Source organism: Glycine soja, chromosome 19 (genome assembly GCF_004193775.1).
Source record: "Glycine soja cultivar W05 chromosome 19, ASM419377v2, whole genome shotgun sequence".
In the NCBI taxonomy this organism is placed as follows: domain Eukaryota; kingdom Viridiplantae; phylum Streptophyta; class Magnoliopsida; order Fabales; family Fabaceae; genus Glycine; species Glycine soja.
Genome location: NC_041020.1, coordinates 16,739,442 through 16,883,620, shown reverse-complemented (window position 1 = coordinate 16,883,620; position 144,179 = coordinate 16,739,442). Strand labels below are relative to the sequence as shown.

The window sequence follows — 144,179 nt, the reverse complement described above, 5'->3', positions numbered from 1 at the left end:
AAAATGTCTTTTATTTTCAAAACAATTACCCATTTCTTGAACATATCCTATAATTCAAAGAAAAACATGCAAAGTCGTACATGCACACAAAAATGACCCAAAATATTAAACTAAAAATCCGACGAAACTAACAACATTAACAAATTAACACAACTAACAAATTAACAAAACCAACAAAACTAGCAAAACCAAAGAACATGCCCCCCCCCCCCCCCCCCCATACTTAAACAACACATTGTCCTCAATGTAGCACAATTAAAAGATTAAAAACAATTAAATCATCAAAGAGAATCAGGCAAGTGTAATAAAAGCAAAGAAGGAGATAGGAAAAGAAAAACTCCCTAAGTCATGGTGGAGGAAGAGTAGGGTGGAGTAAGGAAGTCTCTTCCACCACTACGTCCACTAAAGAAGGGTTCGTGAGGAATGGCTTAAGTCGATGTCCGTTGACCTTGAAGCTCTTGTTTGTGGAGTCGCTTTTGATCTCAACTGTACCATAAGGAAAAACATTAGTAACAACAAAAGGACCAATCCACTTAGACCTCAACTTACCACTCATGAGTCCAAGCCTAGAATTATACAATAACACTTTTTGCCCAACCACGAAGTCTTTTTTAACTATCATGCTATCATGGAACTTCTTGGTCTTTTCTTTGTAGAACTTGGCATTCTCGTAGGCTTCTAGGCGGATTTCATCTAACTCACTCAGTTGCAACTTTCTTTCCTCACCAGCTTGATCCATAGAGAAGTTGCAAGTCTTCACTGCCCAGTAAGCTTTGTGCTCAATTTCCACTAGAAGATGATCCAAAGACAACCCGATAAGGAGACATTCCTATGGGTGCTTTGTAGGCAGTCCAATGTGCCCAGAGAGCATCATCAAGCCTGGTACTCTAATCTTTCCTGCTTGGCTGCACAATCTTCTCTAAAATTCGCTTGATTTCTTGGTTAGAAATTTCTGCCTGTCCATTGGTCTGGGGGTGGTATGGTGTGGATACCCTGTGTACCACCCCGTACTTTTTAAGCAGGGCATGCATTGTCCTGTTGCAAAAATGGGTTCCTTGATCACTAACAATTGCTTTAGGTACTCCAAACCTGCAAAACAGATTAGACCTGACAAAGTCTGCGACAACTTTAGCATCATTAGTTCTAGTGGGCTTGGCTTCCACCCATTTTGAAACATAGTCAACTGCAAGGAGAATGTAAACATAACCAAAAGAGACAGGAAAAGGACCCATGAAATCTATACCCCAGACATCAAACACCTCACAAAATAGCATAGGTTGCTGAGGCATTTGTTGTCGCCATGTAAGTGTATTTCCTGCTCTCTGACACTGCTCACAAGTGCTGCAAATCTTCCACGCATCATTAAAGATGGTGGGCCAATAAAAACCACAATCAAGCACTTTGCGAGCTGTCCTTTGAACACCCAGATGACCGCCCGGTGCGGAAGAATGACAGAACTGCAGGACTGAGTCAGTCTCATGATCTGGAATGCACCGTCTAATGACCTGATCACTGCACAATTTCCACAAGTAGGGGTCATCCCAAATAAAATGCTTAGCATCACTTTTAATTTTATCTTTTTGGGCCTTAGATGCTAAGGGAGGAAAAACAGAAGCAACTAAATAATTGACAATATTAGCAAACCAGGGAGTAGAAAGAGAGTCAGAAATACTATACAGTATATACAAATGATCATCCGGGAAATCATCCCGAATAGGTGAATCTGCATCAGATACACGTTCGATCCGACTCAAATGATCAGCAACTAGATTTTGTGCTCCGCTCCTATCACGGATCTCCAAGTCAAACTCTTGGAGCCAGATCATCCATCGGATCAACCTAGGCTTAGAATCAGCCTTCTTCAACAAGTACTTTAAAGCTGCATGGTCAGTATAAACAATAATGCAGGTACCAAGCAAATAAGATCGAAATTTTTCAAGAGCAAAAACTATGGCTAGAAGCTCCTTCTCAGTAGTAGTATAATTCGCTTGGGTAGAATCTAAAGTCCTAGAAGCATAGTATATCACCCTGGGCAATTTATCAATTTTCTGAGCAAGGACAGCCCCCAATGCATAATTTGATGCATCACACATAAGCTCAAAAGGGGCTGTCCAGTCGGGTGCCTGGATGATGGGTGTGGTAGTCAGCACTCTTTTGAGGCAATCAAAAGCCTCTTTGCATCTGTCATTAAAGTCAAACTCCACCTCCTTTTGCAACAAGTTGGAAAATGGAAGGGCTACTTTGCTAAAATCCCTTATAAAGCGCCTGTAGAATCCTGCATGACCAAGAAAAGATCTCACCTCTCGCACACAAGAGGGGTAAGGCAATTGTGAAATAACAGAAATTTTTGCAGGATCTACTTCAATACCCTTATTGGAAATAATGTGGCCTAAAACTATACCTTGCTCAACCATAAAATGACATTTTTCAAAAATTAGAACAAGGTTAGTTTCAATGCATCTATTCAAAACTTTTTCCAAACTATTCAAACAACCATCAAAAAAGGATCCATATACAGTGAAATCATCCATAAACACCTTTATGCAATTTTCTAAAAAATCACTGAAAATACTAATCATGCACCGCTGGAAGGTACCAGGGGCATTGCACAGGCCGAAAGGCATCCTCCTATAGGCAAAAGTGCCGAAGGGGCAGGTGAATGTGGTCTTTTCTTGATCCCCAGGAGCAATAGTAATTTGCATATAACCAGAAAAACCATCAAGGAAACAGTAGTGGGATTTACCTGCCAGGCATTCAAGCATCTGGTCAATGAATGGCAGGGGAAAATGGTCTTTTTTGGTAACCTGGTTCAGCCTCCTATAGTCAATGCAGACTCTCCAACTGTTCTGCACCCGAGTAGGAATTAGCTCCTCCTTCTCATTTTTTATCACTGTGAGGCCGGTCTTCTTCGGGACTACCTGGACGGGACTCACCCATTGGCTGTTGGAGATAGGATAAATGATTCCAGCTTGCAAAAGCTTGGTTATCTCCTTCTTCACTACATCAAGAATCGCCGGGTTGAGTCTTCTTTGTGGCTGTCTTACTGGTTTAGCTCCATCCTCTAAATTTATTCGATGCATACATGTGGATGGGCTAATACCAGGAATGTCCGCCAGGGTCCAGCCTATAGCCTTCTTATGCTTCTTGAGAACTGACAACAACTTCTCCTCTTGCTCATCAGCAAGGGAGGCAGATATAATCACTAGAAAACTCTTGCTATCATCCAAGTAAGCGTATTTTAAATTTGATGGCAGAGGCTTCAATTCTGGTGTGGTTGGCTAGACAGTGGTAGAAGGAGATGGTTTCTCAGCCTTTACCTCATAAAGAAAGTCAGAGGTATGTGTACTTCCTGAAACATTGTTAGTGCTATCTGACTCTATAAAATCAATCTCAAGAGGTAAAACACCACCACCAGACATGCAATCAATATCACTCTCAAATTCACTCTCAGATTCACTCTCAGCATCAAATTCAGACATATGATCAAGTACAATTTCAGACTCAATGCATGAAGAGTGAGAGGCATGCAGATTAGAATAAAGATCAGTCATGTATTCATCAACAACATGGTCAATTATTTCAGCACGAAATACAGAAAGATCTTCAGATGGGTATTTCATAGCATCCAGAATATTAAAATGAACAATTATATCACCAAATTCCATGGATAGTGTGCCTGCATAAACATCTATCTTAGTTCTAGCAATTTTCATAAAGGGTCTGCCTAGAATGATGGGAACTGATCCTTGAGAAAATCCATCTTCCATATTCAAAATATAAAAATCAACAGGGAAAATCAGTTCACCAACTCTAACTAAGACATCTTCTATGAAACCAACAGGGTAGGCAACACTTCTATTAGCTAAATGAATTACCACATCAGTTGACTGCAAGGGACCTAGAGATAGAGAATTAAAAATAAACAGAGGCATAACACTAACAGAAGCTCCTAAATCTAGCATGGCATTGTCAAACTTACTATTCCCTATAATACAAGGTATGCTGAATGTACCTGGATCCTTGCATTTTTCAGGAATTTGAGGAACAGATTTACCAATCAATGCGGAGACATTTCTGCCCATGCTAATTCGTTCACTTCCTTTAAGCTTCCGCTTATTAGTGCACAGCTCCTTCAAGAATTTGGCATATCTTGGAATTTGCTTTATTGCATCCAACAGAGGTATGTTTACCTCTACTTTTCTAAACGTGTCCAAGATCTCTTTCTCTGCCTCTTCCATTTTTTTGTTGGAAACTGCTCTTGGAGGGAATGGAAGAGGGGGAATGTGCTGCTTCTGCAAATCAGAATTACCTGTGGAAGAAGATTCACCTGCACAAAAATTGTTAGGTAAATTTTTGTCATCACCTTTTTCTGGAGTAGAGTGAAGTTTGGCAAGTTCATTTGCAGATGAGGAAGGTGCTACGGGTTGAGGTCCTTGACACTACTTTCTCGACCTCAATGAAATGGCACTGACATTTTTGGGATTTTGGACAGCTTGAGAAGGCAACTTGTCAGAATTCTGGGACTGTTGTTGATTCAATTGGGTAGCCAATTGTCCCATCTGATTGGTTAAGCTCTGAATGGAGGCTCTGGTCTCTTGCTGAAACTGCATGTTCTGCATAGTCATTGGCCTCAGAAGTTCTTCGAGGGAAGGTTGTGGAGGGGCCTCAACTGTTGGCTGTTTCTGGGGTTGTTGCTGTTGTTGGATTGGTGGAGGAATGTATGGTCTGCTTGGGCCAGCAGCATTTTGGAAGGAAGGAACAGGCTGCTGTTGTTGGTTCTGAGGGCTGGACCATCTGAGGTTAGGGTGATTCCTCCATCCAGGGTTGTATCTGTTGCTGGAGAGGTCATAATTGTTCTGCTGTGGTTGATTTTGCTGCTGAGGTTGAGGATGTCTATTGTAAATATTTGCAGCATAAGCTTCAAGCAGCTCGATTGCTCCAGGTTGCTGCATGGAAGGGCAAAGGTCTGTATGGTGGTCAGCAGAGGAGCACAAACCACAAACCCTTGCAATAGGTACAGATTTCTGATTCAAGGCCAGCTGGGTTACCAAGTTAACCAATGCATCCAGTTTTCCTTCAAGCTTCTTAGTCTTAGATGATGCAGCTGAGTTTGTAGCTACCTCATGCACTCCTTTAATGACTATGACATCATTTCTGGCGCTAAACTGCTGAGAGTTGGAAGCCATCTTCTCAATTAAATTTCTGGCTTCAGCAGGAGTCATGTCTCCAAGGGCTCCACCACTGGCAGCATCTATCATACTTCTCTCCATATTACTGAGTCCTTCATAAAAATATTGGAGCAGAAGCTGCTCCGAAATCTGATGGTGAGGGCAACTGGCACATAGTTTTTTAAATCGCTCCCAGTACTCATACAGGCTCTCTCCACTGAGTTGTCTAATACCTGAGATATCTTTCCTGATGGTTGTGGTCCTGGAAGTAGGGAAAATTTTTTCTAAGAATACTCTCTTAAGGTCATCCCAGCTCGTGATAGACCTTGGAGCAAGGTAATACAGCCAGTCATTTGCCACTCCCTCCAGAGAATGAGGAAAAGCCTTCAGAAATATGTGATCCTCCTGGACATCTGGGGGTTTCATGGTGGAGCAGACAATATGAAATTCCTTCAAATGTTTGTGCGGGTCTTCACCTGCAAGGCCATGAAACTTTGGAAGCAAATGAATCAGTCCAGTTTTAAGAACATATGGGACATCCTCATCAGGGTATTGGATGCACAAGCTTTCGTAGGTGAAATCAGGTGCAGCCATTTCCCTTAGAGTCCTCTCACGGGGTGGAGGTTGTGCCATGTTCTCAGAATGTGCAAAATCAAAATGCTCAAAATCAGAATGCTCAAAATTATAATGCTCCAAATCAGGATGTTCAAAATCACCAATAACAGAATGCACAGATTCACCAGTAATGGAATGCTCAGGATGATCAAAAGGTATAAAATGATGCCTAACTAATCTATGAAATGTCCTATCTATCTCAGGGTCAAAGGGTTGTAAGTCATATGGATTGCCTCTAGTCATACACTACATTCAGCATGCACAACTAGTTGCCTTGTCATGTAAATAAAGGTGCAGGTTTGAACTACAGCTACCCTCAAATGATATCCAAATGACTTGAAATTTTGTGAGCAACCTTATAAAATGATGAGAAGATAGCACAAAAAATTTCAGACAAAAATTCAAAGTCTAACTATGAAAACTAAAATTGGTGGGTTAAGAAAAATAAGTGAATAAAACTTGAAAAATAAAAAACTTTTGACAGAATCGCTTTTTTTTGGACGATGGAGACCTATATGGCCGGCTGCCACGGCGTAGGAAATTTTTTTCTACCCCAAATGCATATATAATACTTGCGATTCTGATAACCGGAGCAAAAGTTATGGCCGTTTGAAGTTTTGACAAACACAAAATTTGCTAGTTTTTTGGAACTTTCAAATCTGACCAAACTAAAGGCTCTAGCTATTTTTCCCACAAAATATGGATTAAAAGAAGTTACCACAAAAATATTCAGCCAAAAATAACAACCCTAGCTACTAAAACAAAAAATCACAAATAATTCAGCATGGATGGTCGCTAAAATCCGTCTCTAATTGATTTCTACTACTACTTTGTTTTGCCGCAAGCAAAAGTGGTCGCTAAGTCCGCCGCAAAACACTATTCACAACAAAACACCCAAGACTGAAACAGGGGAAACGCTTAATGGGAAAACTGAAACAGAACACACACTAAACAAAGTACCAGGACACTAAACAATACTAACACACATACTAACACAATACTAACAATTAAACATAAAACACGAAAGGATTAAACACACAACACTAGCTAGCTATTATGAACCTTTGGACACTGCTCCCCGGCAACGGCGCCAAATTTGATCGAGGCCGTACCCGAATCAAATAAACATGAAAATGCAGTAACTAGGAAGTGATCCTAGGTCGTTTCCCAACGAGCAATGACACACCAATTGTTCATAATATACTTGCAGTAACAGTAACGATTGGGGGGGGGGGGGGGTTTGTTTGTTTTGTGATTAAAGAGCAGAACAAGTAAACTGGAATACGAAACTACTAATATTAAAAACGGGTTGTTTCCTTTGATTCAGAAGCCATTCTCTTATCCTGGGTTATGGAGAATTCGTCCCTAACAGTCAACCACTTAATCCAACCCTATTTCAATTTACTATGCGAAAATCAACTTAGGGTTGTCAATACGTGATTAGGCACCACATACACCAGTTAGCCCTTCGTCCATTAAGCATGAACGCAAGTTAGGCTCAGAGGCAACTAATCGAACACGAAGCGTGCACTGATTAATATTCACGAATTTGGGATAACTGGTGAAGGGAAAACTGCCAGGGAACCACATTACAAGCGAAACCTCAAAGAGAGTTGGGCTTCGTCCTCAAAAGGAAACAACACCAGAAAATCTAGCTTTCCATGGATTCAAACCGAAAATGCAAATGAAACATGAAGCAGAAACGTAAATGAACAGAAACGTAAATGAGATAGAAACGTAAATGAAAGTAGAAGAAGAAGTAAAAATGAACTCGTAATTAGAAGCAGAAAACGGAAATTTGCATTAAGAACGAAAACCGTAACAAGGGAACAGAAAAACATGAAAACCTAAAACCAAAGCTCTGAATAATGAAAATAGCATAACATAATGCCCTGCACGAATCCCAAGGCAGCTATTTAAAAAGAGTCACTCAAAGTCACTGGGCCCTATTACAATACTCTGGCCCAAAATGAAATAAACACTGAACAACATAAAATAAAATTGCGAAATTTCCTAATTAGAAATTAACTAAGGTAAGCCCTGCTTTATTTGCCCTCTTCAAGTCCACAACCAAAATCCGGATTAAGCCCAATGTTTCATTAATTCCTGAAATTAGATTAAAAATATCAAATTAGCTAAATGAGCCCAAATAATAAAACTGCCTAATTAATTGACAATTAAGACCAATCAATAATTAAAATGGTGCAAAAAGGGTTTAGAAAATAGAAGAAAATGATGGCACATCAGCCTTCTCAAAGTTCACTTTGAAAACCATGCAAGACCTCTTAGACCTCCTAGCCTCCTCAACCACTTCATTAGCCACCCAAACTCCATGCAACAATTGTCTCCCTTTAACAAAAGCTGACTGCCTTTCATCAATAAGCTGAGGCATGACCTTTCTCAGCCTGTTAGCCAACATTTTAGCAATAACTTTGTAGATGCAGCCTATGAGGGAGATAGGTCTGAAATCACTAATAACCTGGGGATCCTTTAGCTTAGGTATAAGAGCAATAAAGGAGGAGTTACTTCCTTTAGGGAAAGAAGCATTAACAAAGAATTCTGCAATAAACCTAAGACATTCAGGTTTTAGCTCCTTCCAAAAAGGCTTAATAAATTGAAATTGAACCCATCTGGCCTCGGGCTTTTATCATTCCCACAGCTCCACATAGCACATCTCACCTCCTCTTCTTAAAAGGTTCTACCAAAAAATCCCTCTGAATAGGAGTTAAAGCATTGAAGGAGACCCCATCCAGGGTAGGTCTATGAAGCTGGGATTCATGGAATCTACTCTGAAAATGCTGTAAGATTTCAGCCTTAATGAGGTTAGGATCTTCAACCCAAGAGTCATCAATCATCAACCCTCTCAAGGCATTTCTCCTCCTGCTGTGGTTGATTAACTTGTGAAAATACATGTTGTTGTTGTCCCCCTCCTTAATCCATTTGCTTCTAGACTTCTATCTCATGGTGGATTCATAGAGGTTAGCCTTTTCCCAAAGCTCAGCTTGAAGTTTCTTCAGCTGCTGGACTTGTTGGACAGAAGGCTGGGATGACATAGAATTTTCCAGGTCATTCAGATTCTGCTGAAGTTGCTTCATTTTGTTACACAAGTCTGTTGTATTCACTTTACTCCACAATTTCAATGTAGCTTTGAGGATCTTGAGCTTGTTTTTTAAAACAAATCGCCCCCATCCAATGGGCTGATTGGCAGACCAGCAATCCTCACCACCTTCTGGTACTCCTTGTTCTTTAGCCAAGCATCATAAACCTTAAAGGGCTTAGGGCCCTAGTCGATGCTCTTAGATTTCAAATATAGGGCAGTGGTCAGAGTAGTTTCTCTCCAGATTAAATTGAGAACTATCTGGCCATTTAGCTAACCACCCATCAGTGACCAACACTCTATCAAGCTTGCTTTTACAGGTTCCATTTGGCCTAACCTAAGTATAAGGCTTTCCCATGCAAGGTATATCATCAACCTCCAACTCAGCAATCCAATCATTAAATTCAGCTATAGTGCTGGTATCAGAACTGCTGCAATTACTCCCCATTCTTTCTAAAGGGTGCCTAATACAATTGAAATCCCCTACAAGACACCAACATGTGTCTTGGATTGGATCTTTTTACTCCTTAGATTCTACCAGAACTGTCTCTTTCCTAGAAGGTCACAAGGTGCATAAATATTAACCACAACCACCCTTTGCATTTCAGGCAGCCAGACCCCACCTAGCATAATGAAATCCTTGTCAGAAAAACGAAAGTCAACCTGAAAGGTATTATTATTCCAAGCACAAAGAAGCCCCTCAGCAGCATTCATAGCAGGCTGCCATTCCCAAGCCACATCAGGTTGACCCCACAGAGATTGGTAGCAAGCTTTATCCATAGCTTCCCTTTTAGTTTCTTGAAGACAGAGAAGATCAATTTTGAATTTCCCCACCAAATTCCTGATAGAGGCCCATTTAATGCCTCTACCCATCCCTCTAATGTTGTAGGAAAGGATATTCATCTATGAATATTCTTATTCCCCAACTCCATAGCTTCTTTCCTGTCCTGAGACTCCATATTAGCAAAGCTGTGAATATCTTCATCATGTTCTATATTAGCAAAGCTGTGAATAGCTTCTTACCAGGACTAGTAATAATAGGTTGGGGTGAATCCACTTGAGAAGCACTACTATTGATTTCTAATGAAAGTGAACCACTTTCAATGTGTTGATCTAAGGTTTGCTTGATTTCTGATTTGTAGCAGAGGTTAGAGCTTTCAACTCATGACAGAGTGGGAAACAATGATGCAACAATGTAGATGTAGATGTAGGGCATCCATCTAACACAAACGCAATAGCTTTCTCAAAGCCTGATTCCACTAAAATTTTACCAAAATCATGCTGCCTTGCAATCTTAGGACTTATTGGAATGTTGTGCTGCCTTAGAATATGACGATTTAAAATACCCCTACCCCAATTGCAATATAATAAATTAGAAATAAACTAACACAAGCATATGACTAATTAATAAGAAAAGCAGAAGAGTGAACCACTTTTGTGCAGTGCATGCAATCGCAGATATTAAGTCCATATTATCACAAGCATGGATGCTAAAAGTGAGTAACTGAATCAATATTTTCCAATGAAATATAACATGTAAATATGATAGTTGAAAATTAAGGAATGCTTCTCACTTCATTCTAACTTTAACATGATTCTCAAGTGATAGTGAGTCTCCTCACCATGGATGATTTCTCACTTCATTCTAACTTTAACATTGTCACTCAACAACAAGTTCACCTTTCAAGAGCCTTTGATACTCAACCAAACAATTGTATTGTGTTTATTTTTTCAGCATTGGTTCAACTGCATAGGGACCAATCCTGACTTGTCTATTGTATTTTCTAGTACTCTAGTACTTAATTAATATATTAGTATTTTGGCTGATAAAAAAACAGTGCATGTGAACCACAATGAAGAGTTAGTCTTTCATTTAGTTTTAAAGAAGCTGCATGGAGAATCTAAATTTTAAATTTGCTAAACCCTAAATTATGCTACCATACTATTTCAGATTCCATTAGGAGCGATTTTAGCCATTGTTGATCCTGTGGTGATAGGCATTGTTGACAAGCCAAAGGTCATTGCTATTTCAAAATTAATTAAAAGTGGTCTTGCGGTCATTGCTTGAAAGTGAATTGTGTTGAAGCCTCGAACTCAGGTATTATATGTTTTATTCAAAAACTATTCTCAAATTGTTTGTGAATGCATTACTAGTATACTTGTAGAACTGTTTGATTTATAATGCACCAGTTGTTGCTAAGTACAACATAAATTGCAATGCCATGAAAGTAGTATTTATTGAATAATTTGGAAAGTAAATAACAAATAATGAATTTGCAAGCCCAATACCATTGTTTGGTAGATAAATTGTTGTATTTGTTTGACTAACTTATGTAACATGTAATGACCATCTGTCAATAGTCCTCCCCTAAAGCTAACACACACACAACCACACACACACACACACACCCACAGACACACACACCACACACACACCCTCCCACCCACACACACACCACATACACACAAACAACCCACAACACGCACAACACACACACACACACACACACACCCACATACCCACCCCCACACACACACACACACAGACCACCACACACAGCCAAGGTTGTGGAGGGGCCTCAACTGTTGGCTGTTTCTGGGGTTGGTTGCTGTTGTTGGATTGGTGGAGGAATGTATGGTTGCTTGGGCCTCAGCAGCATTTTTGGAAGGAAGGACAGGCTGCTGTTGTTGGTTCTGAGGCTGGACCATCTGAGGTTAGGGTGATTCCTTCATCCGGGTTGTATCTGTTGCTGGAGAGGTCATAATTGTCTGCTTGTGGTTGATTTTGCTGCTGAGGTTGAGGATGTCTTATTGTAAATATTGCAGCATAAGCTTCAAGCAGCTCGATTGCTCCAGGTTGCTGCATGAAGGGCAAAGGTCTGTATGGTGGTCAGCAGAGGAGCACAAACACAAACCCTGCAATAAGGTACAGATTTCTGATTCAAGGCCAGCTGGGTTACCAAGTTAACAATGCATCCAGTTTTTCCTTCAAGTTCTTAGTCTTAGATGATGCAGCTGTTTTTAGTACCTCATGCACTCCTTTTAATGACTATGACATCATTTCTGGCGCTAAACTGCTGAGAGTTGGAAGCCATCTTCTCAATTAAATTTCTGCGGTTCAGCAGGAGTCATGGTCTCCAAGGGCTCCACCACTGGCAGCATCTATCATACTTCTCTCCATATTACTGAGTCCTTCATAAAAATTGGCAGCAGAAGCTGCTCCGAAATCTGATGGTGAGGGCAACTGGCACTAGTTTTTTAAATCGCTCCCAGTACTCTACGGCTCTCTCCACTGAGTTGTCTAATACCTGAGATATCTTTCCCTGATGGTTTGTGGTCCTGGAAGTAGGGAAAATTTTTCTAAGAATACTCTCTTAAGGTCATCCCAGCTCGTGATAGACCTTGGAGCAAGGTAATACAGCCAGTCATTTGCCACTCCTCCAGAGAATGAGGAAAAGCCTTCAGAAATATGTGATCCTCCTGGACATCTGGGGGTTTCATGGTGGAGCAGGACAATTGAATTCCTTCAAATGTTGTGTGCGGGTCTTTCACCTGCAGCCATGAAACTTTGGAAGCAAATGAATCAGTCCAGTTTTAAGAACATATGGGACATCTCTCAAGGGTATTGGATGCACAAGCTTTCGTAGGTTGAAATCAGGTGCAGCCATTTCCCTTAGAGTCCTCTCACGGGGTGGAGGTTGTGCCATGATTCTCAGAATGTGCAAAATCAAAATGCTCAAAATCAGGAATGCTCAAAATTATAATGCCTCCAAATCAGGATGTTCAAAATCCCAATAACAGAATGCACAGATTCACCAGTAATGGAATGCTCGGTGATACAAGGTATAAAATGTGATGCCTAACTAATCTATGAAATGTCCTATCTATCTCAGGGTCAAAGGGTTGTAAGTCCATATGGATTGCCTCTAGTCATACACTACATTCAGCATGCACAACTAGTTGCCTTGTCATTGTAAATAAAGTGCAGGTTTGAACTAACAGCTACCCTCAAATGATTATCCAAATGACTTGAAAATTTGTGGAGCAACCTTATAAAATGATGAGAAGATAGCACAAACAAAAATTTCAGACAAAAATTCAAAGTCTAACTATGAAAACTAAAATTGTGTGGTTAAGAAAAATAAGTGGAATAAACTTGAAAAATAAAAAACTTTTGACAGAATCGCTTTTTTTGGACGATGGAGACCTATATGGCCGGCTGCCACGGCGTAGGAAAATTTTTTTCTACCAAATGCATAATAAATACTTGCGATTCTGATAACCGGAGCAAAAGTTATTGGCCGTTTGAAGTTTTGACAAACACAAAATTTGCTAGTTTTTTGAACTTCAAATCTGACCAAACTAAAGGCTCTAGCTATTTTTCCCACAAAAATATGGATTAAAAGAAGTTACCCAAAAATATTCAGCCAAAAATAACAACCCTAGCTTCTAAAACAAAAAAATCACAAATAATTCAGCATGGATGGTCGCTAAATCCGTCTCTAATTGATTTCTACTACTACTTTGTTTTGCCGCAAGCAAAAAGTGGTCGCTAAGTCCGCCGCAAAAACACTATTCACAACAAAACACCCAAGACTGAAAACGGGGAAACGCTATGGGAAAACTGAAACAGAACACACACATAACAAAGTACCAGGACACTAAACAATTACTAACAACATTACTAACACAATTAACTAACAATTAAACATAAACACGAAAGATTAACACCAACAACACTAGCTAGCTATATGAACCTTTGGACACTGCTCCCCGGCAACGGCGCCAAATTTGATCGAGGGCGTACCCGAATCAATAAAACATGAAAATGCACAGTAACTAGGAAGTGATCTCTAGGTCGTTTCCCAACGAGCAATGACACACCAATTGTTCATAATATACTTGCAATACAGTAACGATTGGTGGGGGGGGGGGGGGTTTGTTTGTTTTGTGATTAAAGAGCAGAACAAGTAAACTGGAATACGAAACTTACATATTAAAACGGGTTGTTTTCCTTGATTCAGTAAAGCCATTCTCTCTTATCTGGGTTATGGAGAATTCGTCCCTAACAGTCAACCACTTAATCCAACCCTATTTCAATTTACTATGCGAAAATCAACTTAGGGTTGTCAATACGTGGATTAGGCACCACATACACCAGTTAGCCCTTCGTCCATTAAGCATGAACGCAAGTTTAGGCTCAGAGGCAAACTAATCGAACACGAAGCGTGCACTGATTAAATATCACGAATTTGGGATAACTGGTGAAGGGAAAACTGCCAGGGAACCCACATACAAGCGAAACCTCAAAGAGAGTTGGGCTTCGTCCTCAAAGGATAACAACACCAGAAAATCTTAGCCTTCCTGGATTTCAAACCGAAAATGCAAATGAAACATGAAGCAGAAACGTAAATTGAAAGAAACGTAAATGAGATGTAGAACGTAAATGAAAGTAGAAGAAGAAGTAAAAATGACTCGTAATTAGAAGCAGAAACGGAATTTGCATTAAGAACGAAAAAACGTAACAAGGGACAGAAAACATGAAAACCTAAAACCAAGTCTCTGAATATGAAAATAGCATTAAATAGCCCTGCACGAATCCCCAGGCAGCTATTAAAAAGAGTCATCAAGTCACTGTGCCCTATTACAATACTCTGGGCAAAATGAAATAAACACTGAACAACATAAATAAAAATTGCGAAATTCCTAATTAGAAATTAACTAAGGTAAGCCCTGCTTTATTTGCCCTCTTCAAGTCCACAACCAAAATCCGGATTAAGCCAATGTTTCATTATTCCTGAAATTTGATTAAAATATCAATTAGCTAAATGAGCCAAATAATAAACTGTGCCTAATTAATTGACAATTAAGACCAATCAATAATTAAAATGGTGCAAAAGGGTTTAGAAAATAGAAGGAAATGATGGCACATCAGCCTTCTCAAAGTTCCACTTTAAAAACCATGCAGACCTCTTAGACCTCCTAGCCTCCTCAACCACTTCATTAGCCACCCAAACTCCATGCAACATTGTCTCCCTTTAACAAAAGCTGACTGCCTTTCATCAATAAGCTGAGGCATGACCTTTCTCAGCCTGTTAGCCAACATTTTAGCAATAACTTTGTAGATGCAGCCTAATGAGGGAGATAGGTCTGAAATCACTAATAACCTGGGGATCCTTTAGCTTAGGTATAAGAGCAATAAAGGAGGAGTTACTTCCTTTAGGGGAACATTAACAAAGAATTCTGCAATAAACCTAAGACATTCAGGTTTTAGCTCCTTCCAAAAAGGCTTAATAAATTTGAAATTTAAACCCATCTGGCCTCGGGCTTTTATCATTCCCACAGCATCCATAGCACATCTCACCTCCTCTTCTTTAAAGGTTCTACCAAAAAATCCCTCTGAATAGGAGTTAAGCATTGAAGGAGACCCCAATCCAGGGTCGGTCTATGAAGCTGGATTCATGGAATCTACTCTGAAAATGCTGTAAGATTTTCAGCCTTAATGAGGTTAGGATCTCAACCCAAGGTCATCAATCATCAACCCTCTCAAGGCATTCTCCTCCCTCGCTGCTTTTGATTAACTTGTGGAAAAATACATGTTGTTGTTGTCCCCCTCCTTAATCCATTTGCTTCTTAGTATTTCTATCTCATGGTGGATTCATAGAGGTTAGCCTTTTCCCAAAGCTCAGCTTAGTTCCAGCTGCTTGACCTGTGCTTGGAAGAGAGAGCTGGGATGACATAGAATTTCCAGGTCATTCAGATTCTGCTGAAGTTGCTTCATTTTGTTACACAAGTCTGTTTGTATTCACTTTACTCCACAATTTCAATGTAGCTTTGGAGGTCTTCTTTTGAGGCAATCAAAAGCCTCTTTGCATCTGTCATTAAAGTCAAACTCCACCTCCTTTGCAACAAGTTGGAAAATGGAAGGGCTACTTTGCTAAAATCCCTTATAAAGCGCCTGTAGAATCCTGCATGACCAAGAAAAGATCTCACCTCTCGCACACAAGAGGGGTAAGGCAATTGTGAAATAACAGAAATTTTTGCAGGATCTACTTCAATACCCTTATTGGAAATAATGTGGCCTAAAACTATACCTTGCTCAACCATAAAATGACATTTTTCAAAAATTAGAACAAGGTTAGTTTCAATGCATCTATTCAAAACTTTTTCCAAACTATTCAAACAACCATCAAAAAAGGATCCATATACAGTGAAATCATCCATAAACACCTTTATGCAATTTTCTAAAAAATCACTGAAAATACTAATCATGCACCGCTGGAAGGTACCAGGGGCATTGCACAGGCCGAAAGGCATCCTCCTATAGGCAAAAGTGCCGAAGGGGCAGGTGAATGTGGTCTTTTCTTGATCCCCAGGAGCAATAGTAATTTGCATATAACCAGAAAAACCATCAAGGAAACAGTAGTGGGATTTACCTGCCAGGCATTCAAGCATCTGGTCAATGAATGGCAGGGGAAAATGGTCTTTTTTGGTAACCTGGTTCAGCCTCCTATAGTCAATGCAGACTCTCCAACTGTTCTGCACCCGAGTAGGAATTAGCTCCTCCTTCTCATTTTTTATCACTGTGAGGCCGGTCTTCTTCGGGACTACCTGGACGGGACTCACCCATTGGCTGTTGGAGATAGGATAAATGATTCCAGCTTGCAAAAGCTTGGTTATCTCCTTCTTCACTACATCAAGAATCGCCGGGTTGAGTCTTCTTTGTGGCTGTCTTACTGGTTTAGCTCCATCCTCTAAATTTATTCGATGCATACATGTGGATGGGCTAATACCAGGAATGTCCGCCAGGGTCCAGCCTATAGCCTTCTTATGCTTCTTGAGAACTGACAACAACTTCTCCTCTTGCTCATCAGCAAGGGAGGCAGATATAATCACTAGAAAACTCTTGCTATCATCCAAGTAAGCGTATTTTAAATTTGATGGCAGAGGCTTCAATTCTGGTGTGGTTGGCTAGACAGTGGTAGAAGGAGATGGTTTCTCAGCCTTTACCTCATAAAGAAAGTCAGAGGTATGTGTACTTCCTGAAACATTGTTAGTGCTATCTGACTCTATAAAATCAATCTCAAGAGGTAAAACACCACCACCAGACATGCAATCAATATCACTCTCAAATTCACTCTCAGATTCACTCTCAGCATCAAATTCAGACATATGATCAAGTACAATTTCAGACTCAATGCATGAAGAGTGAGAGGCATGCAGATTAGAATAAAGATCAGTCATGTATTCATCAACAACATGGTCAATTATTTCAGCACGAAATACAGAAAGATCTTCAGATGGGTATTTCATAGCATCCAGAATATTAAAATGAACAATTATATCACCAAATTCCATGGATAGTGTGCCTGCATAAACATCTATCTTAGTTCTAGCAATTTTCATAAAGGGTCTGCCTAGAATGATGGGAACTGATCCTTGAGAAAATCCATCTTCCATATTCAAAATATAAAAATCAACAGGGAAAATCAGTTCACCAACTCTAACTAAGACATCTTCTATGAAACCAACAGGGTAGGCAACACTTCTATTAGCTAAATGAATTACCACATCAGTTGACTGCAAGGGACCTAGAGATAGAGAATTAAAAATAAACAGAGGCATAACACTAACAGAAGCTCCTAAATCTAGCATGGCATTGTCAAACTTACTATTCCCTATAATACAAGGTATGCTGAATGTACCTGGATCCTTGCATTTTTCAGGAATTTGAGGAACAGATTTACCAATCAATGCGGAGACATTTCTGCCCATGCTAATTCGTTCACTTCCTTTAAGCTTCCGCTTATTAGTGCACAGCTCCTTCAAGAATTTGGCATATCTTGGAATTTGCTTTATTGCATCCAACAGAGGTATGTTTACCTCTACTTTTCTAAACGTGTCCAAGATCTCTTTCTCTGCCTCTTCCATTTTTTTGTTGGAAACTGCTCTTGGAGGGAATGGAAGAGGGGGAATGTGCTGCTTCTGCAAATCAGAATTACCTGTGGAAGAAGATTCACCTGCACAAAAATTGTTAGGTAAATTTTTGTCATCACCTTTTTCTGGAGTAGAGTGAAGTTTGGCAAGTTCATTTGCAGATGAGGAAGGTGCTACGGGTTGAGGTCCTTGACACTACTTTCTCGACCTCAATGAAATGGCACTGACATTTTTGGGATTTTGGACAGCTTGAGAAGGCAACTTGTCAGAATTCTGGGACTGTTGTTGATTCAATTGGGTAGCCAATTGTCCCATCTGATTGGTTAAGCTCTGAATGGAGGCTCTGGTCTCTTGCTGAAACTGCATGTTCTGCATAGTCATTGGCCTCAGAAGTTCTTCGAGGGAAGGTTGTGGAGGGGCCTCAACTGTTGGCTGTTTCTGGGGTTGTTGCTGTTGTTGGATTGGTGGAGGAATGTATGGTCTGCTTGGGCCAGCAGCATTTTGGAAGGAAGGAACAGGCTGCTGTTGTTGGTTCTGAGGGCTGGACCATCTGAGGTTAGGGTGATTCCTCCATCCAGGGTTGTATCTGTTGCTGGAGAGGTCATAATTGTTCTGCTGTGGTTGATTTTGCTGCTGAGGTTGAGGATGTCTATTGTAAATATTTGCAGCATAAGCTTCAAGCAGCTCGATTGCTCCAGGTTGCTGCATGGAAGGGCAAAGGTCTGTATGGTGGTCAGCAGAGGAGCACAAACCACAAACCCTTGCAATAGGTACAGATTTCTGATTCAAGGCCAGCTGGGTTACCAAGTTAACCAATGCATCCAGTTTTCCTTCAAGCTTCTTAGTCTTAGATGATGCAGCTGAGTTTGTAGCTACCTCATGCACTCCTTTAATGACTATGACATCATTTCTGGCGCTAAACTGCTGAGAGTTGGAAGCCATCTTCTCAATTAAATTTCTGGCTTCAGCAGGAGTCATGTCTCCAAGGGCTCCACCACTGGCAGCATCTATCATACTTCTCTCCATATTACTGAGTCCTTCATAAAAATATTGGAGCAGAAGCTGCTCCGAAATCTGATGGTGAGGGCAACTGGCACATAGTTTTTTAAATCGCTCCCAGTACTCATACAGGCTCTCTCCACTGAGTTGTCTAATACCTGAGATATCTTTCCTGATGGTTGTGGTCCTGGAAGTAGGGAAAATTTTTTCTAAGAATACTCTCTTAAGGTCATCCCAGCTCGTGATAGACCTTGGAGCAAGGTAATACAGCCAGTCATTTGCCACTCCCTCCAGAGAATGAGGAAAAGCCTTCAGAAATATGTGATCCTCCTGGACATCTGGGGGTTTCATGGTGGAGCAGACAATATGAAATTCCTTCAAATGTTTGTGCGGGTCTTCACCTGCAAGGCCATGAAACTTTGGAAGCAAATGAATCAGTCCAGTTTTAAGAACATATGGGACATCCTCATCAGGGTATTGGATGCACAAGCTTTCGTAGGTGAAATCAGGTGCAGCCATTTCCCTTAGAGTCCTCTCACGGGGTGGAGGTTGTGCCATGTTCTCAGAATGTGCAAAATCAAAATGCTCAAAATCAGAATGCTCAAAATTATAATGCTCCAAATCAGGATGTTCAAAATCACCAATAACAGAATGCACAGATTCACCAGTAATGGAATGCTCAGGATGATCAAAAGGTATAAAATGATGCCTAACTAATCTATGAAATGTCCTATCTATCTCAGGGTCAAAGGGTTGTAAGTCATATGGATTGCCTCTAGTCATACACTACATTCAGCATGCACAACTAGTTGCCTTGTCATGTAAATAAAGGTGCAGGTTTGAACTACAGCTACCCTCAAATGATATCCAAATGACTTGAAATTTTGTGAGCAACCTTATAAAATGATGAGAAGATAGCACAAAAAATTTCAGACAAAAATTCAAAGTCTAACTATGAAAACTAAAATTGGTGGGTTAAGAAAAATAAGTGAATAAAACTTGAAAAATAAAAAACTTTTGACAGAATCGCTTTTTTTTGGACGATGGAGACCTATATGGCCGGCTGCCACGGCGTAGGAAATTTTTTTCTACCCCAAATGCATATATAATACTTGCGATTCTGATAACCGGAGCAAAAGTTATGGCCGTTTGAAGTTTTGACAAACACAAAATTTGCTAGTTTTTTGGAACTTTCAAATCTGACCAAACTAAAGGCTCTAGCTATTTTTCCCACAAAATATGGATTAAAAGAAGTTACCACAAAAATATTCAGCCAAAAATAACAACCCTAGCTACTAAAACAAAAAATCACAAATAATTCAGCATGGATGGTCGCTAAAATCCGTCTCTAATTGATTTCTACTACTACTTTGTTTTGCCGCAAGCAAAAGTGGTCGCTAAGTCCGCCGCAAAACACTATTCACAACAAAACACCCAAGACTGAAACAGGGGAAACGCTTAATGGGAAAACTGAAACAGAACACACACTAAACAAAGTACCAGGACACTAAACAATACTAACACACATACTAACACAATACTAACAATTAAACATAAAACACGAAAGGATTAAACACACAACACTAGCTAGCTATTATGAACCTTTGGACACTGCTCCCCGGCAACGGCGCCAAATTTGATCGAGGCCGTACCCGAATCAAATAAACATGAAAATGCAGTAACTAGGAAGTGATCCTAGGTCGTTTCCCAACGAGCAATGACACACCAATTGTTCATAATATACTTGCAGTAACAGTAACGATTGGGGGGGGGGGGGGGGTTTGTTTGTTTTGTGATTAAAGAGCAGAACAAGTAAACTGGAATACGAAACTACTAATATTAAAAACGGGTTGTTTCCTTTGATTCAGAAGCCATTCTCTTATCCTGGGTTATGGAGAATTCGTCCCTAACAGTCAACCACTTAATCCAACCCTATTTCAATTTACTATGCGAAAATCAACTTAGGGTTGTCAATACGTGATTAGGCACCACATACACCAGTTAGCCCTTCGTCCATTAAGCATGAACGCAAGTTAGGCTCAGAGGCAACTAATCGAACACGAAGCGTGCACTGATTAATATTCACGAATTTGGGATAACTGGTGAAGGGAAAACTGCCAGGGAACCACATTACAAGCGAAACCTCAAAGAGAGTTGGGCTTCGTCCTCAAAAGGAAACAACACCAGAAAATCTAGCTTTCCATGGATTCAAACCGAAAATGCAAATGAAACATGAAGCAGAAACGTAAATGAACAGAAACGTAAATGAGATAGAAACGTAAATGAAAGTAGAAGAAGAAGTAAAAATGAACTCGTAATTAGAAGCAGAAAACGGAAATTTGCATTAAGAACGAAAACCGTAACAAGGGAACAGAAAAACATGAAAACCTAAAACCAAAGCTCTGAATAATGAAAATAGCATAACATAATGCCCTGCACGAATCCCAAGGCAGCTATTTAAAAAGAGTCACTCAAAGTCACTGGGCCCTATTACAATACTCTGGCCCAAAATGAAATAAACACTGAACAACATAAAATAAAATTGCGAAATTTCCTAATTAGAAATTAACTAAGGTAAGCCCTGCTTTATTTGCCCTCTTCAAGTCCACAACCAAAATCCGGATTAAGCCCAATGTTTCATTAATTCCTGAAATTAGATTAAAAATATCAAATTAGCTAAATGAGCCCAAATAATAAAACTGCCTAATTAATTGACAATTAAGACCAATCAATAATTAAAATGGTGCAAAAAGGGTTTAGAAAATAGAAGAAAATGATGGCACATCAGCCTTCTCAAAGTTCACTTTGAAAACCATGCAAGACCTCTTAGACCTCCTAGCCTCCTCAACCACTTCATTAGCCACCCAAACTCCATGCAACAATTGTCTCCCTTTAACAAAAGCTGACTGCCTTTCATCAATAAGCTGAGGCATGACCTTTCTCAGCCTGTTAGCCAACATTTTAGCAATAACTTTGTAGATGCAGCCTATGAGGGAGATAGGTCTGAAATCACTAATAACCTGGGGATCCTTTAGCTTAGGTATAAGAGCAATAAAGGAGGAGTTACTTCCTTTAGGGAAAGAAGCATTAACAAAGAATTCTGCAATAAACCTAAGACATTCAGGTTTTAGCTCCTTCCAAAAAGGCTTAATAAATTTGAAATTGAACCCATCTGGCCTCGGGCTTTTATCATTCCCACAGCTCCACATAGCACATCTCACCTCCTCTTCTTTAAAAGGTTCTACCAAAAAATCCCTCTGAATAGGAGTTAAAGCATTGAAGGAGACCCCATCCAGGGTAGGTCTATGAAGCTGGGATTCATGGAATCTACTCTGAAAATGCTGTAAGATTTCAGCCTTAATGAGGTTAGGATCTTCAACCCAAGAGTCATCAATCATCAACCCTCTCAAGGCATTTCTCCTCCTGCTGTGGTTGATTAACTTGTGAAAATACATGTTGTTGTTGTCCCCCTCCTTAATCCATTTGCTTCTAGACTTCTATCTCATGGTGGATTCATAGAGGTTAGCCTTTTCCCAAAGCTCAGCTTGAAGTTTCTTCAGCTGCTGGACTTGTTGGACAGAAGGCTGGGATGACATAGAATTTTCCAGGTCATTCAGATTCTGCTGAAGTTGCTTCATTTTGTTACACAAGTCTGTTGTATTCACTTTACTCCACAATTTCAATGTAGCTTTGAGGATCTTGAGCTTGTTTTTTAAAACAAATCGCCCCCATCCAATGGGCTGATTGGCAGACCAGCAATCCCTCACCACCTTCTGGTACTCCTTGTTCTTTAGCCAAGCATCATAAACCTTAAAGGGCTTAGGGCCCTAGTCGATGCTCTTAGATTTCAAAATAATAGGGCAGTGGTCAGAGTAGTTTCTCTCCAGATTAAATTGAGAACTATCTGGCCATTTAGCTAACCACCCATCAGTGACCAACACTCTATCAAGCTTGCTTTTACAGGTTCCATTTGGCCTAACCTAAGTATAAGGCTTTCCCATGCAAGGTATATCATCAACCTCCAACTCAGCAATCCAATCATTAAATTCAGCTATAGTGCTGGTATCAGAACTGCTGCAATTACTCCCCATTCTTTCTAAAGGGTGCCTAATACAATTGAAATCCCCTACAAGACACCAACATGTGTCTTGGGATTGGATCTTTTTACTCCTTAGATTCTACCAGAACTGTCTCTTTCCTAGAAGGTCACAAGGTGCATAAATATTAACCACAACCACCCTTTGCATTTCAGGCAGCCAGACCCCACCTAGCATAATGAAATCCTTGTCAGAAAAACGAAAGTCAACCTGAAAGGTATTATTATTCCAAGCACAAAGAAGCCCCTCAGCAGCATTCATAGCAGGCTGCCATTCCCAAGCCACATCAGGTTGACCCCACAGAGATTGGTAGCAAGCTTTATCCATAGCTTCCCTTTTAGTTTCTTGAAGACAGAGAAGATCAATTTTGAATTTCCCCACCAAATTCCTGATAGAGGCCCATTTAATGCCTCTACCCATCCCTCTAATGTTGTAGGAAAGGATATTCATCTATGAATATTCTTATTCCCCAACTCCATAGCTTCTTTCCTGTCCTGAGACTCCATATTAGCAAAGCTGTGAATATCTTCATCATGTTCTATATTAGCAAAGCTGTGAATAGCTTCTTACCAGGACTAGTAATAATAGGTTGGGGTGAATCCACTTGAGAAGCACTACTATTGATTTCTAATGAAAGTGAACCACTTTCAATGTGTTGATCTAAGGTTTGCTTGATTTCTGATTTGTAGCAGAGGTTAGAGCTTTCAACTCATGACAGAGTGGGAAACAATGATGCAACAATGTAGATGTAGATGTAGGGCATCCATCTAACACAAACGCAATAGCTTTCTCAAAGCCTGATTCCACTAAAATTTTACCAAAATCATGCTGCCTTGCAATCTTAGGACTTATTGGAATGTTGTGCTGCCTTAGAATATGACGATTTAAAATACCCCCTACCCCAATTGCAATATAATAAAATTAGAAATAAACTAACACAAGCATATGACTAATTAATAAGAAAAGCAGAAGAGTGAACCACTTTTGTGCAGTGCATGCAATCGCAGATATTAAGTCCATATTATCACAAGCATGGATGCTAAAAGTGAGTAACTGAATCAATATTTTCCAATGAAATATAACATGTAAATATGATAGTTGAAAATTAAGGAATGCTTCTCACTTCATTCTAACTTTAACATGATTCTCAAGTGATAGTGAGTCTCCTCAACCATGGATGATTTCTCACTTCATTCTAACTTTAACATTGTCACTCAAACAACAAGTTCACCTTTCAAGAGCCTTTGATACTCAACCAAACAATTGTATTGTGTTTATTTTTTCAGCATTGGTTCAACTGCATAGGGACCAATCCTGACTTGTCTATTGTATTTTCTAGTACCTCTAGTACTTAATTAATATATTAGTATTTTGGCTGATAAAAAAACAGTGCATGTGAACCACAATGAAGAGTTAGTCTTTCATTTAGTTTTAAAGAAGCTGCATGGAGAATCTAAATTTTAAATTTGCTAAACCCTAAATTATGCTACCATACTATTTTCAGATTCCATTAGGAGCGATTTTAGCCATTGTTGATCCTGTGGTGATAGGCATTGTTGACAAGCCAAAGGTCATTGCTATTTCAAAATTAATTAAAAGTGGTCTTGCGGTCATTGCTTGAAAGTGAATTGTGTTGAAGCCTCGAACTCAGGTATTTATATGTTTTATTCAAAAACTATTCTCAAATTGTTTGTGAATGCATTACTAGTATACTTGTAGAACTGTTTGATTTATATGCACCAGTTGTTGCTAAGTACAACATAAATTGCAATGCCATGAAAGTAGTATTTATTGAATAATTTGGAAAGTAAATAACAAATAATGAATTTGCAAGCCCAATACCATTGTTTGGTAGATAAATTGTTGTATTTGTTTGACTAACTTATGTAACATGTAATGACCATCTGTCAATAGTCCTCCCCTAAAGCTAACACACACACAACCACACACACACACACACACCCACAGACACACACACACACACACACCCTCCCACCCACACACACACCCACATACACACAAACAACCACACACGCACACACAGCGACACACACACACACACACCCACATACCCACCCCCACACACACACACACACAGACACACACACACAGCCACAGACACACAAGCACACACACACACACACACACACACACACAGACAACCACACACACACACACACAGCGACACACACACACACACACACACAGCGACACACACACACACACACACAACTATATACCCCCCCCCCCACACACACACCCACACCCACATACACACACGCACACACACACACAGCCACACACACACACACAAAGCACAACCACACACAGAAAATACTAACAGACCAAAAATACTACTAATCCTACAAAGGAACACCCCCCAAAACCTACCAGAGTTAGGCTACTGCATAATTAGTGAACTAGCTGCATGTCTCTGTTACGGCCTGGGGAACGATCATTTACAGTTTTATCAAACCTCACAGAGCTGAGCAAAGTATCACGACTAGTCATAACGGCTTCAAAAAACCCATCTACTCCCTTTGCAAGAAGATCATTTCCTTGTGAAAGCTTCTCGGCACCCGCACATAATTCCTCAACAGTCTTCAGAAGCCATTCTATCTCAACGGTATCTACACCAGCCTGGATAGTAGGATATAATATCTTCACAGAGGCATCAACCGCTTCCAACTCATTCCATACATTGCTTGCATCAAAACCTTTCCTTTGGCAGAATTATTAACCTTAGGAAGATCTAATGAGCCCACAAGATTATCTAACATAGAACTACCTTTCTCAATTCTAGGGTTCCTAGAACTAACATGCTTTCCATTAGCTTCCCTCACTCCAAATTTAATGGTGCTATCTATGTTGTGCAAGGACTCAACTTCCTGCTTCTTCTTTTTCTTCTTCTTATGCATTTCACCCCCATCCACATTTTCACTTTCATACCCAATAAAACCATCAAGTTGTTGACTAAAATTTTCACCATCAGCATTCCCACTGCCACTTTGTTGCCTTTTGAACTGATCAAATTTCACATGCCCAAGGCTGAGCTCCTTGTTAATATCAACACTTTGAACAGAATTTCCCACTACCTTCCCACTGTCATTACCATTCTCTGTTGTGTGCCTTTTGTGCTTCTTATGAGAGTGAGATGATTAAAGCTCCTTGTGGAGCTGCTTCAGCTCGTTGAAAGATGCAGAAGCTCGGTGGAGATATGCATTGATGACATGAGAAGTATCATTGTCAGCAGAGACAAACTTTGTGAGAATTTTAGCTACTTTCAAAACTGATATGTCTTTTACCGGAACACAATGTCCAGAGATTGTCTTCATCTTCCTGCCCTTTGGCTCTCGCACATATATTATCTATTTTCGTTGAGCAAAACAAAAAAAACAGTCTAAATTGTGCAGTGCACACTTAAGAGGAAGGTTTCACTGGTTCAAATATGAAAGCTCAGAGCTAAATGCATTGCAAATGTCTAGCAACTTTGAACTTATGTTGAAGTACACATCAATCCATTTGTCCTCCCAATCACTCCCAGGAAGCTAAAGGGCAGTCATAAGGTGAGGATTTCATCCTTGCTTTTAGGCACAAGATAGTTGGTTTGTAGAATCAGCTAAGCCCAAACCCTGCAGAAAACGTTCCCTCCTCTCCTTCACACTAACAGGGTCCTTCAAACTTAAACCAATAGTAGATAGATTTCCATAATCTGTAATCACACAAAACAACATTGATCACTAGTTTGCCCTCAAATTTTACTAGCATGACAACTACACACATCCTCATGATACACACACACACACACACATATACCCAACTACAATAATAAAGCATAAGCACCCTTGAAACCCAACATTCGAAATTAGTTACATAAACAACTGCTGATGTCTATATTTGTCTTTAATTGAATTTTACCTTTTGTATGTTCTTGTATGTGATCAGTGTAATTTGCTATTTAAACAACTGTTGTTCATGCTGAGTGAACCTTAGATTCCTATTTGAGACTGAATGCAATGACTCCTGCGGACAGTTTGCATTAGTCATTGTATTTAGTCTTGAATTGTCCATTTGGACAGTTTGGGGAGACTGGTATTTTTATGTTAGATTCATTCGTGAAGGTTATTATTATTTTCATTAATTTGATTAAATTTCGGTTCAATGCATTTCAAGTTTTTCTTTGAGTGCATACTTGATTATTGGGAAATTCATTTCACCGATGTCATGTCGTGTACTTGGAGACCAATGCGAAATGCTGCCAAAATTTAGTCAAATTTTTGTAAATAATGGTAACCCTGACGTTTGAAACTAACATAAAAGACAGTTTTCCTAAATGGGATAGGGCCACACCTATAAATAAAAAAGTGAGATTTTCATGCATGGAATTGCTTATATGGATCGAAGTTGGATGAATGAAAGTCGCATGAGCCCAGAATATGAGGATGGCGTCGAACAGTTCTTGCAATTTGCTTCAAAAAGAGGTCGACCGAATGAAGAAGGAAAATATTATTGTCCTTGCATCAACTGTTTGAATGGAAGACGACAACTACTCGATGACATATGGGACCATCTATTGTGTGATGGGATTAAGAAGAATTACACGACGTGGATATGGCATGGTGAAGTCACAGACATGCAGAGTGGGTCCCAATCTGAACCGTTTGATGTAGAAATGGGAGATCGGTTGGAGGACATGATTCGTGACCTTGGACAAGAGTCTTTCCAGCAAGCACACGCCCTTGTGTATGAAGGATTGCAGAGTGATTCAAAGAAGCCTTTGTATGCAGAGTGCAAGAATTCCTTAACCCTGCTGTCTGCTATGTTAATTCTGGTTAATGTGAAGGCCAAGTATGGGTGGAGTGACAAAAGTTTCACCTCATTGCTTAAGGTAGTGTACAATTTGCTTCCAGAGGACAACACGTTGCCTAAAAGTTATTATAAGGCGAAAAAGATATTGTGTCCGATGGGTATGGAGTATCAGAAGATTCATGCTTGCCCCAATGATTGCATACTGTACAGGCATGAATTCCAAGAAATGTCGAAATGCCCTATCTGTGGGACTTCACGGTACAAAGTGAAGGATGAAGAGGAAAGCAGTTTTGATGAAAACTCCAACAAGGGCCCCCCAGCAAAGGTTTTGTGGTATCTTCCAATCATTCCAAGGTTTAAGCGTCTTTTTTCTAATAAGGATGACGCAAAAGACCTTACATGGCATGCAAATGGAAGGATTTCTGATGGAATGGTCCGTCATCTGGCTGATTGCTCGCAGTGGAAGAAGATTGATGGTTTGAATTCGGATTTCGGGAAAGAGCCAAGAAATCTTAGACTTGGACTAGCCAGTGATGGAATGAATCCATATGGCACCTTAAGCACTCAACACAGTTCATGGCCAGTTCTGCTAGTAATTTACAATTTGCCTCCATGGTTGTGCATGAAGTGAAAATATATGATGTTGTCTATGATGATATTGGGCCCAAGACAGCCAGGAAATGACATTGATGTTTATCTAAGTCCATTGGTTGAAGATCTGAGAAAGTTGTGGGACGAGGGGGTTGTAGTGTTTGATGCGTTCTGCAAGGAGACGTTCGAAATGCGTGCAATGCTTTTTTGTACCATTAATGACTTTCCAGCATATGGGAATTTCAGCGGTTACAGTGTTAAGGGTCATCATGCATGCCCCATCTGTGAAGAAAACACAAGTTACATACAACTTAAACATGGGAGAAAAATAGTCTATAGTAGGCATCGCCGCTTTCTAACACCCAATCATTCTTACAGACGATTGAAAAAAGGTTTTAATGGAATTCAAGAGCATGATATTGCGTCGATACCATTGACTGGTGAGCAGGTATATCAGTAGGTTCAACACCTGAATACTGTATTTGGGAAGACCCAAAAGAAGGATAAAAGTCAGAGTTGCATATGGAAGAAGAGGTCCATTTTCTTTGATCTTCCGTACTGGTCTGATGTTGACGTTAGACATTGTATTGATGTTATGCATGTGGAGAAAAATGTTTGTGACAGTGTGATTGGGACGCTCCTTAACATTCAAGGCAAGACGAAGGATGGCTTGAATACCCGTCAAGATCTAGCTGATATGGGTATACGATCACAGTTGCATCCAAGGTCTGATGGGAAGAAAATTTACTTGCCCCCAGCCTGCCATACTTTGTCCAAGAAGGAGAAGATAAGTTTTTGTCAGTGTCTTCGTCGGGTGAAGGTTCCATAAGGATACTCTTAAAATATTAAGAGCCTTGTGCAGTTGAAGGAGCTTAAGCTTGTAGGGTTAAAGTCTCACGATTGTCATGTGCTCATGCAATAATTGTTAGCCGTGGCTATACGAGACATCTTGCTAAACAAAGTCAGGTTAGCGATAACTCGCCTGTGCTTTTTCTTCCATGCTATATGTAGCAAAGTCATTGATCCTGTCAAGTTTGATGAGTTGGAAAATGAAGCCGCAAGTATACTGTGCCAGTTGGAGATGTATTTTCCCCCTGCTTTCTTTGACATCATGATTCACTTGATTGTGCATCTGGTCAGAGAAATCAAATGTTGTGGTCCTGTTTATCTACAGTGGATGTACCCGATTGAGCGATACATGAAGATCTTAAAAGGGTATACAAAGAATCTATATCGTCCAAAAGCGTTTATTGTTGAGAGGTACATTGCAGAAGAAGCCATTGAATTTTGTTCATAATACTTAGAGAAGGCTAAACCTGTTGGCCTTCCTGAGTCTCGGCATGATGACAGAGTGGGTGGTAAGGGTTCAAGAGGACTGCATGTGATCACTCCAAGTGTAGAACATTTGTTACAAGCTCACTTGTATGTCTTGAACAAAAGTAATGAAGTTTTGCCATACATACTTAAGCATGAAGCTTTAGTTGAACAGAATAATCCAAAAATGTCAAAGAATTGGGTGTTAAAAAAGCATAACAAGACTTTCTGTGATTGGTTTAAAGATACAATCTTTGCAGATGAGAATGCTTCAGAAACAATAAGAAAGCTAACAGATGGGCCTAAAAGAAATGTTATAACTTGGCAAGGATATGACATAAACAAGTATTCATTTTACACAAAAGCACAAGATGACAAAAGTACAATGCAAAACAGCGGGGTCACCCTAAGGGCTGAATCTCAACACTTTGCAAGTGTCAATGATGCCAATCCCTGTGTAGCTTCCATCCCTTACTTTGGGTTCATTGATGAAATTTGTGAGCTTAACTATGTGAAATTTACGGTATGTGTTTTCAAATGTAAATGGGTTGACAGCAACACCGGTGTGCACACTGATGATATAGGATTTACGCTGGTAGACCTAAAGAAACTTGGTTACCACAATGACCCTTTCATCATGGCAGAACAAGCTAGACAAGTATTTTACGTGCAAGACCCTTGTGATGAAAGGTGGTGCGTGGTTCTGCAGGGCAAAACAATTGGTGTTAATGTAGAAGATGATGATTCATACATAGACACCTATGTAGTCCTTTGACCGCTCAAATCACTCCTAACGTTGTCGGAGAAGAAGAAGCTGATGACGGTCATGCTAATCGTAATGATCATGATGAAGGAGAATTGATTAACATCGTCTAATGTAATTTTTTGCAGAGACAGAGGTCACCAAAGCAAGTAAGTGACAGCTACATTTTTTTTCTGATTGAGGCATCGGTATTTTGTTTTAGATGACATCCTTAGGACTTCATACAACTCATGTTTGTCGCCAAAGCAAGTAAGTGACAGCTACATTCCTTTTGGTGATCACTGGAAAGTTCAGATTGCTCTATGCATTTTGAAGCTGAAGCACTAGAACATATGAAGAAAAGAGATACAGGTCATCAAAGTGTGTCATTGGAGAATAAGACAGGAGATTCAACTGTGCCGAAGATAGGAAATTTGGCTAAAGTTGTGATAAAACAAGACATGAAGGGAAGAAGGCATAAATATGGGTTTAACAACAATAAACGTGAGAAGGCAAAGAAGGTAAGGGTGGTGGATGATGAAACTGGCGACAAACATCAGCTGGATGAAGTCCTAAGGATGTCATGTACATGTGTATTTCTGAAGATATAGTATTTATATTTCATCACGCATCCATTGACTACTTATTACATGTAATAGACTTTTTTTAACATGCTTGCCCCAAATCACAATTAAAAAGCAAAACTAAATCACTTATGACTTATCCTCTTTTGATTAATCCTGTTTTGTATGCTATTGTATAAAAGATCATGGGTTCTCCACCTGCCTCCCCTCCTCCTCCTCCTCCTCCTTTGGACGCATCGGCTTCGCCGTCTGCCGTGAAGCGGGCATGCAAAGCCTCACGTCTACAATCGTTGTCCACTAGACCACCTGGTGCTGAGAGACCAGTGGTCCATGTTGATCCTGCTACCGGGAAGGTCGACGATCCCCACAGGAAGAAATTAAGAACATATTTGGGGATTGTGGCGCGTGATAAGGTGGACGTCACCTACGAGAACTGGAAAGAGGTCCCTACTGCTTAGAAGGACCTGATTTGGGAGGATATTCTAGTATTTTTCTTTTCTTATTTGATTTTGTTTAATTAATAGCCAAAAAATACATTATTGTAACAAATAAACTTTATTTGATGTTGTCAGGCGGAATTTGATATCCCAGAGGCTTCTGACAGTAGGACGAAAAGGAAGTTACTTCAGACCATGGGGGAGAGATGGAGGCAGTTTAAATCAGACCTCACGAGGAAATGGGCCCTTGCAGCCGATCAGGACGGTGTCGAGGACACTGTCTGTGAGAAATACGGCATCAGCAAGGAAAAGTGGGCCCAGTTTTGCCAGACTCGCAGAGACCCTTCTTGGGAGGTATGTTCCTTGCCATTTAAGTTGTTTTTCAAAAAACATGATGTTGTTATACTTCATTCTACCAATTTCAAACATTATTGTTTAATTTTTTTAGGATGTGCGTAAGAAGGCACAAGCCATCCAGAAGCAGAATATTGCCCCCCACGTTTTGTCTCGTGGGGGTTATGACTATCTAGAGCAGAAGCTCCTGGCTGAGAAGACGAAGAAGAAGCTAGAGGAAGCTGCACAGTTAGGAAGCGTTGATGGCGTCATCAACCCTCCATCCCCGGTCAGACGCCACGTGAAGTGGAAGATGGCCCGCACGAAGAAAACAGGGGAGATGACGACTGAGGCCGCAAAGGAAATCGCTGAGAAGATTGTAAGTCATTTTCAACTAACCATTACAATTATATTTCAATATTTTGTGAATGCCATGTACCACTGTGTGTTTTCTGTGCAGGATTCCTTTGAGGAGCAGGCCACACAGGGATCCTTCATCCCCCATGGACGTCAGGATGTTCTCGCCGCTGCTATTGGAGGTCCAGAGCACCCTGGATGTGTCCGTGCTGCTGGACCCGGTGTCACCATCAAGCAATACTTTGGATCGGCTCCACGGATGTCCCGCAGCTCTTCCTCCCTGCCTCCTGAAGAATTGCAGCAGCTGACCCAGCAAATCAGGGACCAGCTAGAGGAGTCCATCATAGAGAGAGTGACGCGGCAGGTCATGGCATCCTTCAGCCAGATGCAATCCCAGCTTCAGTCGCAGATGCAATCTCAGGGACTTGCACTGCCTCCTGACCCTCTGGTTGGTCCCTCCGGTCCTCGAGCGAGCACAAAGGGGAGTTGTGTTGATCCCTCAGGAAACGATCCTGAGACGGGTGACTCTGATAGGTGTGGCTTGTACATAGAAGCAAATCCTGCCCGCCTAGTTGCCATGGGGAGAGTTTATCAGGGATCCGCTGTTGTTCATAACACTCCTTTGTTGCCTGGCCAAGTAAAGGTGAGTGTGGAGGAGGTTACAGATGCAGATGCTCCAATTCCTGTACCCACTGATGAGGTTTTCTTAGTGGGGCAGACACTTCACACCTTCCTTGCTTGGCCGACACATCTGGTCAAGTCTTTATCACAGCAGGTACTTATTGTCCTTAATATATGTTTCATCTTTTTAAATTAATTCATTAAGCGTGCCTCAAATTAGGCTATTTAACTTTGTTTCATGAACAGGTAGCTGTGTCTCTGGCAAAACCACCTCCAAAGCCCGATCCGGAGGCCGATGATCTGCTTTATCTGATGACATTGACCATTCCAGAGCTTTTTCTTGAGGCCTTATCAGGTTAGATGGGATGCCACCGTGTTCGGGGTCTTTAATCCAGATTTCCCCCTCTACATAAAGCACGAAGACCTCTCTGAAATCGCACATGGTGGTCAATGTCTCAGCATATCAGTGTTACAGTTGTGGATTCTGTAAGTCATTTTATATTACTTTTAATTACCTAAGTTATTGCTTTCAATTCATAAATATTTAACTTTGACTTAACATAAACATACATCTCACTGAAACATGTATGCGAGCGGGGAATTCTGATATCTATGGATTCCTCGAGCCATAGTCTATTCAGAGGTCTGGGCAATCGCAGTTTGAGTCTGAAAGTTACATAAAGACTTGGATGCAGAGTTCAAAACGCGATGTCTATCTTGGAGCCTACCTAAATGGGTAAGTCACACAAAATAATTGAATTTAATTAATATTTACTAATGTACTAACCCATATTAATCTCCACCGCAGCGGACACTGGCAGATGGTGGTCATCCTGCCCAAGGAACACCTAGTTGTCTGGTTTTGTTCATTGCATAACAGGCCAAACAACTACCTTAAGGGGATTATTAATAGGTTAGTGTTCTTTTCAATACATTTGCATTGAAATACCTCAATGTACAACACCAGTTTTTAATTGTTACTCATCTGGAACAGTGCTTTAAAAGGTCTTGATGATGCTCCACAGCCTAAATCAAAGGCTCCTGCTAGGTGGATTATCGTCAAGGTACGTCATTTACATAAAACTTCCACTTATATATATTTATTTATGTGTCTGTACACTAGTTGTTTAATTAATATCCAAATTTCATTATGTATTTAGTGTAATAGACAAAAAGGAAGTACTAAATGCGACTACTATGTGATGAATTGGATGTCCACCATCATTTTAGGAACTTTTAGGAATAATTTGGAAGCGGTAAGTTTATTTCAAACAAAATCGATTTATTTATAATTTGTATTATATTATTAACTTATTATGATTTATTTCATCATGCAGTATTTTAACGATCCTAGACCATTGGAGCCAGAGAGATTAAAGGCATTGCGGATCCAGTGGACACAGTTTTATCTCCGTGTTAGAGATCAAACCTAGGATTTAGGGACATTATCTTTAGCTTAGTTTACTTTGATCTAACATTTTTGACATTTTCTATGTAATATGAACATTGAATTCATTTGATGATTGTTCTTTATGATAAATCAATTATTTGATGTTTATTATCATTAAAACTGCTTGAAAGCATAATAAAATGTTTATTTGCTATGAATTGGGCTTGAAATTGCATTTTACAGGTACAATTTTGGGTTTACTGTAAAAACAGAAAGTATATATAAAAAAATACTTGAAAACAACATCAGTTATTAACAAAAACCAATGTTAATATGGTAAATAACATCGGTTATTTACAAAAACAGATGTCGACATGAACCTTAACATCGGTCATACAGAAAACCGATGTTAACTTTTGTACATTAACATAGGTTATTCATACATAACCGATGTTACTGTTTCTATATTAACATCGGTTATTTATACATAACCGATGTTAATGTACATAAGTTAACATCGGCTATCTATACATAACCGATGTCAATATACAAAAGTTAATATCGATTATCTATAAATAACCGATGTTAAAGTTGTACATTAACATTGGTTTTCTATGAATAGCCGATGTTATATACAAAGACGTACAACAAATAAGTATATGCATCATCAACATTGACATCGGTTTTCTACTGAAACCGATGTTAATATATAACATTAACATCGGTTTTACTACAAAACCGATGTCAACTTTCGTCATGCATACATTTTTTTTGTTGTAGTTCTTTGTTTTTAACATTGGTTATTTAGAAAACAGATGTTATCGTATTTATGTTAACATCGGTTTTTGAAAACCGATGTTAATGATGATACATTCAACATCGTCACTTTCAACATCGGTTTTAGAGCCGATGTAGAATGCCCTAAATAACCGATGTTGAAAGTGTAATTTCTAATAGTGATTAGAAATCCGTGTGATCCATACCGATTTCCATTTGTATAATCCGTATGGGTTTAACATAGTAAAAATAAAACAAACACACAATTGAGGAGATAAGGATACTCACAGTGACACCATCATGAAGATGATCCATAGAATGATGAAGATGAATGGAGAGGACATACTAGCAACGGCGCAACATGGAGGACCAAGTGAATGCTGTGTCATGAGGGAGGGGATGAGTGCATTTGAATTTTAAGTGAAAATCAATTTAGTCATTTCACTTTAATCGCAGGAAGAACAACCAGATTGATAATCCTTCTGTGAAGGGCCCATTGATAACCCTCAAGTCCCACAAGCCCTTGTCCAAAGAGCAACTAGGGTTGAACGAAACTTTCACATACTCCCTGCGTGTGTTCATCGGCACCTCCTTGATCATGTCTGTTTTGTTACGACCAATGGGAGCATGGAACTGAACCGGTACAAGAATGTTTTCCCATACGTGCGAGACCACCGATCATAGAATGGAACCACGTGTCCCATGATGTCATGGTGGTCGAACGCACTTGCCTCTAACTTGGCTTCCACATAGAGTCGCGCGTCGGATCTCTGATGAGTTCCCAAAGATCAGACAGTAGCCAGGGCACCCTATCCCTTGCCTCTTGAAGTGGTGCTCCGTTCTCCATGGAACCCACAAATTTGAGTAAAATAATTTCACCGTGTAAAAGACGAGGAGAGTTACTGCAGCGAGTAAAAGATTCATGTTGGTTTGACGGTGAAAGTGTGACTGGGATTGAAGAGAAAAAATGTTAGTTAGTTGAGACTTGAGAGTGAAAAAAGAAGTGAATAAGAGGATGACCGAGCATTGACTTTTTGGTTGAGAGGGAAGAAAATCTATTGAAGTGAAACTTATCTTCTTGTTGTGTTTAGGGATAGAGGAGGAAGAAGGAGAATTCAGAGTGCAAATAAGGCTTAGAAGAAGTGAAGTGGGAACTCTCTCTCTGTGCTATGGCGATGTGGGATTTCATTGAATCAAGATGTATGTGTCTGTCATCTTTGCCCGCCGCAAGATTTATCCGTGTCATTTAATAATTTCACACCACGAGTAGTAAGTAAGCAGTAACATACTCTTGCAGGAAAAATTATTCGGTAGTCCATAATTAGCAGCATCCATGGTTTTGATTAATTTTTTATGCGTCAAGTATTCAAGTTTTTTAATTTATAAAAAATAATTCACGACACTAAATTATGTATTACTTGAAGACGATGATAGTTTACATTATCTAATAATTTCTTTTTTTTTTTAACTAGGAAATATTTGAGATTTTTATTTAATTTGTAATTAATGCCCTTCTCCACCTGATGTAATCGTTATGGAGTAAAATTATTCTTTCAACTGCAAGTCTGCAACTTCATTTTCAAGTGGAGAATGGAACCTATATCTTGTCAAATCATTTGTGTTAACAAATTTTGGTTAATAATTTTTTTAACACATTTTTTTTATTAGTTAGTATTTATTGAAAGTTATAAAATCATCAGTAAGATTTATTAAAAGTGTTGCCTACATAATTTCATGATATTTAATAAATTTTGATAAACAATATTAGAAATTACGATACTCTGGCTTTTGTTCGCCAAAAATACATGATAGATATTTTTAGTCTATATTTTTACCTTTTAGTTATTTTATTTTAAAATTTAATAGATATGCATTTTCAATTAACTAATTGAAATATTGTTTGGAATAACCTATAAGTTAATTATTATTAAGTTAGGATGATATAAAATTCTCTATACTTAAATATGTTTTTAGTTTCGGTATGTTAGTGATTTTTTCATTTTTGGTGTCTGAAGTTTATTTTTTCTAATTTTATTTCTGATAAGTTGACACTTTTTTAATTTCAGTCCCTTGTAAGTATTTTTGTTCATTTTTAGTCTTTATAAATTTGTATTTTTTTAATTTTAATCCCTTTAAGATTTTAATTCTTTTATTTATAGTTCCCATAAATTTCCATTCCATTTACATGAACCAAAATTAAAAGAAAATACAAACTTACATGACTAAAATTAGAAAATAAACTTATAAGGATAAAAAATAAAAAACGCTAACTTACAAAAATAAAAAACATATTTAAATCATATTTTATATTATTTGTGCATATTTTATTTTATTTTCTTTATTTTAATGTTATTCTATAAATTAGTTTTCTTCATTAGTTGCGCCTAATATTTAATTTAATATTATTTATTTCTAGTATTTTAATTTTTAAAAGTTCAATAAATCAATTCTTTTAAAAAGAATTTCAATCTTCAGCAATAAGTTAAAAACAACAGCGTTGTGTTAAGGATAAAACAATAACATTTATTAAAATTGAACTAAAACATGTTTTTTTACCTGCAAAATACTGAAAGTTTATTTTTAGTCCTTATAAAAAAATTATTTATTTTTGGTCCTCAACAAATAAAAATATATGACTATTTGACTCAAAATTAAATTTGAAGAAATTCAAACTTACATGATGTTTTTTTTAATTTAAATTTTAAATTGTAATTTTTGGGATTAAAAATTAAGATAAATTAAAAAAAAAATCAAAACACAATGGGTGGTGTTTAAAAACCACCTCAAATTGTAGGAAAAAAAAATTACACAAACCCTTTCCCTCAAACTCAGATATAATTATGTGAATCTCTCTCAAATCGAAACACACCCGATATCAATTTTTTGATCAAAGCCAACCACCTCCATCATCAAACACCATAACAAGCCACCATGAATACCACCAAACAGCACCTGGAATACAATTTAGTGCCAAACTGCATACGAAGTAAACTAAAGACCCTATGCACAGTATCACAAACAAAGACATATATAAAACCATTGACCGATATTTCTATACATAACAGCAGAAATTTCCTTAAAACAATAAGTTAGCTTTTATCCTTTTCAAACTAATTAATTAAATTCATGGCCCTTTGTATGCTCTGTATGTCGGCTTTACTATGGCAAGAACCAAATAATCCGAGAATAAAACCACTCAACTGATCAGTATTCACTAACAAATAACCACGGCACACGCAATAGCCCACCTTCAACCACCATCAACACCACACCAGCCAAACATCAGTACTGTGCCACCACCAGGCCAGATTACAATGAATCACACCACCTCCGAGCCAAACGCTAGTGACCTTTACTATCCTCAACCTCTACTCTCCAACAAACCGAGCACACCTAAACCACCGCACTTACCATATTCATCGCACACAGAGCGCGCCATCACTGCAGACCACCACCATCAACCTCCGTCAAACACCCAACCTCTGATGACAAAAAAACCACAACCTGAATCATTGTTTTCCGTCTATGAGACTAATCCCATCTTTGTCACGCTCTCCTTGTGCGGTGGTTGGGGAGTCAGAATTGCACCATTACGGCTTCGTCTGCGTCGTTCTCTTCTGCGACTCTCTCCTCTTGAACAACCATGGTGAAGGTGAGTTGCGGAGTCCGAACCCAATTAGTTAGAAGAGGCTAGGAAGAGAGAAGAAGACGCATGTTGGATGAGGCAACAGAGGGAGGGAGTAGCGAACCAGGGAATGACATAAGAAAAAGTATTGACACGTATTGTGCAATCCAACACCTACTAGCTTCCGTTAAAATTGAGCTTAGTTAAAAAATTAAAATAAAATCACAGTACGAAAAAAAAAATTATAAAAACGAAAAATATATTTTAATGTTAAAATTAGTCATTATTTTCAGAAAAAAAGAAAATAACATCTATCGAAATATTTTGATTCTATTCCTCTGCCTATTTTTGTCTTTTTATATCGTGCTCACATATTAGTAGAAACTAGAGCAGTGACATTTTTTTTTACAAAGCTAAATTTAATTTAACATAAGACGTATTATTTACATCAGCTAGGTTAATTGGGAGAATAGACAGAGTGTGGTGTATGTGTATCTTCTATACACACTGCCAGGGAAAGTAAAAGCTAAGTTGGCCATCGAAATGTGGTATTTCCCAAGAAAGCCTTTTCCAGTCAGCCAAAATCCCATTGAAATAAGTAGTTGGCTCTTTAACATTTTCTCTCCAAGCTTGTGCAATCTAAAGCCAGTCAGTTTCCAAGATGAAATTTTGGAAAACTGGATCCCTTGTTACTTGAAGGGTCCATCTCAGGGACAAGAACTTCAGCAATTTTGGGGAAAGGAACATAAGGAAGTTGGCTCGTGGCCGAGGCCAAGACGTTTCCTTCTAAATCACGACAAACTACGCCCATGCCAATTCCAATACCGTTCTTGCAAGCGGCATCAAAGTTTAATTTTATTAATTGCTGAGGGTGGACACCATCTATTCTGATGAGTCACTGTTGTGGCGGCTCTAAAGCACTGTGTTTCGGCAAATAACCCAAAAGGAACGATCAATAACTAAGCTTATGGGGGTTTTCTTTTGCTGAAAGATCCAATTATTCCTTCTTCGCCAGATTGACCATAACATCCCAAACATCTGCTGTGCAAAGCCCCCTATCCTTGGTTTCTAAGCATCATACCAGCCAAGTATTAAACGATGTGCGCTGATTTCCCAGAGATTCCCCCAGCTGATTTGCAAACCATATTTGTTGGACCTTTTCACAATACATGAAGCAGGGTTCAATTGTCTCTTCATCCTCTCCGCAGCAGGGGAAATGGGATCTAAGACTTGGATTTTCCTTCGGAGAGTTTTCCTTACTGACACAATTCCTTTACGGGTTCTCCATACCAAGTACCTACGTTTTGGAGCAACAATAACACTCCAGATGTCTTTCCAAAAAAAATCCAGAAATAGCACTGGTGAATGTTTGGAGCTCTTTCCATATTCTTCATTGTCACATGGTATCCTGATTTTACCGTGTACTCCCCATCCATCCTCTGAATATTTCAACACCACTCTATCTTGGTCAGGGAACATCCTCAAAGGGATTCCAAGGAATTGTTGGGCATCATGTTCAGAAAAGATGCTTCTGATAAGCGTTTCCTTCCAGTACCTATTGTCATGGTCATGGTGAATCAGCTCATTTATACAGTCATCTGGTCTTCAACTTCATTTTGAGGCTGACAAGACACTTTGTTGTGGATGGTGTTGGGAATCCACTCGTCACGCCATACATCAATCTTTATACCATTTCCTACCTTCCATTTAGATTCTTCCTCTATGAGATTGTTGACCTGGTACATACCCACCGAAGTATAGTTCGGGTAGTGACCTGCACGGGCTTGAAGAGGCTAGGTCAGGGGAAAATATTTTGCTTTTAGGAGTCTTGCCATGAGGGAATCTGGATGAGCTAATATTCTCCACCATTGCTTTGCTAATAAAGCACTGCTAAATTGAAGTGTGTGTGTATATATATATATATATATATATATATATATATATAGATTTCTGTTCCCCTAAGTAAAATTGCTGCTGTTACAACCAGTGAAGCATAAAATATCTAAAAGAATTAGCTTATCAATGAAATTAAATTAAATGGTAATGGAGGAAACTTAAACCTGCTAGTAAACTAATGCCAACAGACAAATTCCATATTTCTTTTCCTTTGAAAATTTGCAAAATTCAGTAGTAGGACTTAACATTCTTGTAATCCCAATAGGCAAAAACAGCTTAAAAGTTAATTTCCTGTCTCTCAGCAAAAAACTTTCCCAGGAATGTTTGGTCAGAAAAAAGGGCAAGCCAGACTCCAGCATCTGTCCCTTCCTCAACAGTATTATTCCCTACATAATCTGTAAGAGCTGTCTTCACCCAACCTGGGCAATAGCAGTTAATATAAATTTTTTGACCTTCTGGTCTCTCAAAAAGCTTCCTTGCCATAAGCCTTGTATAGGCATTAACTGCAAGTTTGGACACTGAGTAGTCAGTGTATACTTGAGGCCACCCACCTGAAGTCCAAGTTCCATCCTCTACTTGTTGTAGAAAAGTAAGCAGAGTCCTGTCAATAAGTTCCTCTGAAAGGGATTCCACATCACTCAGTTGCTCTCTCAAGGCTACATTATTGATTCTCTGTCACTCAAAACAAAATATTGTCAAATTTATGTCTAGCAGAAGCCATATAACATGCAATGCGTTCAATTCCAATAAAATCTCAAAGATAAAAGGAAAAATAGTTTACCTACCACAAACTGTATGTTCAATTTAAATAAATTGTTTACAAATATATCACTAGACAACAATTCAATGTATTTTTCATTTTATTCAAGGAAGGATATAAGTGTGATTACAGGAATTTTGATCCAAAATATGCAATTCACACCACAGCTACCGTAACCAACAAAACAACAATTAGGCAATTTATAGCCGCAAGCAATCTTGAATGATAATACCAGAAGGAAAATATTTTGCATTTTATATTTCAGAACATGAACATTTATGTGCGAAAAAACATGTTTATTTTTTACCTAACAAGAAAACAGTGCGATTTTACTTTGTGGAAGCATTGAGAAGCCAAGGCAAGAAAATAAAAGAACCATGAGAGCACTAACAACTAACAAGGGAAAGAATCCAAGATCTAAACATTTTAAACATAGCTTAGCAAACAGTATGAAGAGCTTTTACTTACATTACGTCTTCCATTAAGTCGACCGAGACGTGAGCTTACATTACAATACGAGCACCAATAAGGGATGGCTTCATCAATGGAATAACAGCTTCAGTCATACGCTTGGTGCCATAATAATTTGTTTCAATAACCTTACGAGCATTTTCGACTGAGTTATCAGACCCAAGATTAAAATTAACACCAGCGTTGTTTACCTGCAAGGTAAATGATATTACTCAGAAGCATAAAATAAGGATATGCATTAAATCAAATTCTGCATACTTCCTTGTAAAATTTAACTTCCTTATTCTGTTTAATTCCATGTTTAGCATATTTAGATCCACTATGAAATCTAAAACAAATTTATTTTGAGAATATAACATAAAAGGTATGCCAGAAGTAATTAAAATGGATACATCAACTAGATAGATCCAAATAGCACATGCTAAATTAGTAGTTAAAAACAGACCAACAATATGGAAGAAACGACATTGTAGAAACTGACCAGAATATCTAAATCACCATAATTTTCCCATGACCATTCAACAAATTGGTTGATGGATGAATAGTCCACTACATCAAGTTGATGATAAACCACACTGAGACCGCCTTCTTGCAAAGCCTTAATTGAGTCAACACCAGCACCAACATCTCTTGATGTCAGTATGACAGCCAATCCATGAGTGGCAAGTTGTCTACAAATCTCATACCCAATTCTTCTATTTCCACCAGTAACCACAGCCACAGTTTCCTTGGACCACCATCTACGAATATACAAATCAACAACAATTAGATCATGCTATTGAGATCAGAAGAACATTTTGTAATTTCAAAAACTACGAATGGTTAAAGGTTGAAACAAAAAATTGTTAGTCAAATCACATGCTGAGAGTTGCATGCTTCCCAAGTGGCAACTGGCAACTAGCAACACTCCCAGATTGAGTTTGATTATCCAACATGATGCAATCTGATGTAGCTCCATTGGAGCTTGTAGGCCTTGGATCTTCTTCATCAATGGAGTCCTTTGCTTCTTGAATTTTAATGGCAGTGGAATGGAGAAGAAGAAGAGTTGAGAGGAGAGGTCACTTCAAGAAGAAGATGAGTCAAGAAGAAGCTCACCACCATAGGAAGCCATGGATAAGAGCTTGAAGGTAGGAGAAGATGAGTAGAGGCAGAAGGAGAGAAGGAGCACGAAATTTTGTGCCTGAAAAGTGGTCTGAACTTTGAAGTTTAATTCTCAAATGATCAAAATTGAAAAAATGCAGACACATGGCCTCTATTTATAGCCTTAAGTGTCACACAAAATTGGAGGAAAATTTGAATTTCTATTCAAATTTTACTTGAATTTGAAATTGAATTTGTGGAGCCAAATTTTGGAGCCAAAATTTCACTAATTATGATTAGTGAATTTTAGCTATGTTTCAGCCCACTAATCCAAGATCAAGTCCAAGTTTTTCCACTAAGTGTGCTGAGGTGTCATGAGGCATGTAAAGCATGAAGGATATGCACAAAGTGTGACTGTATGATGTGGCAATAGGGTGCAGTAAGCAAATGCTCACCTCCCCCTCTAAAATTTAATTGGATTGGCCTTCTCCCAATTCAATTAAATTTATTTCCAACCGCACACATCAAATATTCACTTAATGCATGTGAAATTACAAAACTACCCCTAATACAAAAACTAGTCTGGGTGTCCTAAAATACAAGGGCTGAAAAATCCTATATTTCTAGGGTACCTTACCTATATTATGGAGCCCTAAATATCAGGCCAAAAAATAATGAAACCTTAATCTAATATGTATAAAGATAAGCGGGCTCATACTTAGCCCATGTGCCCAAAATCTATCCTATGACTCATGAGAACCCTAGGGTCTTCTCTTGCATCTCTGACCCAATCTTCTTGGAGTCTTCTATCTAATGCCCTTGCAAAGTAGGATTGCATCATTCCCTCCCCCTTGAAAAGGATTTGATCTCAAATCCCGAGGTTCTTGAAACTCTGGGCTTTTTTCCTCAACACCTGTAAAAAGAATAAAAACATATGTATTAGTGGTGTTTGGTATGTTGAAGTAAGTTAAGGTCTGAAAACCTATTTCCGGGGCATCTTCCCATGAAGGAACCTGGTTCCTCACCAACTCAATGAGTGGTGCTACAAGTATAGAAAAATATGGGACAAACCTTTTGTAAAAGTTTGTTAAGTCATGAAATCCCCAAATTTTCCTTATACTTGGTGGAGTAGGCCACTTAAGAATGACCTTTATTCACTTAGGGTTCATGGGAACCCCTTAATCACTATTTAAAAAATTAAGAAAAGTAATGCAATAAAACATACATTTTTCTATATTTTCATGTTGATTATTCCTACCAAAAAGTATGACAAACCTAAGGTGTCCCATATGAGTACCTTAGTTTGTATTGAAACTAAAAATAAGAACAAACCTACCTAATGAGTCCCTATGTACACAAATCATGAAGATGTTGGGTGCACGAGTGATTTTACAAAAGAGGGTTGCACCACTCAAAACATTCATCATACCACCTATCATACGGATTTGATGCCTCATAATACCTATTTTGGGCACTAACAAAGCACAAGGATTTAAGCTTTTGTGAACCAAAACCTCATCCAATTACTCATTTACTCAAGGAATAATCTCAAGCCCAAGAGGTGTGGTACTGTTAACAAGTGTCTTTTTACAAAGGAGAAGATGTGGAGGTTGTCTAAGAGGGAAGGTTTCTGTAATGTTTTTCTTTATTGCAGAATGACTTTCCTTCTTAGCTAACCTCTTCGAGGAGACACTTACCTCCTTACACTTCTCCTTAACCATTAAAGGTTGTTCTTTTTCTTGGGGGTAGATTTCTTCACTAGATTCTTGCCCTTTTGCTTCTTCACTTTCACTAGAGGAAGGTGAAGTAGTAGCCTCATCTTGGCTACTATAAATGTCTTGGCACATCATAATCATGGTTTTCTTGGTGGGGCATTGAGAAGTAATGTGTCCTCTTCCAAGACATTTTAAGCACTTTATAGAGCTAGGTTTTTCTTGCATACTAGCCTTAGGGGGTTGCTTTTCTATTGTCTTCCCCTTATCATCTTTGGGCTTATAAGATGCCGCCCCTAAGATGCCTTGACCTTGGTCTTCTTTGGATAAGAGTGAGGGCCATAAGATTTTGAAATAGACTTCCTTTTAAGTTTTTGCTCTACCCTTATTTCCCAATCTAAGTAAGCCTCTACATTGTCCTTCCCTTTAAAGTATAAGAGGTTAATGTTAGCCTCTTGAGGCTTTCTTTCCTTTTCTCTCCTATTGGAGTGAGGTCTAAGATGTGACCTATGCCTTCCTTCATAATAGTCACGAAGTTCTTCACTTAGGCTCTTGCAAGGGTCATGACTACTATAGGAGGCATGTTTTTCTTTTCTTAATTCTTTTATTTTCCTTCTTTCTTCTTCCATTATTTGTTACCTCTCATCTTGATTTATTTCTACCCTCTCTTTCCATAGCTTGAGGGAACTCAACTCATCTAAGATTCTAGATAGAGGGTCCTTATGACTAGTACCCTCACCATTACCACTAGATGAATGATGACTCATGTTGGTTCCTAAGTTGTGTTTCTTTCTTGTTGGGGGGTTTGCAAAAGGTAAAAGCTAGGGTTCAAAAGAACTCAAGATAAGCGTGATAAGCAAGAAGAAAGTATTATGTAATAACAAGATAAACTAGGCGTGACTAGTTAAGAAAATAAGGTATGAAAGTAAGCAAAAAATTAAAGTGGAAGAAATGTAAACTAGGCGGATCCTAAGAGTGTTTGGATGACCACATTTAAGGTTCCCAACAAAACACTCACTATCCTAAGGGAAAAGTTGCCTAAAAGTATTACACACAAATGGAAGTTTGGTAACCTATTGGAGGCTCCCAACACACTTCCAATGAAAGGCCTTTTTGGTATAAAATTTGAAAGCAATGAAGGTAAGTAAATTTCCAATTACAAAGTTACAAAATAGTCCTCAATTTTTGTGGTTGTGCTCTCTTTGGTGATTCACTCAATTTGGAGCGTTTCTTAGTCCAATAGCTCTTAAGGTGGTTGGCCCTTGCTTCTTGACTCAAATTCTTCAAGCCTATATGGCAACTCACAAACAACGAAACAAAGAGACAAGCAATAACCAAAGACCAAAAAATAAAATTAAAGTTAAACCAATATATTTTTAAGAAGACAAATTTTCAAGGATTATTAAAAAATTAAAGCAATAAAAACCACACAAAAGCAAGTTAGGACTCAAAGAGAAACCTAGAATGGTTCTAGAGTAGAGTAAAAAAAAAACAAAAAAATAAGACTCGAGAAACCTCTAGTTTTGGAACTTGTTTTCTCACTAATTTTCAATTGAAATTTCATAACTAAGATTGGTATAAAATAGGCACCAATTATAGAACAAATTTCAAGCCAAAACAACAAGCACACTTCCCTTTCACTTTTTTTCCTGGACACTGATTTTCCTACCAACTTGTGTGATTTTTCATATTTTTTCCTTTTATCCAAATCACTTGGTTATTTTTTTCTAATTTTGGCCTAGATGTCTATAAAATTCAATAAATATTTCAGTTCAAAATTCACAGTGACCAATTCCCAGTAATGTTTGCAAGTTTGTATGTTCAAGCTGCCAGCACCAGCGATTTCAACCTAGAAATCAAGAGTAGTGCTTATGTTGCTTAAGGCTGGGATAATTACAATTTGTGTTTGCTTATGCTCAAATGTCTTGAATAACACAATTAAAGAGAGCTTAAGACTTATTTTGATTCACCAAACCAGCCACAACTCAATTTCTTCATAGGAATCATATAGGAAACTTAGAAAACAAAACAAAGTTCAACAACAAGACTACTTCTAGGAATTGATTTAGAACATTGTTAGTCATCTCATACGACTAACTTTTGTATAGAAAACATTTTCCAAAACTTGTATAGTTCCCTAATTTATGGTTATTTTGTAAATAAATCTTGTTTTATTGTTAAAGATGCTCTAGAATATGTCCATTGGATTTAATGATGAAATATGTGCAATTTCAGGTGAAAAAGAGGCTAAGTCATGAAGTGCTAAAAGTGACAATTGAACTTAGCTCATCAGTGGGCTAAGCGCACATCCACCGCTAAGCGCAGATTCAGCGCGCTTAGCGCGACAGAAGAATCTGACAGAGCATCAATATCAAGGCCGCACGCTAAGCGCGATATCTGTGCGCTATGCACAACAGTTGTCTTCAGCCAGGTTCAGCGCACGACTGGCGCTAAGCTCAAATTCACTTACTCGTGCTAAGCGCGAGGGTGGTGCTAAGCGCAACGTTGTGAATTCAGAGCCTATTTAAAGCTTGTCTTGTGCAGAATTAGGGTACACAATAGCCTGAAATTTTTTTTTACAACATTCTAGAGCACACCACAATGCCTATTTCGGGAAAAGAGCTCTGGAGTCAGCAAGAGGAGCAGCTTTTGCAGAGATACCTAGGTTTTGTAATCTCATTATCCTTAGGGGTTTTTCCGTAATGGCTTGCTAAACACTCTTGTTGGGGATTTCGAAAGAACAACTGATGTAATTACTTTAATATGTAATTGATTGTGTTTCTTGTGTTCAATGCTTCTTTCAGTGCTTAAATTCTGTATGCTCTTGGTCTGATCACCCATTTGTGTGCATATTTAGGTGTCTTTAGCATTATTGTTGCCTTTGAACTTGAATGAAGCAGAATTGAAACTTAGTATGACAATAGGGATCTGCGGAATAAGTTTTGGTTTTAAATATGCTGTCACAATAATGCTGTTTGGTCTAAGTCTAGTCCAACAAGAGGGATATGAGGACAAAGCTTAGGCTAAATTAGTCTAAACTTTCGTGAGCTATTTAAGCTAAGTCTAGTCCAACAAGAAGGATCTGAGGATGAAGCTTAGTTTAAGTTAGTCTAAACCTAGGATGGATGTCTAAATTAAGCCTAGTCCAACAAGAGGGATCTGAGGACGAAGCTTGGATTGATTCAATCTAACTAGGGATGACTAGAAGCAAAATGGAAATTCAAGCAGAGGAAAGTAGAGCTAATCAGAAGGTGGAGGGATTTAAACAACAGCTGGTTGATGAACTGGCGTTGGAACTGGTTGATGATTTAGTTGAACTTGAAGAAATTGTTGAGAAAGCAGAAGGTGATGAAGAAGGAGAGACACCAATAAGAGACTGGCAAGAGAAAATAAAGAAGAAGGAAGAAAAAGAAAAAGAAAAAGAAGAAGACACAAAAGAAAAAGAAAAAAAGTTGAAAAATGAAAAGCAAAAAGAGAAGGTTGTTGAGATTGAGAAGAAAAAGGGCAAGAGTGAGGCTAACATAGAAAAGAAGAAAGAGGATACTCCTATTGAATGCAAGGAGGTACCTTATCCATTGGTACCCTCCCGGAAAGATAAAGAGTGACATTTGGCCAGATTTCTTGATATCTTCAAGAAGCTGGAAATTACCTTGCCATTTGGAGAAGCACTTCAGCAAATTCCCCTCTATGCCAAATTTTTGAAGGATATGTTAACCAAGAAGAACCGGTACATCCATAGTGACAAAATTGTTGTGGAAGGTAATTGTAGTGCTGTTATTCAACGCATTCTTCCACCCAAGCACAAAGATCCTAGAGTTGTCACGATACCGTGTTCTATTGGTGAGGTTGCTATAGGCAAAGCTCTCATAGACTTGGGAGCTAGCATCAATTTAATGCCTCTTTCCATGAGCCGGCGACTTGGAGAGATAGAGATAATGCCCACACGCATGACCCTCCAGTTAGCTGACCGCTCCATCACAAGGCCATATGGAGTGATTGAGGATGTGTTAATTCAGGTCAAGCACCTTGTTTTTCCTACAGATTTTCTGGTTATGGATATAGAGGAGGATCCTGACATTCCCATAATATTGGGCCACCCTTTTATGTCCACGACCAACTGCATAGTAGATATGGGGAAAGGCAAACTAGAATTGAGCATGGAGAATCAGAAAGTCTCGTTCAACTTATTTGAAGCAATAAATCATCCAAATGATATGAAAGCTTGCTTTGATCTGGACAAGGTAGAACAAGAAATAGAAACAATAGCTACAACCATGGCACTGCATTCTCCTTTGGAAAAAGCATTGATTAATCATGTAGAATGTCTTACTAAAGAGGAGGAACATGAAGTGCAGACTTGTATTAAAGAATTGGAGGGTGCAGGAGAAATTTCTGAGGGACATTCGAAATTTGAGGAATTGAAGAACAGTGGGCAAATAGAAAAACCAAAAGTAGAATTGAAGACCTTACCTGCACATTTGAAGTATGTGTTTTTGGAGGACAATGACTCAAAACCAGTGATTATTAGTAGCTTGTTGAAGATAATAGAAGAAGATCAGCTGGTGCAAATTTTGAAGAGACACAAAGCTGCCATTGGATGGCACATATCTAACTTGAAAGGAATTAGTCCATCTCATTGCATGCACAAAATCAATATGGAATCTTATTACAAACCAGTGAGATAACCTCAAAGAAGACTTAATCCAATCATGAAAGAAGAGGTGCGTAAGGAGGTGCTTAAGTTGTTGGAAGTGGGCCTTATTTTTACCCCATTTCGGATAGTGCATGGGTTAGCCCTGTGCAGGTTGTCCCCAAGAAAGGAGGTCTGACAGTCATTAAGAATGAAAAAGATGAGTTAATATCCACAAGGACTGTCACAGGTTGGAGAATGTGCATTGACTATCGGAAGCAGAATGATGCCACCCGGAGGGACCATTATCCACTTCCTTTCATGGACCAGATGCTTAAAAGACTTGCAGGGCAATCCTATTATTGTTTTCTGGATGGATATTCTGGTTATAATAAGATTGTTGTAGATCCCAAAGATTAAGAGAAGACTGCTTTCACCTGCCCTTTTGGTGTATTTGCATATCGGCGTATGCCTTTTGGTCTGTGCAATGCCCTAGTTACATTTCAGAGGTGTATGATGGCTATTTTTTCTGATATGGTGGAAAAATGCATTGAAGTTTTCATGGACGATTTCTCTGTTTTTGGGCCATCTTTTGAAGGGTGCTTATCAAATCTTGAAAGAGTATTACAGAGGTGTGAAAAGTCTAATCTAGTTCTCAATTGGGAGAAATGCCATTTCATTGACTATGTTTCTAAATGGGTTGAAGCAGTGGCTGCCTCGCATAATGATGCTAAGACTGTAGTGAAGTTTCTGAAGAAGAATATTTTCTCAAGATTTGGGGTGCCCAGAATTCTGATTAGTGATGGAGGTACACACTTCTGCAATAATCAGTTATAGAAGGTCTTGAAACAATATAATGTGACACAAAAAGTAACATCACCTTATCACCTTCAGACCAATGAGCAAGCAGAAGTATCAAATAGGGAGTTGAAATTTTTTTTGTAGAAGACTGTAGCTTCTACTAGAAAGGACTGGTCCATCTAATTAGATGATGCTTTATGAGCATACAAAACTGCATTAAGACTCCGATAGGATTATCCCCATTTCAGATGGTGTACGACAAGTCTTGTCATTTACCAATGGAGATGGAATATAAAGCATACCGGGCCTTGAAATTTTTGAACTTTGATGAAGCCGCATCCAGAGAACAAAGGAGGCTGCAACTTTTGGAGTTGGAAGAGATGAGATCGACTGCTTATGAGTCTTCAAAGCTATATAAAGAAAAGGTTAAAAAGTATCATGACAAAAAGTTTCTCAAGAAGGACTTTCAGCCAGGACAACAGGTGTTTCTTTTCAACTCAATACTTAAATTGTTCCCTGGAAAGCTTAAATCATAGTGGTCTGGATCATTTACCATCAAGAAAGTTCGACCATATGGAGCAGTGGAGCTTTGTGATCCTCAATCTAAAGATCCTGACATGACATGGGTAGTGAATGGACAAAGGTTGAAGCAATATCATGGTGGAGCTATGGAAAGATTGAACAGTGTTCTTCACTTGAATCCTGGATAACAGGACGATGCGTCAAGCTAGTGACTTTAAAAGAGCGCTTACTAGGAGGCAACCCAGCTTTTCTTTCCCTTTTCTATTTTTCATTCTTATCTCTTGCATGTAGTTAGGACACCTTGCTTGTGATTGTGATTAATTTTAGCTTGTTTGGTAATGAACAAGGGGTTTTAAGCTTGTGTGAAGAGATAGACAGAAAAAGACTTAGAATGTCTTTTTGCAATTGTCTATCTGCTAAGCGCAGACCTTGCGCTAAGCACTCAGTCTTCACGCGCTAAGCCGAGCTTGCTCGCACTAAGCATAGAGACCCCTGTTTGGTTGACTGGATAGTTCAGCTAAGCGCACATCACTGCGCTAAGCCCCACATCTTTATAGTAATTGAACCTTAACCAGTGGGCTTAGTGATGCAATCCTACCCCCCATGGGTATTGGATAGAAGACTCCAAGAGGATTGGACCAGAGCTGCTAAAGAAGGCCTTGGGGTTCTCATGAACCCCAGGGTAGATTTCTGAGCCCATGGACCAAGGTTGGGTCCTTTCTTCTTTGTAAATATTAGAATAGGTTTTTCCTTCTTTTGGGCCTTGTATTTTGGCCATTCTAGTAGTATAGGGTTTTAGCCTTGTATTTCAGGGCATTTTGAGTAGTCTTTGTAGTAGGGTTTTTTTCTTTTATATATTCATGTATTTTGGCATGGGGGTGAGCTTAGCTATTATAGGGGGTGTGTAGCTAAGCTCTAGCTTCTCATCTCAAGGAGGTGAGCTTAGCTATTATAGGGAGTGTGTAGCTAAGCTCTAGCTTCTCATCTCAAGGAGGTGAGCTTAGCTATTAGAGAGGTGTGTGTAGCTAAGCTTTAGCTTCTTTAGGAATCTTCTCAAGGAAGCTTCTCAATGAGGTGAGCTTAGTTATTTGAGGGGTGTGCGTAGCTAAGCTCTAGCTTCTCAAGGAAGTTTTGTCAAACAAGCTTCTCAAGGAAGTTTTCTCAAGAAAGCTTCTCAAGGAAACTACCTAGTCTATAAATAGAAGCATGTGTAACACTTGTTGTAACTTTGATGAATGAAAGTCTTATGAGACACACTTCAAAGTTCCACTTCTCTCCCTCTTTTATTCCTTCAATTTCGTGCTCCCCCCTTCTCTCTTTCTTTTCCTCCATTAAAGCATCCTCTCCAAGTTTCTTATCCAAGGTTCTTGGCGGTGAAGCTCCTTCTTCCAAGGCTTATTCCCTAGTGGTTGGCGCCTCCTCTCACCTCTTCTCCTTTATCTTCCGCTGCTTCTCCATTGTGAAAAATCACCATTGAAGAACCTCATTGAAGCTTAAAGATCCAGCTTCCATAGAAGCTTCACTAGCAAGCTTCCATCACTTAGCGTGGATGATGTGCTAAGCGACACTTCTTCTCTGGAAGAATTTTATTGTAGCAGCGCTCAGCGCGCTATCCTGCGCAAAGCCCCGAATCCATTTTGTAACTTGAGTTTTTAAGCTGGGCTTAGCGGGCCAGGAAGTTCTAAGCGCCAATCTCTTATGGGTTTTGAATTCTTGGAAGTGTGCTTAGTGCGCCTGTTGCGCTAAGCCTGAATTATTCTCTGTAAGTTGAAGCTTGATGGTACGCTAAGCCTCACATCTCAGGCTAAGCGCATATTGTAGAAAATTTTTGTGTTGCAGAAAGCACTAGGCGCAGCTTGCCGCACTAAGCCCCAGATGCTTACGGGACTTTACAACTTCAAGTTGGGTTTAGCACGAGGCTATGCTAAGCGCTTGGGTTTTAAACTCAAACGTCACGTTGGCACGCTAAGCGCAGCTGTGCGCTAAGTGCGCCATACGAATTTCAGTTTTTTAAAAATCAAAGGCAGAGGCACTTTAGGTGTTACCCTTGCACCCAAACCTCTGCACCTTCCTAACCTTGAGCATTTGTGTACTTTCTACTGCGTGTGTACTGCTTGCCTGCATCTTCATTGCTTCATTTCAAGAACAATCCAAGTAAGTTAGCACATTTCTATTTTTTATTTTTCATTCTTCAAACCTTAGGATAGATGACTTCTTGTTTTCTTAGTTGGTTGTGGTTAGGTTAAGGTTATTAGTTTTAGGGTTAGTCAATGTAGGATTTTAGGTAACTTAGAAGCCCATTAGGGGCAATGTAGCTGAAAGGGGTGAAGACCCCTGTGGTTTTGTCTGGAAATCGTGATGAATGCGCTAAGCACGCCTATGCGCTTAGCCTATTCATCACAACTGTCAAAATTTTGGATTTCCAGATGAACACGCTAAGCATGTTCATCCCTGCTGATGAACGTAAGTGATGAGCCCACTAAGCACGTCTGTGCGCTAAGCGGGACCAGTGTTCAGACATTAATTTTTGAGACTTTTTGTTTAGCGCTAAGCTTGACCAGTCAAGCTAAGCACCACTTTGCTTCTATAAGTTTTCCTTTGAATAAGACTAAGTGCATCTGTGCGCTAAGCCCTTGTTGTGTGTTGAGCTAAGCGCCCTACTGCGCTAAGCTCAACTCCCTCACTGTCTTTTAAGTTTTTGTAGTTAGGCTAAGTGCACCCTATGCGCTAAGTCGGAGTGTCATTTTGTTGAGGCTGAGCTAAGCGCGCCATGCTATGCTAAGCTCCAACCCTCTTTGGTTTTGAAAATTGTAGACTTAGGCTAAGCTCAGTTGTGCGCTAAGCCTATTTTGCACAAAAAAATATTTTTTGTGTCTTTAAGCTAAGCGCCAGCCTGCTATGCTTAGCGTCTGAGTAAAAATTTCATAAGGCGCGCTAAGCTCAGCCAGCTGCTCTAAAGGCCCAGTCAAACTTTCAGTTTTATTTTTCTATTTTTGTGAAAATAACCTGTGCTAATCTCTTGTGTTTGTCTTATATTTTGCAGATGGCATCTAAGAAGAGGAAAGCTCCTTCTACACCTACCCAAGCCAGATTTGATAGATCCAGGTTCATATCCCAAGAGGCTTTGGAGAGGTATATCGACATTGTGGTACCTAGGAAGATTTTGCCTGAAAGGAATGTCATTCTCCATCACATTGAGTTCGATGAATTTACTGAAGAACTTGAGTGTAGAAACTGGCACAAGGAGTTGCAAACTTTGTGGATGGTAGTATTGATGTGGCCATCATAAAGGAGTTTTATGCAAACCTCTATGACCCCGAGGATAAACCACCTAAGCAGGTGAGGGTGAGAGGTCGTTTGGTGAAATTCGATGCAGACACCTTGAACTCATTCCTGAAGACCCCAGTGATACTTGAGGAGGGGGAGGATGAGCTCACCCCTCCTGAGCCTTTTTATTTTGGTGCAGATGCACACATGGCTCAGGAGGAGGGGACTTCAACATATCCGATACCTGAGCCATCTCCTGCACCTATTCCTGAGGAGACCCAACCATCTACACTAGTCACAGAGCCAGAGTAGCCTATCCAGGATTCATCAGCAGCTCCAGCACTAGATCTTAATGAAGATCAGCAACAAGATGAGCATGATGTTTAAATTGTGTTTAGTTTAATTTCTGAAAAGCATGAACATTTTAGTTTATCAGTATTTAGTTTTCTTTTTAGTTTGCTTTATATTTCAGTTATTTAAATTTCAGCACTTTGAGTTGTTTCCTTGTACCAAAAGCATGTTTGAACAGTGAATTGATTGAAAATGATATGCAGTGGATTGTTTGGTATGAAATTAGTGTTTGAGAATGATTTGAATGAACAGTTGTATGATTTTAATGGATTGGAATGATTAGATAATTGCTTTGATCAAGCTTGTAGCCATTAGAAGAGAATGAGCATGTGATTGGAAGCATGACTGAAAATGTTAGTCAGTTTGTCGGATTGATTGTGAAGGAATGCATTAACCATATCCCGGTGAGAGTGTGATCCTTAAATTTTGAGAGAAATGACTATCATTTAGTATTGATTTTTGCATGAATCTCTGAAGTATGGACTGAATGCATGAAATTGAGGATGATGAAGGCCATGTTTGATTGTGATAGCCATTTAGCCAAAAAGCTGACCATGTGCTTGAATGAATTATCCCTTGTACCCAGTTTGAGCTGAATGAATTATTGATTGATTGAACCCTGAGCCTATACAATGTTATTCTCCTGCTACCTTGACTTAGATTGTAGGAGAGCATCATCCACAAGAAGCGCAGTTCAAAGCAAATTTGTCCCAAATTTGGGGAGTAATTATTAAGGTAAATTTGTTCCAAATTTGGGGGAGGCACTCGGTAAGAATTGAAATGGTAAAAGTAAATAGCATACACACACAATATCTCTATATAGATTGTGTAAAAAAAAACCATGAAATTAATAAATGTGTATGCTGCAAAATAATGAAATGAAGTTGAGTGCCTAAATAAAAGGCAAGTAAGGGGTGTGAATGAAAGAAAAAGTGAAGGTTTATCTATGGATGAATGCTCTCCTAGAACCTAAGCTTTTGAATCCTAGAAAAACCATGATTTGTTGGCAGCCTAACCCCATTACAAGCCTAGAAAGTCCTTGGGATTCATTTTGTATGTTCATTGTTGTGTGATATGAGATGAAATGCAAAGGTTGGGACTTGTGTTAGTTGTTTATGATGGAATGAGCCTAAAAACTTGAGCTTGAGTGAAACAATGACTATGAGGTTGTGGTTGATCATCCTTCCTTGATTTCTGAAATCCTTACTAGCTTATTTCAGTTGTGACTCTAATGTGCTTGTTCCTATCTTTGAAAAGCTGCATGTTTGTGAAAATCAATTGATTGAAGGAGTACATGATATTAAGTTCATATGGTTGAATTTCTCTGTGAAGCAAACACCATTTTTGAGTGATCACTGTAGCTTGTCACTTAAGGACAAGTGAACTGTTCTTTCTTTGCTTGAGGACAAGCATAACTGTAAATTTGGGGGAGTTTGTTAGGCGTCTTATATGACTAACTTTTGTATAGAAAACATTTTCCAAAACTTGTATAGTTCCCTAATTTATGGTTATTTTGTAGTGATTTTGTAAATAAATCTTGTTTTATTATTAAAGTTGTCTCTAGCATATGTCCATTGGATTTAATGATGAAATATGTGCAATTTTAGGTGAAAAAGAGGCTAAGTCATGAAGTGCTAAAAGTGACAGTTGAGCTTAGCTCATAAGTGGGCTAAGCGCGCATCCACCACTAAGAGTAGCTTCAGCGTGACAGAAGAATCTGGCAGAGCATCAATATCAAGGTCGCTCGCTAAGCGTGTGATCTGTGCACTAAGCACAACAGTTGTCTTCAGCCAGGCTCAGCGCACGACTGACGCGAAGCTCAAATTCACTTACTTGCGCTAAGAACGAGGGTGGCGCTAAGCGTAACGTCGCGAATTTAGAGCCTATTTAAAGCCTGTCTTGTGCACAATTAGGGTACACAATAGCCTGAAACAGATTTTTACAACATTCTAGAGCACACCACAATGCCTATTTTGGGAAAAGAGCTCTGGAGGTAGCAAGAGGAGAAACTTTTGCAGAGATACCTAGGTTTTTTAATCTCATTATCATTAGGGGTTTTTCTGTAATGGCTTGCTAAACACCCTTGTTGGGGATTTCTAAAGAACAACTGATGTAATTACTTTAATATGTAATTGATTGTGTTTCTTGTGTTCAATGCTTCTTTTAGTGCTTAAATTTTGTATGCTCTTGGTCTGGTCACTTATTTGTGTGCATAGTTAGGTGACTTTAGCATTGGGAAATGTATTGTTGCCTTTGAACTTGAATGAAGTAGAATTGAAACTTAGTCTTACAAGAGGGATCTGTGGAATAAGTTTTGGTTTTAAATATGCTATGACAATAATGATGTTTGGTCTAAGTCTAGTCCAACAAGAGGGATCTGAGGACAAAGCTTAGGCTAAATTAGTGTAAACTTTCGTGAGCTATTTAAGCTAAGTCTAGTCCTACAAGAGGGATCTGGGGATGAAGCTTAGTTTAAGTTAGTCTAAACCTAGGAGGGTTGTCTAAATTAAGCCTAGTCCAACAAGAGGGATTTGAGGATGAAGCTTGGATTGATTCAGTCTAACTAGGGATTGAGGTTTAGTAATTTAGGCTACAACATAGAACACAAAAACATGATTGATTAGAGAAATATCTTTATATACATCAGCTGGTTTGTTAGAAAGACCCAACATCTTTACCTACTGTTGTCAATTTTACTTGCATTTTTACTGTTTTTAGCCTAGACTTAGTTTAATCCTACTCTAAATCATCAATTATCAATGTTTCTTTAAACAATGCCTTATTTCTGAATTTAACCATGTCTAAGACTAGTTCCTTGAGTTCGATACTCGGATTCATCCGTTTTAATTTTAAATACTTGACGATCCGGTGCGCTTTCCGGCAAACCGGATTTCCCTTGAACATATTTCAATAAAGAAAAAGTAGACCCAAAAGTAATTGTAGGGGAAATCCAACAAACATGTTATGAACTGAATAACATGCATGAATTAGACTTAAAATTCAAAAGATAGGCTAAGAATGACAAGAATACATGAACAAATGTATCTAGAATTCAATCAACAAAATCAAAATTCAACACAACCTTAGAACATAATGTGACAATTATTATGACTTAACATGATTCTAAGATAACATGGATTAAGTGATTTACAGTTAGATTTTTTTGTTTTATTTTTCTAATCAATATTTTGGAAGAAAATTTAGATCTAGAGGTTCAGCACAAGAAGATTATGACTGAAAAATGATAGAACCTAAAATCAACACAAAAACATGATTCCAGAGTAAATCAATAAAATTTGAACCATAGAAATGCAAGAACAAGTGTAGATCTAAGATTTAATCGGTTTACTTTTTTGAATCTACTCTAAACAGCACCAAACCACAAGAAAATGGAAGATATACATGGAGAATAAGATGAATAACAAGGACTTAAAGTGAATTGACCGAACAAAAAGATAGAGGAAGCAAAAGAACATCACCTAGATGAAGATGCTCTTGATACCACATGATGTAGCTCCATGTGGAGCTTGTAGGCCTTGGATCTTCTTCATCAATGGAGTCCTTTGCTTCTTGAAGATGAATGGCAACGGAATGGAGAAGGAAGAAAGATGATTGGAGACTCCACTTCAAGAAGAAGATGAGTCAAGAACAAGCTCACTACCATAGGAGGCCATGGATAAGAGCTTGAAGGTAGGAGAAAATGAGAGGAGGGAGAGGGAGAGAAGGAGCATGAAATTTTGTGCCTCAAAAGATGTCTGAACTTTGAAGTGTAATTCTCAAATGATCAAAGTTGAAAAAAAAGCACACACATGGCATCTATTTATAGCCTAAGTATCTCACAAAATTGGAGGGAAATTTGAATTTCTATTCAAATTTCACTTGAATTTGTGGAGCCAAAATTTGGAGCCAAAGTTTCACTAATTATGATTAGTGAATTTTAGCTATGGTTCAGCCCACTAATCCAAGATGAAGTCCAAGATTCTCCACTTAGTGTGCTTAGGTGTCGTTAGGCATGTAAAGCACAAATAACATGCACAAAGTGTGACTATATGATGTGGCAATGGGGTGTAGCAAGCAAATGTTCACCTCCCCCTCTAAAATTTAATTGGATTGGGGTTTTCCCAATTCTATTAAATTTATTTTCCAACACACACATAAAATATTCGCTTAATGCATGTGAAATTACAAAACTACCCCTAATACAAAAACTAGTCTAGGTGCCCTACCTACATTATAGAGCCCTAAATACATGGCGCAAAAATAATGAAACCTTAATCTAATATTTACAAAGATAAGTGGGCTCATACTTAGCCCATGGGCCCAAAATCTACCATAAGGCTCATGAGAACTGTTCGACAGCCGGCAAGTGCACTGGATCATGCAAGTAGTATAAAACGGTAAGTGAATATCGAGTATCAAACTCTCGGGGAACTTTTTTTACTTGGTAAAGCCATGGTTTAGTAAATAAGTGCCTTTGGATGAAAGTTTGGTGTGTGGTGTGGACAAGTATGCAACTAAACTAATCAAAATTAAATCACGTGAGTAGTGGTGTGTGAAGACAGATAAAGAACGTGTTAGTCTTCCTACTGGATGACTGATGTTATTAAGGATGTTCTCTATCTAACAATGTTCATTTGTTCTATGTTGTCTCCTGGACTACTAAACCCTGATGTCTCATGCACGTTAAGCATAATCCTAGTCAAGCATCATCCTCAGATCCCTCTTGTTGGACTAAACTTAACCAGAACAGCATTAAGACATAACATAACAAAAACTAAGTTATCGTACCTCGATGTCTCGTGAAAATACGATAGCTAGCCCCGTCCTATCAAGTTCTAAGGATCAAACCCTTTCCCAATGTTGAGTGAACCTAACTAAGCATGCAAGTGCGTGATCAAGGCAAAAGCACACTAGAATTAAGCACTGATAGCACAGTGAACACATGAAACATCATTACATAAATATACAAATATTTACATCAAGTACCCTATAGGAAGAACCAACTGAGGATTTAGCTCTCCATAGCAGGGAAGCTTCCTTTACAACAATGAGAAGAGAAGATGAAAGATAGAAGAAATACAAGTAGTGGGGATACCACCTCTGGAAACCTCACAATCTCTCAAAATCTCCCAAAGTTCCACAAGACGGCTTCTTCTTCAAGCTCAATTCTCTCTCAATTGCTCCACAACCAAAAACTCTAAAAAAAAACTCAACTCCCCTTTCAGAAATCGTGATTTCAGCTTAAATAGGCACTGTTGTCGGTGGACATGCGCTTAGCGGAAGATGAGCTCACTTAGCGCATGTAAGTGACTTTTGGCTTAGCGCCAATCACACTCGCTCAGCCTGAAGGTGAAGGCGGTGCGCTTAGTGAGTTGGCCTTCGCTTAGTGCCTCTATACAGCTCATCCTTCTTCCAGAATTGTCCATGCGCTTAGCCATCAGATTGGGCACTTAGCGAATGATGCGCTTAGCCAGAAGATGAGTGGCTTAGCGAGTTCATGAAATCTGCACTTCAACAATCTTGTCTGTTTTACCTGAAATTGAAGTGGATGATCATTAATACACAGAACTGGGATACAAGGTACCTATTACCTAAATTATGAAAAACTAATTACCATATTACAAAAAGAACCATAAATGGGAGGAGTCATATACAATTTACAACAGTTTTTTACAGAAAAGTTAGTCGTATTGACCGACTAACAAACTCCCTCAAATTTATAGCTTTGCTTGTCCTCAAGCAAATAAAGAACAACTCACTGGTCCCCAAGTGACAAAACATGCAGTGATTATGTACAAAGGTGTGTAATTCCCAAAATATTAGTTGCATGATAACAAATGAAACAAAAATGCCTTTATCAATTGCTTTTCACAAGACTTGCAATTTTTCAGAGAAAAGAACATGTTAGTTAGCAACACAACTAAATGAAGCTAGTGATCGAGGCCGTACCCGAATCAAATAAACATGAAAATGCAGTAACTAGGAAGTGATCCTAGGTCATTTCCCAACGAGCAGTGACAAGCCAAATGTTCATAATATACTTGCAGTAACAGTAACGATGGGGGGGATTTGGTTGTTTGGTAATTAAAGAGCAGAACAAATAAAATGGAATACGAAACTACTAATATTAAAAACGGGTTGTTTCCTCTTATTCAGAAGCCACTCTCTTATCCTGGGTTATGGAGAATTCGTCCCTAACAGTCAACCACTTAATCCAACCCTATTTCAATTTACTAAGCGAAAATCAACTTAGGGTTTTCAATACGTGATTAGGCACCACATACACCAGTTAGCCCTTCGTCCATTAAGCATGAACGCAAGTTAGGCTTAGAGGCAATTAATCGAACACGAAGCGTGCACTGATTAATATTCACGAAATTGGGATAACTGGTGAAGGGAAAACTGCCAGGAAACCACATTACAAACGAAACCTCAAAGAGAGTTGGGCTTCGTCCTCAAAAGGAAACAACACAAGAAAATCTAGCCTTCCATGGATTCAAACAGAAAACGCAAATGAAACATGAAGCAGAAACGTAAATGAACAAGAACGTAAATGAACAGAAACGTAAATGAAAGTAGAAGAAGAAGCAAGAATGAACTCGTAATTAGAAGCAAAAAACGGAAATTTGCATTAAGAATGAAAACTGTAACAAGGGAACAGAAAAATGTGAAAACCTAAAACCAAAGCTCTGAATAATGAAAATAGCATAACAGAATGCCTTCACGAATCCCAAGGCAGCTATTTAAAAAGAGTCACTCAAAGTCACTGGGCCCTATTACAATACTCTGGCCCAAAACGAAATAAACACTGAACAACATAAAATAAAATTGCGAAATTTCCTAATTAGAAATTAACTAAGGTAAGCGCTGCTTTATTTGCCCTCTTCAAGTCCACAACCAAAATCCGGATTAAGCCCAATGTTTCATTAATTCCTGAAATTAGATTAAAAACATCAAATTAGCTAAATGAGCCCAAATAATAAAACTGCCTAATTAATTGACAATTAAGATCAATCAATGATTAAAATGGTGCAAAAAGGGTTTAGAAAATAGAAGAAAATGATGGCACATCAGCTAGGTAGGAGACAAATTTCATGGAAAGATACTTAACCAAATTCTTACGGCCATTGTATCACTCACACACAAGTGTTTAAGCTATTTAGCAAGAAAAACTAACAAAAGGTCCAATCTTTGTACTTCATCTCATACCATAAAGTCAGAAATACACAAATTGAATCAAAAGGGCTTTTATTGGCTTGTAATGAAGTTGGGCAACAAAAATATTGGTTTTTCTAGGATGCAAAAGCTTGAGTTCTAAGAAAGCACAAATCCTAGACTAACCCAGTTTGTCTTTTCAATCCACTTAGCCCATTCACTAGCCTTTCACTTGACTTTGTTTGAATAGCACACACTTATTTGAATTTCTCTTTTTCTTCTTCTTATTTTCTTTAACACATAACATTTTATTTATTTGCTATGTGTACTGTAGTTTCTTACCTTTAAATTTATTCATCCAACAAACTCCCCCAAATTTGGGGCAAAATTATCTTAAACCAATGTGCTCTCCTAAAACCTAAGCAAGGTAAATGGAGATAATATTTTTAAAGCTTACGGTTCAATTTGACAATTACAATTCAGCTCAAAGATGGTGCAAATGATATCATCATTAATAAACAGGTAAGCTTTTGGTCAAGTGGCTTGTATATACAACAATAATGGCCTTCATCATATCCAGATTTATGCATTTCATTCTAAAATTCGGAGATTGATACAAAAATCATTGCTCTATGCTAGTCGTTCTATCAACAATTAAGTTCACACTCTCACCGAGTTATGGTTCAAGCTTTTCTTTCTCAATCAATCTGTCCACTGACTAACATTTCTAATCGTGATCCTACTTTCTTGTTCTTTCTCATCTATATACATGCTCATTCAAAACTCATGATTTCAACACATGCTTCACCCTTTCATGCAATCAATTCACAACACCAATTTCACAAAAAAATAATTATGTTTGCACTGCATACTCAGATATTCAAGTCAAACTGTTCAGTATGCTTCAAGACATACATACTACTATCCACAATCAAAAGTAAACCAATACACCACAAAAAAAGTGTACTAAAGACATAAGTATAATAATTATGATTGTCATCAAAACAAAAGCAGGAATTTAAAATTCCTGTGATAGGTCTTGTGACTGAGTATCCTCATCCTGAGTGTCCTCCTTATCTGTAAGACGTAGCACAGGAGTGGCCGGAGGAGTGGTAGTCAATCCCAAGACTGGTGTAGAAGGATCCTCTAAAAGATCAAGTAATGGTGTAGACGGGACTGCTGGCTGCTGAAGAGAAGATTGATCCACCACTAGAGAAGGTGGATCTGGTGAAGTCTGTGGTGATCTCTCTAGAGCCGCAGCCTCCTGCCTTACCTGTGTCTCACCTACTTCAAGAATGAATGGCTCAGGGATGGTGGCCTCAGATGATGCATCCTGTACCTACTGAGGTACCTAAGCACTGGGAACCCCACCTTCTCTCTCAAAAGAAGGCAGGGTTCCTGGCCAGGATACCTTCTCTAAAAACTGCTCCACTATCAGAATGGATCTTGGAGGAGCTATAACCTGCAAGCTCTGCATTAACAAAATCTGTCCTTTATGAAGACTCTGAAGCATGGATTCAAAGCGTTGAGAGTCCTGAGCATATGGGCCTCGAGGAGCTGGTGTAGGAGTAATAGAAGTGGAAGGAGTTGGTTGAGTAGAAGAAGAAGGAAACACCAGCTGATCGAACCCTTGCCTTACTTGCCCCTCTGAAGTTAACTGTTAGATCATCCACATTCCAAAATTTTTTCTTAATGTAGGCCAAGTTAATGGCTGGGCTCAGGCTCTCATAGGTAAGACTGTCAGAGGTAACTTCTCTAGCTCTGCATAGGGCAATGATCAAGGCTATAAATCCGAGCCTAAAGGAGTTACTCTGAGCAATAGAAGAAATTTGACCTGAGATAAGGGCTCCAATGTTCATGTCCATGTTGGTTACCAAGCCATAGACCAACCTAGCTCTGTCTATATTCAAATCTGAGGTGTGGGAATTGGGAGCTAGGTTGGAGTAAGAGAAGACACTCCATGTCTGGGCCAGTGTCGTTAGATCTTTTCTGAGAAGCTTCCATGGTTGGCCCTCAGCATTCAAAACAAACCCCTTACGGGGAATACAAAGCCTGGCTTTAATCTCCTGGTGGTTAGTCCTTAACTTGTAAAATCAAGAGTAGGTGGGTAAAGATTCCCCCTCCTCTAACACCACTGGAGTCTGAAGGAATTCATTCAGCATGCCTGCATCTATTTTGATCAGGTGTCCTCTTACTCTGGCTTGCTTTGGAGCTTGTTCCTCCATGGTGTATAAATTAGCATAAAATTCCTTAACTAGAGCCATGTCTATGCTTCCATCCCGGAGATTGGCGAGGCATTTGTGCAGATTACGCCTCTCCAACTCCACCTTAAACTCGTCAAACTCAGTATGATAAAGCTTCACATTTCTCTCTGAAAGGATATTCCAGCCGAGAATGTTGTCAGTGTATCTATTCCAGGCTTCCAAAGATTAGAATCCCCTGGTATCATACTGAGCTATAGGCCTAGAAGTAGTGCTCTTCCTCTTCCTGGATGCCATCTACAATAAAAAAAAACCCATCAGTTTATTAAACCAGAAGTTATCAAAATTGAAACAAAAAATAAAAACTAAAATTGGGAACGTGTGCTTAGCGAGATGCAGCAAGCTTAGGGCGCCTTAGGAAAAACAACACACTGGCTTAGCACAACAGGGTTGCGCTTAGCCAGTCATGACAGAAAAATTTTCTTTGCATAATTGGCTTAGCGAGATAGGCACTCGCTTAGCCCAGAGCACTTTTATTTCAAACAATGGCTTAGCGAGCAGCGCTGGCTTAGCCTTATGCATGCTATAACAAATAGCGCTTAGCCCACAGAGGCGGTGCTTAGCGCGAGCAACACTTCAAAAATTTGATTAAGTTATGTGCGCTTAGCGACTATGCTCGCTTAGCCCAACCACTACCACAATGAATAGCGCTTAGCTGGACAGGTGCGGCTTAGCACGAGACAGTCAACAAAAAATCTGTCTAAGGTACCTGGGCTTAGCGAGACAACACTCGCTTAGCCACAGGTTTGTCATTAATGATGTGTACAGTGGCTTAGCCCACACAGATGCCGCTTAGCCGCGATGTTCATGATGAAGATGAACATTCAACAACCTGGTTGAACTCGCTTAGCACATGCATGTTGGCTAAGCGAGTTCGTCTGGAAATGTATACATTTAAGGCTTAATTGATGAACTCACTTAGCGCATCAACCGTGCTCAGCGAGTTCGTCGCGTTTTCCAAAAAAAATGTAGATGAAGAAGTCTTTCGACTTCCTCTTTTAGGCCTCAAATAGGCCCCTATCAGACATGCAACATTGTCTACATTATCTACACATTGAACTCCTAACAAAGTCCTAATTTTTATTTATTCTACTTACAATCTAAACCTAAAAATAAAATTGCTAACCTAATGTCTTCTATCCTAAGGTATTAACAAAAGAAGAAGCAAAAATGAAGTTGCGAACTTACTTGGATTGAATATGCTTTGTGAAGATAGGATGCACAATGCAAGATGAACTCGGAGATGCAATGCATGTATTTCAGAAGACAAAGAGGTTGTAGGAAAGCTTTTGAAAAAAAAGGGGTAAGTGTGAGTGTAACTGTTGTTACACTTTACTTATCCATTTTTCGAGCAACTCGCTTAGTGAGTCAATCCGCTAAGCGAGAGAGATGTTTGGCTTTCCACTCCTCTCTTGGTGGGCTGACATGAGGCCCATTTAAAATTCAAATTATTATTAATTAAAAAATATTTTTTTTGAACTGCGCTTAGCGCAAATCAGCGCGCTAAGTGATTGTGCAGATAAGTAAACCTGCAACTCTCGCTAAGCTGGCTCAATGCCGGCTTAGCGAATACATTGCATCCTATATACAGAGGGGCATGCGCTTAGCGAGTGGTTGCTAGCTTAGTGCTATAAGGCCGCAAGGAATAGCGCTTAGCGTGGGTACATCGCGCTTATCCAACAAACACAATGAGCTTAGCGAGTGTACTCTCGCTTAGCCCATTTCAGGTCGAATTGAATTGGGCTAAGCTCGCCCATGGCCAGCATAGCGAGCCAATCAGCTTGAGATGTAGAGGTTTTAGCGCTTAGCGCAAGCTAGCCTCGCTTTACGAAAGAAGGAGATGCGCTCAGCGCATGATATGCCCCTTTTCAGTCCACTTTCTCAAAACATTTAAAACAACCCCCCAATATCTATGACTCATTATAAGCTGATATCCCCCTTTTTCAATGATTATAAAGCAAATTCCAACTTATGCAATGCATGAAAAACAAAATGAAAGGAATCAGAATTGGGTTGCCTCCCAGGAAGCACTCTTTTAACGTCATTAGCTTGATGCATATACCTCAATAGGTGATATCAAATTTGGCCCTCACCTTCAGGACCTCCTATTCAACCTCCCTTACCTGTAAGCAAACATTTTGTTCTGGCACAGGCATGTCTTCTACAAATAAATAAAAATCATTTCTCTGATCTTCAAAGCCCAGTTCTAGTTTCTTTCTTCCCATGTCAACTACACAGCTTGCAGTTAACATTAATGGCCTTCCCAAGATTAAGGGAATGTCATTATCTTCACAGATATCCATTACAACAAAGTCCGCTGGGAAGATAAAATGCTTTAATCTGACCAAAACATCTTCAATTACTCCGTATGGTCTGGTAATGGAGCGGTCAGCCAACTATAGAGTAATTCTAGCGGGCATGATTTCCAACTCTCCCTGTCTTCTGCACATGGAAAGTGACATTAGATTGATACTGGCTCCCAAGTCAATGAGAGCTTTTCCCATTGTGACTTCACCTATTGAGCAAGGAATGGTCACACTCCCAGGGTCTTTGTGCTTTGGTGGAAGAATTTTCTGAATCACAGCACTACAATTACCCTCCACAACTATATTTTCCTGGTGAATGTACTTGTGCTTCCTTGTCAACATGTCTTTTAAAAACTTTGAGTAGAGTGGCATTTGTTGCAAAGCTTCTCCAAATGGCATAGTTATTTCCAATTTCCTAAAAATATCTAGGAATCTCGCCAGGTGGCATTCCTTATCATTCTTGGAAGGTACCAAAGGGTATGGCACTTCCTTTCCCTCATCTAAAGTGGTTTCTTTACTTTTTTTCTCTTGCTTTTTCACTCTTACTCTTTTCTTCTTCTTTATTTTTTTCAACTTTTTGTTTTTCTTCTTTTTCTTTTTGTTTTCCTCCCTCATTTCTTTTTCATTGTCTTTTATTTCTTCCCTTCCAACAATTATTGGTTTTTTTCTCCACTGGCTCCTCTCATCTCTTACCTTTTTCTTCTTTTTATCAGTAGTGTCCTTCAAAGAAACTTGTTCCTTCAAAGCAACATCCCTATCCTCAGCCGCCACAAGCTTCCTACTTCTTGTTATAACAGCTTTGCACTCTTCCTTGGGATTCTTCTCGATATTTGCTCCAAAGCTGCTGGATGACTTCTCAGCTAACTGCTTGGCCAGTTGACCCACCTGGATCTCAAGATTTTTCAGGGCTGACTCAGTACTCTTATGGTTGGACATGGTCACTTGCATAAACTGAGCTAGTGTCTCCTCTAGTTTGGTGGTCATCTGAAAAATATTTGGCCCTTGTTGAGGTGGCCTGTTGGAAAGTCCACCCTGGTCCTTATTGAATTGATTGCCAGGGTGTGATCTCCATTGCCCTTGCTGATTATAGGGACCTTGCTGGAACCCCGAAAATCCTCCTTGGTTGTATCCTTGTCTCTGTTGATTTCCCATGTAATGAACTTCTTGAGTGTGCTCTTTAATGGGAATGCAATGACCTAATTCATGAGCCTTACCACAAATGGTACAACCTGTAACTTGCAAAACAGAAGAATGTGAAAGGTGACCGGTAGACAGTTTCATTGGCAACTTACCAAGTGTTTCTGTTAAGATCTCAAGTTGCTTAGAAATCAACTTATTTTGTGCCAAGAAAGCATCTTATGATGATAACTCCAACAAGCTTTTCTTGGTGGGTTGATGCACTCTATCTCACAGAATGGCATGATTACTAGTGTCATACCCTAATTTCGTTCGGGGACCATTGTTTGATGGCCTGCAACCTTCGCTTGACCGCCTCGAGGTACTTAACATCCATCGTTAGGTAATTCGCAAAGTCCCGCGACATTCCGGAAGTCAAAAAGAAGCATTGTTGCGCAATCCGTAAAGTTCCACAACATTTCGGAAGTCAAGAAGAGCCTTGTTGCGTAATTCGTAAAGTTTCACAACATTTCGGAAAGGAAATGGGTGTTGTTACATAATCCGTAAAGTTCCGTAACATTTCAGGAAGATACCAGTAAAAAAAACACAAAAATGGGGTGTGTGTAAATAAACAGGAGTGCATTTAGCAAAGGGGGGTGAACTTATCAAGATCCTCCACGTTTTGGTTGAAAATGGTTTCCGGAGCTTCTGGGGCTTTCGTAATGCTTTCGTAAAATTCCTAAAACTTTGAGTAAGCCTATTTCACTTAATATTGGTGAAAGAAAAGAGGAAAGAGAGGGAAATCAAGTCCTATATGCTTGCTAAAGGCTTTCATAATGCTTTCGTAAAATTCCTAAAACCCTAAATAAACATATTTCACTTAATATGGGTGAGCAGGAAGAGAAAAAAAAGAAGAAAGTCAAGTCCTATATGCTTCTGTAACTTTTCCGTAAATTACGAAAGAAGGGGGGGTGAACTTATCAATATGGGGGTGCAAATAGAAATTTTCAAATTTTCGAATCTGGGCCCTTCCAGAATATTTTCGAAGCAGGGTTGCTTCTGGAGGAAGCAACCCAGCTCGCCTGGGTGAGCTGGGCGGCAACCTCCTCCCCCCTTTTCCTATAAATAGGCGAAGGGAGGCTGCTCTAAATATCCCTAACCCCCCTTGGCTATGCATTTCAGCTGTTTTGGGTGAACAAAATTATTTCCGTGAAGAAAATCCAAGCCGAGGTGCTTCCGTAACGCTTCCGAGACGTTTCCGTGAGCAAATCCGTGAAGGTTTTCTTTCGTTCTTCACCGTTCTTCATCCGTTCTTCGTTCTTCAATGGGTAAGTTTTCGAATCTGAGACATTCAATTCATTTCTTGTTTTTTTGGCTTTCATCTTTATTTCGTTCACTTTCGGTTTCTTTTCTTCCATTTTTAACGAGGTTTAACCGATTGTTTAAGCCGTTATCTCGCCTAATAAATGATAAAATGAATTTCAATCATCATTTGTGTTGTAATCTCGTTTAATCACTGTTAAAACAAAATCTAATCGATCGTTCAAGCTGTAACCTAGGTTAAACAAAAAAAAAGCAAAATAGTAATAAAATAATCAAAATATCTTGAAAAATAATAATAAAATAATCAAAATATCTTTGAATAAAATAAATCAAAAAAATCAATCGGACGTTTTTCTTTAGAAGTATCCTTGGATCAATTGACTAATAACCAAAGTGAAACTAAGGCTAAAATCAACTCACAAATCAAGCTTTGTCCGCAAAAATCACTAAAAACCGTTTTAAGGTCCAACGCCTTAAACGGTCCTCTTTGCTTTTATCGGTTAACATGGACCGTTCAAAAGCATAAAATCAACATGTAACTTTACCGCTTTTGCAAGAACTACGTAGGTCTGAGTTCCTCATCGCAATTGAGGATACGTAGGAGCAAAAGCCCTGCTTTTGTCGACCACCCCAAGAGATCGTTAATGGTCCAACGCCTTAACGTTTCTCTCCTTTCAAAAAGCAAGAGATCGTTAAATGGTCCAACGCCTTAAACGACTTTTGCTCGGTCAAAATATATCTTGCAAAAGATAAAAACAACTTAACCAACGTTCAGTTCTCAAAGAATTACGTAGGTCTGATTTCCTTATCACAATTGAGGAATATGTAGGAGCAAGAGAAACACCCTTGTCGACCACAAAAAGATAAAAAAACATAAAAAAGCATAAAAACACAAAGAGACATAAAAAAGGGAAAATAAAACATTTTGAAGTCATATTTGCACACTTGATTAAAGGCTGTTGTCCCTTGTGACGGACGTGTGGGGTGCTAATACCTTCCCCGTGCGTAAATACAACTCCCAAACCTTTCACACTTAAAGTTCATAGACCACACCCTTTCCGGTTTTTCCGACATTTTCCTGCAATAAACGTTGGTGGCGACTCCGCGCAATTTCCTTCCATGGAAGACGCTCCCGTGAGCCCTCGCGTCGCCCTCCCGCCGAAGGGCAGGTTGCGACAGTTGGCAACTCCACTGGGGACTGTTTTTAGAGAGTTAGGCCAATCAATCAGTGTGCATTCCTTAGCATGACTTCTCCTTTGTTCCTTTTTCATTATTTTTTTCCTTATGTTCTTGTATATATAAACTCTTTGATGCTTTTAGTGTGTTTTTGAAATGTATGCATGAGATAGATATTTATTCATTTGATGCACACAAACACCAACACTATTTGCACACACGGGGAGTTGAAAAGGGACCCTATACCCGGGTCCATGGGAACATAAGGAGTGGAGGTGAATCTGTGGTCATGCTGGGTCTTCGACTTGCTTGATAACAGCGAACCCTCTTCTAGAGTTTTTCTCTCTGATAACATATTGTTGCTGGTAGTCCCTACTGCCGTAATATGTTTTTTCGAAGGGAATGATACCTCTAGAAACCATCAAGAGAGATATGACCACCTTGGGAATTATCACTAAAAGCCTTTTAGTTCCTCCCCTTTAGGTCCCTAAAATGGGGGCACGAAGCAAACACGCTGCGTGCCTTTTAAACACTGCCATGCATATAACCTAAATGTCATGTATGCCTTTGCTGTATGATTATTTGTGGATATTGCCATACTGTGTACATCCCCGTGTTATGCTTTTGCGCATCTACATCATGTCGTCATGCACGCATTGTATGTTGTTCTTGTATTTTGTCATAGGAAGCCGGAAGATCCATATCACCTTCTTAACTACACACATGGGGCACTGCACCCCCAAATGTGCAAGTAAGAAGAGATGATTTTCCGGCCTCTCGTGTCCGTAAATGCATTCATATCATGCATCGCATAAGCATCTCTTCATGACATCATAATGAACATATCGTTCCTGCATTTGTCCATTATCATATTCCCGCATCACATTTTGCATGAGTCATTGCATCATCATGCATATGCGTTCAACATACATTTTGTTCTACAAACTGCATGCCTTTTGTTTTCATGTTTACTCATGCATGATCCTTGCATTTTCGTCTGCAAAACAAAAACAAAAAAGAAAGCATGAAAATGCACGCTGCATTCTTAGTTGCATATGTTCGGTACCATGAGCCAACCATGTTGGGATCATAAACCCGTTTCACTTAAAAACAAAATGATTGAACATGGTACCTCATGCATGGTTAACTAAGAAAAGATGTTTCTTCGGGCATCTCAATTTCATAATTACATTTGCCATGCATAGCTTAAGTATGCTCGAGCCATTCATCTTTGTGAAATGTTGTCAAATTATTGGCAATTGAAATTGCCATTCCTTGGGTTATAGGGTTGAACCAAATGCGTGGTTAACTAGGAAATGATGTCTCTTCGGGCATCTCAAATCTCATAATTACATTTTCCATGCATAGCATGTGTATTCCCGAGTCTTTCATCCCTATGAAATGTTGTTGAAGTATTGGCGATCAGAATTGCCATTCCTTGGATTTTAGGGTTGAACCAAACTCATGCTTTTACGAAAAAGGTTCATGAAGTCAAGTTGAAGTATGGAAGTAACCATCTTGCAAAAATTGGGGCAAAAGATGGATCGAGTTACATCACTGCTTCGTCTACTGCCAAACATATTTAGGACTGTTGATGCCCTTGTTACTTCTAGTTTCACCTTGACGAAGGTGTCATGGACCATGTTGAAAATCAAAATTGATTCAACCCCATGTCCTGCGTAAAATTTCACAATACTTCAACTGTGTGTCATTCGCATACATCCATGCTTTTCATTAGTTGCCTTGCTCATTGCATTCTTTCCTTGAAAAAAAATGAACTTAATCATTGTTATAAAAAAGAAAAGAACACGCTTTACGGTGCCCTTACCGAACCCGTGCTAGAGCTAGAGTAATGGGTGAGGTGCAAGAGCAATGAAGGCCGACATTAAGGCATTGAAAGAGCAAATGACCATAATGATGGAGGCCATGATGAGCATAAAGGAGATAATGGAGGTCAATGTGGTTGCAGTTGCCGCTGCCAGCGCTGTTGCTAAGGTGAACCCGACGCCCCCATCTGGCCTCAAACAAATGAATCCTCCAACCTCAGGTATGGTAGGCAAAGATTTGGGAAGTACAGGCGGCCCCCATTATGTGCAAATTCAAAACAAGCATGCCTTCTCACCATATGGCTTGCCTCCTAACTATACACCACCCAATGTGGCATACACTCCCAATGAGAATGTCAATAACTCCACTACTATACTCATTAAGAGCCAACAACCTCAATCTGATCATGCACATGTCTCTTGACCCGTGGGGGAGACACATGAAATTCCCCACCACAATCTAGCCGACTTTGAGCCTTGCCTCGGATATGCCATTGAAGGGCAAGCAGTTGGTGGTGTACCCCTACAAAAGACTTTGGAGGGCCCTCAATTTCGCCCCCAACCAAAACCCTTGCATTCCACAGTAGGTAAAATCCCTCCTATTATGGAAGGAATGGGAAAATTTGGATCATCTAGAGAAAAGGCTCAGGGTTGTTGAAGGAGGCAGAGATTATGCCTTTACTGAAGTAGAAGAGTTGTTCCTAGTACCCAAACATGGTCATTCCCAAGTTCAAGGTGTCGGACTTTGACAAGTACAAGGGGACTACTTGCCCCAAGAACCATCTAAAGATGTATTGTCGAAAGATGGGGGCATACGCAAAAGATGAGAAACTATTGATACATTTCTTCCAAGAAAGTCTCACTGGGGTAGCTGTTACCTGGTACACTAACTTGGAACCTTCTCGAGTCCATTCTTGGAAAGACCTAATGGTTGCCTTCATTAGGCAATATCGGTACAATTCTAATATGGCTCCGGATAGGATGCAACTACAGAGCATATGCAAGAGGGGGCACGGATCTTTCAAAGAATATGCCTAAAGGTGGAGAGACTTGGCAGCTCAAGTGGCACCTCTAATGGCGGAGAAAGAGATGATCACAATAATAGTAGACACATTACCAGTGTTTTACTGTGAAAAAAAATGGTGGGGTACGAACCTTCAAGCTTTGCGGATTTGGTCTTCACCGATGAAAGGATCGAAGTGGGTCTGAAAAGAGGTAAATTTAATCATCTTGCTTGGACGAATGAGAAAACTGGGGCAAATGAAGAGGGTGAGAATGAGGGAGAAACCCATGCTGTGACTGCCATTCCTATACGACCAAGTTTCTCCACCAACCCAACAATGTCATTACTCAGCCAATAACAACTTTTCTCCTTACCCACCACCCAGTTATCCACAAAGGCCATCCCTAAATCAACCACAAAACCCACCTACCACACAACCAATGCTAAACACCACCCTTAGCACGAACCAAAACACCAACCAAGGAAGGAATTTTGCAGCAAAAAGCCTATAAAATTCACCCCAATTCTGGTGTCCTATGCTAACTTGCTCCCTTATCTACTTGATATTGCAATGGTAGCCATAACCTATGCCAGGTTTCCTCAACCTCCATATTTCTGAGGATACGACTCGAACGCAACATGTGCATATCATGGAGGACTTCAGGGACATTCCATTGAGCACTGCATGACCCTGAAGCATAAGGTGCAAGGTTTAATTGATGTGGGCTGGCTAAAATTTGAGGAGAATCACTTATTGAATCCTAACATTGACAAGCGACACCATACATGGGGCAATTTTGAAGGTTGTTATTAGATGTCTCTAATGACTCATCAGGATTTTTCAAGTTTATTCCATTATTGTAAACCACAGTTACAATGTTAAATAAAATGGATAAATTTGACATCTTTGTCCCTCATCCTCTCGTAATTACATCTTTTCTTCCACTGGAATGTGGGTGCAAGCCATTGGTTTGTTTGCTCAAGCGACATGCGCTCCTGAGTTTAGACTTCCAAGACCGTTCAATTAGAAATTACTCATCCTACACATTTGGTGAGGATGCCGTAAACGACGAGTAAAGCAAAAATAGTTCAAAAAGAAAAAGGAAAAAAAACATTTGATTGACTGTGTTTTCAAGTAAAATATAGACGTTCATGTGACGCCATTTTATCATTCCGAAAAGTTTGTCCTTTTTAGAGAGAAGTGAGTTATCAAGAATATGAGTCATTTGACTTAATCCGACAACTGGAAAAATCCTTCAACTATTTCTCGTCCTTGGAAAATTCTTTTTGCGAGAATCAAACCGCCTCTTTCATTCTTCCTTGCTACAAGGTTGTGAAAACAAAACAACGATGGATACCTCAGAGCCCTACATTGGGGCAATGAAAGACACCGTGCATAAACCTCAAGCGAACCTAGGGGCAGATTAGAAGTCCTCACCTAATAGGTTCCCTACTACAAGGTCATGATGAAAGACAACAATTGGTACCTCAAAGCCTTACACTGGGGAAATGAAAGGCACCATGCATAAACCTCAAGTGAACATAGACGCAGATTAGAAGTTCTCACCCAATAGGTTTCTTGCTACAAGGTCATGATGAAAGACAACGATTGGTACCTCAAAGCCTTACACTGGGGCAATGAGGGGCACCGTGCATGAGCCTCAGGAAAACCTAGGGGCAGATCAAAAGTTCTCACCCGTCGATGTTTTTAAACAAAAAAATGGGGGATAAACCCTGGGATCTCAATGGATTGATTAAACGGCTCCATCACAGTCACTCCCAAAATTATCAAGTGAGTAAATCAAATAAGAAATACAATCTAAGGGAGTTCCAGGAGAGATTTGCAAAAGATAGGATAAGGTTGCATGAATTATCACCTCTTTCAAAAGGACAGTCAATCTGTGTTTCCCAAAAAATTCAAATCAAACTCAAAATCATAAAATAGGGAAAGAATGTCATGAACATTGTACAAACTTTCCATTACATTGCATTGTTGCATACGAAGTCCGCATTTATCGCATTTCAAGACAAAGGTTGCATACATCTGCATCCCTAAAAATGATGTTAACTGTATAGAATTTGGGATGACTGACCCTCTCAATGAGTCAATCTCTTGCTTTCTCATAAGGGTGGAACCTTGGGTACTAGTACCCTCACCTTCAAAGGACTACACGTCCTCGCCATCAAAGGGCTGCACGCCCTCGCCAACGGAGGACTACACGTCCTCGCCATCAGAGGGCTGCATGCCCTCGTCATCAGAGGGTTGCACGCCCTCGCCTTCAGTGGGCTACATGTCCTCACCTTCAGATGACTACATGTCCTCGCCTTCTGAGGACTGGACGTCCTCACCTTCAAAGGGCTACACGCTCTCATCTTCAGAGGACTACACGACCTCGCCTTCAGAGGACTACACGTCATCGCCATCAGAGGACTTCACGTCCTCGACATCTGAGGGTTCCACGCCTTCGCCTTCAGAGGACTACACATCCTCACCTTAAGAGGACTACACGTCCTCACCTTAAGAGGACTACACGTCCTCGCCATCAGGGGACCACACGTCCTCGCCATCAAAGGCTTGCACGCCCTCGCCTTCAGAGGACTACATGTCCTTGCCTTCAGAGGAATGGACGTTCTCATCTTCAGAGGGCTACACGCCCTCACCTTTAGAGGACCACACGTCCTCCCCTTCAGAGGACTACACGTCCTCGCCTTCAGAGGACTAGACGTCCTGACCTTAAGAGCGCTACACGCCCTCATTTTCAGAGGACTACACCTCCTCCCGTATAGAGGACTACACGTCCTAGCCTTCAGAGGAATGGACATTCTCATCTTCAGAGGACTACAAGTCCTCACCTTCAGAGGACTACATGTCCTCGACTTCAGAGGACTATAGGTCTTTGCCATTAGAGGACTACACGTCCTCACCTTCAGAAACCTACACGCCCTCGCCTTCAGAGGACTACACGTCCTCCCCTGCAGAGGACTACACGTCCTCCCCTTCAGAGGACTACACGTCCTCGCCTTCACAGGAATGGACGTCCTGACCTTAAGAGGGCTACACGCCCTCAACTTCAGAGGACTATACGTCCTCCCTTTTAGAAGGCTACACGCCATCTCCTTTAGAGGGCTACACGCCCTCATTTTTAGAGGACTACACGTCCTCACCTTCAGGGGGCTACACGCCCTCACCTTCAAAGGGCTACACGTCCTCGCCATTAGAGGGCTGCATGTCCTCACCATCAGGGGACTACACGTCCTTGACATCAGAGGACTACACGTCCTTCCCTTTAGAGGACTACACCTCCTCGCCTTCAGAGGACTACAAGTCCTCACATTCAGTGGACTACATGTCCTCGCCTTCAGAGGACTATAGGTCTTTTCCTTTAGCGAACTACACGTCCTCACCTTCAGAAAGCTACACGCCCTGGCCTTCAGAGGACTATAGTCCACACCTTCAGAGGACTACACGTCCACACCTTCAGAGGACTACACGTCCTCCCCTTCAGAGGACTACACGTCCTCGCCTTCAGAGGACTGGACGTCCAGACCTTAAGAGGGCTACACGCACTCACCTTAAGAGGACTGGACGTCCTAACCTTCTGAGGGCTACACGCCCTCACTTTCAGAGGACTATACGTCCTCCCTTTCAGAGGGCTACACGCCCTCGCCTTTAGAGGGCTACACGCCCTCATTTTTAGAGGACTACACGTCCTCGCCATCAGAGGGCTGCACGCCCTCCCCTTCAGAGGGCTACACGTCCTCACCATCAGAGGGCTGCATGCCCTCACCATTAGAGGACTACACGTCCTCGCCATCAGAGGACTACACGTCCTTGGCTTTAGAGGACTACACGTCCTCGCCTTCAGAGGACTACAAGTCCTCACCTTCAGAGGACTACATGTCCTCGCCTTCAGAGGACTATAGGTCTTCACCTTTAGAGGACTACACGTCCTCACCTTAAGAGGACTACACGTCCTCGCCATCCGGGGACCACACGTCCTCGCCATCAGAGGCTTGCACACCCTCGCCTTCAGAGGACTACACGTCCTCCGCTTCAGAGGACTACACGTCCTCGCCTTCAAAGGACTGGACGTTCTCACCTTAAGAGAGCTACACGCCCTCACCTTTAGAGGACCACACGTCCTCCCCTTCTAAAGACTAAACGTCCTCGTCTTTAGAGGACTGACGTTCTGACCTTCAGAAGGCTACACGCCCTCACCTTCAGAGGACTATACGTCCTCCCTTTCAGAGGACCACACGTCGTCGCCATCAGAGGGCTACACGCCCTCACTTTTAGAGGACTATACGTCCTCCCTTTCAGAGGGCTACACGCCCTCGCCTTTAGAAGGCTACTCGCTCTCAATTTTAGAGGACAACACGTCGTCACCTTCAGAGGGCTACACGCCCTCACCTTCAGAGGGCTACACATCCTCGCCATCAGAGGGCTGCATGCCCTCACCATTAGAGGATTACACATCCTCGCCATCAGAGGCCTACATGTCCTTGCCTTCAGAGGACTACACGTCCTCGCCTTCAGAGGACTACAAGTCCTCACCTTCAGAGGACTACATGTCCTCGCCTTCAGAGGACTATAGGTCTTCGCCTTTAGAGGACTACACGTCCTCACCATTAGAATGCTACACGCCCTCGCCTTCAGAGGACTATACGTCCTCGCCTTCAGATGGTTGTACGCCCTCACCTTTAGAGGACTAGACATCCTCGCCCTCAGAGGGCTATGTGTCCTCATATTCAGAGGACCACATGTCCTCGCCATCAGGGGGCTGCTGATGTGCCATCATTTTCTTCTATTTTCTAAACCCTTTTTGCACCATTTTAATTATTGATTGGTCTTAATTGTCAATTAATTAGGCAATTTTATTATTTGGGCTCATTTAGCTAATTTGATGTTTTTAATCTAATTTCAGGAATTAATGAAACATTGGGCTTAATCCGGATTTTGGTTGTGGACTTGAAGAGGGCAAATAAAGCAGCGGTTACCTTAGTTAATTTCTAATTAGGAAATTTCGCAATTTTATTTTATGTTGTTCAGTGTTTATTTCGTTTTGGGCCAGAGTATTGTAATAGGGCCCAGTGACTTTGAGTGACTCTTTTTAAATAGCTGCCTTGGGATTCGTGAGGGCATTCTGTGGCGTCCCTAAATTAATGACTGGTTTGATAGTAATGATTTAAATAACAAAAACCATGGTAAATTTTTTTTTCTTCTTTTTCTTTTTCATTTCTTTCTCTTTTCACCATAACTAGGTTTAGAAGGAAAATCCCCACTATAGAGTCCTGAATGGTCAGTTCACAACTCTATTCAGAGTCATTTCTTTCTTACCGCTCATAATCTCTAAACTATTTTGCTGTTTCAAAAGGTAGAATGTACCAGCCATTACTTTAGGTCGTCACGTGAAAAAAAAAGAATAAAATACGGTCGATAAACTCTTTTACAAATAAAGTTGCTAATGCTTTCTTGTCAAATAACAAGATTGATCATAAATGCATTCATCATTTAAAGCTGTCCAAAATATGGGAGTTTTACAAAATACATAGTGTCATCCAGAGCAAAGGTGTCCACAGTGGTGGCTTCAGCCACATGTATACAATCATCAAATTCCTATACAACAGGTCTACCCATACAAAAACAAAAGAGTAAACCTAACAGTCAGTCCTAGATACACCCACCCTCAAAAAGTATATAAAACTAGTCCATGGAACTAGTCTACACACATTTTCATACTTCCATCCTTCTTTTTAACCAACAAGACCGGCGCTCCCCACGATGATGCGCTTGGACGAACAAATTGTTTGCTCAAATCAGTCACACAGCCTTGGTAATCGATTACCAGAGGCCAAACTTGAATCACACAGCTTCAAAACATGAAAACCTGAAATAGGCACTGTGTAATCGATTACACATACCTGGTAATCGATTACCAGTGACCCATTCCTCTGTGTAATTGATTACACAGACTGGTAATCGATTACCAGAGGCCTCTACAACCTGCTGCCTTCAATTCTAAGCCTGGTACTCGATTACACCTCCTTGGTAATCGATTACCAGAAGCCCTTATGGCTTGCTGACCTCGTTTTTAAGCCTGGCAATCGATTACACCCCCTTGGTAATCGATTACCAGAGACCATCTTAGCCTCCTGCCTTCATTTTTAAGCCTTGTAATCGATTACCCACCCTTGGTAATCGATTACCAGAGGCCATAACCCATATATCACACAAGATTCACAGCTGGCCAGCCACCACAAGCCTCCTTGCTTTGTGGTCTTTGTTCCTTTTATCTGTTGACTGCCAGGAGCTCGCCTGCTTAGGTACATCACAGGTTCTCACTAACTGACTATGCCCGGGTTGGGTCGGGATTGGTCAAGCTTGGTTTTGGGCAATAGCACCCCACCTGACGTCCCCAAGGTCTCCTGACCCTCGCGACATATCTCCAGGTACCACTCTGTGGTCAACGAATAAAAGCAGGAAGTTCCACCCTTCTACACTTCCTCATCTCAAGCTTGTAGGATTATGGGGTACCCATCCCATGTGGTACTAGGTGGCGGTCGGGCGATGGTGCACAACAAGTTTTCCACATCCACAAAGCGCGCATAAACCCACCATCCCCTGTTGCCCACCTCCAACTGAGCTCACGTACTCCCACGTAGCCCATATCCTCGTTTCTCTCAACACCGGGTCCCCATCAATCCTCCCAAGATTCTCCAACATCCAAGTAATTCAACAATCAAACAACACAAACTATCACAGCCAAGAAAACAGGGCAAAGGCAGAAAACTCTGCCCAAAACACCAACCAAAATCACAGCTTTTCTCACTTAAAGACCCCAGTAACAATTCCTTCGTTCCAGTTCGTTAACCGTTGGATCGACTCCAAACTTTTACTGGAAGTCTCTAGTACATAAACCTATATTTTGACCGTTGGGATCTGCTAGCAAACATCCAGAACTCATTCTGCACCACTCATTCCACAACCAGCAAAACATAGCATTTTTCTGCACTTATGCAAAATTCTGCTGCACAATTTCACAGCAAAATTCTGCATAAAGTGCAGATTTCGAAAACCACACTTCCCCTCATCCAATCTTGCCCAAATCAAATCCTACAAGTCCCAAATCATGTATCAATCATGTCTAACCCAAAGTCAAGCTTCAAAACACAGCAACACAGAATCTAGGTGTCCAATACCCCTCCATTCAATGGGTTTTCTAGGTTTGAGAAGTGAAATTGAGAATGAGGTAAATTTGAAGCAAACTCTCACCTCACACAAGTCTATAACATCAATTTAAACTTGTTCAAACTGGATTTACACCTAAAATTTCACCGAATCAAAATTTTACTCTTCAACACCCAAATTTACCCTAGAAATGGCTCTTTGTTCACTTTGGTCATTTGTTTTTCTCTCTAGCACAGCCTAACCTTTCTCATAAGTCCTAAATGGCATTTCAAGATAAGATTAACTCACTCTAACCTCTAAATACTACCAATTCCAGATTTGGCCTTCCAACCCTCAAAAATTCACTCTTTTTCCACTCATAACACCACATTTTCACTTTCTAACCCTAGGTTAATTCTACCCTTCATCTCTAACAGTTTTCCATAAGCAATTTCAGCACATGAACATCACAAGCATCATCATAAAAACCCTAAAAAGGAATGGGTATGTTTAACTCTTCCAAACATGGCAATTTCAACATACTTTCAACAAAACTATCATGAAGCAGAAAACTAGCAAAACTACCCATCATATCTCCCAAAACCCCATACCCACGAAATTCAAGAGGGAAAGAAGTCCACCCAAACCTGAAATTTCGAAGTCCCACACGTAGAGACGCACTTCACGATCCGAAAATGCCCTCCTTTCGTGATTTGGAGCAGAAATGATGGCCAAAGGTTGGAGCTTTGTTTGGAGCTTCAATGGAGAAAAAGAAGAAGAGAATGGCAACGTGAGGGAGAGAGGAAAAGGCTTCTGAAATTGTGGGGTTGAGTGAGGAGAGAGAATACAGCTTTTTGGTTTTAAAAAGGCTTTTTCCTCTTTTCTTATTATTTTATTATAAACTATGCCACATGTCTCCATTTGAGTGGAGCAAAAAGGGCCCACTTTCTCTTTTGCTTGTGACCCATACTCAGCCACAAAAAGTGAGAAAAATCTGACCTTTGAAACGCTAAAATCTTGCCTCGGTTTGCATGCCGTTTCTCTGGTTCCAGTTCCTCGCGTTTCTCTGCGTCCGTCGGGGCCAGTTTTTGAAAGTAAGCAATATATATACCAAAACGTTCAGAATAAAACCCCGAGCATGGTTCAGAGGTTGGTTTCGTTAAATTTTAAGTCGCACGCAAAACAATGATTTTTAAACTAATTAATTTAGAATTAACCCATAACCTCCCAGTTATGGATTTCTCTTCCTTAATTAGCCTAACCCGCATATCTTGCCCCCACTATTCCTACTTCTATCAAGAACATATATGCATATACACTGAATAATACTTATATATATATATATATATATATATATATATATATATATATATATAATCATTCAAAATACATCGTTTCCAAAAATTCCGGTTAGAAATTTCCAGGATGTCACACATTCTGTTATGCTATTTTCATTATTCAGAGCTTTGGTTTTAGGTTTTCACGTTTTTCTTTTCCATTGTTACGGTTTTCGTTCTTAATGCAAATTTCCGTTTTCTGCTTCTAATTACGAGTTCATTCTTGCTTCTTCTTCTACTTTCATTTACGTTTTTGTCTCATTTTTATTTCTGTCTCATTTACGTTTCTGTTCATCAACATTTCTGTTCATTTACGTTTGTGCTTCATGTTTCATTTGCGTTTTCTGCTTGAATCCATGGAAGGCTAGATTTTATGGTGTTGTTTCCTTTTGAGGACGAAGCCCAACTCTCTTTGAGGTTTCGTTTGTAATGTGGTTTCCTGGCAGTTTTCCCTTCACCAGTTATCCCAATTTCGTGAATATTAATCAGTGCACGCTTCGTGTTCGATTAATTGCCTCTAAGCCTAACTTGCGTTCATGCCTAATGGACGAAGGGCTAACTGGTGTATGTGGTGCCTAATCACGTATTGACAACCCTAAGTTGATTTTCGCTTAGTAAATTGAAATAGGGTTGGATTAAGTGGTTGACTGTTAGGGACGAATTCTCCATAACCCAGGATAAGAGATTGGCTTCTGAATCAAAGGAAACAACCTGTTTTTAATATTAGTAGTTTCGTATTCTAGTTTACTTGTTCTGCTCTTTAATCACAAAACAAACAAACCCCCCCAATCGTTACAGTTACTGCAAGTATATTATGAAAAATTGGTGTGTCACTGCTCGTTGGGAAACGACCTAGAATCACTTCCTAGTTACTGCATTTTCATGTTTATTTGATTCGGGTACGGCCTCGATCAGCTGCACACCCTCACCTTCAGAGGACTAAACGTCCTCACCTTCAGAGGACTACACGTCCTCACCTTCAGAGGACTACACGTCCTCACCTTAAGAGGACGACACGTCCTCCCCTTCAGAGGACCACACGTCCTCACCATCAGAGGGTTGCATGCCCTTGCCTTCAGAGGACAATACGTCTTCACCTTCAGAGCACTACACCTCCTCCCCTATAGAGGACTACACGTCCTCGCCTTCAGAGGAATGAAAGTTCTCACCTTCAGAGGGCTACACGCCCTCACCTTCAGAGGACTATATGTCCTCGCCTTCAGAGGACTACACGTCCTCACCATCAGAGGACGACACGTGCTCACCATCAGAGGGTTGCACACCCTCGCCTTCAGAGGACTACCTGTCCTCACCTTCAGAGGACTACACGTCCTCTTATTCAGAGGACTACACGTCCTCTTATTCAGAGGACTACACGCCCTCGCCTTTAGAGGAATGGACATTTTCACCTTCAGAGGGCTACACGCCCTCACCTTCAGAGGACTACATGCCCTCGCCTTCATAGGACTTCATGTCCTCACCATTAGAGGACAACACGTCCTCGTCATCAGAGGGTTGCACGCCCACGCCTTCAAAGGGCTACATGTCCTCACCTTCAGAGGATTACACGTCCTCGCCTTCAGAGGACTTCATTTCCTCACCATCAGAGGACAACACGTCCTCGCCTTCAAAGGGATACATGTCCTCACCTTTAGAGGACTACACGTCCTCGCCTTCAGAGGGTTGCACGCACTCCTCAGCAGGGGAGGACTACACGTCCTCCCCTGCAGAGGACTACACGTCCTCGACTTCAGAGGACTACACGTCCTCGCCTTCAGAGGAATGGACGTCCTGACCTTAAGAGGGCTACACGCCCTCACTTTCAGAGGACTATACGTCCTCCCTTTCAGAGGGCAACAAGCCCTCACCTTAAGAGGGCTACACGTCCTCGCCATCAGAGGGCTGCATGCCCTCACCATTAGATGACTACATGTCCTCGCCATCAGAGGACTACACGTCCTTGCCTTCAGAGGACTACACGTCCTCGCCTTCAGAGGACTACAAGTCCTCACCTTTAGAGGATTACATGTCCTCTCCTTCAGAGGACTATAGGTCTTCGCCTTTAGAGGACTACACGTCCTTACCTTTAGAATGCTACACGCCCACGCCTTCAGAGGACTATACGTCCTCGCCTTCATATGGATGTACGCAAACGTTTAGAGGACTAGACATCCTCGCCCGCAGAGGGCTTCGTGTCCTCATATTCAGAGGACCACATGTCCTCGCCATCAGAGGGCTGCACACCCTCACCTTCAGAGGACTAAACGTCATCACCTTCAGAGGACTACACGTCCTCACCTTCAGAGGATGACACGTCCTCCCCTTAAGAGAACCACACGTCCTCACCATCAGAGGGTTGCACGCCCTTGCCTTCAGAGGACTACACGTCCTCAGCTTCAGAGCACTACACCTCCTCCCTTCTAGAGGACTACACGTCCTCGCCTTCAGAGGAATGGAAGTTCTCACCTTCAGAGGGCTACAGGCCCTCACCTTCAGAGGACTATATGTCCTCGTCTTCAGAGGACTGCACGTCCTCACCATCAGAGGACGACACGTGCTCACCATCAGAGGGTTGCACGCCCTCGCCTATAGAGGACTACCCGTCCTCACCTTCAAAGGACTACACGTCCTCCTATTCAGAGGACTACACGTCCTTGCCTTTAGAGGAATGGACATTTTCACCTTCAGAGGGCTACACGCCCTCACCTTCAGAGGACTACATGTCCTCGCGTTCAGAGGACTTCATGTCCTCACCATCAGAGGACAACACGTCCTCGTCATCAGAGGGTTGCACGCCCACGCCTTCAAAGGGCTACATGTCCTCACCTTCAGAGGACTACACGTCCTCACCATCAGAGGGGTGCACGCCCTCCCCGGCAGGGGAGGACTACACGTCCTCCCCTACAGAGGACTACACGTCCTCGCCTGCAGAGGACTACACGCCCTCGCCATTAGAAGGCTACACGCCCTCATTTTTAGAGGACTACATGTCCTCACCTTCAGAGGGCTACAAGCCCTAACCTTCCGAGGTCTACACGTCCTCGCAATCAGAGGGCTGCATGCCCTCACCATTAGAGGACTACACGTGCTCGCCATGAGAGGACTACACGTCCTTTCCTTTAGAAAACTACACGTCCTCGCCTTTAGAGGACTACAAGTCCTCACCTTTAGAGGACTACATGTCCTCGCCTTTAGAGGACTATAGGTCTTCACCGTTAGAGGACTACACGTCCTCACCTTCAGAAAGCTACACGCCCTCGCCTTCAGAGTACTACACGTCCTCCGATGCAGAGGAGTACACGTCCTCCCCTTCAGCAGACTACACGTCCTCACCTTCAGAGGGCTACACGCCCTCACCTTTAGAGGACCACACGTCCTCCCTTTCAGAGGACCACACGTCCTCGCCATCAGAGGGTTGCACGCTCTAACCTTCAGAGGACTACATGTCCTCACCTTCAGAGGACTACACGTCCTCGTCTTCTAAGGACTACACATCCTTGCCTTTAGAGGACTGGACGTCTTCACCTTCAGAGGGCTACACACCCTCACCTTTAGAATACTACACGTCCTTGCCATCAGAGGACTACACGTCCTCGTCATCAGAGGGTTGCACATCCTCGCAATGAGAGGGTTACACGCCCTCACCTTCAGAGGACTACACGTCCTCACCTTTAGAGGACTACACGTCCCTGCGTTCAGAGAACCACATATCCTCACCATCAGAGGGTTGCATGCCCTTGCCTTCAGAGGACTTCACGTCCTCACCATTAGAGGACTACACGTCCTCCTATTCGAAGGACTACACGTCCTCGCCTTCAGAGGAATGGCCATTCTCACCTTCAGAGGGCTACACGCCCTCACCTTCAGAGAAATACATGTCCTCGCCTTTAGAGGACTTCACGTCCTCACCATCAGAGGACCGCACGTCCTCACCATCAGAGTGTTGCACGCCCTTGCCTTCATAGGACTACACGTCCTCACCTTCAGAGGACTACACGTCCTCGCCTTCAGAGGACCACACGCCCTCACCATCAGAGGGTTGCATGCCCTTTGCTTCAGAGGACTACACATCCTCACCTTCAGAGGACTACACGTCCTCCCCTTAAGAGGTCTACACATCCTCGCCATCAGAGGACTGGACGTCCTCACTTTCAGAGGGTTACCCGCCCTCATCTTAAGAGTACTACACGTCCTCATCATCAGAGGGTTGCACGCCCTCGCCTTCAGAGGGCTACATGCCACACCTTCAGAGGACTACACGTCCTCGCCTTCAGAGGACCACACGTCCTCACCATAAGAGGGTTGCACGCCCTTGGCTTCAGAGGACTACACGTCCTCACCTTCAGAGGACTACACATCCTCCCCTTTAGAGGACTACACGTTCTCGCCTTCAGAGGAATGGACGTTCTCAGCTTCAGAGGGCTACACGCCCTCACCGTCAGAGGACTATATATCCTCGCCTTCAGAAGACTACCTGTCCTCACCATCAGAGAACGAAACATCCTCACCATCAGAGGGTTGCACGCCTTTGCCATTAGAGGACTACCCGTCCTCACCTTCAGAGGACTACACGTCCTCGCCTTCAGAGGAATGGACATTCTCACCTTTAGAGGGCTACACGCCGTCACCTTCAGAGGACTACATGTCCTCGCCTTAGGAGGACTTCAAGTCCTCACCATCAGAGGACTACACGTTCTCGTCATCAGAGGGTTGCACGCCCACGCCTTCAAAGGGCTACACGTCCTCGCCTTCAGAGGGTTGCACGCCCTCGCCTTCAGAGGACTACACGTCCTTGCCTTCAGAGGGTTGCACGCCCTTGCCTATAGAGGGCTACACGAGCTTATTTTTAGAGGACTACCCGTCCTCACCTTCAGAGGGCTACACGTCCTCACCATAAGAGGACTACACATCCTCGCCTTCAGAGTACTACACGTCCTCGTGATCAGAGGGTTGCACGCCCTGGCCTTCAGAGGACTACACGTCCTCACCTTCAGAGGACTACACCTCCTCCCCTGTAGAGCACTACACGTCCTCGTCATCAGAGGGTTGCACGTCCTCGCAATCAGAGGGTTACACGCCCTCACCGTCAGAGAACTAAACGTCCTCACCTTCAGAGGACTACACGTCCTCGGCTTCAGAGAACCACACGTCCTCACCATCAGAGGGTTGCACGCCCTTGCCTTTAGAGGACTACCCGTCCTCACCTTCAAAGGACTACACGTCCTCCCATTTAGAGGACTACACGTCCTCGCCTTCAAAGCAATGGAGGTTCTCACCTTCAGAAGGCTACACGCCCTTACCTTCAGAGGACTACATGTACTCGCCTTCAGAGGACTTCAAGTCCTCACCATCAGAGGACTACACGACCTCATTATCAGAGGGTTGCACGCCCTCAACTTCAGAGGGTTGCACGCCCACGCCTTCAAAGGGCTACACGTCCTCACCTTCAGAGGACTGCTCGTCCTCACCTTCAGAGGGTTGCACGCCCTCGCCTTTAGAGGACTACATGTCCTCACCTTCAGGGGACTACACTTCCTCCCCTTCGGAAGACTACACGTCCTCGCCTTCAGAGGACTTTACGTCCTTACTTTCAGAGGACTACACTTCCTTGCCATCAGAGGACTACATGTCCTTGTCTTGAGACGGTTGCACGCCCTCGCAATCAGAGGGTTGCACGCCCTCGGCTTTAGAGAACCACACGTCCTCACCATCAGAGGGTTGCACGCCCTCGCTTTCAAAGAACTACACGTTTTAACCTTCAGAGGACCACACGTCCTCGCCATCAGAGGGTTGCACGCCCTTGCCTTTAGAGGACTACACGTCCTCACCTTCAGAGGACGACACGTCGTCCCCTTCAGAGGACGACACGTCGTCCCCTTCAGAAGACTACACGTCCTCGCCTTCAGAGGACTGGACGTCCTCTTTTTCAGAGGGCTACACGCCCTAACCTTTAGAGGACTAGACGTCCTTGCCATCAGAGCACTACATGTCCTCATCATCAGAGGGTTTCACGTCCTCGCAATCAGAGGGTTGCACGCCCTTGCCTTCAGAGGACTATACATCCTCACCTTCAGATGACTACACGTCGTCCCCTTTAGAGGACTTCACGTCCTCGCCTTCAGAGTAATGGACGTTCTCACCTTCAGAGGGCTACACGCCCTCACCTTCAGAGGACTACATGCCCTCACCTTTAGAGGACTACATGTCCTCACCATCAGAGGACTACACGTCCACATCATCAGAGCGTTGCACGCACTCGCCTTCAGAGGGTTAAAAGTCATCACCTTCAGAGGACTACACGTCCTCGCCTTCAGAGGACTGGGCGTCCTCACCTTCAGAGGGTTACACACCCCCACACTTAGAGGACTACATGTCCTCACCGTCAGAGGGCTGCACACCCTCACCTTCAGAGGACTTCACGTCCTCACCTTCAGAGGACTACACGTCCTCACCATCAGTGGACGACACGTCCTCGCCTTCAGAGGACCACACGTTCTGACCATCAGAGGGTTGCACGCCCTTGCCTTCAGAGGACTACACGTCCTCGCCTTCAAAGGAATGGACGTTCTCACCTTCAGAGGGCTAGACACACTCAACTTCAGAGGACTACACGTCCTCCCCTTCAGAGGACTACACGTCCTCGCCTTCAGAGGACTAGACGTCCTTTCCTGCAGAGGGCTACACGCCCTCACCTTCAGAGGACTCTACGCCCTCCCTTTCAGAGGGCTACACGCCCTCGCCTTTAGAGGGCCACATGCCCTCATTTTCAGAGGACTACACGTCCTCACCTTTAGAGGGCTACTCTCCCTCACCTTCAGAGGGCTACACGTCCTCGCCATCAGAGGGTTGCATGCCATCACCATCAGAGAACTACACGTCCTCGCCATCAGAGGACAACACATTCTTGCCTTTAGAGGACTACGCGTCCTCACCTTCAGAGGATTACAAGTCCTCGCCTTCAGAAGACTACATGTCCTCGCCTTCAGAGGACTATAGGTCTTCGCCTTTAGAGGACTACACGTCCTCACCTTCAGAGAGCTACACGCCCTCACCTTCAGAGGACTATATGTCCTCGCCTTCAGAGGGCTGTACGCCCTCACCTTCAGAGGACTAGACATCCTTGCCTTCAGAGGGCTATGTATCCTCATCTTCAGAGGACCACATGTCCTTGCCGTCAGAGGGCTGCACACCCTCACCTTCAAATGACTACAGGTCCTCGCCTTCAGGGGACTTCACGTCCTCACCTTCAGTGGATGACACGTCCTCACCTTTAGAGGACCACACGTCCTCACCATCAGATGGTTGCACGACCTTGCCTTTAGAGGACTACACGTCCTCACCTTTAGAGGACTACATGTCCTCCCCTTTAGAGGACTATACGTTCTGGCCTTCAGAGGAATGGACGTTCTTATCTTCAAAGGGCTACACGCCCTCTATTAGACAAGTGGCCTCAGATATCTTAAGAAGGGGGGGGGGTTGAATTAAGATATTTCAAACTACTTCCCCAAGTAAAAATCTATTTCACTTTTCATTCAAGTTATAAATTACATTAACAATAAATTTCTTAAATATTGATTCAAATAAAACAATTTGAATATGAATATAAAGCAATAATAAATAAAGGAGTTTAAGGGAAGAGAAAGTGCAAACTCAGATTTATACTGGTTCGGCCACACCCTTCTACCTATGTCCTGTCCCCAAGCAACCCGCTTGAGAGTTCCACTATCTTGTAAATTCCTTTTACAAGTTCTAAACACACAAGGACAATCCTTCCTTTGTGTTTAGAATTCTTTTACAACAAGAGACCCTCGGTCTCTTAATTCCTTAGAGAATTAGAAGGAGAAGAAGAATGAATCTCTCTTGAAAGAGATAGATTTTACAGATTAAGCACTCAAATAATTCCTTAATGAATTGCAATTGAATTGGCCAAGGAATTCTTAAGAGGATAAAATGATTTTGCTCTTTTAGAGAATAAACACTTGTTGTTCTTAAAAACTCTGAGCAAATTCTTGTTGTAAATCACATATATATAGACCATTGGTGGTCATGAAAAAGCCTTTTGAGAAGTTGTGACTCTTAGAATTATTTTTCTGAAAGTCTTGTCTGGTAATCGATTACAGGATTTGTGTAATCGATTACAGCTTTTAAAATTTGAATTTAAAACGTTTATTAACTGCTGGTAATCGATTACCAAAATTGTGTAATCGATTACACAGTCTAAAATTTGAATTCAAATTTTTAGTAGCTGTTGTAAAGCATATTTGGCCACTGGTAATCGATTACATCCTCTGGTAATCGATTACCAGAGAGTAAATCCTTTGAAAAACACTTTTTATTTTAAATTACTTGGCCAAACCTTTTGCTAATTCAATTAGGAATTCCCTTCCTAATATACTAGTGATCATCTTGATGTTGTGACTTATATTCTTGAAGTATTGTCTTGAATCTAAACTTGAAAATCCCATTTGCATCAATTGCATCATATCATCATGATCATCATCAAAACACCAAAGGCATTTGCATCTACAATCTCCCCCTTTTTGATGATGACAATACAAGTCCTGAAATCAAGATTCAAGAGCAAGCAACAAACAATTGTATATATATAAAATTTACGTTTACTCCCCCTATGTTTTGGAATTTATGATCACTTGAGATCACTTGATTTCTAAGTGTGTTAAGCTTTTATACACCCCATTTTTCTCCCCCTTTGGCAACATCAAAAATCCAAAGTTCTTGGGATGTAAACCAGAGATAATAATAACATAGAAACAGATGATCATCAAAGTGTAAGGCATAAGCAACCAAACTCACAAATGAGAAATAACCAAACCATAATAATAATAAAATAAAAAAAAAAACAAACCACAGAGTATCAAGGCATAAAAGTCTGAAATCCAAATTCCACAAGATAAATAAAGTACTAACATAATAATCTAAATTTTAAGAAACTAAATAGCCAAAATACACGGCTTATAAGAGACATATAATTAGAAACTAAATTCTAAGAAGGTGGAGGTGGTGGTGGAAGATCGAAACTCTGACGAATGTAACCTACATCCTCTTCAATTTGTGTGAGGCGAATGTCCATGCCGGCAAAGCGTGTATCTAATGAGTCGAAACGGTCACCAACATAAGAACGAAGACCTCGTAATTCGGAGAGGACTTCATTCATGAGTGCTGAATCATCGCGCTGAGGAGGAGGTGAAGGAGTACGTTCATCTTGAGGAGGGAGTGCATCCTTTTTCAGCCATTGACCATTCCGATCTTTATGGTACCCAAAGAAAGTCACTGCACCAGCACCAATTGCAAAGGAACGCTTGACTTGAACAAATGGTTCATCATCAAGCGGAATTTGAAAATGACGCAGAAACAGAGTAATCAAATGTGGATAAGGGAAAGGTGCATTGGCCCGTAATGCCTTATGCATTCGGTACCGAACCAAATGGGCCCAGTCGATCTGACGACAGGTAAGAAAAGCCCACATAAGAATCAAATCCTCCTCAGAGGCTTGTGCTAAATTTGAAGACCGAGGAAGCAAAATTCTAACAATTATATAGTGGATGATGCGATTATCAAATGTTAATGACCCGGCCAGCAATCTACCGGTCATTTCAGCTTGATCATTGCAGACCATACGACGAGCATCATGACTCGAATAATCAAATTTCCAGTCATCAACAATGGTGCCCTCAAAAGGTGCACCTTGACTGGGTAAATTAGTTAAAGAAAAGAACAATGACTTATCAATGACCATAGGAATACCATGCACCTCAGAAATAATAATGCCATCCTGAATTTTTAAATTGCAGTAGAAGACCTTTACAAGTTCAGGATAATATGGCAATTTTAATGACATGAAATCAACAAGGCCAGAATTTTGAAACACTTGATAGCAATCAAACGTTTCATTATTAAAGAATTCTACGTCTAGGTACTTAGGGTCTAAGATGATTCTAGAAGAAAACAGAGAAAGGTACCGTAGACGCTGATCATCGGATGAAAACAATGTGGATGATCTTGGAGATGACAAAGAGGGATGAATAGGTGCTGTGGGTGCTCCGGATGGTCCGTGGCGGCGATGGGCAGCAGCAGCGGTGGTGGAGGATGATCCCTTTCTCTTCTTCAATGGTTCTGCCATTTTGATGAAGTTTCAGTGGATTTCAATCGGTGGAAGTGAAAAAGGAGTGAAAAAGAGGAAGATTGGGCTTTACGGGACGCGATTTGGTGAAGATTTGAGTAAGATATGAAGTTTGGAAGATTTAGGTATGGAGGAGACGTGAGGGGAGGCTGTGGCTGCGCAACAATTCTGATTTCGTGAGTATTTATAGACGAGGACGAGTTGTAATCGATTACAGGGATTGGTAATTGATTACAGGAGCAATAAGCCTTCTGGTAATCGATTACAGGATGTTGTAATCGATTACAGGCTGCCTGTTCATGTGTAATCGATTACACTGGATGGTAATCGATTACCAGAGCCATTCCTAGGCTAGTTTCTTAAGAGAGTATCTATGTTTATGCTAAAACACATCCAATATGATTAATTATCACTACTAATGCACTTAATTCAATCATTCAACTATTAAATACAAAGGAAATTATAAATTCTATCATAATAACAAGAATTTAAACAAGATCAATCAAAATAATCTATAAGCAATCAATCATAAGAGTAAATTAATCAATCAATCCTTATTTTTCTAAATTACTAACATCTAAAAGGCCTAATTCTCTTCTAATAGAGAATAATACTTCCTTGGGGAGAGGTTTTGTTAAAATATAAGCGAGTTGATTCTTAGTATCAACAAACTCTAATACACAGTCTCCCTTTAGGACATGATCCCTAAGAAAATGGTGTCTAATCTCTATATGTTTAGTTCTAGAGTGTTGAACTGGGTTTTTGGATAGATTTATGGCACTAGTATTATCACACCTAATAGGTATGCGATCAAGAAGGATGCCATAGTCAGATAATTGTTGCTTCATCCATAAAATCTGTGCACAACAACTTCCGGTAGAGATATACTCCGCTTCAGCAGTGGATAAAGCAACACTGTTTTGTTTCTTACTATGCCATGAGACAAGAGCCGATCCAATGAATTGACAAGTTCCACTTGTGCTCTTTCTATCAGTTTCAGATCCGGCAAAATCAGAATCAGAATATCCTATTAAGTTACATGTTGAATTCTTAGGATACCGTAATCCTAAATTGATTGTACCTAATAGGTATCTCATGATTCTCTTTACTACACTCAAATGTGATTGTTTGGGGTTGGATTGAAACCTAGCACACATGCATACACTAAACATAATATCAGGTCTACTAGCAGATAAATAGAGAAGAGATTCGATCATACCTCGATATTGTTTTATGTCTATAGACTGACCAGATTCATCTTTATCTAAGTAACAACTAGTGCTCATTGGTGTAGACATGTGTTTTGCATTTTCCATCCCAAATCTTTTGATCAATTCCTTGCAGTACTTGGATTGATTGATGAATATACCTTCTTGAGTTTGCTTGATTTGTAATCCCAAAAAGTACTTTAGTTCTCCCATCATTGACATTTCAAATTCACTTTGCATAACAAGGGAAGACTCCTTGCACAATGAATCATTAGTGGATCCAAAAATTATATCATCAACATATATTTGAACCAACAAAATATCATTATGCTTTCTCTTTATGAACAATGTGGTATCCACTTTACCTCTAGAGAATTCTTTTTCTAGAAGAAAATTGCTTAAGCATTCATACCACGCCCTAGGGGCTTGTTTCAAACCATAAAGAGCCTTTTGTAATTTATAAACATGATTTGGTTTATCTGGAATTTCAAAACTAGGGGGTTGTTCAACATATACCTTTTCTTGAATTAAGCCATTTAGAAAAGCACTCTTAACATCCATTTGATAAAGTTTAAAATCCATTATGGATGCATATGCTAAGAGCATTCTAATGGCTTCTAATCTTGCAACAGGAGCATATGTTTCTTCATAGTCTATTCCTTCTTCTTGATTATACCCTTTTGCTACTAACCTGGCTTTATTTCTAATAATTATACCATGTTCATCTAATTTATTTCTAAAAACCCATTTTGTTCCTATGACAGGATAATTTTCAGGTTTTTCTACTAATTTCCATACATTGTTTCTTTCAAATTGATTCAGTTCTTCTTGCATGGCAATGATCCAGTTATCATCTATTATGACTTCTTTTATATTTTTGGGTTCAATCATAGATACAAAAGCCATATTATTGCATAAGTCTTTAAGAGAATGTCTAGTTGTTACCCCTTTTGAGATATCACCAATAATATTGTCAAGGGATGATCTCTTGAAGCTTTCCATTCTCTTGGAAGTTCATCATTGGATTTGACTTCTTCTAGAGGATCTTCATTGTTTCCTTTATCATTTCCTTTGGAATCTTGTTCATGAATATTCATATGTTCTAAAGAATCTGCAATATCATCTAGCATATTCTTTCTTGACAAGATAACATTAGATTCATCAAAGGTAACATGAATGGATTCCTCGATATTCATAGTTCTTTTATTATATATCCTGTATGCTTTGCTTTGTAATGAATATCCAAGAAAAATACCTTCATCAGATTTTGCATCGAATTTTCCTAGATTATCTTTACCATTATTGAGCACAAAGCATTTGCAACCAAAAACATGTAGATGAGAAATATTAGGTTTTCTAACATTATATAACTTGTATGGGGTTTTCTTTAAAATGGGTCTTATTAAGGCCCTATTCATGATGTAACATGCAGTATTGACCGCTTCAGCCCAAAAATACTTTGGAAGAGAAGTATCATTTAATAAAGTTCTAGCAATTTCTTCCAATGACCTATTTTTCCTCTCAACAACTCCATTTTGTTGAGGGGTTCTAGGTGCAGAAAAATTGTGTTCAATACCATGTTCATCACAGAATAATTCAAAATCTTTGTTTTCAAACTCACCCCCATGATCACTTCTAATGGATGCAATCTTAAGATTTTTCTTGTTTTGTATAACTTTAGCAAGTTTTCTAAATGCTTGGAATGCATCACTTTTATGTGTAATAAATAATGTCCAAGTATATCAAGAGAAATCATCAACTATAACTAGGGCATAGTAATTTCCACCAAAACTCATGGTTCTAGACGGACCAAATAAATCCATATGCAATAATTGTAAGGGTTGAGTGGTTGAAACAACATTTTTAGGTTTGAATGAGACTCTTGTTTGTTTGCCCTTTTGACATGCATCGCATAGTTTATCTTTTTCAAATTTAAATTTAGGCAAACCAACTACTAGATCTTTTGAAATTAATTTATTTAAGTGATCCATGTTTATGTGAGCAATTCTTTTATGCCATAACCATGGATCATCATCTTTGCTAAGAAAGCAATGATTGTTTTCTAGTTTTATGCTTAAGTCTATCATGTAAACATTATTAACTCTATCTCCTACATGTTTTATATTAATGTCATGCTTATGTTCTATTAGACATTTCTGAGAATCAAATGATACTAGATAGCCTTTGTCGCATAATTGACTAACGCTAAGCAGGTTGTGCTTAAGGCCTTCAACAAGTAGAACATTTTCAATGGAGTTTGAAGAATTTGTACCTATTTTACCAACTCCAAGGATTCTTCCTTTGTTGTTGTCACCATATGTTACATGCCCGCTTTTCTTTGGAGAGATATGTGTAAACTTTGATGCATCTCCAGTCATATGTTTTGAGCATCCGCTATCTATGTACCACTTCTTCCTCAAAGATACCTACATAATCAAGTTTTTGACTTAGGTACCCAAACTTTATTGGGTCCTTGTATGTTAGTATAAACTGAGGATCCTTTTGGGACCCATATCATTTTAATGTTGCTGTAATTTTTCTTGAAGTAGCAAGTTGATATGCCATGTCCTCTTCTTCCACAGTAAAAACAAGTGATAGAATTAGAATTACATTTTTGTGTGGAAGTAGAGAAGTTTATATGAAACTTTTGTTGTTTTTCAGATTTATACCCTTGTCCATTCTTATTGGAAACATATCTTTGTTTACTTAATATAACATCTAAATTATTTTTACTATAAGAAAATTTTGCAAGTGAATTTTTCAATTCTTTAATTTCTTTTTCATATTTTTCACAACAACTACAAGAATCTGATATTTTCTTGTCAGAAATAGTGGAGATATTAACTTTTTCATTTGTTTTAGAAATTGAGACTTCATTTCTAAGATGATCTAATTCTTTGTTTAATTTTAAATTTCATTTTCTAAATTTGAAATTGTTTTCTTAGAAGATGAAACTAACTTTGCAAGTTTAATTGACTCTTTATGCAGATCAGCAAATGCATCTTGCAATTCATCAAAAGAAATAGAGAAGTTATTTGAAGATGTTACCTCTTCATCACTTTCATAACTTTTAGCCATAAGGCAGAGATTTATCTCTTCATTTTCTGAATCTTCAGAAGATTCCATATCGTTTTCATCCCATGTGATGTATGCTTTCTTCAGTTTCTTTTCACTAAGATTTTTCTTTTCAGATTTCTCCATATTTTTCTTGAAGATGGGACAATCAACCCTCAGATATCCAGGTTGATTGCATTCAAAGCATTTTAAAGTAGAGGATGAAGTTTCTGTCCTTCTCTTTGATTTAAAATTGGGTCGCCTCTGATTTCCTCTTACTTTAAGAAACTTGTTGAATCTTTTTACAAAAAGACTTAGATCATCATCATCGTCTGGATCATTTTCCTGATCCCTTTCTTCTTGAATTGAGGATGATGCTTTAAGAGCAATTCCTTTCTTTTTCTTGTCATTTTCTTCATGTTGATGTAATCTCAATAATTCCATCTCGTGTTCCTGTAACTTTCCAAATAAAGTGGCAAGGGACATGTTAGACAAATCTCTTGATTCAGTAATGGCCATTACTTTAGGTTGCCATTCTCTATTTAAACATCTTAACACCTTGTTTATGAGATCCTCATTTTGAAATTCTTTACCTAAGGCTGCTAGATGATTTACTATATGTGTAAATCTCTTTTGCATGCTTTGAATATTTTCATTTGCATTCATTCTAAATAGTTCATACTCATGAGTTAGTGCATTTATCGTAGATCTTTTAACATCTGTAGTTCCTTCATGTGTTAATCGAAGAGTGTCCCACATTTCCTTAGCACTCTTACAATTTGAAACCCTGAAATATTCATCCATTCCCAGGGCAGATGTTATTATGTTTTTGTCTTTAAAATTGTATTGTACTCGTTTTCTATCCTCTTCAGACCATCTATCTCTAGGTTTTTCTATTGTTATACTTTCACTTGATGAACTGCCATCTATTGTAACTCTTTCTACTATGGTGGGTATATAAGGCCCTATTTTTATGGCTTCCCAAATATTTAGGTCTATTGCCTCAATAAAAATTTGCATTCGGGTTTTCCAGTAATGGTAACCCTCTCCATTAAAGATTGGAGGTCTATTGATAGAATTCCCTTCTGGAAATAAGGAGTTTGTTGAGGCCATCTTTTTCTTGAAGCTTTTAAACTTTATACAAGAATGAAGCTCTGATACCACTTGTTAGACAAGTTCACTTTTCATTCAAGTTATAAATTCCATTAACAATAAACTTCTTAAATATTGATTCAAATAAAACAATTTGAATGTGAATATAAAGCAATAATAAATAAAGGAGTTTAAGGGAAGAGAAAGTGCAAACTCAGATTTATACTGGTTCGGCCACACCCTTGTGCCTATGTCCAGTCCCCAAGCAACCCGCTTGAGAGTTCCACTATCTTGTAAATTCCTTTTACAAGTTCTAAACACACAAGGACAATCCTTCCTTTGTGTTTAGAATTCTTTTACAACAAGAGACCCTCGGTCTCTTAATTCCTTAGAGAATTAGAAGGAGAAGAACAATGAATCTCTCTTGAAAGAGATAGATTTTACAGATTAAGCACTCAAATAATTCCTTAATGAATTGCAATTGAATTGGCCAAGGAATTCTTAAGAGGATAAAATGATTTTGCTCTTTTAGAGAATAAACACTTGTTGTTCTTAAAAACTCTGACCAAATTCGTGTTGTAAATCACATATATATAGACCATTGGTGGTCATGAAAAAGCCTTTTGAGAAGTTGTGACTTAGAATTATTTTTCTGAAAGTCTTGTCTGGTAATCGATTACAGGATTTGTGTAATCGATTACAGCTTTTAAAATTTGAATTTAAAACGTTTATTAACTGCTGGTAATCGATTACTAAAATTGTGTAATCGATTACACAGTCTAAAATTTGAATTCAAATTTTTAGTAGCTGTTGTAAAGCATATTTGGCCACTGGTAATCGATTACATCCTCTGGTAATCGATTACCAGAGAGTAAATCCTTTGAAAAAACCTTTTTAATTTAAATTACTTGGCCAAACCTTTTGCTAATTCAATTAGGAATTCCCTTCCTAATATACTAGTGATCATCTTGATGTTGTGACTTATATTCTTGAAGTATTGTCTTGAATCTAAACTTGAAAAGCCCATTTGCATCAATTGCATCATATCATCATGATCATCATCAAAAATCCAAAGGCATTTGCATCTACACCCTCGCCTTCATGATCATGCATGTAATCTTTGATTTGATAGGAAATGATTTGTAAAATCAAGTCATGACATATCTATGGTTTGGAATTAGGATGAAACACTTACCTGTGTGAGATTGACACACTTTGAGTGATTTTCTTCTATTTTTGTTGAACCCAGTGTTTCCTCTAAATGGTCATTTAGAAACGAAATGCTAACATCCAAAATCTCATTTATGGTTATGATAAAATTTCATCAGCATGCTCTCGTTCCCCAATAGACACATTGTTTTTCATCAAAAAATCATATGTTGCTCTGATCAGTTGGAGGTTTTGTTTCTTTACTAAAGCGTGTTCGCATTTTAGTGAAAAAAACACTGAGACTATTTTGGTCTCACAGTTATCAAGAACTACGCAGGTCTGAGTTCCTCATCACAAATTGAGGATACGTAGGAGCAAGAGCCTCGCTTTTGTCGGCCGCCCCATAATTTCCGTCACACTGACCCTGAAGTCAGGTGACGTGCAGAGATACACAAGAATTTCTCCACACAGTCAATCTCTGTCAATACTAACCCGTGAAGTTAGGGGGCAGACGGAAATGCCCAAGTGGTTATCCATATAAACATTCTTTTGCTATCCATCAGACACAGAGCATGATAGTATGTAGAGTCTAACGTCGTCTTCTGCATCCTTTGTCAATCGCGGCCAACGAGCCCATTGACACACAGAGATTTACATCATCTTCCACGCTTTCTGTCACACTGACCCTGAAGTCAGGTGACGTGTGGAGATACACAAGCAATTTCTCCGCACAGTCAATCTCTGTCAATACTAACCCGTGAAGTTAGGGGGCAGGCGGAGATACCCAAGTTGTTATCCATATAAACATTATTTTGCTATCCATCAGACCTAGAGCACGATTGCATGCAGAGACTAACGTCGTCTTCTGCACTCTTTGTCAATCGCGGCCAACGAGCCCGGTTACACGCTGAGATTTACATCGTCTTCCGCACTTTCTGTCACATTGACCCTGAAGTCAAGTGACGTGCAGAGATACACAAGCAATTTCTCCGCACAGTCAATCTCTGTCAATACTAACACGTGAAGTTAGGGGGCAGGCGGAAATTCCCAAGTGGTTATCCGTATAAACATTCTTTCACTATCCATCAGACTCAAAGCACGATAGCACCTAGAGACTAACATCATCTTCTGCACCTTTTGTTGTCCTGACCCGTGAAGTTAGTTGACATGCGGGGTTACCTTATGGTTACCCGCACCTTTCGTCAACCAGGGGCAAACGAGCCCGTTGACGCGCATAGACTATGATCGTCTTCTGCACCTTTTGTCGTCCTAACCCGTGAAGTCAGGTGACATGCGAGGTTACCTTATGGTTACCCGCACCTTTCGTCAACCATGGGGCAAACGAGCCCGTTGACGTGCAGAGACTAACATCGTCTTCTGCACTTTGTGCCATCTAGGGACAGCGAGTCAGGTGGCAGGCGGAGATACCTTGTGGTCATCGGCACCTTTCGTCAACCGAGGAGAACGGATTTGACGGTATCAGGATGATGTTGGTCATTCGGTTCTGCTTATTTTCAAAAATTTTGTAGGTTTTATCCTCGTCGTCCAGAAACATTCAAGCCCAACGACGTGCGAGATTCTTCTCTGCTGGGCGGGACGATCGAGTGCAATGGCGTAGGGAGGCGTCGTGGTTGTTCAACTTTGTCACTTTTAAGACACTGAAGTTTGTTGACGCTTCTGATGCCTTTCCTTTTGTTTCTAAATGATAGGTTCCGCTGGTGGGGACATTGACCGGCCGAATGATGTTCCGCTCAAACAAAATTAGTGTCTTATCTTTACTTCGCTTTTATCTCCAATAAAAGATAAGTAAAGAGGGGCAACTGTCATACCCCAATCCAATTAAATTTTAGAGGGGGAGGTGAGCATTTGCTTACTACACCCCATTGCCACATCATATAGTCACACTTTGTGCATGTCCTTCATGCTTTTCATGCCTCATGACACCTAAGCACACTTAGTGGAGAATCTAGGAATTGATCTCGGATTAGTGGGCTGAACCATAACTAAAATTCACTAATCATAATTAGTGAAATTTTGGCTCCAAAGTTTGGCTCCACAAATTCAATTTCAAATTCAAGTGAAATTTGAATTTCCCTCCAATTTTGTGTGACACTTAGGCTATAAATAGAGGTCATGTGTGTGCATTTTTTTCAACTTTGATCATTTGAATATTAAACTTCAGATTTCAAAGCTCATTTGGGGCACAAAATTTCGTGCTCTTCTCTCCCTCTCCCTTCATTCATCTCCTTCTTCCTCCAAGCTTTTATCCATGGCCTCCTATGGTGGTGAGCTTCTTCTAGACTCATCTTCTCCTTGAAGTGGCATCTCCTCTCTCTCTTCCTTCTCCATTCCACTGCCATTTATCTTCCAAGAAGCAAAGGAATCAATTGATGAAGAAGATCCTAGGCCTACAAGCTCCAATGGAGCTTGCATCATGTGGTATCAAGAGCATCTTCATCTAGGTGATGTTCTTTTGCTTCCTCTATCTTTTTGTTCGGTGAATTCTCTTTAATTCCTTGTTCTTCATCTTATTCTCCATGTATATCCTCCATTGTCTTGTGGTTTGGTTCTGTTTAGAGTAGATTCAAAAAAAATAAACCGATTAAATCTTAGATCTACACTTGTTCTTGCATTTCTATGGTTCAAATTTTGTAGATCTACTCTTGAATCTTGTTTTTGTGTTGATTTTAGGTTCTATCAATTTTCATTCATAATATTCTTGTGCTGAACCTTTAGATCTAAATTTTGTTCCAAAATATTGATTAGAAAAAAAACACAAAAATCTAAGTGTAAATCACTTAATCTATGTTGTCTTAGAGTCATGTTTAGTCATAGTAATTGTCACATTATGCTCTAAGTTTGTTTTGAATTTTATTTTGTTGATTGAATTCTAGATACATTTGTTCATGTATTCTTGTCATTCTTAGCCTATCTTTTGAATTTTGAGTCTAATTCATGCATGTTATTTTGTTCATAACATGTTCTAAATCAATTCCTAGAAGTAGTCTTGTTCTTGAACTTTTTTTTTTGTTTTCTAAGTTTCCTACATGATGCCAATGATGAAGTTGAGTTGTGGTGCTGAGTTGTGGCTGGATTTGTGAATCAAATAAGTCTTAATCTCTCTTTAATTGTGTTATTCAATATAATTGAGCATAAGAAAACACAAATTGTAACTATCCAAGCCTTAAGCAACATAAACACTACTCTTGATTTCTAGGTTGAAATCGCTGGTGCTGGCAGCTTGAACATACGAACTTGTATAAATTACTGGGAATTGGTCACTATGTTTTTTGAGCTGAAACTTTTACTGAATTTTCTATACATCTGGACCAAAATTATAAAAAAAGAACCAAGCGATTTGGATTAAAGGAAAAAAATAAGAAAAATCTCACAAGTTGGCAGAAAAATCAGTGTCCAGGAAAAAAAAGGAAAAGTGAAAGGAAAGTGTGCTTGTTGTTTTGGCTCAAAATTTGTTCTATAATTGGGGCCTATTTTATACCAATCCTAGTTCTGAAATTTCAATTGAAAATTATTTTGAAAACAAGTGCCAAAACTAGAGGTTTCTTGAGTCTTTTTTTTTAGAGTTTTTCTACTCTACTCTAGAGCCATTCTAGGTTTCTCTTTGAGTCCTAGCTTGCTTTTTTGTACTTTTCATTGCTTTAATTGTTGAATAATCCTTGAAAATTTGTCTTTTTAAAACTCTATTGGTTTAGCTTTCATTTCATTTTTTTTTGTCTTTGGTTATTGCTTGTCTCTTTGTTTCCTTGCTTGTGAGTTGCCATATAGGGAATTGGAAATGAGGATTGGTGCCATATCTTGAAGAATTTGAGTCAAGAAGCACTCCAAATTGAGTGAAATACTAAAGAGAGAATAGCCACCACAATTGAGGACTTTTTTTTGTAATTTTGTAATTGGAAATTTGTTTTGCTTTCAAATTTTGTAACAAAAAGGCCTTTCATTGGAAGTAAGTTGGGAGCCTCCAATAGGTCACCCTACTTCCATTTGTGTGTAATAATTTTAGACAATTTTCCCTTAGGATAGTGAGTGTTTTGTTGGGAACCTTAAATGAGGTCATCCAAACACTCTTAGGATCCGCCTAGTTTGCATTTCTTGCACTTTAATTTCTTGCTTACTTTCATAGCTTATTTCCTTTACCCTCCATTGTCAAACCGCCTAGATAGCTTGCCTTTTACCAATTAGTTTTTACCTTATCTTTCACACCTCTTTTAGTGTTTATTTTGGCTAGTTTCAACCATAGTTTCTTTTACCTTTTGTTTTCAAACCCCCAACAAGAAACAACCATAACTTAGGAACCAACATGAGTCTTCATTCTTCATCTAGTGTTAATGGTGAGGGTTCTACTCCTAAGGACCCCTTGTATAAGATATTAGATGAGTTGAGATCCCTTAAGTTGTGGAAAGAAAAACAAGAGAGAAAAGAAAAAGGTAAAAAAAGAGTGGAAGAAATAAGTCAAGATGAAAGAGAGAAAATAAGTGAGGAAGAAAGAAGAAAAATAATGAAAGAAATGAAAAGAGAAAAACATGCCTCCTATAGTAGTCATAACTCTTGCAAGAGCCTAAGTGAAGAACTTCGTGACTATTATGAAGGAAGGCATAGGTCACATCTTATACCTCACTCCCATAGGAGAGAAAATGAAAGAAAGCCTCAAGAGGTTAACATTAAACTCCCATATTTCCATGGGAAGGACAATGAAGAGGCTTACTTAGATTGGGAAATAAGGGTAGAGCAAAAACTTAAAAGAAAGCCTACTTTAAAATCTTATGGCTATCATTCTTATCCAAAGAAAGACCAAGGTCTAGGCATCTTAGGGGCAGCACCTTCTAAGCCCAATGATGATAAGGGGAAGACAATAGAAAAGCAACCCCCTAAGGCTGGTATGCAAGAAAAGACTAGCTCCATAAAGTGCTTTAAATGTCTTGGAAGAGGACACATTACTTCTCCATGCTCCACCAAGAAAACCATGATTATGAGGAGCCAAGGCATTTATAGTAGCCAAGATGAGGCTACTACTTCACCTTCCTTTAGTGAAAGTGAAGAAGCAAAAGGGGAAGAATCTAGTGAAGAAATCTACCCCCAAGAAGAAGGAAAACCTTTAATGGTTAAGGAGGAGTGTAAGGAGGTAAGTGTCTCCTCCAATAGGTTAGCTAAGAAGGAAAGACATTTTGAAATAAAGACAAATATTAAAGAAATTTCCCCTCTTAAACAACCTCCACATTTTCTCCTTCGTAAAAAGACACTTGTTCGCATTGCCACACCTCTTAGGCTTGAGTTTATTCCTCAAGTAAAGGAGTTGTTGGATGAGGGTTTGGTTCGCAAGAGCTTAAATCCATGTGCTTTGTTGGTGCCCGAAATAGGTATTATTAGGCACCAAATCCCTAAAATAGGTGGTATGATGAATGCTTTGGGTGGTGCAACACTCATTTGTAAAATCACTCATGCACCCAACATCTTCATGATTTGTGTACATAGGGACTCATTAGGTAGGTTTGTTCTTATTTTTAGTTTCAATACAAACTTAGGTACTCATATGGGACACCTTAGGTTTGTCATACTTTTTGGTAGGAATAATTAACATGAAAATACAGAAAAAGGTATGTTCTATTGCTTTACTTTTCTTAATTTTTTAAATTGTGATCAAGGGGTTCCCATGAACCCTAAGAGAATAAAGGTCATTCCTGAGTGGCTCGCTCCACCAAGTGTAAGAAAAATTTGGGGCTTCCAAGACTTAACAAACTTTTACAAAAGTTTTGCCCCATATTTTTCTATACTTGTAGCACCACTCATTGAGTTGGTGAGGAACCATGTTCCTTCATGGGAAGATGCCCAGGAAATGAGTTTTCAGACCTTACCTTACTTCAACATACTAAACACCACTAATACATATGTTTTTGTTCTTTTTACAGGTGTTGAGGAAAAAATCCCAGAGTTTCAAGAACCTCGGGATTTGAGGTCAAATCCTTTTCAAGGGGGAGGAAATGATGCAATCCTACCCCGCAAGGGCATTGGATAGAAAACTCCAAGTAGATTGGGCCAGAGATGCAAGAGAAGGCCCTAGTGTTCTTATGAGCCTTAGGGTAGATTTCGGGCCCATGGGCTAAGTACAAGCCCACTTATCTTTGTAAATATTAGATTAAGGTTTCATTATTTTTGGGCCTTGTATTTAGGGCTCCATAATGTAGGTAGTGTACCCTAGAAATATAGGATTTTTCAGCCCTTGTATTTTAGGGCACCTAGACTAGTTTTTGTATCAGGGGTAGTTTTGTAATTTCACATGCACTAAGTGGATATTTGATGTTTGTGGTTGGAAATAAATTTAATTGAACTTTGATGAATGAGAGTCTTGTGAGACACAACTCAAAGTTCAACTTCTCTCCCTCTTTCTTTTCCTCCATTGAAGCATCCTCTCCAAGCTTCTTATCCAAGGCTCATCTTGGTGGTGAAGCTCCTTCTCCTATGGCTTATTCCCTAGTGGATTGCGCCTCCTCTCACGTCTTCTCCTTTGTCTTCCGCTGCATCTCCATGGTGGAAAGTCACCATTAAAGGACCTCATTGAAGCTCAAAGATCCAGCCTCCATAGAAGCCCCATAAGCAAGCTTCCATCAAGTCATGACTCTTGCAGGAGTTTAAGTGAAGAACTTAGCGACTATTATAGAGGGTGCCATAGTTCACATACCAAACATCACTCCAAAAGAAGAGAAAAGGATAGAAGGCCTCAAGAGGTTAACATTAGCCTCCCATATTTCCATGCAAAAGATAATGTTGAGGCCTACTTAGATTGGGAAATGAAGGTTGAACAACTCTTTGCTTGCCATCATATTAGCGAAGAGAGAAAATTTCCATTGGCTTCCCTTAGCTTTCAAGGGTATGCCCTCTATTGGTGGACTTCCCTTGTAAGGGAATGAAGGATTCATGGGGATCCTCTAGTAGAGTATTGGAATGATCTTAAGAGTGCCCTTAGGAAGAGGCATATTCCCTCCTACTATGAAAAGGAGCTTATGGACAAGCTCCAAAGGCTTAGACAAGGGAGTATAAGTGTTGAAGAATATAGACAACAAATGGAACTACTCCTTTTAAGAGTTGGACTTAGGGAGGAGGAAAGAACAATCATAGTGACCTTTACTATCCTCAACCTCTACTCTCCAACAAACCGAGCACACCTAATCCATCACACTTACCATATTCATTGCACACAGAGCACGCCACCACTGCAGACCACCACAATCAACCTTCGTCAACCGGGACACACCCAACCTCTGATGAGAAAAATACCACAACCTGAATCATTGTTTTCCGTCTATGAGACTAATCCCATCTTTGTCACGCTCTCCTTGTGCGGTGGTTGGGGAGTCAGAATTGCACCATTATGGCTTCGTCTGCGTCGTTTTCTTCTACAACTATCTCCTCTTGAACAAACATGGTGAAGTGAGTTGCGGAGTCGGAACCCAATGAGTTAGAAGAGGCTAGGAAGAGAGAAGAAGACGCATGTTGGATGAGGCAACAGAGGGAGGGAGTTGCGAACCAGGGAATGACATATGAAAAAGTATTGACACGTATTGTGCAATCCAACACCTACTAGCTTCCGTTAAAATTGAGCTTAGTTCAAAAAAAAAGATCACAGGACGAATTTTTTTTTATAAAAACGAAAAATATATTTTAATGTTAAAATTAGTCATTATTTTCAGAAAAAAAAGAAAATAACATCTATCGAAATATTTTGATTCTATTCCTCTGTCTTTTTTTGTCTTTTTATATCGTGCTCACATATTAGTAGAAACTAGAGCAGTGACATTTTTTTTACAAAGCTAAATTTAATTTAACATAAGACATATTATTTTAATCAGCTAGGTTAATTGGGAGAATAGACAGAGTGTGGTGTATGTGTATCTTTTATCCACACACTGCCAGGGAAAGTAAAAGCTAAGTTGGGCATCAAAATGTGGTATTTTCCAAGAAAGCCTTTTCCAGTCAGCCAAAATCCCATTGAAATAAGTAGTTGGCTCCTTAAAATTTTCTCTCCAAGCTTGTGCAATCTAAAGCTAGTCAGTTTCCAAGATGAAATTTTGGAAAACTGAATCCCTTGCTACTTGAAGGGTCCATCTCAGGGACAAGAACTTCAACAACTTTGGGGAAAGGAACATAAGGAAGTTGGTTCGTGGCTAAGGCAAAGATGTTTCCTTCAAAATCACGACAAACCACGCCCATGCCAATTCCAATACCGTTCTTGCAAGCGGCATCAAAGTTTAATTTTATGAATTGAACCTCCTGAGGGTGGACACCATCTATTCTGATGAGTCACTGTTGTGTCGGCTCCAAAGCACTTTGTTTCGACAAATAACCCAAAAGGAACGATCAATAACTAAGCTTATGGGGGTTTTGTTTTGCTGAAAGATCCAATTATTCCTTCTTCGCCAGATTGACCATAACATCCCAAACATCCGTTGTGCAAAGCCACCTATCCTTGGTTTCTAAGCGTCATACCAGCCAAGTATTAAATGATGTGCACTGATTTCCCAGAGATCCCCCCAGCTGATTTGCAAACCATATTTGTCGGACCTTTTCACAATACAGGAACCAGGGTTCAATTGTCTCTTCATCCTCTCCGCAGTAGGGGAAATGGGATCTAAGACTTGGATTTTCCTTCAGAGAGTTTTCCTTACTGGCACAATTCCTTTACGGGTTCTCCATACCAAGTTCCTACGTTTTGGAGCAACAATAACACTCCAGATGTCTTTCCAAAAAAAATCCAGAAATAGCACTGGTGAATGTTTGGAGCTCTTTCCATATTCTTCATTGTCACATGGTATCCTGATTTTACCGTGTACTCCCCATCCATCCTCTGAATATTTCAACACCACTCTATCTTGGTCAGGGAACATCCTCAAAGGGATTCCAAGGAATTGTTGGGCATCATGTTCAGAAAAGATGCTTCTGATAAGCGTTTCCTTCCAGCGCCTATTGTCATGGTCATGGTGAATCAGCTCATTTACAGTCATCTGGTCTTCAACTTCATTTCGAGGCTAACAAGACACTTTGTTGTGGATGGTGTTGGGAATCCACTTGTCATGCCATACATCAATCTTTATACCATTTCGTACCTTCTATTTAGATTCTTCCTCTATGAGATTGTTGATCTGGTACATACCCACTGAAGTATAGTTTGGGTAATGACCTGCACTAGCTTGAAGAGGCTAGGCCAGAGGAAAATATTTTGCTTTTAGGAGTCTGGCCATGAGGGAATCTGGATGAGCTAATATTCTCCACCATTGCTTTGCTAATAAAGCACTGCTTAATTGAAGTGTGTGTGTATATATATATATATATATATATATATATATATATATATATATATATATATATATATATATATATATATATATATATAGAGAGAGAGAGAGAGAGAGAGAGAGAGAGAGAGAGAGAAAGAGAGATTTTTGTTCCCCTAAGTAAAATTGTTGTTGTTACAACTAGTGAAGCATAAAATGTCTAAAAGAAGTAGCTCATCAATGAAATTAAATTAAATGGTAATGGAGGAAACTTAAACCTGCTAGCAAACTAATGCCAACAGACAAATTCCATAATTCTTTTCCTTTGAAAATTTGCAAATTTCAGTAGTAGGACTTAACATTCTTGTAATCCCAATAAGCAAAAACAGCTTAAAAGTTAATTTCCTTTCTCTCAGCAAAAAACTTTCCCAGGAATGTTTGGTCAGAAAAAAGGGCAAGCCAAACTCTAGCATCAGTCCCTTCCTCAACAGTATTATTCCCTACATAATCTGTAAGAGCTATCTTCACCCAACTTGGGCAATAGTAGTTAATATAAATTTTTTTACCTTCTGGTCTCTCAAAAAGCTTCCTTGCCATAAGCCTTGTATAGGCATTAACTGCAAGTTTGGACACTAAGTAGTCAGTGTATACTTGAGGCCACCCACCTGAAGTCCAAGTTCCATCCTCAACTTGTTGTAGAAAAGTAGGCAGAGTCCTGTCAATAAGTTCCTCTAAAAAGGATTCCACATCACTCGGTTGCTCTCTCATGGCTACATTATTGATTCTTTGTCACTCAAAACAAAACATTGTCAAATTTATGTCTAGCAGAAGCCATATAACATGCAATGTGTTCAATTCCATTGGAGCTTGTAGGCCTTGGATCTTCTTCATCAATGGAGTCCTTTGCTTCTTGAATTTTAATGGCAGTGGAATGGAGAAGAAGAAGAGTTTAAAGGAGACGTCACTTCAAGGAGAAGATGAGTCAAGAAGAAGTTCACCAACGTAGGAAGCCATGGATAAGAGCTTTAAGGTAGGAGAAGATGAGTAGAGGCCGAAGGAGAGAAGGAGCACAAAATTTTGTGCCTCAAAAGTGGTCTGAACTTTGAAGTTTAATTCTCAAATGATCAAAGTTGAAAAAATGCAGACACATGGCCTCTATTTATAGCCTAAGTGTCACACAAAATTGGAGGAAAATTTGAATTTCTATTCATATTTTACTTGAATTTGAAATTGAATTTGTGGAGCCAAATTTTGGAGCCAAAATTTCACTAATTATGATTAGTGAATTTTAGCTATGGTTCAGCCCACTAATCCAAGATCAAGTCCAAGATTCTCCACTAAGTGTGCTTAGGTGTCACGAGGCATGTAAAGCATGAAGGATATGCACAAAGTGTGACTGTATGATGTGGCAATAGGGTGTAGCAAGAAAATGCTCACCTCCCCCTCTAAAATTTAATTGGATTGGCCTTCTCCCAATTCAATTAAATTTATTTCCAACCACACACATCAAATATTCACTTAATGCATGTGAAACTACAAAACTACCCCTAACACAAAAACTAGTCTAGGTGCCCTAAAATACAAGGGCTGAAAAATCCTATATTTCTAGGGTACCTTACCTATATTATGGAGCCCTAAATACAAGGACAAAAAATAATGAAACCTTAATCTAATATGTACAAAGATAAGTGGGCTCATACTTAGCCCCTGGGCCCGAAATCTATCCTATGGCTGATGAGAACCCTAGGGCCTTCTCTTGCATCTCTGATCCAATCTTCTTGGAGTCTTCTATCTAATGCCCTTGCATAGTAGGATTGTATCATTACCTCCCCCTTGAAAAGGATTTGATCTCAAATCCCGAGGTTCTTGAAACTTTGGGCTTTTTTCCTCAACACCAGTAAAAAGAACAAAAACATATGTATTAGTGGTGTTTGGTATGTTGAAGTAAGTTAAGGTCTGAAAACCTATTTCCTAGACATCTTCCTATGAAGGAACCTGGTTCCTCACCAACTCAATGAGTGGTGCTACAAGTATAGAAAAATATGGGACAAACCTTTTGTAAAAGTTTGTTAAGTCATGAAATCCCCAAATTTTCCTTATACTTGGTGGAGTAGGCCACTTAGGAATGACCTTTATTCACTTAGGGTTCATGGGAGCCCCTTAATCACTATTTAAAAAATTAAGAAAAGTAATGCAATAAAACATACATTTTTATATATTTTCATGTTGATTATTCCTACCTAAAAGTATGACAAACCTAAGGTGTCCCATATGAGTACCTTAGTTTGTATTGAAACTAAAAATAAGAACAAGCCTACCTAATGAGTCCTTATGTACACAAATCATGAAGATGTTGGGTGCACGAGTGATTTTACAAAAGAGGGTTGCACCACTCAAAACATTCATCATACCACCTATCATACGGATTTGATGCCTCATAATACCTATTTTGGGCACCAACAAAGCACAAGGATTTAAGCTTTTGTGAACCAAAACCTCATCCAATAACTCATTTACTCGAGGAATAATCTCAAGCCCAAGAGGTGTGGTATTGTTAACAAGTGTCTTTTTACAAAGGAGAAGATGTGGAGGTTGTCTCAGAGGGAAGGTTTTTTTTAATGTTTTTCTTTATTGCAAAATGACTTTCCTTCTTTGCTAACCTCTTCGAGGAGATACTTACCTCCTTACACAACTCCTTAACCATTAAAGGTTGTTCTTCTTCTTGGGGTAGATTTCTTCACTAGATTCTTGCCCTTATGCTTCTTCACTTTCACTAGAAGAAGGTGAAGTAGTAGCCTCATCTTGGCTACTATAAATGTCTTGGCACCTCATAATCATGGTTTTCTTGGTGGGGCATTGAGAAGTAGTGTGTCCTCTTCCAATACATTTAAAGCACTTTATAGAGCTAGTTTTTTCTTACATACTAGCCTTAGGGGGTTGCTTTTCTATTGTCTTCCCCTTATCATCTTTGGGCTTATAAGATGCCGCCCCTAAGATGCCTTGACCTTGGTCATCTTTGGATAAGAGTGAGGGCCATAAGATTCTGAAGTAGACTTCCTTTTAAGTTTTTGCTCTACCCTTATTTCCCAATCTAAGTAAGCGTCTACATTGTTCTTCCCATGAAAGTATAAGAGGTTAATGTTAGCCTCTTGAGGCTTTCTTTCCTTTTCTCTCCTATTAGAGTGAGGTCTAAGATGTGACCTATGCCTTCCTTCATAATAGTCACGAAGTTCTTCACTTAGGCTCTTGCAAGGGTCATGACTACTATAGGAGGCATGTTTTTCTTTTCTTAATTATTTTATTTTCCTTCTTTATTCTCCCATTATTTGTTCCCTCTCATCTTGATTTATTTCTACCCTCACTTTCCATAACTTGAGGGAACTCAACACATCTTAGATTCTAGATAGAGGGTCCTTATGACTAGTACCCTCACCATTACCACTAGATGAATGATGACTCATGTTGGTTCCTAAGTTGTGTTTCTTTCTTGTTGGGGGTTTGCAAAAGGTAAAAGCTAGGGTTCAAAAGAACTCAAGATAAGCGTGATAAGCAAGAAGAAAGTATTATGTAATAACAAGATAAACTATGTGTGACTAGTAAAGAAAATATGCTATGAAAGTAAGCAAGAAATTAAAATGGAAGAAATGTAAACTAGGCGGATCCTAAGAGTGTTTGGATGACCACATTTAAGGTTCCCAACAAAATACTCACTATCCTAAAGGAAAAATTGCCTAAAATTATTACACACAAATGGAAGTTTGGTAACCTATTGGAGGCTCTCAACACACTTCCAATGAAAGGCCTTTTTGTTATAAAATTTGAAAGCAATGAAGGTAAGTAAATTGCCAATTATAAAGTTACAAAATAGTCCTCAATTTTTGTGGTTGTGCTCTCTTTGGTGATTCACTCAATTTGGAGTGTTTCTTAGTCCAATAGCTCTTAAGGTGGTTGGCCCCTTGCTTCTTGACTCAAATTCTTCAAGGGATGACACCAATCCTCCTTTCCAATTTCCTATATGGCAACTCACAAACAACGAAACAAAGAGACAAGCAATAACTAAAGACCAAAAAATAAAATTAAAGTTAAACCAATAGATTTTTAAGATGACAAATTTTCAAGGATTTATAAAAAATTAAAGCAATAAAAAGCACAAAAAAGCAAGCTAGGACTCAAAGAGAAACCTAGAATGGTTCTAGAGTAAAGTAAAAAAAAAACAAAAAAATAAGACTCAAGAAACCTCTAGTTTTGGAACTTGTTTTCACACTAATCTTCAATTGAAATTTTAGAACTAAGATTGGTATAAAATAGGCACCAATTATAGAACAAATTTCGAGCCAAAACAACAAGCACACTTCCCTTTCACTTTTTTTCCTGGACACTGATTTTCCTACCGACTTGTGTGATTTTTCGTATTTTTTCCTTTTATCCAAATCACATGGTTATTTTTTTCTAATTTTTTTCCCGATGTCTATAAAATTTAGTAAATATTTCAGCTCAAAATTCGCAGTGACCAATTCCCAGTAATGTTTGCAAGTTCGTATGTTCAAGCTGCCAACACCAGCGATTTCAACCTAGAAATCAAGAGTAGTGTTTATGTTGCTTAAGGCTTGGATAATTACAATTTGTGTTTGCTTATGCTCAAATGTATTGAATAACACAATTCAAGAGAGCTTAAGACTTATTTTGATTCACAAATCCAGCCACAACTCAATTTCTTCATAGGCATTATATAGGAAACTCAAAAAACAAAACAAAGTTCAACAACAAGACTACTTCTAGGAATTGATTTAGAACATTGTTAGTCGTCTCATACGACTAACTTTTGTATAGAATTTTTTTTCCAAAAACTTGTATAGTTCCCCAATTTATGGTTATTTTGTAGTGATTTTGTAAATAAATCTTGTTTTATTGTTAAAGCTATCTCTAGAATATGTCTATTGGATTTAATGATGAAATATGTGCAATTTCAGGTGAAAAAGAGGCTAAGTCATGAAGTGCTAAAAGTGACAATTGAGCTTAGCTCATCAGTGGGCTAAGCGCGCATCCACCGCTAAGCGCAGCTTCAGCGTGACAGAAGAATCTGGTAGAGCATCAATATCATGGCTGTGCGCTAAGCGCGAGATCCGTGCGCTAAACACAATAGTTGTCTTCAGCCAAGCTCAGCGCATGACTGGCGCTAAGCTCAAATTCACTTACTCGCGCTAAGCGCAAGGGTGGCAATAAGCGCAACGTCACAAATTCAGAGCCTATTTAAAGCCTGTCTTGTGTAGAATTTGGGTACACAATAGCCTGAAACAGATTTGTACAACATTCAAGAGCACACCATAATGCCTATTTCGGGGAAAGAGCTTTAGAGGCAGCAAGAGGAGCAACTTTTGTAGAGATACCAGGTTTTGTAATCTCAGTATCATTAGGGGATTTTCTATAATGGCTTGCTAAACACTCTTGTTGGGGATTTCTAAAGAACAATTGATGTAATTACTTTAATATGTAATTAATTGTGTTTCTTGTGTTCAATGCTTTTTTCAGTGCTTAAATTTTGAATGCTCTTGGTCTGATCACCCATTTGTGTGCATAGTTAGGTGAATTTAGCATTGGGAAATGTATTGTTGCCTTTGAACTTGAATGAAGCAGGATTGAAACTTAGTCTTACAACAAGGATCTGCAGAATAAGTTTTGGTTTTAAATATGCTGTCACAATAATGTTGTTTAGTCTAAGTCTAGTCCAACAAGAGGGATCTGAGGACAAAGCTTAGGCTAAATTAGTCTAAACTTTCATGAACTATTTAAGCTAAGTCTAGTCCAATGAGAAGGATCTGAGGATGAAGCTTAGTTTAAGTTAGTCTAAACCTAGGAGGGATGTCTAAATTAAGCCTAGTCCAACAAGAGGGATTTGAGAACGAAGCTTGGATTGATTCAATCTAACTAGGGATGACTAGAAGCAAAGCTGTGATGACTAGAAGCAAAATGGAAATTCAAGCAGATGAAAGTAGAGCTAATAAGAAGGTGGAGGGATTTAAACACAGTTGGTTGATGAACTGGCATTGGAACTGGTTGATGATTTAGTTGAACTTGAAGAAATTGTTGAGAAAGCAGAAGGTGATGAAGAAGGAGCGACACCAATAAGAGACTGGCAAGAGAAAATAAAGAAGAAGGAAGAAAAAGAAAAAGAAGAAGAAGAAGAAACAAAAGAAAAAGAAGAAAAAGAAAAAAAGTTGAAAAATGAAAAGCAAAAAGAGAAGGTTGTTGAGATTGAGAAGAAGAAGGGCAAGAGTGAGGCTAACATAGAAAAGAAGAAAGAGGGTACTCCTATTGAATGCAAGGAGGTACCTTATCCATTGGTACCCTCCCGGAAAGATATAGAGCGACATTTGGCCAGATTTGTTGATATCTTCAAGAAGCTAGAAATTACCTTGCCATTTAGAGAAGCACTTCAGCAAATTCCCCTTTATGCCAAGAAGAACAGGTACATCCATAGTGATTGAATTGTTGTGGAAGGTAACTGTAGTGCTGTTATTCAACGCATTCTTCCACCCAAGCACAAAGATCCTGGAGTTGTCACGATACCGTGTTCTATTGGTGAGGTTGCTGTAGGCAAAGCTCTCATAGACTTGGGAGCTAGCATCAATTTAATGCCTCTTTCCATGAGCCGGCGACTTGGAGAGATAGAGATAATGCCCACACGCATGACCCTTCAGTTAGCTGACCGCTCCATCACAATACCATATGGAGTGATTGAGGATGTGTTAATTCGGGTCAAGCACCTTGTTTTTCCTGTAGATTTTCTGGTTATGGATATAGAGGAGGATCTTGACATTCCCATAATATTGGGTCACCATTTTATGTCCACGACCAACTGCATAGTAGATATGGGGAAAGGCAAACTAGAATTGAGCATGGAGAATCAGAAAGCCTCATTCAACTTATTTGAAGCAATAAATCATCCAAATGATATGAAAGCTTGCTTTGATCTAGACAAGGTAGAACAAGAAATAGAAACATCAGCTATAACCATGGCACTGCATTCTCCTTTGGAAAAGCATTGATTAATCATGTAGAATGTCTTACAAAAGAGGAGGAACATGAAGTGCAGACTTGTATTAAGGAATTAGAGGGTGCAAGAGAAATTTCTGAGGGACATTCGGAATTTGAGGAATTGAAGAACAATGGGCAAATAAAAAAACCAAAAGTAGAATTAAAGACCTTACCTGCACATTTGAAGTATGTGTTTTTGGAGGACAATGACTCAAAACCAGTGATTATTAGTAGCTTGTTGAAGAAAATAGAAGAAGATCAGCTGGTGCAGATTTTGAAGAGACAGAAAGCTGCCATTGGATGGCACATATCTGACTTGAAAGCAATTAGTCCATCTTATTGCATGCACAAAATCAATATGGAATCTGATTACAAACCAGTGAGACAACCTCAAAGAAGACTTAATCCAATCATGAAAGAAGAGGGGCGTAAGGAGATGCTTAAGTTGCTAGAAGCGGGCCTTATTTACCCTATTTCGGATAGTGCATGTGTTAGCGCTGTGCAGGTTGTCCCCAAGAAAGGAGGTCTGACAGTCATTAAGAATGAAAAAGATGAGTTAATATCCCCAAGGACTATCACCGGGTGGAGAATGTGCATTGACTATCGGAAGCTGAATGATGCCACCTGGAAGGACCATTATCCACTTCCTTTCATGGACCAGATGCTTGAAAGACTTGCAAGGCAATCCTATTATTGTTTTCTGGATGGATATTCTGGTTATAATCAGATTGTTGTAGATCCCAAAGATCAAGAGAAGACTGCTTTCACCTGCCCTTTTGGTGTATTTGCATATCGGCACATGCCTTTGGGTCTGTGCAATGCCCTAGTTACATTTCAGAGGTGTATGATGGCTATTTTTTATGATATGGTGGAAAAATGCATTGAAGTTTTCATGGACGATTTATCTATTTTTGGGCCATCTTTTTGAAGGGTACTTATCAAATCTTGAAAGAGTATTACAGAGATGTGAAGAGTCTAATCTAGTTCTCAATTGGGAGAAATGCCATTTCATGGTTCAAGAAGGAATAATGTTAGGGCATAAGACTTCAGTAAGGGGAATAGAGGTGGACAAGGCAAAGATTGATGTGATTGAGAAACTTCCTCCTCCCATGAATGTCAAGGGCATGAGAAGCTTCTTAGGACATGTAGGGTTCTACAGACGATTCATAAAAGATTTCTCAAAGGTTGCCAAAACACTTAGCAATTTGTTGAATAAAGATGTTGCTTTTGTGTTTAATGAAGAGTGTATGGATGCATTTAATGATTTGAAAACCATATTAGTGTCTGCTCCAGTAATTACAACACCAGATTGGGGACAAAAAGCCGATGTGTGATGCAAGTGATTATGCCGTAGGTGCAGTGCTTGGACAAAGGAAGGGAAAAAAATTTCATGCTATATACTACGCCAGCAAGGTTCTAAATGATGCACAGGTGAACTATGCTACCATATAAAAAGAAATGCTGGCAATTGTTTATGCACTTGAAAAGTTTAGATCTTATCTGGTAGGCTCAAGAGTTATCATCTACACTGATCACACAGTTATTAAATATTTGCTCAACAAGGCTGATTCCAAACCCAGATTGATAAGATGGATCTTGCTGTTACAAGAATTTGATTTGGTGATTCGGGATAAAAAGGGATTGGAAAATGTTGTAGCAGACCATTTGTCTAGACTGGTGAATGAAGAAGTCACATCGAAAGAAGCTAAAGTTAGAGATGAATTCCCTGATGAATCTTTATTCGTAGTGAGTGAGAGACCTTGGTTTGCCGATATGGCCAACTTCAAAGCTGCAGGAATCATACCAAAAGACTTGAATTGGCAACAGAGGAAGAAATTTCTACATGATGCTCAATTCTATGTTTTGGATGATCCACACTTGTTCAATATAGGAGCTGACAATCTTCTAAGAAGATGTGTGACACAAGAAGAAGCCAAGCGTATACTATGGCATTGCCATAACTCTCCATGTGGTGGCCATTATGGTGGAGATAAGACGGCGGCCAAGGTTTTGCAATCGGGATTCTTTTGGGCCACACTCTTTAAAGATGCTCACTAGCATGTGCTGCACTGTGATCAATGTCAGAGGATGGGAGGTATATCAAGAAGAAATGAAATGCCTTTACAAAATATCATGGAGGTTGAGGTATTTGATTTCTGGGGGATAGATTTTGTAGGTCCCTTCCCTTTGCCTTTTGGCAATGAATATATACTAGTGGTTGTTGACTATGTTTCTAAATGGGTTGAAGCAGTGGCTGCCCCACATAATGATGCTAAGGCTGTAGTGAAGTTTCTGAAAAAGAATATTTCTCAAGATTTGGGGTGCCCAGAATTCTGATTAGTGATGAAGGTACACACTTCTGCAATAATCAGTTACAGAAGGTCTTGAAATAATATAATGTGACACACAAAGTAACATCACCTTATCACCCTCAGACCAATGGGCAAGCAAAAGTATCAAATAGGGAGGTGAAATTTTTTTTGGAGAAGACTGTAGCTTCTACTAGAAAGGACTGGTCCATCTAATTAGATGATGCTTTATGAGCATACAGAACAACATTCAAGACTCCGATAGGATTATCCCCATTTCAGATGGTGTACGACAAGTCTAGTCATTTACCAGTGGAGATGGAATATAAAGCATATTGGGCCTTGAATATTCCTGTGACAGGTCCTATGACTGAGTATCCTCATCCTGAGTGCCCTCCTCATTTGTAATACGTAGCATAGGAGTGGCCGGAGGAGTGGTAGTCAATCCCAAGACTAGTGTAGAAGGATCCTCTAGAAGATCAAGTAATGGTGTAGACGGGTCTCCTGGTTGCTGAAGAGAAGATTGATCCACCACTAGAGAAGGTGGATCTAGTGAAGTTTGTGGTGATCTCTCTAGAGTAGCAGCCTCCTGCCTTACCTGTGTCTCACCTACTTCAAGAATGCATGGCTCAGGGATGGTGGCCTCAGATGATGCATCCTGTACCTACTGAGGTACCTGAGCACTGGGATCCCCACCTTCTCTATCAAAGAAGGCAGGGTTCCATGCCAGGATACCTTCTCTAAAACTGGTCCACTATCAGAATGGATCCTGGAGGAGCTACAACCTGCAAGCTCTGCATTAACAAAATCTATCCTCTATGAAGACTCTGAAGCATGGATTCAAAGCACTGAGAGTCCTGAGCAGATGGGCCTTGAGGAGCTGGTGTTGGAGTAGTAGAAGTGGAAGGAGTTGGTGGAGTAGAAGAAGAAGGAAACACCAGCTGATTGAACCCTTGCCTTCCTTGCCCTACTAAAGTTAATTGTTAGATCATCCACATTCCAATAGTTTTTCTTAATGGCCGGGCTCAGGCTCTCATAAGTCAGACTGTCGGAGGTAACTCCTCTAGCTCTGCATAGGGCAGTGATCAAGGTTGGAAATCCGAGCCTAGAGGAGTTACTCTAAGCAAACCCCTTACAGGGAATACAAAGCCTGGCTTCAATCTCCTGGTGGTTAGTCCTTAACCTGCAAAATCTAGAGTATGTGGGTAAAGATTCCCCCTCCTGTAACACCATTGGAGTATGAAGGAATTCATTGAGCCTGCCTGCATCTATTTTGATCAGGTGTCCTCTTACTCTGGCTTGCTTTGGAGCTTGTTCCTCTGTGGTGTATAAACGAGCATAAAATTCCTTAACTAGAGCCACGTCTATGCTTCCATCCTGGAGATTGGCGAGGCATTTGTGCAGATTACGCCTCTCCAACTCCACCTTAAACTCATCAAACTCAGTATGATAAAGCTTCACATTTCTCTCCGAAAGGATATTCCAGTCGAGAATGTTGTGAGTGTATCTATTCCAAGCTTTCAAAGATTAGAATCTCCTGGTATCATACTGAGCTACAAGCCTAGAAGTAGTGCTCTTCCTCTTCCTGGATGCCATCTACAATAAAAAAAAACCCATCAATTTATTAAACCAAAAGTTAGCAAAATTGAAATAGAAAATAAAAACTAAAATTGGGAACGTGCGCTTAGCGAGATGGAGCTAGCTTAGCGCGCCTTAGGAAAAACAACACACTGGCTTAGTGCAGCAGGGTTGCGCTTAGCCAGTCATGACAGAAAAAATTTTCTTTGCATAATTGGCTTAGTGAGATAGGCACTCGCTTAGCCCAAAGCACTTTTATTTCGAACAATGGCTTAGCGAGCAGCGCTGGCTTAGCCTTATGCATGCCGCAACGAATAGTGCTTAGCCCACAAGAGCGGTGCTTAGCACGAGCAACACTTCAAAAATTTGATTAAGGTATGTGGGCTTAGCGACTATGCTCGCTTAGCCCAACCACTGCCGCAACCAATAGCGCTTAGCTGGGACAGGTGCGGCTTAGCATGAGGCAGTCAACAAAAAATCTGTCTAAGGTACCTGGGCTTAGCGAGATAGCACTCGCTTAGCCACAGGTTTGTCATTAATGATATGTATAGTGGCTTAGCACACACAGATGCTGCTTAGCCGCGATGTTCATAATGAAGATAAACATTCAACAACCTGGTTGAACTCGCTTAGCACATGCATGCTGGCTAAGCGAGTTCGTCAGGAAATGTATACATTTAAGGCTTAATTGATGAACTCGCTTAGCACATCAACCGCGCTCAGCGAGTTAATCGCGTTTTCCAGAAAAGATGAAGTCTTTCGACTTCCTCTTTTAGGCCTCTAATAGGCCCTATCAGACATGCAACATTGTCTACATTATCTACACATTAAACTCCTAACAAAGTCCTAATTTTTATTTATTCTACTTACAATCTAAACCTAAAAATCAAATTGCTAACCTAATGTCTTCTATCCTAAGGTATTAACAAAAGAAGAAGCAGAAATGAAGTTGAGAACTTACTTGGTTTGAATATGCTTTGTGAAGATAGGATGCACAATGCAAGATGAACTCGAAGATGCAATGCGTGAATTTCAGAAGGCAGAGAGGTTGTAGGAAAGCTTTTGAAAAAAAATGGGGTAAGTGTGAGTGTAACTGTTGTTACACTTTACTTATCCATTTTTCGAGCAACTCGCTTTGTGAGTTAATCCACTAAGCGAGAGAGACGTATGGCTTTCTACCACCTCTCTTGGTGGGCCGACACGGGGCCCATTTAAAATTCAAATTATTATTAATTAAAAAATATTTTTTTGAACTGCGCTTAGCGCAAATCAGCGCGCTAAGTGAATTATGCAGATAAGGAAACCTGCAACTCTCGCTAAGCTGGTTCAATGTCGGCTTAGCGAATATAATGCATCCTATATACAGGGGGGCATGCGCTTAGCGAGTGGTTGCTAGCTTAGTGCTATAAAGCCGCAAGGAATAGCGCTTAGCGTGGGTACATCGCGCTTATCCAACAAACACAATGAGCTTACCGAGTGTACTCTCGCTTAGCCCATTTCAGGTCGAATTGAATTGGGCAAACCTCGCCCATGGCCAGCATAGCGAGCCAATCAGCTTGAGATGTAGGGGTTTTAGCGCTTAGCGCAAGCTAGCCTCGCGTAGCGAAAGAAGGAGATGCGCTTAGCGCATGATATGCCCCTTTTCAGTCGACTTTCTCAAAACATTTAAAACAACCCCCCAATATCTATGACTCATTATAAGTTGATATACCCCTTTTTCAATGATTATAAAGCAAATTCCAAGTTATGCAATGCATGAAAAACAAAATGAAAGGAATCAAAACTTGGTTGCCTCCCAGGAAGCATTCTTTTAACGTCATTAGCTTGATGCATATACCTCAATTGGTGATATCAAATTTGGCCCTCACCTTCAGGACCTCCTATTCAACCTCCCTTACATGTAAGCAAACATTTTGTTCTGGCACAGGCTTGTCTTCTACAAATAAATCAAAATTAATTCTCTGATCTTCAAAGCCCATTTCTAGTTTCTTTCATCCCATGTCAACTACACAACTTGCAGTTAACATAAATGGCCTTCCCAAGATTAAGGGAATGTCATTATCTTCACAGATATCCATTACAACAAAGTCTACTGGGAAGATAAAATGTTTTACTCTGACCAAAACATCTTCAATTACTTTGTATGGTCTGGTAATGGATCGGTCAGCCAACTATAGAGTCATTGTAGTGGGCATGATTTCCAACTCTCCCAATCTTCTGCACATGGAAAGTGGCATCAGATTGATACTGGCTCCCAAGTCAATGAGAGCTTTTCCCATTGTGACTTCACCTATTGAGCAAGGAATGGTCACACTCCCAGGGTCTTTGTGCTTTGGTGGAAGAATTTTCTGAATCACAGCACTGCAATTACCCTCCACAACTATATTTTCCTAGTGAATGTACTTGTGCTTCCTTGTCAACATGTCTTTTAAAAACTTTGAGTAGAGTGGCATTTGTTGCAAAGCTTCTCCAAATGGCATAGTTATTTCCAATTTCCTGAAAATATATAGGAATCTCGCCAGGTGGCATTCCTTATCTTTCATGGAAGGTACCAAAGGGTATGGCACTTCCTTTCCCTCATCTGAAGTTGTTTCTTTACTTTTTTTTCTCTTGCTTTTTCACTTTTACTCTTTTATTCTTCTTTATTTTTTTTCAACTTTTTGTTTTTCTTCTTTTTGTTTTTGTTTTCCTCCCTCATTGCTTTTTCATTGTCTTTTATTTCCTCCCTTCCAACAATTATTGGTTTTTTTCTCCACTGACTCCTCTCATCTCTTACCTCATTCTTTTTTTATCAGTAGTGCCCTTCAAAGCAACAACATCCTTATCCTCAGCCACCACATGCTTCCTATTTCTTGTTATAACAGCTTTGCACTCTTCCTTGCAATTCTTCTTGATATTAGCTCCAAAGTTGCTGAATGACTTCTCAGCTAACTGCTTGGCCAGTTGACCCACTTATATCTCAAGGTTTTTCAGGGCTGACTCAGTACTGTTATGGTTGGACATGGTCACTTGCATAAACTGAGCTAGTGTCTCCTCCAGTTTGGTGGTCCTCTGAAAAATATTTGGCCCTTGTTGAGGTGGCCTGTTGGAAAGTCCACCCTAGTCCTTATTGAATTGATTGCCAGGGTGTGATCTCCATTGCCCTTGCTGATTATAGGGACCTTGTTGGAACCCCGAAAATCCTCCTTGGTTGTATCCTTGTCTCTGTTGATTTCCCTTGTAATGAACTTCCTGAGTGTGCTCTTCAATGGGAATGCAATGACCTGATTCATGAGCCTCACCATAAATGGTACAACCTGTAACTTGGAAAACAGAAGAATGTGAAGGTTGACCGGTAGACAGTTTCATTGGCAACTTACCAAGTGTTTCTATTAAGATCTCAAGTTGCTTAGAAAGCAACTTATTTTGTGCCAAGAAAGAATCTTGTGATGACAACTCCAACAAGCTTTTCTTGGTGGGTTGATGCACTCTATCTCACAGAATGGCATGATCACTAACAGACATATTCTCAATCAATTCAGTAGCCTCTTCAGGGGTTTTCAACTTTATCTTCCCTCCTATTGAAGCATCTAACAACTGCTTGGTTTGCAGTCTCAGCCCATCTATAACATGTTCAATTGAATTGGCTTAGAGAATCCATGTGTGGGAGTCTTTCTTAACAAACCTCGAAACCTCTCCAATGCATCACTCAAGGACTCATTAGGGAACTGGTGAAATGATGAAATAACGGCTTTCCCTTCCGCAGTCTTTGACTTGGGGAAGTATTTCTTCAAAAATTTCTCAACAACTTCCTCCCACGTCTTCAAACTGTTACCTTTGAATGAATGGATCCACTTCTTGGCTACTCATGCCAAAGAAAATGAAAATAAACTAAGCCTGATGGCATCGTCTGACACTCCTGCTATCTTTACAGTGTTACAAATCTCTATGTATGTTGCTAAGTGTGGATAGGGGTCCTCGTTTGGTAATCCATGAAATAGGTTCCTCTGTATCAGATGTATCAAAGAATGAGGGTAGTTTATATTATGTGCTTGGACTTCTGGCCTTGCAATACTTGTAAAGAATTACAGCACTGAGCTACTAGAATAATCCTCAAGGGTAACCCTGTGTTGATGTTCATCAGCCATGACAGAGGCTTCTGGTGAATATGTAGTGGATTCCCTTGATGACGATGAATAAGACGATGTAGGGTCAGAGGATTGAGCTTCTTCTTCTAGAATGGAAGCTATTGTCCAGTCTTGCAACAATTTCCTTCTCCTTTCGGCTATGTTCCTTCTTAATGTGGCTTCAATTTCCAAGTCCAGAGGAACTAAATTACCTGTAGGAGATCTATGCATACAAAACACTGATAGGAATAGTGGTTATCCAATTCAAGAAGAAAAAAACTATAAACAAAATAAGTATTCACAAGTAATAAACGAATAACAAATAGACACTTAAGGAACTAAACTAAACTTCCCAAATAGAAAGAAGTTCCCCGACAACGGCGCCATAAACTTGTTCGACGACCGGCAAGTGCACCTGATCGCACAAGTAGTATAAAACGGTAAGTGAATACCGAGTATCGAACTCTCATGGAACTTGTTTTACTTGGAAAATCTATTGTTTAGTAAATAAGTGCCTTTGGATGAAAGCTTGGTGTGTGGTATGGACAAGTATGCAACTAAACTATTCAAAATTAAATCACGTGAATAGTGGTGTGTGAAGACAGATGAAGAACATGTTGGTCTTCCTACTAGATGACTGATGTTATTAAGGATGTTCTCTATCTAACAATGTTCATGTGTTCTATGTTGTCTCCTGGACTACTAAACCCCGATATCTCGTGCATGTTTAGCCTAATCCTAATTAAGCATCATCCTCAGATCCCTCTTGTTGGACTAAACTTAACCAGAACTGCATTAAGACATAACATAACAAAAACTAAGTTACCATATCCCGATGTCTCGTGAAAATACAATAGCTAGCCTCGTCCTATCAAGTTCTAAGGATCAAACCATTTCCCAATGTTGAGTGAACCTAACTAAGCATGCAAGTGCGTGATCAAGGCAAAAGCACACTAGAATTAAGTACTGATAGCACAGTGAACACATGAAACATCATTAGATAGATATACAAATATTTACATCAAGTACCCCATACGAAGAACCAACTGAGGATTTAGCTCTCCATAGCAGGGTTACAACAATGAGAAGAGAAGATGAAAGATAGAAGAAATACAAGTAGTGGGGATGTCTCCTCCACCTCTAGAAACCTCACAATCTCTCAAAATCTCATCCAAAGTTTCGCAAGACGGCTTCTTCTTCAAGCTCAGTTATCTTTGAGTTGCTCCAAAGCCAAAAACTCTCAAAAAAACTCAACTCCCCTTCAGAAATCGTGATTTCAACTTAAATAGGCACTCCTGTCGGTGGACGTGCCCTTAATAGACGGTGCGCTCAGCCTGAAGGTGAAGACGGTGCGCTTAGCAAGTTGGCCTTCTCTCAGCGCCTCTATACAGCTCATCCGTCTTCAGAATTGTCCATGCACTTAGCCATCAGATTGGGCACTTAGCAAATGATGCGCTTAGTGTTCGCTTCTGGTAAGTGCACCGAATCACGCAAGTAGTATAAAATGGTAAGAACCGAGTATCGAACTTTTGGGGAACTTGTGTTACTTGGTAAAGCTATTTCAATAAACATGTGTCTAGTGTGAAAAGAGATGTATTTATATGAATAGATGTGTAAACTAACTATTAAAAATGGAAAATCACGTGAGAAATGATGTGTGAAGACAAGAAGGTGACACGTTGGTCTTCCTAGTAGGTGCCTGATGCTCAAAGGATATTTTTTATTTAACAATGCTTATGTGTTCTATGGTGTCTCTTGAAATGCTAAACCCCGATTCCTCATGATAGTCTAGCCTAATCCTGATCAAGCAACATCTGCAGATTCCTCTTGTTGGACTAAACTCAACCATGACCACATTAAGACAAACATACAACAACTAGGTTACCGTAACCCAATTCCTCGTGAAAATATGACAAACTAGCCCCGTCCTATCAAGTTCTAAGAATTGGATCAGTTTCCACTATTGAATGATCCTAAGGACACATGCATGTACGTGATCAAGGTAAAGGCATGGTAGAATGAAGTTCTGATAGCACAGTGAACACACAAAACATCATTAAATAGATAAAAAGATATTTACATCAAGTACCTAGAAGGAAGATCCAACAGAGGATTTAGCTTTCCATAACTGGGAAGCTTCCTTTATAACAAAGAAAAGAGAAAGATGAAAGATTGCAGAAATACAAGTGGTGGGGATGTCTCCTCCACCTCTAGGACCTCTCAATCACTCATAAACTCAGCTCACACTCTCAGGACAACTTCCTTTTCCAGCTCTGATCTCTGCAGATCTTCACACGACAAAATCTCTCAAATTCTCTAGAATTTGGACCTCTCTCTCTAGAACTGAAGACATGCACGAGCTCCTCAAGAAAAATGGCCAAACTCCCTTTCTAAATCTGATTTTAGGCTTAAATAGGTGGCTTTGTTCGTGATCGTGCGCTTAGCCCAACTCTGATCCGCTCAGTGCACATTAGTGAATATCGGCTTAGTGCATGGTTTTCTCGCTCAGCGAATGGACTGAAGCGGTGCGCTTAGCGGGATGACCCTTCGCTTAGTGAACATGCACATCTCATCCTTCTTCCAGATTCTTCCTCGCGCTCAGCCGAGGAAGGTTGCGCTCAGTGGATGGCTCTCTAAGCTAGCAGATTGGCTTAGCGAGAAGGTGAAAGTCAGCACTTCACAAACATGCCTAATTAACCTGAAATTGAGAGAAAATGATTATTAAACACACAAAATAGAATTACTAAGTATTTATTACCTATCTTTAACTAAAAGAACTTATAACACTACAAAATAACCATAAATTGGAGGAGTTTGATACAATTTACACAAGTTTTAAACACAAAAGTTAGTCGTATTCATCGACTAACAACTCCCCTAAATTTATTGTTTTGCTCGTCCTCAAGCAAATAAAGAACAGTTCACTGGTCACCAAGTGACAATAACATGCAGTTATTATGTACAAAGGTGTATGCAACAAAATTTACTGATTGCATGAGAAGAGAATGAACCAAAATGCCCTCATCACTTGCCTTTTACAAGGCATGTAGTTATCCAAAGTGAAGAATAAAATGTAACCTGAACAATTAGATGAAGTTAGGCATAAGACAAATATCAAGGAAAGTAGCTTAAACCACAGTCTCACGGCCACTGTTTCACTCACGCACAAGTGTTTAAGTTATTCATTAATAACAACTAGCAAGAGGTCTAATCTTTGCACTTCATCTCATGCCATAAAGTCAAAAATGTATAAACAGAATCAGAAAGACTTTCCCAGGCTTGCAGTGAGGCTTGGCTACAAAATTCATTGGTTTTTCTAGGATTTAAAGGCTTAGATTCTAATAGAGCACAAATCCTAGACTTATCCAAGTGATCTTTTTAATACAATTAGCTTGCTCACTAGCTTTTCACTTTCATTTGCTTTTGACCTTATTACATCAACACACTTTTCATTTTATTGCTTTCTTTTTCTTTCTTCTTTTTTTTAATACACAACTTATGTGTTGTGTGTGCTGATGCTTTATCTCTTTCTTTGCATCCCAATTAGTTCCACTCCCCCAAATTTGTGGTAAATTTGCCTTGAACCATATGCTCTCCTAGGATCTAAACAAGGTATCTGGAGATAATCTTTCAGGTTCAGGGTTCAATTATTGATAAAATCATTTAGCTCACAAAGGGTGCAAATGATACAATTATAATTCAAGGTAAGCTTTTTGGTCAAAAGGCTTGTGTATGCACAATCATGGCCTTCATCATCTCCTCATTTAGACATTTCATTCTAAAATTCAGAAACTGATGCAAAGATTGTTACTCACAGCTAATCGTTCACTCACAGTTTAAGTTCACACTCTCACCGGTTTTGGTTCAAGCTTTTCTTTCACAATCAATCTGTCTACTGACTAACAATTCTAATTGCAAGTTGTCATTCTTGTTCTTTCTTTGTCTAACATACACACTTTCTCAAACTCATGAAAAGAAACACAAACTCCATCACAATCATGCATTCAATTCAAAACCAAGTCATACACCAATTTCACAAAAAGATCAAGTGTTTGCACTGCATACAGAGAATCAAGTTAAGTTGTTCAGTATGCTTCAAAACATGCACACTAATTATTCACAAAAAAAACATAAGTATATAATTATAATTATAAACCAAAATCATAAAAAAAACAATGTACTAAAACATAATAGTTATAATAATTTCCAAAAAGGAAAAATCAGGAATTTAGAATTCCTGTGACTGGTCCTGTGTATCCTCTTCATCTGTCATATGGAAAATAGGGGTAGCAGAAGGAGTAGCAGCTCATCCAGATGCTGACTTTGTAGAGTCTTCAGAGATAATAATAATAGGTGAAGATGGGGGAGCTGCTTCGAGCTTGGAAGAAGATGGATCCGCCATTGGAGATAGTGGATCAGCTGGCACTGGTTTGACCTGTGCAAGTGTGGGCTCAGGAGGAGCAGCCTCGTCGGGTCTCACCTATTGAGGTGCCTAGGCTGTAACGCTTCCACCATTTCTCACAATCGAAGGTCGAGCTCCAGGCCAGGCCACCTGTGTTCGGCTTCAGGCAAGTGCACCGGATCGTACAATTAGTATAAAACGGTAAGAACCGAGTATCAAACTCTCGGGGAACTTGTGTTATTTGGTAAGCTATTTTAGCAAATAGATGTATGGTGTGTAAAGATAAGTGTGAATATGAACAGGTGTATAAACTATCTGCGCAAAAAGAAAGAAAATCACGCGAGAGAAATGATGTGCAAAAACAAGTAGAAACACGTTGGCCTTCCTAATAGTTGTCTGATGCTGAAAAGATATTCTCTATCTAACAATGCTCATGTGTTCTTATGGTGTCTCCTGAGATACTAAACCCCGATTCCTCATGATAGTTTAGCCTAATCCTGATCAAGCATTGTCCACAGATTCCTCTTGTAGGACTAAACTCAACCAGGACCGCATTAAGACACACATACACAACTAGCTTATCGCACCCCGATTCCTTGTGATAGTACGACAACTTAGTCCTGGACTCTCAAGGACTTTAGAGTCAGACCAGTAAAGGTAAAGGCATGCATCTACATGATCAAGGTAAAGGCATACTGGAATAAAAAGAAGATAGCACAGAGAACACGCAAAATATCATTAAATAGATAGAAACATATTTACATCAGGTACCTACAGGGAAGATCCAATAGAGGATTTAGCTTTCCATACCAGGAAGCCTTCTTTACAACAAAGAGAAGAACAAGATGAAAGATTTCAAAAATACAAGTGGTGAAGATGTCTCCTTCACCTCTAGGATCTCACAATCACTCACAAACTCGTCTCAAGCTCTCAAACCGGCTCCTGCTTCAAGCTCTGGTCTCTGCAGATCTTCACACAACAAAATCTCTCAAAACTCTCTAGAACTTGGACCTTTCTCTCTCTAGAAACTCTAGACATGCAAAGCTCTGAATCTCAGTCCAAACTCTCTCTCTAAAATCTGATTTCAGGCTTAACAAGGTGGCCTTGTTCGTGCTCGTGCGCATAGCGCACTTATGGACCGCTTAACGCACATTAGTGAATTTTGGCTTAGTGCGTGCCTTTCTTGCTTAGCGGATGAACTGAATCAGTGCGCTTAGAGAGATGAAGTGGTGCACTTAGCGAACCTGTACAACTCATCTTCTTCCAGAGTCTTCCTTGCGCTTGGCCCATGAGTGTTGCGCTTAGCGGACGCTCGCTAAGCCAGCAGATTGGCTTAGCGAGAAGGTGAAAAACAACACTTTTCAAAGCTTGCCTAATTAACCTAAAATTGAGAGAAAATGATTATTAAACACACAAAATGGAAGTACTAAGTATTTATTACCTATACTTAACAGAAAATACTTATAACACTACAAAATAACCATAAATTGGAAGAGTTTGATACAATTTACACAAAAGTTAGCCATATTCACTGACTAACAATCTGCTCAAGGAACTGCTCTACATTTGTAATTGGCATATGGTGGGTCAATTCTTGCAGGCTCTGCATAATAATAGCCTGTCCCTGGAATAAGCTATGTAGCATAGCGACTGTAGTTTGGGAGCTCTGGGCATCTGGTCCTGCTGATGCAGATTGAGGAGCTGGAGCGGATGATGAAGGGATGTCATCTACTCTGGCCCTGGTTTTCCTTTTTCTTGATGCCATTTGTAATAAAAAGAACTCACAATTCACATTAGACCAACATTTATTCACGCTCAAAAATAACAAACAAAAAATTTCTTTCTACATAATTGGCTTAGCAAAGTAGATACGTGCTTAGCCAAGTCAAGGCCGCACTGAATTACGCTTAGCAAAATTATCCTTGGCTTAGCGCGCGGCAATTGATTAGAAATTTTTCTAAGTTACTTGGGCTTAGCGAGATAGCACTCACTTAGCCTCAAGTTTGTCAGCATTAAAGCACACAGTGGCTTAGTGACTTCAGATGTTGCTTAGCCATGATGCTCATGTAGAAGATGAACATTCATTAAAAAATTGAACTCGCTTAGTGTAGCAAGGCTGGCTTAGCGAGTGCGTCTAGAAACGCATATATGCACGCTATAATGACGAACTCGCTTAGCGCATCAGACACGCTTAGCGAGTTCATCGTGTTTTCCATAAAAATGCAAAAAACGAACTTCATTTTCTTCCCTTCTTAGGCCTCTAAAAGGCACCTATCAAACATGCAAAACCATCACATTTACATATATAGTACAATCCCTAACACAATCCTAATATTTACCTAATATACTTATAGTCTAACCTACAGATTAACTTGCTAACCTCATGTCTTCTATCCTAAGGTTTCAACAAAAGAAAATGCATAAATCAAGTGAGGAACTTACTTGGATCAATGGTGCTTCATGAGGATTAACAAAGGATGAAAGAAGAATACCCAAATGCAATGCAAAATTTTTGTTTTTTTATTTTTTTGGCTTAGCTCAAAGGGCTTGTCTTAGCGAGTTATGCAGATGAAAAATTCCTGCAACTTTCGCTAAGCCGTGCTCAGGGTCGGCTCAGCGAATTAAATGCATCCTATAGTACAGGGGTCTTTAGCTTAGCGAGAAGTTACTCGCTTAGCCCAATATAGGTCGCATACATATTAGGCTTAGCACAATGACTACTGGCTCAGCCCAATTCAAATCGAACTGAATTCGGCTTAGCTCAATGATGGTCCACTTAGCGCATGACAACTATGCGCTCAGCCAAAGTAATTTGGCTTAGCGAGAGGACTGTTTTTTCATAAAGAAATTTCTAAGTTAAAAAAAAAATCCTCATTCAAGGGAAACCCCTATATCTATCATTCAAAACAAGCTAATATACCCCTTTTTCAATGATCACTAAGCAAATTGCAACTATATGCAATGCATGAAATACAAAATGAAAAGAAACTCAACACTAGGTTGCCTCCCAGGAAGCGCTTCTTTAACATCATTAGCTTGATGCATAGCTTAATGCCTTCAAGGTGGCATGAAAGTCACATAGAACACATCTTCCTTGCAGTTTCGCCTTTTAGCTAGAAATTCCATGAACTTCATGTATTCTAGAAGTACATTCCAAATCATTTCAGGAAAGGTGTTAGTGATTAAAGAAAGAATGGCACTTAAGGTTTCCTCATGCTCTCCTTGCCTTCCTATCTTGACAATCAGTTGATGAGGAAGGTTATTGATTTGGAGAATACTTTCTTGTTAGTTTTCTACTATTGAGTACTTCTCTCATTGTTGTTGTGCTTGTTCCTCATCTTTTTCTCTTGACTCATGCTCTTTTACAGGGTTTTCCTCTTGAGCTTCAACATTTATAGAGTATTTTTCTCATATGGACATAAATTGAGTCGCTTCTTCTGCCAGCTCACAACCTGGATTTCTACACTTTGGAGTGCTCGTTGAGTTGATTTAGTTGTTTCCTTGAATTGCATCAACAAATTATCCATATTGGAACCTCTTTCTGTTTCATTTTGATAGTAAGGTTGTAACTCTGGTCCCCCTTGAAAGTTTTCTATTAAGTAGCTCTTGCCAAAATGAATTTCATGATTTTTCATTGAATTTTGATTGGCTTTTGAGCTAGCATGGTATTCCACGAATTCCTCAAACACACTTTCAAGATTAGGAGTTCTTTCTTCTTCATATTGATTGTAAGGACTTAACTCCTGTTCCCACCTAGAGTCATCAATGGAGTAGAGATGACAATTGTCATTGTAATGCTCTCCTCCACAAAAATCACAATTGATCAATGGTGGTTGGTTGACCCTTGATCGTGTGCTGTCAAGATATTCATCGCACCTCTTAAAAATCTCTTCCATTTCTAAAATTTTGTGATGCAATCCTACCCCGCAAGGGCATTGGATAGAAGACTACAAGAAGATTGGGCCAGAGATGTAAGAGAAGACCCTAGGGTTCTCATGAGCCTTAGGGTAGATTTCGGGCCCATGGGCTAAGTATGAGCCCACTTATCTTAGTATATATAAGATTAAGGTTTCATTATTTTTGGGCCTTGTATTTATGGCTCCATAATGTAGGTAAGGTACCCTAGAAATGTAGGATTTTTCAGCCCTTGTATTTCAAGGCACCAAGACTAGTTTTTGTATTAGGGGTAGTTTTGTAATTTCACATGTATTAAGTGAATATTTGATGTGTGTATTGGAAAATAAATTTAATTGGATTGGGAGATGCAATCCTACCCCCCAAGGGCATTGGATAGAAGACTCCAAGAAAATTGGGCCAAAGATGCAAGAGAAGGCCCTAGGGTTCTCATGAGCCATAGGGTAAATTTCGGGCCCATGGGCTAAGTATGAGCCCACTAATCTTTGTACATATTAGATTAAGGTTTCATTATTTTTGGTTCTTGTATTTTGGGCGCCATAATGTAGGTAAGGTACCCTAGAAATGTAGGATTTTTCAGCCCTTGTATTTTAGAGCACCTAGACTAGTTTTTGTATTAGGGGTAGTTTTGTAATTTCACATGCATTAAGTGAATATTTGATGTGTGCGATGGAAAATAAATTTAATTGAATTGAGAGAAGCCCAATCCAATTAAATTTTAGAGGGGGAGGTAAGCCTTTGCTTGCTACACCCCATTGCCACATCATATAGTCACACTTTGTGCATGTGCTTCATGCTTTACATGCCTCATGCCACCTAAGCATACTTAGTGGAGAATCTTGGACTTGATCTTGAATTAGTGGGCTGAACCATAGCTAAAATTCACTAATCATAATTAGTGAAATTTTGGCTCCAAAATTTGGCTCCAAAAAATTCAAATTTCAAATTCAAGTGAAATTTGAATAGAAATTCAAATTTTCCTCCAATTTTGTGTGACACTTAGGCTATAAATAGAGGCCTTGTGTGTGCTTTTTTTCAACTTTGATCATTTGAAAATTATACTTCAAAGTTCAGAGCTCTCTTAGAGCTCAAAATTTCGTGCTCTCCTCTCCCTTCATTCATCTCCTTCTTCCTTCAAGCTCTTATCCATGGCCTCCTATGGTGGTGAGCTTCTTCTAGACTCATCTTCTCCTTGAAGTGGCATCTCCTCTCTCTCTTCCTTCTCCATTCCCCTGCCATTCTTCTTCCAAGAAGCAAAGGAATCCATTGATGAAGAAGATCCTAGTCCTACAAGCTCCAATGGAGCTTACATCTGATGTTAAGAAAAGTAATGCAATAAAACATGGGAACCCCTTGATCACTATTTAAAAATTTAAGAAAAGTAATGCAATAAAACATACCTTTTTCTGTATTTTCATGTTGATTATTCCTACCAAAAAGTATGACAAACCTAAGGTGTCCCATATGAGTACCAAAGTTTATATTGAAACTAAAAATAAGAACAAACCTACCTAATGGGTCCCTATGTACACACACCATGAAGATGTTAGGTGTACGAGTGATTTTACAAAAGAGGGTTGCACCACTCAAAACATTCATCATACCACCTATTTTAGGGACTTGGTGCCTAATAATACCTATTTTGGGCACCAACAAAGCATAAGGATTTAAGCTCTTGCGAACCAAACCTATTTTGGGCTTGAGGAATAAACTCAAGCCCAAGAAGTGTGGCAATGCTCGCAAGTGTCTTTTTACAAAAGAGAAAATGTGGAGGTTGTCTAAGAGGGAAAGTTTCTTTAATGTTTGTCTTTATTGTAAAATGAGTTTCCTTCTTAGCTAACCTCTTGGAGGAGACACTTACCTCCTTACACTTCTCTTTAACCACTAATGGTTGTGTTTCTTCTTGGGGGTAGATTTCTTCACTAGATTCTTCCCCTTTTGCTTTTTCACTTTCACTAGAGGAAGGTGAAGTAGTAGCCTTATCTTGGCTACTATAAATGTCTTGGCCCCTCATAATCATGGTTTTTGTGGTGGGGCATTGAGAAGTAATGTGTCCTCTTCCAAGACATTTAAAGCACTTTATGGAGCTAGTCTTCTCTTGCATACTAGCCTTAGGGGGTTGTTTTTCTATTGTCTTTCCCTTATCATATTTGGGCTTAGAAGGTGCTGCCCCTAAGATGCCTAGACCTTGGTCTTTCTTTGGATAAGAATGAGATCCATAAGATTTTAAAGTAGACTTTCTTTTAAGTTTTTGCTCTATCCTTATTTCCCGATCTAAGTAAGCCTTTACATTTTCTTTCCCATGGAAGTATGGGAGGTTAATGTTAGCCTCTTGAGACTTTCTTTCATTTTCTTTCATATGGGAGTGAGGTCTAAGATGTGACCTATGCCTTCCTTCATAATAGTCACGAAGTTCTTTACTTAGGATCTTGCAAGAGTTATGACTACTATAGGAGGCATGTTTTTCTTTTCTTAACTCTTTTAGTATTTTCCTTCTTTCTTCTTCCCTTATTTTCTCTTTTTCATCTTGACTTATTTCTTTCACTCTTTTTTTTCCTTTTTCTTTTCTCTCTTGTTTTTCTTTCCACAACTTAAGGGATCTCAACTCATCTAATATCTTATACAAGGGGTCCTTAGGAGTAGAACCTTCACCATTAATATTAGATGAAGAATCAAGACTCATGGTGGTTTCTAAGTTGTGGTTCTTTCTTGTTGGGGGTTTGAAAACAAAAGGTAAAAGAAACTATGGTTGAAATTAGCCAAAATAAACACTAAAAAGAGGTGTGAAAGATAAGGTAAAAACTAAGTGGTAAAAGGCAAGCTATCTAGGCGGTTTAACAATGGAAGGTAAAGGAAATATGATATGAAAGTAAGCAAGAAATGTAAACTAGGCGAATCCTAAGAGTGTTTGGATGACCACATTTAATGTTCCCAACAAAACACTTACTATCCTAAGGGATAATTGCCTAAAATTATTACACACAAATGGAAGTAGGGTGACCTATTGGAGGCTCCCAACTTACTTCCAATGAAAGGCCTTTTAGTTACAAAATTTGAAAGCAAAGCAAATTGCCAATTACAAAATTACAAAAAAAAGTCCTTAATTGTGGTGGCTATTCTCTCTTTGGTGTTTCACTCAATTTGGAGTGTTTCTTACTCCAATAGCTCTTAAGGTGGTTGGCCCCTTGCTAGGACAAATTTTCAAGGATTATTCAACAATTAAAGCAATGAAAAGCACACAAAAGAAAGCTAGGACTGAAAGAGAAACCTAGAATGGCTCTAGAGTATACTAGAAAAAACTAAAATTAAAGACTCAAGAAACCTCTAGTTTTGGCCCTTATTTTCCCAATAATTTTAAATTCAAATTTCAGAACTAGGATTGATATAAAATAGTCACCAATTATAGAACAAATTTTGAGCCAAAATCACAAGCACACTTCCCTTTCACTTTTTTTTCCTGGACACTGATTTTTCAGCCAACTTGTGTGATTTTTCTTATTTTTTTCCTTTACTCCAAATCGCTTGGTTCTTTTTTCGTAATTTTTTTCCAGATGTCTAGAAAATTCAGTAAAAATTTCAGCTCAAAAACGTAGTGACCAATTTCCAGTAATTTATACAAGTTCGTATGTTTAAGCTGCCAGCACTAGCGATTTCAACCTAGAAATCAAGAGTAGTGTTTATGTTGCTTAAGGCTTGGATAGTTACAATTTGTGTTTGCTTATGCTCAATTATCTTGAATTACACAATTCAAAAGAGCTTAAGAGTTATTTTGATTCACAAATCCAGCCACAACTCAGCACCACAACTCAACTTCATCATAGGCATCATGTAGGAAACTTAGAAAACAAAAAAGAGTTCAACAACAAGACTACTTCTAGGAATTGATTTAGAACATGTTATGAACTAAATAACATGCATGAATTTGACTCAAAATTCAAAAGATAGACTAAGAATGACAACAATACATGACCAAATGTATCTAGAATTCAATAAACAAAATAAAAATTCAACACAAACTTAGAACATAATGTGACAATTACTATGACTAAACATGACTCTAAGACAACATGGATTAAGTGATTTACACTAAGATTTTTGTGTTTTTTTTTTCTAATCAATATTTTTGAAGAAAATTTAGATCTAAGGTTCAGCACAAAATATTATGAATGAAAAATGATAGAACCTAAAATCAACACAAAAACATGATTCAAGAGTAGATCTACAAAATTTGAACCATAGAAATGCAAGAACAAGTGTAGATCTAAGATTTAATCGGTTTATTTTTTCAAATCTACTCTAAACAGCACCAAACCACAAGGCAATGGAGGAGATACATGGAGAATAAGATGAAGAACAAGGAATTAAAGAGAATTCACCGAACAAAAACATAGAGGAAGCAAAAGAACATCACCTAGATGAAGGTGCTCTTGATACCACATGATGTAAGCTCCATTCGAGCATGTAGGCCTAGGATCTTCTCCATCAATGGATTCCTTTGCTTCTTGGAAGATGAATGGCAGCGGAATGGAGAAGGAAGAGAGAGAGGAGACGCCACTTCAAGGAGAAGATGAGTCTAGAAGAAGCTCACCACCATAGGAGGCCATGGATAAGAGCTTGGAGGAAGAAGGAGATGAATGAAGGGAGAGGAAGAGAAGAGCATGAAACTTTGTGCTCTAAATGAGCTTTTAAATCTGAATTTTAATTTTCAAATGATCAAAGTTGAAAAAAATGCACACACAAGGCCTCTATTTATAGCCTAAGTGTCACACAAAATTGGAGGGAAATTTGAATTTCTATTCAAATTTCACTTGAATTTGAAATTGAATTTGTGGAGCCAAAATTTAACTAATTATGATTAGTGAATTTTAGCTATGGTTTAGCCCACTAAGTTCAAGATCAAGTCCAAGATTCTCCACTAAGTATGCTTAGGTGGCATGAGGCATGTAAAGCATGAAGCACATGCACAAAGTGTGACTATATGATGTGGCAATGGGGTGTAGCAAACAAATGCTCACCTCCCCCTCTAAAATTTAATTGGATTGGGCTTCTCCCAATTCAATTAAATTTATTTTCCAATACACACATCAAATATTCACTTAATGCATGTGAAATTACAAAACTACCCCTAATACAAAAACTGGTCTAGGTGCCCTAAAATACAAGGGCTGAAAAATCTTACATTTCTAGGGTACCTTACCTAAATTATGGAGCCCTAAATACAAGGCCCAAAAATAATGAAACCTTAATATAATATATACTAAGATAAGTGGGCTCATACTTAGCTCATGGGCCTGAAATCTACCCTAAGGCTCATGAGAACCCTAGGGCCTTCTCTTACATCTCTGGCCCAATCTTCTTGGAGTCTTCTATCCAATGCCCTTGCGGGGTAGGATTGCATCATTTTGTCATGGAATAAGTTCTTCTTAAATTCAACACTGCAAGGATAGACTCTAAAAAAAAGTTAAACAGAATAAGTAAGAAAAATAAAAATACTAAATAATAAAAAAACTTATTGTTGTAAGATCTAATGAGTTCCCTTGAAACTTAGTGGTGTCATTCTGTATTGCAAGATTTTTTTTTCTTCTTTGCTCTATGCTTTTCCTCCTACAATTGGCTTGAATCTCCAAATATCATGGAACTAAATCATTTGCAGAAGATTTACTATGCATACAAAGCACTAACAAGAGCAGCAGTCACCAAGTCAAGAGGAAAACAAACATAAACAAAAACAAATATTCTCAAGTAATAAAAGAATAAAGAATAGACACCTAAGACTGAACTATCTTTCCAAATAAAAAGAAGTTCCCCAACAACGGCACCAAAAAGTTGTTCACTTCCGGCAAGTGCACCGGATCATGCAAGTAGTATAAAACGGTAAGAATCGAGTATCGAAGTCTCGGGGAACTTGTGTTACTTGGTAAAGCTATTTCAATAAATAGGTTTCTAGTGTGAAAAGAGATGTATTTATATGAGCATATATGTAAACTAACTATTAAAAAGGGAAAATCACGTGAGAAATGATGTGTGAGGACAAGAAGGTGACACGTTGGTCTTCCCAGTAGGTGCCTGATGCTTAAAGGATATTCTCCATTTAACAATGCTTATGTGTGCTATGGTGTCTCCTGAAATGCTAAACCCTGATTCCTCATGATAGTCTAGCCTAATCCTGATCAAGCATCGTCCGTAGATTCCTCTTGTTGGACTAAACTCAACCATGACCGCATGAAGACAAACATACAACAACTAGGTTACCGTACCCCGATTCCTCGTGAAAATATGACAAACTAGCCCCGTCCTATCAAGTTCTAAGAATCAGACCAGTTTCCACTGTGGAATGATCCTAAGGACACATTGATGCAATCCTACCCCACAAGGGTATTGGATAGAAGACTCCAAGAGGCTTGGGCTAGAGCTACTAAAGAAGGCCCTAGGGTTCTCATGAACCTTAGTATAGATTTTTGAGCCCATGGGTCAAGGTTGGATCCACTCTTCTTTGTAAATATTAGAATAGGTTTTTCCTTCTTTTTGGCCTTGTATTTTGGCCATTCTAGTAGTATAGGGTTTTAGCCTTGTATTTCAGGGCATTATGAGTAGTCTTTGTAGTAGGGACTTTTTTTGTATTTTCATGTATTTTTGGAATGGGGGTGAGCTTAGCTATTATAGGGGGTATGTAGCTAAGCTCTAGCTTCTCATCTCAAGGAGGTGAGCTTAGCTATTAGAGAGGTGTGTGTAGCTAATCTCTAGCTTCTTTAGGAATCTTCTCAAGGAAGCTTCTCAAGGAGGTGAGCTTAGTTATTAGAGGGGTGTGTGTAGCTAAGCTCTAGCTTCTCAAGGAAGTTTTCTCAAAGAAGCTTCTCAAGGAAGTTTTCTCAAAGAAGCTTCTTGAGGAAGCTACCTAGTTTATAAATAAAAGCATGTGTAACACTTGTTGTAACTTTGATGAATGAGAGTCTTGTGAGACACAACTTAAAGTTCAACTTCTCTCCCTTTTTCTTCCTTCAATTTCGTGCTCCCCCCCTCTCTCTTTCTCTCCCTCTTTCTTTTTCTCCATTAAAGCATCCTCTTCAAGCTTTTTATCCAAGGAACATTCTTGGTGGTGAAGCTCCTTCTTCCATGGCTTATTCCCTTATGGATGGTGCCTCCCCTCTCCTCTTCTCCTTTGCCTTCCACTGCATCTCCATGGTGGAAAATCACCATTGAAGGACCTCAATGAAGCTCAAAGATCTAGCCTCCATAGAAGCTCCACAAGCAAGCTTTCATCACTCATACATCTACGTGATCAAGGTAAAGGCATGGTAGAATGAAGTTCTGATAGCGTAGTGAACACACAAAATATCATTAAATAGATAAAAAGATATTTACATCAAGTACCTAGAAGGAAGATCCAACAGAGGATTTAGCTTTCCATAACTGGGAAGCTTTATTTACAACAAAGAAAAGAGAAAGACGAAAGATTGCAGAAATACAAGTGGTGGGGATGTCTCCTCCACCTCTAGGACCTCTCAATCACTCATATACTCAGCTCACGCTCTCAGGACGGCTTCCTTTTCCACTGCTGATCTTCACACAACAAAATCTCTTAAACTCTCTAGAATTTGGACCTCTCTCTCTCTCTCTAGAACTGAAGACATGCAAGAGCTCCTTAAGAAAAATGGCCAAACTCTCTCTCTAAATCTGATTTCAGGCTTAAATAGGTGGCTTTGTTCCTGCTCGTGCACTTAGTGTAACTCTGATCTGCTCAGTGCACATTAGTGAATATCGGCTTAGCGCATGCTTTTCTCGCTCAGCGAATGGACTGAAGCGGTGCACTTAGCGGGATGACCCTTCGCTTAGTGAACATGCAGATCTCATCCTTCTTCCAGATTCTTCATCGCGCTCAGTCAAGGAGGGTTGCGCTCAGCAGATGACTCGCTAAGCCAGCAGATTGGCTTAGCGAGAAGGTGAAAATCAACACTTCACAAACATGCCTAATTAACCTGAAATTGAGAGAAAATGATTATTCAACACACAAAATAGAATTACTAAGTATTTATTACCTATCTTTAGCTAAAAGGACTTATAACACTACAAAATAACACTCTCTTGATTAATCAGTGAAACACACATGATGTAAGTCCTATCCTACTCCTTATAATAAATGCAGACTGAGCCATGCTGCCGATACATGATGCACAGTTTATAAATGGGTGTAAATTGCTTCTCAATAATTGAAGACTAGATAGCACAAATGTAATTGTAGAATATATTATATTTCAGTTGAATAAAAATTAAAAACAAGAAATGAAATACACATCAAACTAAAAACAAAAACCGGCTCTATTTCCAGAACTTAAGTTAGTAGGTAGCGTAAGTCAGTGCGAGTTGTTATTAAATTTGTGGATTTCAAAATCCGAAACAAAAATAGGGAAACGGAATTGAAAAATGAATAAAAAGGGAGGAAAAGAGAAGGAAAAGGATCCTCTGGTGATCAGAATAGGGAATGGTCCTTTGAAGGCATATCTCTTGCAATCGGTTTTCTCTTCATTCCTTAGCTTTTTCTGTCTTCCCCATCTCTCTCTCTAATTCCCAGCTTCACCACTGCAAGTGCTGGAGCTTGAAGAGAGAGACAGTTTGGTCTAGATTTTGGGTGAATTATTATTTTTTTAACCGAAGGTGAATTAATTATTAAATAAATGATATTAAAAATGGAACATACTATTTTTATACTATTAATTAACTAAAGAATATTTTAAATAAAAGGCAATGCAATTTTGATCTCCTATTTTTTGTATTCCTTGATTTAGATTTTTATTTTAAAATAAAGATATTTAGTTCCTATATTTTTTTTAAATCCATAATTTCATTCTTCTATTTTAAAAAAGAGATATTTAGTTTTACAATTTTGTTAAATATGTAATTTTGGTCCATTCGTCGAAGTGTAAGAGTTGATTGTTATTTGATCAATGGATCAAAATTATGAATTTTAGAAAACTAAAGAATTAAATGTCTCTATTTTTAAATAAAAATTAAAATTATTGATTTTAAAAATAAAGAGACTAAATGTTTCTATTTTAAAATACGTAAATAATTTTAAAACATACACAAAACATAATTTTAATAACACATTCATAAATTTTAGTCATAGTCATATATCAACAAAATAACCAACTTTAAACACATCAACTTAATAACCAAGTTCAGTCATAATCAACTAAGTACCAAATATGTAAACAAAGTAACCAAGTTTAGAAAATAAACAACTAACACAATGTCATAAAATATAGCCAGATTCACTATAAAGAAATATTAATCTAAATCTATGAAGGGGGTGGTGGAAGGTCGAAGCACTAACGGATGAAACTCACATCCTCCTCAAGCTAATCAATATGAGTATCCATGTCTGCAAATTGTGTATCAATGCGGCTTTCTAGGGAGTCAAAACGCTCACCAACATACGTGTGTAGTCCATCCAGTCTATTGAGAACGCTTTGCATAAAGGATGAAGAGTCATCCCTCTAAGGAGGTGGTGATGGAGAGCGGTCCTCTGCTACTTGTGCAGGAATGTCTTTCTTCACCTAAGAGCCATCACACTCTTTGCGGTATTTGAAGGAAGTAACTACTCCCGCCCCAATAGAAAATGATCTCTTGACTTGAACAAATGTCTTAGAGTCAAGAGGGACATCGAAATGACGCAAGATTAGAGTAATTAGATGAGGATAAGGAATGGGTGCATTTGATCGCAATGCCTTTTGCATGCGATATCTAACAAGGTGGGCCCAGTCGATTTGATGACCAGTAAGTAAAACCCACATGAAACCAAGTCTTCCTCAGAAACCTGAGCAAGGTTAGATGATCGAGGAAGAAGGATATGCATAATCAGATAGTGCATGATGCGACATTCAAATGCCAATGATCCGGCAAGTAATCTACTGGTTATATCCGCTTGATTGGTGCAAACCAACCTGCATGCATCATGACTGGAGAAATCAAACTTCCACTCCTCATCAATGGTGCCCTCAAATGGTACACCATCACTAGACAATTAGGTAACTCAAAGAAAAGGGATTCATCAATAACCATTTTAATCCCATATACCTCGAAAACTAGAGTACCCTCTTGAATTTCTAAATTTGAATAAAAAGCTCTAACTAATTCCGGATAGAAAGGAAGTTTCATAGACATGAATTGGGTTAACCCGGAGTTCTGAAATGCTTGAAAACAGTCAAACATTTCATCGTCAATGAACTTCAAGTCAAGAAACTTAGGGTCTAGTATAGAACGAGAGGAGAAAAAGGAAGTGTACCGGATACGTTGTTCTTTCAAAGAAAACAATGTGGAAGATGAAATGGAGGGAGGAATTGGTGTTGTCTACACTCTAGAGGCTCCGTGACATAGAGTTCCAGTGGCCGCAGATGAGGTCGAAACGCTCTTTCTTTTCTTTGATGATTCTACCATATTAGGAGTTTTTTTGAAAGTTTTGATCGATAGAGATAAAAGAGAATAAAAAATGATGAAGAATGGGCTTTGTGGGAGGTGATTTGGTTAAGAAATGAGAAAGTTATACGAATTTTAAGTTTTGGGGGTAAGGAGTCCCGCGGAGAAGAAGAAATGCGACTCTGCATTTCTGTTTGCTTCGTATTTATAGGAAGAGATGAGTTGTAATCGATTACAACTTTCTTGAAATTGATTACATAATCGATTACACAGCTCTTGTAATTGATTACCAGAACCAAGTCTGTTCTATTGTAATCGATTACACATAGTAGTAATCGATTACTAGAGAACTAAACACTAAATACTAAGTATCAAATAACAATCATCAACACATATCATGGTAATTCTTTACTTAATTCAATTATTTTAGCATATCAACAAAATTTAATCATATCAAATTATACATAATCAATTTAAGCATAATCAATTAAAATTTCAATCAATCATGTATATTCAAATTTTTAAAACTAAATATAGTTAATTAATCATAGTAAACTTTAATATAATCAAACAGTTTCAACGATTATTTTCTATTAGCCACAATAATAACTTAACTGAAAATACTAATCATACCTTAATTCATAGAGATAGTTTAGATGTTACCTTTTTTGAGATTTTACCGACAGTGTTGTCAAGAAGATGTTTTAAGAGACAATCTACATTTTTGAGAGTCATCCTCCTCACTTTCATAGTTATTGGTTAAGAGGTTGATCTCTTCTTTCTTAGAGCCTTCAGATGAATCATTATTGTCCCACGCAATGTAGGCTTTCTTAGCCTTCCTTTCTCCATAATTTTTCTTTTCAGTTTTCTCAGTCTATTGCTCATTTGCTGGACAATTTGTCTTTATATGTCCAGGTTGATTGCACTTGTAACACCTTAGGGTTAGAGAAGTCTCTTGTGATCCCTTTTTTTGATTGAAATTTTGAGGTCTTTGATTTCTTCTTGTTTTGATAAATTTGTGAAATCTTTTCATAAATAGAGAGAAGTCTTCTTCATCATTCGAGTCCTCATTGTCAATATCTTCTTGGAAGGAGGATGAGGCTTTAAGTGCTATTCCCCTTTTTCTTTTGTCACTTTCTTCATTTTGATTGAGTCTTTGCAATTCCATCTCATGTTCCTGCAACTTTCCAAATAATGTGGCAAGAGACATACTAGATAGAACTTTACATTCAGTAATGGCAGTTACCTTTGGCTGCCATTCTTTATTTAGACATCTTAGAACTTTATTTATTAAATCCTCATTTGGAAATGTTTTTCCTAGTGATGCAAGATGATTAACTATGTGAGTGAATCTTTTCTGCATATCTTGTATGTTTTCATTTGTTTTCATCCTAAAAAGTTCATATTCATGCGTTAGAGTATTAATCCTAGATCTCTTAATATCAGTTGTGCCCTCATGTGTGAGTTGAAGTGTATCCCACATCTCCTTGGCATTTGTACAGTTTGAGACTCTAAAATATTCATCTATTCCTAGGGTAGAAGTAATGATGTTTTTGGCTTTAAGATTATATTGAAATCTTCTTCTATCTTCTTCAGACCATTGATCTCTAGGTTTTTTTGTTGTTGTGCTTCCATCTACTATGGTGGGTACATAAGGTCCTATTTCTATGGCTTCCCAAATGTTTAAATCTATTGCTTCAATGAAGATTTGCATACGGGTTTTCCAATAGTGGTAACCCTCTCCATTAAAGATAAGAGGCCTATTGATGGAATTTCCTTCTGGGAATAAGAAATTTGCTGAGGCCATATTTCTTGAAGTTTCTAAACTTTCTACAAGAAACCTGCTCTGATACCACTTGATGGACAAGTGGCCTCAGAAATTTTAAGAAAGGGGGGTTGAATTAAGATTTGGTTTTCTATTCCTAATTAAAAATTTCCCTTTCTTAGATATTCACTAGATTCAATTATTTCTTTAATTGTAAGTTACTCGAATAACTAATAAGGAGAAGTAAACTTAAAGAAATATAAACACAACAGAAAGTAAAAGAGATTAAGGAAATAGAGAATGCAAAACTAGATTTATACTGGTTCGGCCACAATCCGTGCCTACGTCCAGTCCGCAAGCAACCCGCTTGAGATTTCAACTATCCTTGTAAAATCCTTTACAAGCAATGAACCACAAAGGACTTCCCTCCTTTGTGTTCAGTGATTACAACCAAGAAGTTATTCCCACTTCTTGCAATGAACCCCAAGGAACGTTGGTCCCTTGTGTCCAGTGATAACAACCAAGAAGTTATACCCACTTCTTGCAATGAACCCAAAAGACATTTGTCTTTTGTGTCCAATGATCAACCAAGAAGCAAATCCTGCTTCTTGCAATAAACCCAAGGAACGTTGGTCCCTTGTGTTCAGTGTTTGCAACCAAGAAGACCTTCTCTTGAAAACAGTCACCAAGAGCAGGTCTCTTGAAAAGCTTTTTGTAAGAATGGAGGAGAGGAAGAAAATAGAATAGCACAAGTTTTTTGCCCAATGAAATTTTCTTGATAAAGCAAGTGTTGAACAAAAACTCTTAGAAAGATGTTGAAAAAATAAGCATTTTGAAATTCGTGCCATGGTCACATATTTGTAGCCATTTGATGGCTCTTGAAGAAACCATGTTAAAAGTTGTGACTTTTGGCAATTTCTTCAAAACTAGTCCCTTTAAAAAAGTTGTGACTCTTGGCAATTTCTTCAAAAACCAGTCACTTTAAAAGTTGTGACTCTTGGCAATTTTTTTCAAGAGTCTAAGAGAAACCTATCCTTAGCCCAAACTAGAAAATCTATTCTATCATACCTTCAGAAATTCATGCACAAACTAACAATGTATAAACCATATGAAAAGAAGAGTCAGAGAAAGACACAATCTGATAAATCATACACAAGATCCTTGCTCGAATGAATGAGTGCCTTCTTCAACTCAAGAAAAATTCATAACTCACTTTTCACAATATGATCTTCATAATCAAAGATTAGAAGTTGTGAGTCACATTGTATCTAAGCACTTTTTTTCTTTTCTCTTTATCTGTTACTTCAACTCATATAATTTCACACTTAATTTTTCCACACTGAAGTGAGAACACAAGGTGGCTATTTATAGAGAAAATAGTTATAATCGCATGTAATCGATTAAATATACAATGTAATCAATTATTTCAAAGAAGTAATCGATTATATTATCATTTCAATCGATTAAAGTATTCTTCCCAAAATCTGGAAAACTTTCAAGAACAATGTAATCAATTAGATTCTCGATATAATCGATAAAGTGTTATTGATCACTTCAGAAACACTTTTAAGAGAGAAGTAATCGATTACATCACCTGGTAATTGATTAAAGTAGAGACTCCTGAAAAACCAGTCATTGTCTAAAAAATAATTATCTAATCGATTACGATAAGCTTGTAATCGATTAAACCAATATGAAAATTTTCCTGCAAGCTACAAACACATGTGTAATCGATTATGATCAGCTTGTAATCAATTAAAATAGAGTTTTAAGCACAAAAGAAATTTTCTAACTTTAGAACCTTTCATTTTACTCCTACATGATGATGCATGATGCACATATGGAAAGATAGAGACTAAGATGCAACACATAATACAACAATTAATACAAATGCCACTCAAGAGAGTTAGGCATGTAAAAGACAAAACTTCTTCAATCTTCTTCAAGCTTCAAAGCTAAGTCTTCATGTTGCTCCTCCTATCTCTAATAGGTAGTTGGCTGCCGATCCAAATCTCGAGTATTAGGGATTTAGTATGATATAAGAGAGTTCAAAATGGGAGGACTATGAGAAAGT

At 39.4% G+C, this 144,179-nt stretch overlaps 2 non-coding genes and 2 pseudogenes across 2 annotated transcripts; 2 read left to right on the top strand and 2 right to left on the bottom strand.

Moving 5' to 3' along the window:
* The first annotated feature begins 5,316 nt into the window (after positions 1-5,316).
* On the top strand, positions 5,317-5,423 carry LOC114400982. Its single transcript, XR_003664100.1, has one exon. It is a non-coding gene; the product is annotated as a small nucleolar RNA R71 (small nucleolar RNA).
* A 13,466-nt stretch (positions 5,424-18,889) lies between these two features.
* Positions 18,890-18,996, top strand: LOC114400981. Its single transcript, XR_003664099.1, has one exon. It is a non-coding gene; the product is annotated as a small nucleolar RNA R71 (small nucleolar RNA).
* Positions 18,997-25,256: 6,260 nt separating this feature from the next.
* Positions 25,257-26,476, bottom strand: LOC114398416 (annotated as a pseudogene).
* A 14,189-nt stretch (positions 26,477-40,665) lies between these two features.
* Positions 40,666-138,477, bottom strand: LOC114399053 (annotated as a pseudogene).
* Between the last annotated feature and the right edge of the window lie 5,702 nt (positions 138,478-144,179).